The sequence below is a fragment of the Anabrus simplex genome, chromosome 5, assembly GCF_040414725.1.
Source record: "Anabrus simplex isolate iqAnaSimp1 chromosome 5, ASM4041472v1, whole genome shotgun sequence".
Taxonomy (NCBI): domain Eukaryota; kingdom Metazoa; phylum Arthropoda; class Insecta; order Orthoptera; family Tettigoniidae; genus Anabrus; species Anabrus simplex.
Window position 1 is genome coordinate 153,558,488 of NC_090269.1, and position 144,179 is coordinate 153,702,666.

The 144,179-nt window shown below is 38.1% G+C and overlaps 1 protein-coding gene across 1 annotated transcript; it reads left to right on the top strand.

Moving 5' to 3' along the window:
• Positions 1-6,332: 6,332 nt before the first annotated feature.
• LOC136874722 (uncharacterized) lies at positions 6,333-111,937 on the top strand. The gene is made up of 8 exons (XM_067148383.2): positions 6,333-6,498; positions 8,789-8,896; positions 22,737-22,866; positions 37,435-37,530; positions 41,460-41,555; positions 67,729-67,811; positions 72,621-72,761; positions 111,917-111,937. Exons 3-7 carry the CDS (start codon positions 22,801-22,803, stop codon positions 72,718-72,720), a joined length of 441 nt encoding a protein of 146 aa, XP_067004484.1. The 5' UTR covers positions 6,333-6,498; positions 8,789-8,896; positions 22,737-22,800; the 3' UTR covers positions 72,721-72,761; positions 111,917-111,937.
• Positions 111,938-144,179: the final 32,242 nt, after the last annotated feature.

Sequence of the window (144,179 nt, forward strand, 5' to 3'; positions counted from 1 at the left end):
TACCAACTAACAAAATATCTATACCCATACGCTTTACATTATTTATTTATTGGTTTGTTTGTTTGTTTATTTATTTATTAGTGTCTTCAGTACAGTGGTGAAGTTAGGGCTCCAGGCCCTCTCGCACACTTAACCGCATATTAATCAGAATCTTAAACAAAATACTGAGATACTTAAAATAGTTAAAACTACATAAATTAATAGAATTGAAAATAAATTTAAATAAATTACTCACTAAATTAATATTAGAACTAATAAATAAAAAAACTCTTAAAAATGACTAATCCTCAGGAACGCACACATTCATCAACCATTCAGTCAGCTGTCCTCAGCAGGGTCTCGGCAGGTGACCTTAAATCGTGATTAAAAACAGCTACTTTCTCTGACCTGAACTGGCAGGGAATTCCATAATCTGGTGACAGTCACCACAAATGATCTATTAATTTTATTTGTGCGGTGGAATTTGTGGAATAGAAAGAATGAGTCTAGAACGTGTATTTAAGTTGTGAAATGATGATAAGAAGTTGAATGTAGAAGAAATATACAGTACATCGGCTGACTTTCAGCTAACACTGGTCACCATCGTTAAAGTGCCGACGTTTATCAGACATCAGCCATGAGACAGGTTGATAGTGTGGGGTGACATGAACATCGTACCTGATATTGTAAATAAATCGCAGGCAGGAATTCAGTGTTCGTTGAAGTTTAAATGTTTCTTCTCTCGTCATGTCAACTAAAACAACGTCACAATAATCAATAATAGGGAGAATGAGTGTCTGTATTAGTTTGGCCTGTAGCTCAAATGGAAATACATCCCTCTGCCATTTAAGAGAGTGAAGAACTCTAGAAATCTTTTTACGTATTTCTTTCGTGTGATCAGACCAATGAACTGTTTCATTCAACATTACGCCGGGATTTACCGTTTTACTGTAGGGAATAATATTACCATTCAGTAGGATAGGCGGGATTGCGACATTGTTTGAGCAGTTCAGTAATTTTCGAGATCCAATTATAATTGAGATTTTTTGCAGTTTAGTATAAGAGAGCTTCGTTGTGCATATACACTGAGACATCGGAGGTCCCTGTTAACATCTTGTCTTGCAGTGTCGATATATTTGAAGATCGTCAACACAGAGGTAATGTGTGTTATTTCCTGTCACAGATGGTATGTCATTGATATAAATACAGAAAATTAGGGGCCGTAGAACACTGCCCTGTGGGGAAACACTAAGTTTCATTTTCCATTTAGAGGCCTTGTCGTTTACTGCTACACGCTGTTGACGGTTACTCAAATAAGAACTAAAAACCTTAAGCGCAGCCAGGTCGAAATTTAGCAGCTCCATTTTCTTTATCATAGTCGGAGTTACTATAGTGTCAAAGGCGCTACTGAAGTCAAGAAGGATAAGTATAGTGAGCAGTCGTTTGTCCATAGCGTTTCTAATGTCTTCAGTAACCTTCAAAAGTGCTGTCGCGGTACTGTGACCCTTCTCAAATCCAGATTGCAAAGGGTCCAAAAGAGCATTTTCATTTAGGTACTCCAGAACTTCCTCGTATACTAAACGTTCAAAGTCTTTAGAAAGCGCAGGGAGTAGGGCGATAGTCAGAGGGTGATTGTGGGTTTAAACTCTTAGGTACCGATATAATATTGGCTGTTTTCCAGAAAGTAGGGAAAGTTCCCTTTAGTAAACAGTAGTTCAGTATGTGCGTCAGTATAGGCAAGATAGCACCCATAATGTTATGTATAAAAGTAATAGGAATATCATGTACACCTGTAGTCTGATTTAATCGAGTACAAAGCCTGTTAACCAGATTTTGTGACACTGTGAAATGTGAATGGTGGATTGGCTGGAGGGGAGGGCGGTGAGTCGGTGCAGTTAATTTGGGTAGGTTGAATATTTATTCTGCTAAAGTAATCGTTCAGTTCGTCAAGTGGAATGTCAGGAGTTATCTGTCTCTGTTGATGTTTTCCTATTCCTAGAGCTCTAAGTTGGTCCCATGCGCGATTAGAATTTAAGTTGTTAGCTAAATTCCGGAAATATATATAAAAAAATATTTCTGATTAACTGCTTTGTGCGATTTCTTAAGATGCGGTTAGATTCGAAGTCTGTGTCATCTAGGGTTTGTTGATAATGTCGAAATAAAGAATCACGGTGGGCCATCATTCTCATGCCTTCATCATCTAGCCATGGACAACAAGAAGGATGAGAAACCTGTATTCGACGCGCGCGCGTGTGTGTGTGTGTGTGTATATATCTTGGCCGCATTATTTGTACAAAATGTCGCTTCTTTATTGCTTATCACATGACCATTATTATAATAACATTACTGTATTTATTCTAAACCAGAATATTCCATCCTTACTCAAACTGTTTATTTTTGCATTCATTTCACTTGTACTCGGAATATATGAAATGCTGCAGGAGGCCTTCGGTTCAGAGGGTCCCGGGTTCGATTCCCGGCTGGGTCGCGTCTGAATAATTCTTCTGGCTGGGGACTGGGTGTTTGTCCCGTTGCCTACGCTATAATACAAGGCCTTGAAATGCACTCGTGGAAACGGGTTGGTTCCTAGTTCACCATTCAGTCGCTAGGATCGCGGTCTTGCCCCCTTGTATTCGCATGGCCGTATATGTCAATAAGTAAAGTATATCCTAAATAAAAAGAACTGAATGTTTTTGCGAGTATTGACACTACTTTATTTATAGAGCGGTGCTGTATTGGCTTGGATATGTCATTGAAGTTTCAAAACTTTCCTTCTGAGGGGCTTCTTATCAAGTTTCAAAACTTTCTCTCCTACTTGAGTGGCTCAAAGCAATGTTGTCTAACAAAGGTCTCAGAAATTTTCATAGTAGAAAAAGAGGTGCTTTGTCGCCTTTACACTTTCCACACTTAATTTCACTGTTGAATATGTCTTTCGAAAAAAATAAACGTTCACCTTTTAGTAACTCTCTTCGGGAAAAGTACCTACTGCGTAGCGGAAGTGACAAAGTGACAAATGATTTTCGGTACCTGAGGGCTCCTCGATCTTGAAAACGAATAAGACACAATGTTGGACTTTGAGTAGCTGGAGAACAGATATGTTCTAAACAGCCTTTATAGTCTGTTTTTTCTTTTGCAACACGAACCATAATGTCATTGTATTCCGCTTGGCGTCTTATGTAGCTGAAGAAGAGCTCGATTTCATAATTCGTTAGGTTCCTCGTCAATGCGTAATGAAAATGTATACTTATGAGGTATTTTACGCAGGCCACAGTGGACTGGGTAGTCAAGATCTATGCCTGATACATTTCTCTCATGATTCTTCTTTACTTTCTCTGAATGCATTTTACGTTTCTTAATATATGACAGGAAATCATTAATTAACCAACTGAGGAGTTCATCTTCAGTACTAAAAGAAGCTATTTTTTTTTGCTAGTGACGTTACATCGCACCGACACAGATAGGTATTATGGCGACGATGGGATAGGAAAGGCCCAGAAGTTGGAAAGAAGCGGCCGTGGCCTTAATTAAGGTGTCAACATGGGAAACCACGGAAAACCATCTTCAGGGCTGCCGACAGTGGGATTCGAACCCACTATCTCCCGGATGTAAGCTCACAGCCGCTCGCCCCTAACCGCACGACCAACTCGCCCGGTTAAAAGATGCTCGTTTGTTTTCGTTCCTGAATATGTCCCATGTGAGGTGTTGCAGACGTTATGCGCATTGAACAATTTAATAAAATGCTCCATAAAACAAATGGCTTATTTTAAACTGTATTTTATGCTCTCGGGACAAAACCACCTCCATACTTTTCAAACCAGAGATTGTTTCAGGGGAAAATACAATATTTTTAGCTCTTGCTACATTCATTTTCGTGAAATTTGTTGGGCAAATTATTTTCCGTCCGCCTCTGTGGTGTAGTGGTTAGCGTGATTAGCTGCCACCCCCGGAGGCCCGGGTTCGATTCCCGGCTCTGCCACGAAATTTGAAAAGTGGTATGAGGGCTGGAACGGGGTCCACTCAGCCTCGGGAGGTCAACTGAGTAGAGGTGAGTTCGATTCCCACATCAGCCATCCTGGATGTGGTTTTCCGTGGTTTCCCACTTCTCCTCCAGGCGAATGCCGGGATGGTACCTAACATAAGGCCACGGCCGCTTCCTTCCCTCTTCCTTGCCTATCCCTTCCAATCTTCCCATCCCTCCACAAGGCCCCTGTTCAGCATAGCAGGTGAGGCCGCCTGGGCGAGGTACTGGTCATTCTCCCCAGTTGTATCCCCGACCAAGAGTCTGAAGCTCCAGGACACTGCCCTTGAGGCGGTAGATGTGGGATCCCTCGCTGTGTCCGAGGGAAAAGCCGACCCTGGCGAGTAAACAGATGATGATGATGATGATGATGATGATGAAATTATTTTCCTCGTTGGTTTCCTAATTTAAGATTTGTGAGTTTGATGATGCCTCTCAAATGATTGCCGGTCACGGTAGCATAGTTTAAAAAAAGTCCAGTGACAAATTTTGGGATCGCCCGATTCTTATGTCGTAACTCGGATCAAAACTTAGGAACAGAGGCCTACTTCGATCAGCTTGAAGCCGTATCTCATGCGTAATACTTCCTCTGTATAATGTTTCGAACATTGAACATTCGCTGGAAACTTGTGAAACGAAATTCCACTAACTTTAATTTCTCGTGAATAAACCATGTCTGGAACTGCGAATGCTTAACATCAGACAAATACATAATACATTCACAACCAACTTAGTTAATGAACACGTTTAAAGGCGCGAGCCTGGTAGACGGGGGGCAAGAAAGCGATCCTAGCGGCCCGGCATTGAACTTCAGTGTAACCACTTCCATAGCGTTTTACGGGCTCTATTTCCAGGCCTTGTATTATAACGTAGGCATCGGTTTGTCCGAACATATTCATATTCAGACAACATACTACACTACCAACCACCAGAGAAACACAGAACACTGATTACTTCTCTATAGGGTTGGCATCGGGATGGTCATCCGGCCGTAAAACAGGGTCAAATCCACATGTGCGACGCAGTTCGCACCCGCGACCCCACACATGTGGGAAAAGAAGAAGAAGAAGAATAAGAAGATTACTATTGGCCTCCGGAATCCACACGAATCCACCACTCTTACTAGGTATTCTACACCACCTAAGCGATGGAAGTTTGGACAACTATCAAAATAAATTTCTGGAAGAATGGGCCACCCCTAAACTGAAATCCTGGCTACGCTACTGCCGTAACTGCTTTGCATCCGTCGGTCGTACCGGAGATCACAGGAGGAGCGCTGTAATCGTATTATCCATTTCAATTAACAGGAGACCGCTTCCTCTTCGCAGCGCTACTGTGCAATTATGTCTATGGTAGTGTACTATGTTACTTTGTTCGTGAGTAGTCAAATAATGAATTATTGTATTGTATAATCACGGCGTACTTCTATTTAATTGCAACACAAGTACAATTATTGTCCCTTTCATGACAGTTTTATTGTATAATATTAGTGCTAATTAGTGGCACTACAGCAATGAAGGGCCTTGGCGTACGAAGCGACCGCTGCTCAGCCCGAAGGCCTGCAGATTACGAGGTATTGTTTGGTCAGCACGACGAATCCTCTCGGCCGTTATTCTTGGCTTTCTAGACCGGGACCGCTATCTCACCGTCAGGTAGCTGCTCAATTCTACTCTCGTAGGCTGAGTGGACCTCGAACCAGCCATCAGATCCAGGTAAAAATCCCTGACCTGGCCGGTAATCGAACCCGGGCCTCTGGGTAAGAGGCAGGTACGCTATCCCTACACCACGGGAGCGGCAGTTTTATTGTATAGTACTATTATTAGGTATCGCACTAAATTTGGTAGACTCAACCTTTACGTCGCTGTCGAAATTCGCTCAGACGTTAAAAACTTACCACTTGGTAATTATTTTCTCAATTTTATCTCCCCCTGCCCCCTCCTCCACTGCTATAGTCCTTAAACCCGGGTACTTTTTGTTATCTATGAATTTTTGTGCCCCCCCCCCCCCCCCCCCCAACTTCTAACTCTCAATCGCCGTTACTGCCCGTGATCATGGGTCGGACACCACCACTGATCTCCCGAGGAAACTAATAAACCAGCGAACGATGGATACGACCGCTGTAAAATTCAATATTTTATTTATTTATTATAATTATTAATAATAAAACTGAGCGATATAATTTATTTTCCCTTGTATGGATTATTAGACCGTATTGAACAAACGAGTTGGAAGTAGTCTTAATGAACAGTTAACCTCTGGTTTGCTTTCGATGTGGGAAGTTGTTGTTACCGAATGTTGATATGCAATTGTTTTGAGCTTACTACGATACTGGGTACAGTTTTATTCCAAGTGTGTTATTTCTTCAAATAAGGGTTTATGTCATTTCTCACTCTGTCTACAACCACTGCCTTATTGTCGGCGAAGTTCAAGTCTCAGTCACGTACTTTTGCCAATATTCTACACCTCAACTTAATACAGAGGGTGATAAGAAATGGAGTACGGTAAGCTTTATTTTTCAGTACACTTTTCATAAAATAGAAACGACATTCGGTATTTTCTTTTCTTCATACAGTAGTTTATTTACATTAAATATTTTCCGAGGGATCATTTTTAATGGCAATACTTAAGATTACTGTATATTTGTGACATGAACATAGCATGCAAACTTGACTGGGTGGAATAAAAGTCTTACTTTTTCAAATATTCCTCTCCCGAATAATAATCGTAATCAGGCTAAACTGTTCCAGAATTCTACATATTTTGTCCTAGCACTAATTTTTTAATAAGGCGTTTTAAACTATGCCCTTAAACAAGCTAATTTTTTTTTAAATCTTAGCTTTTGCTTTACAAGTGCTGGCAGGTCTTTACCCTTTTATGTTGTACCAATGCTTATCAACGGTGTATTCCCTGCATTGGATATCTCCAATTAATGGTATGGAGAAGTGTGCTGAAGTTCTGTAGATGCAGGAATACCTGTTCGCATGCTTAATTATACAATTGAACCTGACTTATACGTATATCAAGGGGAAGAGAAAAAGCTACTTGTAACTCAGAATTACTTAGAAATCAGACTTATGCAATACATCACATATTTACTGAAAAACCAATGGAATAGACCTACATGTGTAATACTTGCAAATAATAATTACATTAAGACAGAAAATAGTTTGAGCTTGGCCCAGCCTTAAAAAAATCAGGTAGTTTGGCTTGTTTCACTTTTCTTGCATTAAGAGTATAATCTCCTTTAGCAATGAATTCAAAGCATTTTCACTACAACTTTTCACACTGATGTAACGCCTACACACTTCAATTGCACTTAACACTTCACTCAGTTCAGGTGTCAAGATTTAAGTTGTTATCTCCATCTCCAATGTCACTATCGCTTGTAGCTGGTCCATCACCGCCACGTTGTTGGCATACATCAGCAATAATCTCTTCATCCGGTAGTTCTCCACATACAGCCAGATTGTCATCGAAATGCACAAAAGTATCGAATTCTACAGCCTCCTGTAGCGTTAGCTTATTTCCAGACAAAACTTCATATCTATAATCACCATTAGAGGTAGCCTCTTCTAGTAAGACACCAGCTTTGCGGAAACAGTTGCTGATTGTGGAGGATGACACCTGCTTCCAGGCAGCCGAAATAAAGTCCATGGCTTGTAGCAAATTAATGGAGAGAGGTTCATTTCCTGCATCACTCAGTGTTATTAAATGTTGAACCAGCATTTTTGTATAATGCATTTTAAAATTTGCAATTATGCCCAAATCAAGCGGTTGTAGAACACTGGTACAGTTAGGAGGGAAAAATTCCACTCGTACATTCTCCAGAATGATTTGAGGTGGATGTGCTGCACATCAATCCATAAGAAGAAGGATCATCTTCTCTTTCTTTTTCATTTCAATGTGCAGTTTTTTCAACGACTGTTCCATTGGATTCATATTCCTTAGGTTTTGTTTTCACACTCTTAAAGCACCTTGGATTCTTTGATTATCCTATCACAAGTGGAGGAAGTTTGTCAGATCCATCTGCATTGATGGCGAGAAGTACTGTTACACAAATTTTACTTTTCTTCCCTCCATCGCATGAGTCACTTTTTTCAGCTAATGTTTTATTAGGAAGGAGATTGTAGAATAGGCCGGTCTCATCACAGTTGTAGATGTTTGGAGGCTGATAATCGCTTACAATATCCAGCAGAACCTCTTCTTTCCAGTGTTGCACCGTGACGTCGTCTGCAGATTTTGAGTCACCGCAAATTGTTCTCCCTGTGTTTCCATGACGATCTTTAAATCCTTGCAGCCATCCTGGCGAAGCCTGGAAAGCAGCAGTGATACTCATCATTTTAGCTAAATCTATCACCTTTGCCTTCAACATGTCTCCACTAATTGGTAGAGCTGCAGCCCGCTTTTGCTGGAACCATGTGAAAAGTACTTTCTCCAAATCTACGTACCACCTTCTTGCTGACGGCTGCGCTTTGCTGATTTTGAACCCAGTTTTAAGAACTCATCCAAAATAGTTTTTTTTTTTTTTTTTACTGATGACTGATAGCGTGGTATAAGCAATCCCTAAGTCTGAAGTGATTTCAGTTTTTGTTTTGTGTGGATTAGTGTCCACTTCTCGTACAACCTTTCCTTTTTCTGTTCTCCATGGCTAATCAAAAGCAACTGAATGACAAAACTACTGTTCAACAGTAAACACCAGATACCGGCATCATGGACATATTACTTCTCCGTTGTTCCCACGAAAGAAATTCTCATATTCAAACAAATTTACTGTATTTTCTTTTGTTTCAGCACCGAAACCACCCACTTTGCTTATAATGTATCTTAATCTTTGGCGGCGTGTCAAAAGCAACGAAGGTAGAGGAGGAGCGAAGGGGACTCGCCTTTGTTAAAGCGCCAGTAAGTAAGGATCAACAATGTCACTCGGTGAAACTCTGTGTTCTGTTTCAGCACCGAAACCCGATCGCTCTACTTCCGCCTACGCCGACAAAGAGGAAACTTCGTAAATACAGAAGTTACTTTTTAAAAAGCACATTCTCATTGCAATTACATAAGCTCAGTTATATTTCACTGGCACTTAATATGTATAACAGCGAATTACGTATAAACGGATTACGTATAAATAAGGTTTAATTAACACGCTTTTAAATTGTATTTTGCCGGGACCTAAAGGAAATTACGTACAAATACGAATTACGTAGAACAGAGTTACGTATAAAGCAAGTTCAACTGTATTTCAGTTTGGTCGGATATCTGTTGAACCTTTCCTCTAAAATGAAGATTTATACAACTTCTGATTGGACATAGTCGGAAAGAAATTATACAGTAATATATCCCTTAACTTTGTACCATTTTCATAATATGCTGTGTATGAGGAAATGAAAAGAAAAATGTTAGTTCGTATAATCCTGACAGGAACACGCTAAGGGTTTTAAAACCTATTAATATAAGGAGTAATCAATGGTGGATGCTTTGTAAATGTCTCTCAGGATATTAGAAATTGAGGCTTCTTTTTCTCATATACATGCAAGAGAAGATGTGGATAAAAAATGTAATTAAATTAAACAGTTTTTGACTTGAAACAATGTCAAATGAAACCTGCACATTTTACCAGGAGCCATTATTGGAGCTCAATTGTAGAAATGTAATTGAAAGCGCTCTCCAGTGGTTGGACATGATTTATTATCTAGTATGTAATATCTAATATAAAGGAAAAACTAACAAGTTCAATTTCAGCTGATATATCCTCTTATTTATACTATAAAAATTTCTACTGGTAGTATGAAAATTCATACTTTATTTAGATATTACATTTTATCACGCTAATCACAATTATCTAGTGAAAGTGAAGAATAGATGATGATTGTTTTAGGAAGAAATTACAAGATTCAACATCTATTGAGTAATTTTAGTTCTTTATTGATGTGTTATTTGTCTCTGTGTCTAATTTAAAAGGGACATTTTTCATGTTGATCTCTTTTTTTTATTTTACAGGCTACACAAATATTGGTACCGGGTGAGTTGGCTGAGCTTGTAGGGGCACGTAGCTGTAAGCTTACTTCCGGGAGATAGTAGGTTCGAACCCTACTGCCGATAGCTCTGTAGTTGGTTTTCCATGATTTCCTATTTTCACACCATAAGACCTATCTGTGTCGATGTGACGTAAAGCAAATGGAAAGATATTGTTATAAATGTTACAGGTTTATAAGTCTTGAGAGTTGTACTATATTTGTGTAGGATTTCTTGGAGTATCAGGTTTATTTTGAAGATTCTGCTCTATGTTATCATTACCCCACAACAGCTATATCCAGTTGATAGGCAGCATTTACTCCTGACATTCTATTTATGTGTGATATAAAAGTTGGCTGCTCTCTTTCATAAAATATTGCTTGGGAATTAGTGATGCTGAAGAACTTCCTTCAGGACAAAAAATTCTAGCCCTGAAAACCTTTAGATAGTTATGAGCACATAAAACCATTAATAAATTAATAGAATAACCAGTGATGGCCAGAGCAAGTAAACTGGGTACCCTTCATATTGCCCCCCACATTGAAATATACAATTTAGGAAGTCAAATCTTATAAATATTACCTTGTATTATATGTGGGACCAACAACCCACACTAATGAGTATGATTACTCTTATAGTAACAAATCAGTCATCAATCAGCCACCACTTCTTCTTCTTGTTATGTTTGTTGGACTTAGCCTTTACCCTCTTCCAGCCACCAATCTTAAACATAGGAGATACGAAATAAGAAAACCACAGCAAGAAATTTGGAGAGAATTTCTCCTATTTGAAGGTTGGGATGAGACACCAGGCAAGCGACATTTGAAGGAAGAGGAAAATTAGGACACCGAATGGGTGAAAGGAGGTGCTTTTGTAATGATTTGTAAATAGATAATTGAAAGATTGGATGGTTAATCATACCAATTTCTTGTCCACAGGCACAGAGGTTGGAATAAACTATTTTTATACGGGGTACAAGCATGGTTTTACCTTATACGAATGATGATTGAATATTATGTCGCGTATACAAGAAATTTATCTTTCAAGGAGCATATTAATACAATGGTTAATGATTCCTATAAGAAATTGGGTTTTATGATTAGAAATTCAAGAGATTTTTCTAACACGTATGCACTCACCTTATTATTCAACAGAGATGCCAACTATTACGATTCAGTCATAATAATTACGAATTACCCATCACAATTACGCATTTACGAATCACATACCACAAATTACGATTTTTGTTGATTTTTAAATCTAGGTGTATGAAGTGTTCAAAAGGATACACAAGAAATACCATTACAGCTTGAGTTTTCAGAATATTATTTTGGGATTTCTCAGTGATAAGTTATACCCCTTTCCTGTTCCTCGTTTAAGAATATTTCGAGTTTTCACGCGTCGAACGCAGTGTGTGCTTCCAGTACCGGAAAAATAGGCACCTGTTGAAGTGGTATATCTTGCGGAGTTGTTGTCTTTGTTCGTCACATGACCAGAATTCCATGCAAGTATGCGAGTTCTTTTGTCTTTGTTTTGGCGGCAAAGTGGTGACAAACTCCGTATCATTGTGGATACTGTGTGCGTGACTGTTGAAGTATTTATTTCGATTTTGGTTGCCAAATGCACATATATTGCTATTGTAGGATATATGCTAATCGTGTGTTACAAATTGCAAAAGGTTTGAAATAATGAAGCGATTTCTTGTGCAGGAAAATACGTGCGGTGACGTTACCGTGATTAGTGACGCTAATAATAAACCAAAAATATTTTAAAAAATTAGGGATGAATACTCGAAAGAATGGCCCTGTTTACTGCGTCCCTCACAATCTCATTCACACGTGTTTTGTAGTGCATGTAGCTGCGATTTTTCAGTTGCGTATGGTGAGGAAGAACAAGAGTGAGTTCCGTGCTAATATGAACACCGAACTGTTAAGTGCTCTGTTAGTGCAGAGGATGCACATTATATCAAAAGGAAAAGCATGTCCCCAGTGTACGTTTACCAAACAGTAACTACAAGCTGCTAAGGGAGCAACTACAGTACTCAACAAAAGAAATGATCATTCAACCTCCACTCAGATATGTAGGCCTATTGCAGATCACCTGTTACTTTAGCAGGTAACAATCAAACACTTTTTATATGCCAGTCTTTGTTGAATATTTGGTTGAATTGTATGATGTTCATTGATTTTTCAATGATACGTAAGTTAGTAAAGTCTCGGAAAAAAATATTTCAACGCCCCCCCCCCCCCCCCCTTCCCGGGCCCGAACGGTTGCATTACGAATTACCTTTCTTGAAAGTTGGCATCTCTGATTCAATAGTATTGTCCGATCAAAACTTGAGTATTCATGTATAATTTGGTCTCCATGTTATAAATCTTATCAAAATCAAATTGAAAGGGTGCAGAAACGCTTTTAAAGATATATTTATTATAAAAAATATAAGATATTCCCCTTTAGAAATTGTTTCATATGGATTTTTGTTGAATGAATTTAAATATGTATCGCTAGCCAGTAGGCGTGTAATAGCTCAACAAATTTATCTCTATAAGATGGTTAATGCATTAATTGACGATAATAGTTTGCTTCACGAGTTATGCTTTAATGTTAGAAAAGGAAATTTAAGATTTCAGCAATTGTTTATTACCCCAGTCTCCAAAACTGTATTTTTTAAGAACTCTCCGTTTATCAATATGTGTGAAACATACAATAACTTAATAAGTATCATATAGATCTTGACTTTGCTTATGAATATGACACATATGTAAATATATTAAAAGAATTTTTCTCGTCGAAGTGATTTGTTTATATGTATAATATTTACATGGTTTTGTTACAAATTTGTGTTTGATTTATAAACAGGCTTCTGTATATGATATATTGTTTCGTCCATTTCATACAGAGTATTATTATCTCATTTACATAGCGTTTTCACATTTTCTTCTTTTTGGTATTTCTATGTTATTTGTTCAAATAATTTGTAAAAGCCACCTATAATTGGAGCGTGTCTCTGTTGGTGGCACATTTATTAAATAAATAAATAAATATTTGTAAAGAAGTAACCAAGGTTTATGTGGGATACTGGGGAAGAGTTGAAATAAGTTACCTTTAGAGGCAGCATATTTTCTTCAGTCCTTTTGTCACAAATTCCAAATATGAGCATGGTAATATTCCCAAAAATCAGCATGCATTATAGCGAGTGTGAAAGGGTAACCTTGCCCATTTGCTGCAAAATTTGCCAAGGCATCGGCTCGTAGGTTACCAGGAATGTTAGTGTGATCACATACCCATAGTAGAGTAACCCTAGCACCGGCTGAATGATTATTCGTAGGTGCTGTAAGCTCACCAGACAAAAAATTTGTTACCCCTGGAGAAATCATTACAAGCACCATTTAATACCATATAACTATGCTTCAGGACTTGATAACTGCCTGGATTCTGTTAGGAAGTGAGTCCATGAGGTTGTGCAGGTACTTCGTATCAAGGTTAAGCCACACGCTGAGGATTGGTCGCACAGTTCCAGTAAATTGCGGGAATGCTGATGGCGTTTTGCCCGCTGTTCCAACACGTCCCACTGATTTTCAGTGGGATTCAAGTCAGATGATTTTACAACCAATGGAGATGTAATGGTGTGGGAGGGTGTTCATAAAACTGGTCACATATGTGTCCAGCCCGATGAACTTTGCTGTTGTCATATTTAAAAATCGGGTTGACAATAGCATACCCTTTGTGCAGATGTTGACTGAAAGGCAACACCTGATCATCCAGAATGTCTAATAAACATACTGGTTCATGTTAGTGGCTACCTCAGTGAGCGAGCACAATCAATGATATGGAAAACACTCCGAAAACATCACAGACCTACATCTGGCTGGAACCTGACCTTGCCCACATCCTGGATGAAATGCTTCATTTGGCCTTCCGTGCACTTGATGACATTTGTCATTGGAATACAAGCAAACACGTGATTTTTCAGACCACATTGTGTTCCGCCAGTCAGCTACTGTCCATGTTTGATGATTTCTAGCCCATTGAAGATGCGCTTCTTTATGTGCCTTCATGAGCAATGACCTCTGGCGATGTGACCAACTCTAAATGTTCCGTTGGAAGTAGTTCCCGTTGCAATGTTCTCTCGCTAACAGGTTGGGATGGAGCTTCCTTCAGTGACTGCAGCAATTTCTGTCAGGTTTGGAAGCGATTTTGTTCCACAAGCTGTGAAATGTGTCTCCGATCTCTCTGTCAGGATCTTATTCCGACCACAGTTCTGATGTGTTCCATGGCCACGTGTAGTACACCACTACCTGTAGACACGTTTAACAGTCTACTGCAAAACATCAACAAATCCAGCAACTTAACTCTTTTAACCCTTTTTGCCACCCTGTCACATCTTTACATCTACCCATGTTGACACACACTGTCCACTTATAACATCAGTCTCACTGATTGCTACTGCCTTATGCTCACATAGAGGCAATGTGTGTGCGGTTGAGCACGGGACTTGTTCGCTGCGCCATCTGTACAGGATTAGCAATCCATGTGTGCATGTGCACTAGAGTGAATAATTATTTTTCAGTGAGCTTGTATACCAATTATGAGTGTGATTGGAATTTTTAAGTGCACTAAGTGAACCAGCAGCCACATATGCACAGGAAAGTTGGGAATGTTTGATGGATATTAAGGCTTGTTGAATTGCATAAAGTTCTGCTGTAAAGGAGGATGCGGCAGAAGGAAGGGTAAAGAATTTGAATATATTCAAATGATGAGAGTAAAAATGAGGTTACGACATTGATGGGATTAGAATGTTTTGAACCATCAGTATAGAAGATTGGAGAAACAGGTTTTAAACTTTCCAGCTGAAGCTTTATCTTTTTGAGGGGGGAGGGAACGGTAGAGTGAATGAGAGTTTGGGGAAGGGAAAATTATTAAAGGTGTAATGATTTGCTTTGTAACAGCGGATATACTTGGGATGAGTAAAGGTTTGAATGACAGAAGACCTAAAGTGACCAAAAGTAATAAAGGACCAAAGAAGTGCTGGGTATTTTTGAGAAGAGATGTGTAAATCACGACAATTTCTTTAAAGGAGTGTTAGAGTGTTAGTTTAGGGAGTAGTGGCTGAGAGGCACAAGAGATAATCGTGAGTAAATATTAAGTGAAAATGTGATTCCTTTGGAAGACTAAAGGAGACTCAGAAGATTCAGCGAGAGTAGCATTTTTGGGAGAGGAAGGGAGTGCTCCCAGTAGGAGTTTTAAAAATTGGGATTGGAGGGAGTCTGGTTTGGATTTATAGTCTTGGGAGACAATGCCAATGAACCTAGTGCCTTAATCCAATACCGATCGGACTGTGTTTGTGTGTAATGTAAGGAGGGTGGCAGGATCTGCTTCCCACTTTTTCTTAGATAAGAGATTTCAAAAAATTACGTTTTAAGGAAAGTTTGGTAGTGAGCTGATTAATCCTAGGTTTCGATAGCAGTTTGTAATCTAGATTAGTATCTAGATATTTTGTGCATCTTTTTATTGGTATGGGGTTGTATAGATAATGGATAGGTGAGTGATATTCCCGGTTAGAGCAAGAAAAACAGACCGCCTGACATTTGGAAGGGGCTACTTCTAGACTGTGATTATTTAGTCAGGAGTTGAGGGAGGAAGGGGCTTTTTCCATATATTGCTGAATGTCAAAAATGGAAGCGTGGGAGGAGAGAGATACAAGGTCATTTGCAAATTGAAGGATGCGCAAGTGTGGAGAGACCTGACTCCCTGGGGTGGAGAAATACAAAATGAAAAGGATAGGACTGAGGATATCATCTTGAGGAAGACCTATAGAGGTTTGTCATGGTTTAACCCTGGGAAAGTATTTGAGTTGTTGAGTACAGGATGTTAAATAATTTATATAGAATGGTGATAAAAGATATAGGGAGTTGAAGTTACAGGAGCTTTTGCCCCAGGATATGAATATTGACGTTATCGAGTGCACCTTTTAAGTCTACAAAAATAGCTAATACGGATTCTTTGTGGTAACAGGCGAAGAGAATATCAGTTAGGAGGATATTTATGGTGTCCTTTAGTAAAGGCATATTAGTGTTTAGGAATATTTAATATCCCAGGCACCATAAATAAACATTCCAAGAGAATTGTTTATAAGATTTTTCTCAGATATTATCCAAGGTAGATACCATGATAACTATTTGGTTGATGGGTGCTTTTCTCTTCTTTAGAATAGTGACCAGATTAAAATCATTCCAGTCAGGGGGAACATTGGTGGTTGTTAGTATCACATTTAAGGAGTATAACAGGATGGTCATGGTTATGGGGCGCAAAGTTTTTTAAGATTGATTGAGAAATATCGTCTCGACCAGGGGACGAGTCATGGGCATTGTTGATGGCATGATACAATTCAATGAAAGTTGACAGAAAATTGAGAATTTATCAGAGGTGGGAGGAAGAGTGAAATGAAAAAGAAAAAGGAGAACAATCTGGAGTAATGTTAGTAAAAAATCGATAAACGGCATGGAGATTTGGACTCTGAGCAGGGGAAGAAGTGGTAAGAAAGATGGGACATAGGACCCCAAATATCTTTAATAGGAGTTTGTCTATTGAGTGAGCTAATGTAAGTCTTCCACATCAGGCAATGTTTAGCATTAAATAGTGATTGGGTTTGAGCCACCCTGACCTTATAATGAAGGAAGGATTGGAAAGTGCCAAGCAAGCGAAATAAATTAAGCAATTTTTCAACGTTTGTGATGAGAGCTGAACACTCCATATCCCACCATTTTATTCTCTTGAATGGGCCTTCTGGTAGATGTGTAAGGAATTGATGGTATAATTTTAAATCTGAATGGATGAGGTGATACGGTCATAATACCAGAGTTGTTGAGATAGTGAAGCTAGCTTGTTGGTAAGGAAGTTGTGGAAAAGCTTAAAATAAAAATTCCTTAGGTTTCTGTGGGCATTGCAAAAGATAGGTGGGGAGAGGAGAGGGAGGTGGAGGATATTAGAATAGGGAAGTGGTCGCTTTGATGGGTATCAATGAAGCGAATGGGCAATATTGACTGAACATATAGTTAAGTCCACAGCACTTTTAAATTGGGAATGTAGTGGGTGGGGTGCATAAGTCTTGTAAGTAAACCATCATTAAGAATATGTAGGTTTAGCTCTGAAGAGATCTTGACAATTTTGTTGCCTTTTGGACAAGAAGTTTCACTGCCTGAATGGGGGTGATGGTCATTAAAAAATCCACCAAGAATGAAGGTTGAAAGGACCCTTTGATTCCCGGAGGACACCAAAGGGAAGTGAGACAATGTGTCATAATGGCAACGGCCTTAGTTCCTCGAATAAGGTAAGGATGGGAAAGGGAACGAAGGATTACTGGGTAGATATAAGAATGTATGTGACATCAAAGCCATTTGTATCATGCCTAATACTGGAGTAATGGCAGATACGAAACAGAAATTTAGGTTTAAGCGAAGTTTTATTTTAAAAAATGATGTGGGGTTGGTGTAAGTGGATAAGGGGTAAGAGTTCATGTGGCTTGCGTAAGATGGTCTTGCAGTTCCATTGCAGCGTCTTCTTGTTAGGGAAGAGGGAGGAGACAAGTTGTAAAAGCTTATCGTGAATAGATTTGATGATATGCCGTCACATCTTTGGTCAGGTTGGTTAATGAATCCTGTAACATTTTTGCTGGAGAATGCTTGCACCTGGGGATTGGTACTCAGGATAGGAGTAGAGATAGATTGGGAGACAGATGGAGTAGAAAAAGAATATATGAGAATATAAGATGCAAAAGCCGCCAAGTCCACATTGACAACATTTTCAGAAATAGAGAAAAACGTGCCTCTGCTTTCAGATTTGTTCTTATTGTGTGTGCATTGGACAAGCGATATGTAAGGGGTTTGGGAATAATATGAGCAAAGAAAAATAAACACATATCTATTACTTTTGCTGTAAATGTGGATTTTATTTTGGACTTGGAGGGTGTTGGTTGGAACATGATAGTAATCATCAATTCTATCATGTAGATGAATGAGAAGCTAAGTCTCTGCAATCAAGTATTTTGCGTTAACAATGAATTATTTCAATAATAAAAAGCTTTTTACAGGGGTAAATTCAAGAAAAATGTTTAATTAAATTAGTTATGGTTCACCAAATAGATCTTGACAATCAGAAACATTCACATTGTTGTAAACTCTCAGATCAGGCACATACTTGCTCCCATTCCCTTCACAGGCAGGTTCATCTTCCACTAATTCAGGTACATTTTCATTGGAAGCATCGATGAGGTCCTTGTAGAATTTGAGGCTCTCCATTTCTTGCTATTCCATTCCATTGCTTTTTCAGTAGGTTGTCTATGTCTGTGAGATTTTTTTTTTACTTGAACACCATTTGGAAGAATATTAAGAGTAGTGTTTTCTAATCTCTTTCCCTTCTTGAGAATACTTTTTGGAATACATAGATCAGTGCGGTAATGTGCTTCACCCTGGACTGTAACTCCACTGCTTGTGTTTTTTTTTTTCAGTATTATTCTCTTGATTTCACATGGAATTATTTTAACAGACCAATCTTCCATGTTATTAATATATTTCTTGATAATTTAAATAAATGTATGTGATCTTACGACCTGATAAACATCTGTGAAATGAAACCTATAAACTATGTCACGTAAGACGGATGAGCAGTTTCATTGGCTCCTGTGGACTTGGCGGCTCTTGCTTGCCATGGCCTTAAGGACTTGACGGTTATTGCTTGAAACTGCAAATTTGTACATGCATTTATAACATAAAATGGAGGGTTTTGCGAATGAGTAAAAAAATATAACCAAAGAATTCTCCGTTGTGCACATAATGGCGTATACAGCTTCAAAATGTCAGAAATTGGACTTGGCGGCTTTTGCATATTATGTCGTCATATCGTCAGTTGCATCAGGAGGTTAGAAAGTGGGTGTAAAATAAGAGAGATGTTGAAGCCTTTACAAGAGGGCAGAATAGCTTGATATCCCTGAATATCATATCCAGGGGAATGTATAAGCCGAGTGTGGGGAGGACTGTTTATAACTGCCAAAAATTTTTTGTTTCCTTGGGGTGGGTTCAGTGCTCACAGCAGGTGTTCTGATGGGGAGAGGGGGAAGTTGCTGGCATAGTAATCAAGGGTTGAAGTTATTTACTAGTGGAGAAGAAGAGTTCTTCAATTCTGTATAGGATTTGTTTTCAATCAACATAAGCTTTTCATCTCTTTCTGCCTAAGATGTCCTGGACAACAATCAGACCCAGCAGGGTGGTTACCTGAGCAATTGACACATTTATACAATGTCTGAGAGCATTGTTGAGATGAGTGATTTAGGGAACATTTGTAATGAGGTACACTTGACCAGTAATTTTTGGTTGTATGATCATAGTGTTGACAATGCAGGCAGATAGTCAGTGAAAATATAAAAGCTTGGACTTCAGTATTAAAGTTAAAGATTGATACAGATTGGAGTAGTTTTGGGCGTTTAAATATGATATTGATGGTGCCATTAGGTATATGACTCATTGGCTGATTGGTCAGCATTGAGGCCTTCGGTTCAGAGGGTCCCAGGTTCGATTCCTGGCTGGGTCACTGATTTTAATCGCGTGTGATTAATTCTTCTGGCTTGGGGACTGGGTGTTTGTGTTTGTCCCAACACTTTCATCTTCATATTCAGACAATGCACTACACTACCAACCACCACAGAAACACGCAATAGTGATTACATCCATCCATATAGGGTTGGCATCAGGAAGGGTATCTGGCCGTAAAACAGGGCCAAATCCACTTGTGTGACACAGTTTGCACCCACGACCCCACCTATGTGGGAAAAACGGTAGAAGAAGAAGTGCCATTGGGGATACATTCTGTATCACCATTGCGAGAAGTGCGTCTGTTCGTGTGTTTAACTGGGATGATAGATATTGGTTATTCAGTAAAATCTTGGGATGTCAGCTTCATATAGGGAACAGTCAACTCCCCTAATGATTCTTCTCCATTAACACATGAATATATAAATGCCTTGAGATGTTTTTTGAAAGTAAGGGTTTAGTAGGAAGTTGTTTGCAACTTTATTAGATGTGAAATTAATTTCAACTGTGTTCCTACCTTTTATTAATATTTGTCTAATGTCTGGAATTTTTCACATAAAATAATTGACCAAGGGCCATTAGATTTAGGCTACTAAGGCTATTGTTGTCAGAAGTAGATTCCACAGACACCACATAAGGAACATAGGATGATCATTGTATAGGTCAGATTTTATCGGAGGGTTTTAACTTTGTCCAGAGCAGGGACACGACTCCTGTGGCAAGCTGCACAACATACTAACATATTTTAATTTTTTTAGCTTGTAATAAAAATAACAACATAGCATATTTTAACATTACACTGTAATAAAGAAGTATGTCTCAATTAATTCTATGGCCTTTTTTTTCTTTTTACAATTTTTATTAGGTTAAAGCAAAACTGTATCTTATTCTTAAAATTAAGTTTAAGTTTTTAGGTATTTGGTTGTGTGTTCTCCCAGGATGGTAATATAGTAAGTGAGATTGAATCAAGATGTAGTAAAGCTAATGCAGTGAGCTCGCAGTTGTAATCAACAGTGTTCTGTAAGAAGGAAGTCAGCTCCCGGATGAAACTATCATTACATTGGTCTGTTTTCACACCAACTTTGCTTTATGGGAGCGAAAGCTGGGTGGACTCAGGAGATTTTATTTATAAGTTATAAGTAACAGACATGAAAGTAGCGAAAATGATTGCTGGTAGAAACAGGTGGAAAGAGTAGCAGGAGGGTACTCGAAATGAGGAGATAAAGGCTAAGTTAGGAATGAACTGAATGGATGAAGCTGTATGGATATACCGGCTTCGGTGGTTTTGTCATGTGAGATGAATGGAGGAGGATGGGTTACCTAGGAGAATAATGGACTCTGTTGTTGAGGGTAAGGGGAGTAGAGGGAGTCCAAGACGATGGTTAGATTCAGTTTCTAATGATTTAAAGGTAAGAGATATAGAACTAAATGAGGCCACAGCAGTAGTTGCAAATAGAGGATTATGGCAACGTTTAGTAAATGCACAGAGGCTTGCAGATTGAGCACTGAAAGGCATAAGTCTATATTGATAATGTATGTATGTTAAAATTTACCTTTTTTTAAAAAAATACCTGTTTTTGAAGTGTCCTTTACCGAGCTTGATAGCTGCAGTTGCTTAAGTGCGGCCAGTATCCAGTATGTAAAAGTTTCAAGCAAATTTATTTAAAAAACAGCATTCCAATACTTTAAGATCTCTTAAGTCTAAGATACAAATACTACATACATGTTAAAATGGGACATGTTTCGCTTAGGTTTTGTAAGCATCTTCAGCCATACTTAATCTAAAGCTAAGTCAGGGCCCTGAACTGGGTTTCTCATTAAAGTATAATAATACAAGATAAAACAGTCATAAAATCTAGTTTGTGGAAAAAGCAATACTTAAATGCAAATAAAATTCAATAATGAACTTGTCATAGTATTATATGTACATGGAATGAATACTAGTGTTCATCTAAAAAAAGTATACGTTAGTTATTTGTAGAATGAGACAGTCATAATGATCTGACATACATTTGGATTGTACAGATTGTTTGACATTAATGAAGTGTGGATTAATTAAAAATGTCGAAAAATAAATCTTCGAGCGTTGTTGATTGAGAATCAGGTACGTAGAATACAATAGAGTTGTTGACTCCAAGTGGTTGCATATGAGACTCACAACGTGTAAAATAACAGTATCCAGTATTCGGGAGATAGTAGGTTCAAACCCCACTGTCGGCAGCCCTGAAGATGGTTTTCCGTGGTTTCCCATTTTTACACGAGGCAAATGCTGGGGCTGTACCTTAATTAAGGCCACGGCCGTTTCCTTCCCACTCCTAGCCCTTTCCTGTCCTATCGTCACCATAAGACCTATCTGTGTCGGTGCGACGTAAAGCAACTAGCAAAGAAGTGTCCTTTTCAGTGATGTTTGCAAAATAGGATCATGAAACATTCAGTAGATTAAATTCATGTGTAATGCAATCTAATACCTAAATGAAGTGAAATGAGGGGTTTTCATGGTGATTTTAAAGGAAAATAACTGATGGCACACTAGACAGCAAAAAGTAATAAACAAGACCTTAACTGACACACTAGTCAGAAAGGGTTTGCCATCCCTGGTCCAGAGGCTTCATTTCTGGGGTTAGGAGGTTGCTCCATATCATTGTCTAAAGCATTTGAATCTGTAAGAGTTACTTCTTTGGAAACTGTTAGGGAATTTGCTACATGATTGAGAGGATCTGGCATTTCCTCAAGGGATTGTGGACAAATGCATACAATAATCCTACAAATAATCCACTTTGTATTCTTAGGTTCAGTTTTTCTTCAATCAAAAACTCTGGATAATATCACATTTCAAAGATTTCAATTCTGTTTTTCTCAGCACCAATTATAATTCATGTTTCACTTTTGTACAAAATAATATTTTTCAGTCTGTTGAGCTATCAGCTCAATTCGTCTTTGTATATGCATGCAGATAGCTGGTTTGTTACTCCCACATCTGCCCAGGTGTTGAGAGAGATACAGAGACTATAGATGACTTCGTTGCTTTGTGGACCATTCAGAATTTGTATGATCTGAACAGTTATTGTAATAATAATAATAATAATAATAATAATAATAATAATAATAATAATAATAATAATATATTTTTCTGGCTCATGTTTCAGTGTAAAGTCTCTGGAAGTAATTTACAATCCCAGAACCTTCAAACTACTTCATTGTTAGCTTGAAATGGACATGGATATAGAGATCAAAGATGAGCCAGTTTGGCATGAAGAAACAGGAAATGATTCACTTGTAAGTATATTTCCAGATAAGTTCATTATGATTAGAAATTTAACCCTTAGCTGTCAAGTAAGTTTGGCTGGTTACTGCCACTATAGCACACATCAAGGAAAACACCCCAATGAAGGCCAAGATTCAGTGAAAGGTTTTGTAGAAGAAGTGAGATTTTAATTCTTTATTTTGCTCCATCTGTTGCTACACTCACCACAATATGTATTAATCTTCTGAGTGTGAATCTTGCAGCTCAGTGGCTCTTGACAGCAAGAATATCAGTCTAAGTTGTTCAAATGGTAAAGCAATGGCCTTCTGAATTCCTGGCTCAGTTCAGTGGTATTTAGAGATGCTGAAATATCTCAGTACATGTCAGTGGTAATACTGGCATATATGCAAATTCCTGCACGATAAAATTCTTCCACTTCGGTGTCTTGGAAAACCTTAAATGTTGGCAGAGGGACTTTAAATGAATAACTGTGACTTGTGAGACTCACAACGTGTAAAATAACAGTATCCAGTATTCGGGAGATAGTAGGTTCAAACCCCACTGTCGGCAGCCCTGAAGATGGTTTTCCGTGGTTTCCCATTTTTACACGAGGCAAATGCTGGGGCTGTACCTTAATTAAAGCCACGGCCGTTTCCTTCCCACTCCAGCAGAGACTGTGGACTGCTACTTTATTGATATGGTATTGCCCAATAGTTCCTAAAAGTTTAGATTTTGCTATTAATGCACACTGTTTTCAGAATAAATGTGTGCTGGAGGAGTTCCAAGATACAAGCACTACAGAAGAGAGTGATATCTAAACATATCTGACATATAAGGTGGGCTCCCGTTCAACAACTCTAGGTTTGATATTTCTTATAATGTTACTGTGCAATTAGTTAGGATGATAACAGCCTCCACACCATTTCATACTGTCCTACCCTCTTCTTTTATGGGTAACCCTAATATGTGTGCCATATACAAATCTTACGCTAGACTTCATTTTAAAACCAACTACAGAAGACCTTTGGATCTTACAATTCGTCCTACCAATCTAATAAAATAACAGTAAGATTACCATATTACCATATCTTCTTTTGTTTAATATTCTAAGGTATAGCAATACAGTTGTTAAAGTATGACCAGAAGTGTTGGCACATCAGAGTGGAAACAAAGGAGGGCAATGATTTTGCTGTATGTGTGATTTCCAGAAGTATGGTGGCATTTCACTGAATTGGAGAATTAACCTTCACACTATCTATAGTAATCGCCACGTAACGAAATACCCCAGAAAGTAAATATCGCCGCCCGATGCTCTCCTTTTCTCTTTTTTGTAATGGCTGATCACTGCTGCCAACCTGCCTGGTTACATATTAAAATCACCAGACATAACCATAACAAACTAACCTCCATGTAAACACCGATAATAAATATTTCCCTACCGTAGTAAATGATAAAAGTTAAGATGAAATAAATCAAGATATTCATAATTAAGTCGGTTTCCACGCTCAATGAGAAATTAAGGAAACAAACACCCTTTCTCACTCAAATTAATGTTACATATATCTGTCTTTATTTTGATATACAGTAGGTGTACTATAACCATATTCTTGAAAAGAGGGGCGTGTTAAACGATGCAATTTGTTTAATAAGTCTTTGCAGTGTGATTTTCGAAAGTTCCAGACATCCAATGACTTCCCTTTCTTTTGCGCGAACATTTCCTTCTCTCTTCAATACCGGTAACCAGTAAGGAGAGAGATTGGGCATATTTTCAGCCTGCAGGCTGGTTATATCTTCACGGTTTTCAGGAAACATATAGGAATACTAATGTGCAAAGCTACGTGAACGGAAATTAGGTCAGCTTTCAAGCTCACTGCAGAATTGAATATTAGTTCTACTATCTACTTCTATCGTTTTCACATACACCGAGGTGCCAGTATTTCGTCCCGCAAGAGTTCTTTATGTACCAGTAGATCTAGACATGAGGCTGGCGTATTTGAGCACTTTCAAATACCGCCGAACTCGAATCCACCAACCTCAGCTAGTCATACATTCTCTCCTTCACTCGCTTAAATTAATTTTAAACATTTCCTGCCTTTATTCTGATGTATGCATTACTATAACTGCATTCTTAAAGGAAGGGGGGAGGGAATATAGATTGTATAATTCATTGCGATTTCTGCAAGTTCAAGGACTTACCACATAAGACATATATCCTTCCTTTTTATAATAATGCTAACAGCTTTACATCCCACTAAGAACTTTTACGGTTTTCGGCACTTGGCATTTTAAACATATTTTCAGCTTACAAGTTGGTGTATCTCAAGCTTTCAACATTACGGAAACCAATGTACAGGAGCACTATGAGTCAAACAACATAACCAGATTTTTACATAGATATTGGCTTAAATCACATGAAGACAGGTTGTGAGGCAAGAATTGGATAGGAAAAAGGGCTAGGATTTAAAATGTAAATAAGCGTACAGACACAGCACTAGCCTGAAATGAAAATGACGGGCAAAAAAAACAAACAAAACTTCAGACCTGCCGATTGTGTAGTTCGAATCCATCACCATCTCCTGAATCCAAGTTCACAGCAATGTGATCAAACTGCACAGCCAGTTCACTCAGTTTCCTATGACGCGTAATAGGCCTACCACATGGGCGACCCACTTACCTGTATATGGATCTTCAATTCTTCAATTATACATGTATGCAAAAACATTATGCACCTTAGTAAGAGGTACTTCCCTAGTTGGTTCTCTGATTGGTGCACGTATAACAAATATATTTGGGAAGAAATACTTTTATTTTATATTTATTTATATCATAAAGAAGTCATGTTGTCATAGCAAAACGAATATGCAACGAAGAAATGAATCCGAAGAGATAAGCATTATTTACTGCATTAAATATTAGTTTATTTACATGTTAAGCGATATGTAGTAGTAATAATAATAACAACAACAAACGTGTGTAATAAGGAAAAAGGAAATAAATACAAGTAAATATAATTTACAACATTTAGAGCCATTCCATGGTCACTGAATTACAAAGCAGGGGTATGAATAAACAAACATAATAAACATGAATACTAATATTTAAAAAGCAAAAAGCAAAGTCATCTCCATACAAACCATGAAAGCCATTGGAAGGGTGGAAGGTGAAGGCTTCCACTATCCATGACGTTGGCACTTGGTGGGGTTGGGTGGAGTGGTTAGCTCTACGCATGACCGCCTTTGCCCCCAATAGTTAACCTGGTACTCATTTATCATACGCAAAACATTCCTTCCAAATGACGTTAAACCCCTGTCACTCATTATTATTATTATTATTATTATTATTATTATTAATAAATTATTAATAAATTGCAAATGGGAAATATCCCAGTGGCAACGGTCACTTACAGTAATGTGATAATAAAGTTAACATAATTACCCAACTACAACAAACAAACAAACAAACAAACAAACAAACAAACAAACAAACACCAAGAGTACAAGAAGTAGATATATGGAAGGAAAATATAACAAGAATTACTGCTAGTTTAATATTCTAAATCGAGCAACATCATATACAAATTCACACACAACTTAAGTATTTACAGTGCTTAACAATATGGCTTACAATATTATAGGTTGACCTTACTACTAGCTTAACATTATAAGTGATAATAAAGTGAAGTTAAACCGTAATGACCCTACAACAACAACATTACAACAAGCAACAAATACTACTAATTTAACTTTCTAAATCCAGTGTCATTATATACATATTCACACACAACTTAAGTATTTCCAGTACTTAACACTACAAATTACAATACTATAGATTGAACTTACTACTACCTTAACACTACAAGTGATAATAAAGTTAAATCATACTACCCAACAACTACAACAACTCAAGTACAAAAAGGAATTCCATGGAAAAAAAAAATTACAAGAAATACTACTAGTCATTCTAAATCCAGCATCATGTACAGTTTCATACACAATTTAATTATTTCCAATACTTGCCACTATGGCTCTTACTACTAGCTTAACGTTACAAGTGATAATAAAATAAAGTTCATTGTTAATTAACCAAGAACAACAATAATTACAAAAAACATGAGTACAGCAAGCACTTCCCTGGAAAGAGAATACCACAAGAAAAAGCCTCCCAGTTTCACAATCGAAACCAAGCAGAAAATCACAAATTCAGTGCCCGTAATTTACAACTTTTACTTTTCATTTTACACAAATGGTCTTCTTAAATGACTTGATATCAGAAGGGAATCTATCAAAGACTGCTGGAGGTAATTTATTCCAATCCCTTATGGTCCTGTTGACGAAGGAAAACTTGCCCACATCCGTATGCTGGTTTCTGGCCCTAATTTTATGCTTATGATAATTTCTCGATAAGTATGAGGGAGGTTCTAACCTATTCCTAATACAACTCCAAGCAGCCCTTCCTGTATAGCTCTTATAAAGACCACACAGGCGAGCTCTAGTACTTCTAGATTGAAGACTTTCCCAATTAATGGTATTCCTTCTATTGCCAGTTACGAAACGCATCGCTCTTCTTTGAACTTTCTCTAGGGAATTTATTAAACCCATCCTGTACGCATCCCAACATGCAGATCCATATTCGAGAATGGGTCTTACAAAGTATTTATAAAGTTTATTTAAACCTACTAGGGTGGTGAACACATAAATAAGAATTCCAATGAAAGTATTTTCCTTCTGGACCTTCATGCCAGACAGACATTTTTTTTAAACAAATTTTTTTCACTATAATATGATTTATCTATAGAGCGAAACCGCTATGCAGTGTGCGTCTCATAGCAATCGAGATGGAAATGGTAATGTACTATGTATCTGTAGAGCCTATATATGACTTTTTACAATTACCTCTAAAGTGAATTTCAGCTGTGTGACAATGCTAAAAAGACTATAGACTTCGAGATTGGCATTCCTGAAGAGGGTTTTCTACACTTTCCCATTTTTAAACACTGATTCAAGAGTCTGTATTGGCTTGTGACAAAACCACTGTATTCTTCCGAAAACCACTGATAGGGACAGGTTTGGTTGTGATCCACTGAAAACAAATTATAATGACCGGTTAGGTAGTGATCCATCGAAAACCACTGATTGTCGCAGGGTTAGGTTAGGTTCGACAGGATTTGTAATTGAGCGACTGTTGTCATTGAAACCACTGTCGTGACGACTGAAGGCAATAAACATAAAACTGAATCCATTGGTCTACAAAGTTTTCATTCAGTAGATACGCTAGGAACTGGTGAAACAAAACCGTACATACGAAGTTTACAGGAATCAACAAAACAGGATATTAATTCGTGGTACTCACTGTTCTTTAAAGAGTAGAAATATCCAGTGAACATGCTTTTTCACTATTATTGTCTGGCCCCATGGCTAAATGGTTAGCGTGCTGGCCTTTGGTCACAGGGTGTGGGTTTGATTCCCGACAGGGTGCGGAATTTGAACCACCGTTGGTTAATTTCTCTGGCACGGGGGCTGGGTGCATGTCGTCTTCATCAACATTTCACTATTATTGTGTAAAATAGAAACTTAGTATGTTCAACAGCGACTCTTGAATGATGACGGGCAGGATGTCCAACCTCACTAATCTATGTTCCAGACTATTTCTACTTAAAAAGTTGTATATGTCCTCTAATGTGATTTTGCAATTGTTGCTGAATATTTATGTGGCTGAAATGAAGGTGGATAAGCTACATGGTCTCCTTTATATAGGAAGAATGTATCGTGGAAATTAAACTCAATTTCGGTTTCATGTACATTACAGTTTCTCTAAGATATATTGATAGTAATTCAGTCATGTACGACGACGATGTATTTCATGGTAAAGACAGCTGCCTCTGTGGATCAGTGGTAGAGTGACGGCCTCGGAATCCCAAGATAGCGGGTTCAAACCCGGCAGAGGTAGTCGGATTTTTGAAGGGCAGAAAAAAGTCCATTCTACACTTCATGTCGTACGATGTCGGCATGTAAGAGATCTCTGGTGACACATTTGGTGTTTACCCGACAAAATTAATTAAATCTCAGCCACAGACGCCCAAGAGAGTTTCGGTTTACTCGGTCTGCCATCTAGTAGGCCTAGAGTATAACGGAACCTCAAAATTGACGAGCAGACAGCCAGATGGCGTCAACTTCAAATGTCTGCACACGGTAGCTGAGGCCGTACGATTATTATTATTATTATTATTATTATTATTATTATTATGGTAAAGACGAATTACTTTGCAATGCTATCTATCTTAATGGTAATGTACTATGTACCTGTACTAGTGTAGGCTACTGAGTGCATGATTCGAAGCAGTGTATTGATTCATTCAAGTGTCCGAGTGAATCGATTCACAGGAACGGCAAGCTCACGGCATACAAATCATGCACAATCACGGCTCAGTGAGCCACACGACACACACGGCTCCTTATCGGCACACTGGACACTGGCGGGGAGCCGAACTTCCTCTGAAGTAACACATACAGAGTCATGGTACACTGAAAAAATCGTATGCTATAATGGACTCTCGAGCTCAGCTCATTTGAAAATAATACCTACTCGCATTCACTGTCCTCTTCTTACAGGGAGTTTTAAACAATACATGGATTTATTTGCAGTGTTAAAAAGATAGAACACAATTCCAAAGTACCTGGGTTGTAAGTAGGTAGGCAATTAGATTATTCTAATTACTGTATTCGTTTAATCAATCACTGTCTTTATAACTAGTTGACGTTCGACAATTACTTAAACTCAGCTCTCTAGCCTCCACGCCTGGCTGAGTGGCTCAGATCGTCGAGGCACTGGCCTTCTGAACCCAGCTTGGCAGGGCCGAGCTCAGTGCGGTGGTATTTGAAGGTGCTCAGCCTCGTGTCAGTACATTTACTGACACATAAAAGAGCTCCTGCAGGACTAAATTCCAGCACCTCGACGTCTCAAAAAAACCTAAAAGTTGATAGTGGGACATAAAGCCAATTACATTATTATTTAGCCTACCCTATGACTATGAGTTATGCTCATGACCACTTGAAATTGTCTGTTTTATATTTGGAAGAACCACTCGGTATTCTCTTAGTTTGTATGTCGCATCATTGCACAATACTTCAATAATCGAATCACGAGGTTAGCGGTGTACGTGGACAGTGAGTATGTAAGTAGACTGATACAATAGCTTAAATAAATGATGTTTAATCAGAAAACCAGTGGGCTACTGTACATCTCCTGTAGCCTATACAAAATATGACGATTTAAAAAAAGCCTCTGCTGATAGAAAAATACATTTTCAAAGATGACCAAGTTAGTTGGCCGTGCGTTTAGGGTCGCGTAGCTATGAGCTTGCTTTCGGGGAATGGTGGGTTCAAATCCTACCGTCGGCAGCCGTTAAAATGGTTTTCGCTGGTTTCCCATTTTCACACCAGACACATGCTTGTGCTGTACCTTAATTAAGACCACGGCCGCTTCCTTCCCACTTCTAGCCCTTTCCTATCTCTTCTATCCTCTTTGTCGCCATAAGACCTATCTGTGTTGGTGTGATGTAAAGCAAATTGATTTATATTTAATATGTGGGCTACTTATTGTGGACACAGGTATTTTTATACGTAATTCTCTCTCTATATATAGAGTATATGTGAGTTGTGACTTTCAGAGAACTGTGGAAAACCATTAGATAGTGTATAAAATTTGAGTTATGTCAGTATTTTAACAGGCGTACAATGTTTACATCGTGTATTGGTGACAGCTGCTGTCTCCCTCTCTCTCTCCCCCCCTCGCCCGCTCCTCCTCACATTGCGCCACAGCATTTCTAGATAATTTCACTCCGATTGGACACTGATCCCCACCTGCACATCTATACTGCCCTGTAACTTGTAGATACACAATTCCCACAATTTTGAAATGTAACTTCGTTATATCTGAAAGGACGGGGCAATCAGAAATGTATTATTTCCCAGCAAAGTTATAACATTCTTAAACTCATGGAATGGCTCTTACAATGGTACAGCTAACTCCTCGGCTTCTCTTCTTTCTTCTTCTTCTTCATCTTCCTCCTCTGATTCACTGCTTCCATGATGAATGACTAGTTCCTCCACTTCAGGAAGACCTCTCACCTCATTATTGTAGAACTCGACAATCTTCTTCTCAGTGTGTTTCACTTCATTTCTCCACATCTCTGCTGTCACCTATAAGATATATTGAAGTATCACAACCTGACAAGTATATTATAAACTCCACTTGCCTATATCCAATAAATAACATTTCCACTTGCCCTACCTGATCAAGAGATTTTCCACACAACTGTAGCTCTGTCCAATCCGTGACCAGGTCTTGAAGCCACTGTTTTGTTATAATAGTGTTTTGCCACAGACCATACAAATTCGATGGCAATGAAAAATGAGTGGTATGGAGGAAGTCGTAAGACAGTATGGCCTTCACTGTGCAGCATCTCGTCAACAATGTACCTGGTTTTAAAGAAACAGAGAAATATTGTTATGCATACATGAAAGTCAAATACACGAGTGTAAACAACATTATCCAAACTTATGTTTACGTGCTTCTGTACCTCTTTAGGTGACTTAGATTCATATTACACAACCTTTGCAGCTCATCTTTTGTAGCATTTTCTGGTGGAGAAACTCCATTCTGCCTTAACCATGACTGTAAATTAAAGGAAAAATAAAAATTAATTTCTGTAACATCATTAAACATCATTCAGTAGAAGGAAATATTCAATGAAGTGTAATTACCACTAATTGATCCTTCCTCCATTTCGTTGTTGGTTGATGCTCAACAAGCTTACAGTGATATGGTGCATTATCCATTAAAATAACACAGGGTCCTATATTTCTTAATCCTACGATTAATTGCGTTTTCACCCACATCTGAAATTTCTCGCTGTTCATAGCACCATGGTAATCCAGGTATCAAGCACTGATAAACATAATAAATAGGCCTACAATACAAGTAATTTACTGATACGAATATCCAGTAATATTATATGAAAATACACTGAATAAGTTTTGATTGAAGTACCTCTCTAAGGTTAATCATTGGCCTAAAGTGAATACCTGCAAGTCTTTTTAATAACCAAGAGATCCCTTAACAGTGGAGAAGTCAAAATTAAAAACCACATACAGAGCTCAATCAGCGGTAAGTTATAATGCCACTTCCGCTCTAGTGCCAGTCAATTTCAATCAATCAGTCATCACTGATCTGCACTTAGGACAGTCGCCCAGGTGGAAGATGTAGTTTCAGGGATAGGCCTAGTATTTTCTTCAATAATTGCAAAGAATTTGGAATTTTATTGAACATCTCCCTTGGTAAATTACTCCAATCCCTAACTCCCTTCCTTAAAAAAAAACCAATATTTGCCCCACTTTTCATCAACTTTATATCACTGTACTGTGATCTTACCTACTTTTAAAATACCACTGAAACGTATTCGTCTACCAATGTCATTCCACACTACCTGTCCACCGACAGCTCGGAACATACCACTTAGTCCAGCAACTCGTCTCCTTTCACCCAAGTCTTCCCAGCCCAAGCCCGACAAAATTTTTGTAACGCTACTCTTTAGTCAGAAATCACCCACAACAAATCGTGCTTCTGTCTTTTGAACTTTTCCAGTTCTCAAATCAAGTAATCCTATTGCGGGTCTCATACACAGGAACTGCACTTAAGTTGGGGTCTTATCAGAGACTTATATGCCCCACCCCCACCCCCTTACATCCGTACTACAACCCCTAAATACCCTCATAACTATGTAAAGAGAGATCACCTCACTATAATAAAAGTAAAGAAGTAAAATAAAGTAAGAACATACCAGGTACAAAGCCATCTTTCGTTCCAGCATGAACAATAACCAGTCTTCCTCCCTCAGACACAGGTCGACGAATTACTCCTTGAACATCATGTCCAGATTTGTGTGGTTTATTCCAGGAGTATGTGGGTGATCCTCAAAGAGAAATGCGCAATTGAAACCAAAGACACCTAATGAAGATAAATTATTCCAAGATTTTTTTATATAAAATGTAATATTCACCATTCATAAAAATCCAAGTCTCATCCAAGAAAACAACAGGTTTTGGTTTCTCACTGTCCTTATTACGCATGCATTCCCTCAGAAAACAGGATCTCTTAAAACAAATGTCTTCATTTTCTCTAATATACGCATAGGGATCACCTTTACTCCACACAAACCCCATGGCCTTCAAAATTCTTCTTAATGATGTTTCGGAGCCCTTGTACAAATAAGTGTCATAATTTGCTTTCATGTGGTCGAAATCTGGATTACCATGGTGCTATGAACAGCGAGAAATTTCAGATGTGGGTGAAAACGCAATTAATCGTAGGATTAAGAAATATAGGACCCTGTGTTATTTTAATGGATAATGCACCATATCACTGTAAGCTTGTTGAGCATCAACCAACAACGAAATGGAGGAAGGATCAATTAGTGGTAATTACACTTCATTGAATATTTCCTTCTACTGAATGATGTTTAATGATGTTACAGAAATTAATTTTTATTTTTCCTTTAATTTACAGTCATGGTTAAGGCAGAATGGAGTTTCTCCACCAGAAAATGCTACATAAGATGAGCTGCAAAGGTTGTGTAATATGAATCGAAGTCACCTAAAGAGGTACAGAAGCATGTAAACATAAGTTTGGATAATGTTGTTTACACTCGTGTATTTGACTTTCATGTATGCATAACAATATTTCTCTGTTTCTTTAAAACCAGGTACATTGTTGACGAGATGCTGCACAGTGAAGGCCATACTGTCTTACGACTTCCTCCATACCACTCATTTTTCAATGCCATCGAATTTGTATGGTCTGTGGCAAAACACTATTATAACAAAACAGTGGCTTCAAGACCTGGTCACGGATTGGACAGAGCTACAGTTGTGTGGAAAATCTCTTGATCAGGTAGGGCAAGTGGAAATGTTATTTATTGGATATAGGCAAGTGGAGTTTATAATATACTTGTCAGGTTGTGATACTTCAATATATCTTATAGGTGACAGCAGAGATGTGGAGAAATGAAGTGAAACACACTGAGAAGAAGATTGTCGAGTTCTACAATAATGAGGTGAGAGGTCTTCCTGAAGTGGAGGAACTAGTCATTCATCATGGAAGCAGTGAATCAGAGGAGGAAGATGAAGAAGAAGAAGAAGAAGAAAGAAGAGAAGCCGAGGAGTTAGCTGTACCATTGTAAGAGCCATTCCATGAGTTTAAGAATGTTATAACTTTGCTGGGAAATAATACATTTCTGATTGCCCCGTCCTTTCAGATATAACGAAGTTACATTTCAAAATTGTGGGAATTGTGTATCTACAAGTTACAGGGCAGTATAGATGTGCAGGTGGGGATCAGTGTCCAATCGGAGTGAAATTATCTAGAAATGCTGTGGCGCAATGTGAGGAGGAGCGGGCGAGGGGGGGAGAGAGAGAGGGAGACAGCAGCTGTCACCAATACACGATGTAAACATTGTACGCCTGTTAAAATACTGACATAACCGTTAAACACCTTCCAAGCTTCTTATTTCTTACTGCCTGATATAGGTTCAGTGTTCGCAGCAATTACATTTGTTCTAAGGTATTGAAATGGGTGTTTATACTTATATCTTTAATGCAAGTGATCGTGGACTTCTAATCCAGAAATATGGGCCTACTAATGGAGATATTCATGAGAGATGTTACGATAAAGTAGTGTAAGTAGTAATTCATTGACTTCATCATCAGGTGACTTTGCTACATAGTAGTTGGTTTCACTTAAAATCAGACAGCTTTTTGTATCATTCAACAGAAATCACATTTTTTATCAATTAATAGGCCTATCCTTGAAGAGGGGTGATCTCATATTTTTAGGGAGTGCCTTTTTTTAGAAGAAATAACTTCATACTAAAACTTAAAATTCTTACAGGTGCTGATTTGATATTTGCTACAAACAAAAAAATACTTGGTTCTATAACCATGGTGGACCTTGACTTTCCAAGCAACCATTCCCAAGATCTGCAGATTATGATATGATGCATGTTCAGCTCCTGGTTGATATACTTTGCTTTCTTGACCAAGGGTCATATCTTCCCATCAGCTCTGGAATCGTTCTGAAATAGGCCGAGTGGATCTCAAACTAACTCTTTGATTCAGGTAAAAATAATACCTGAACTGGCTGCAAAACAAACAAGGAGCATCTAGCTAAGAAGAAGGTTCTTTTCTCCAGGACCAAAGAACTGATTGAGATTTTTTGATTCTGACAGTAAAAACTTACAAATTGCTAGTCTGAACTCTCCCTAACAGTAACCATCAGGGGGCTTTGAGGTGGCTCATAAACGCATTTTCTGGAGGTATCATGAGGATTAGTAATGTATGACTGCACCACAGTTAGAGCACTATGCATTTGCTAAATTGCAATATATGTAAAGCCATCGACCATCACCTTGCTGGGCAGAGAGCAGTCACATCAGCAGAGAGCGAAAGAGAAAATGGTGTGATGTCAATGTTCCAATGTCAGCAATTACAGTACCCACAACTTCCAGTAACAATGAATGACCTCCAGGATTGCATCACTGCTGTTTTGAAGGTCATCAACACGAACATGCTAATTTGTGTATTAGCCTAAGTGCCTAAATTTGTGCTGTGTGATGAAAGGAAGAAGCACTGTGCGTCTGTTGTAGTGCCTTTACATTTCTTATTATGCACCAAACATTATTTTATGTGAAAGACTTTATAAACTATAGATTTTTAAATTGCAATCATACATCTGGAATATCATGGTAAGTTCTTGAAGAATAAGTGGTTTGTTACAAGATTTCAACCACAGTATTGGCTCTAATTTCTTTAACATAACTTTGATATTTGTACAAGAAAAGTGCTGTAAGTTATATTATCAGCCTGTTGGTAATATTGGAATTGAACACAGATTTTCAAAATCTGATGATAAATAGTTTAGTTGACTCAGTCAATGTGTACTGGATTTAAAAGATTGAAAAATATCAGTTGGCTGAATGATCCACATCGAGACCTTGTTTTCAGAGGGTTCTGGGTTTGAGTCCTGGTCAGATATGGGATTTTAATAGAGAATTGTTATTTCCTTTGATTTGGGGACTGGTTATTTGTGTTTGTCTTATATTCTCAATTTCATATACACTGCAAACAAATTTCACTATGAACCAGCACAGAACCACATCCCTTCTAAAGGAAGGGCATTGGGCCGTAAGACAGGGTGAAATCCGTGTGTGCAACAAAGTTCACGCCATTGGGATGGGAGAAAAGTTGTATAAGAAAGATAATATATGGCAGAAATTTGTTTGTTTTTTGTATATATAGCTGTATACCTTTCCATTTATCACAGTAAATTTTTTGCAGTTTTGCACATAACACTGACCTGCCTCCCTAACTTTTAAACATACCAGAGAGAAGACTTTGGTATTTTAGTAATATGAGCCTCCTAAGACAAAGTTGTCATAGAGGAATACTGCTGTACATATCTACAGAATGTGAACTTTTGAGATAAGTGTACATCCTGAGTTGTGGAGATGGTTTCATTCTGAGCCAGTTTAATATATCTACATCCCAACTCAAGATGTTAGCTTTATTTTTTTGGTGTATGTTGCAGAATCAATGTTAATGAAATGAAAAAATTAAACTAGGTGAAATGGACTATTTCATTTCCTTGGGCTAACCAATGTATCTGCTAGAATATATGGTAAGTTTACTGGGAAAATGAGAGATTCACCTAAAGCACGTGATAGGAAACACAGCTCAAAATTTAAAATGCCAGTTATCTCGTATGTTGAATTTGCTTATGACAGTGGAATAGTGAAGAATTATCTTGTTTAGAATGAGTAGAATAACTGTGAGTATTGCTGTACATTTTTCCTGATGATATTTGGAGTGTTTTATACGTGATACAATAATATATCCCTAAACATTCAGACTAAAAGCTTTCTTCTCCTGAACTGCGCCCTTTGGTACTAAGGATCCTCTACATACACAAATTTTCCCTAAACGTTAGTGAAATATTTAAATTAACTCGTTCAATCATCAGTCATCAATGATCTGCATTTAAAGCTGTCCCCTCCTGGGCGAGTTGGCCATGCGGCAGTGAGCTTGCATCCGGGAGATAGTGGGTTTGAATCCCACTGTCGGCAGCCCTGAAGATGGTTTTCCGTGGTTTCCCATTTTCACACCAGGCAAATGGTGGTGCTGTACCTTAATTAAGGCCACGGCTGCTTCCTTCCAACTCCTAGTCCTTTCCTATCCCATCATTGCCAAGACCTATCTGTTGGTGCAACGTAAAGCAGATAAACAAAGCTGTCCCCCAGGGGAACAGATTTCCTATAAATTGTTTATGTAGCTTTCTCTTAAATGTTTTCAAAGGTTTAGGATATTTAGCAAACATTTACCTTGAGAATGTATTCCCATCCTTTACTCCTCGTCCTGAAAATAAATATTTGCCCCAATTTTTCTCCTTGAATTCCAGGTAGTGTCAGGTAATGAATTTTCATGCTTATTTGCTGGTGACTAGATTGGCAGATGTGTGTGAAGAGCTTGCCTAATATATATTCTTTCCTACAGGAAAAGTTTAAACTTGTATCCAAAATGGCACCTCTGAAAGAAGAAACCAAATCAGAGTTAATAAAGCCAAGTCCAACACAGGATAATGCATTTGAGGTAATGTACATTATTTGATACGTCGCTGTTGGTTAATGGAAATGGTGAGATAACAGCTGAACCCTTAATTTCAATGCACACGATTTGGAGATCTGAGGGAAAGTATCATTTTTAAGGACTGATGGTTTTTCGTACCTTATTTTCATATTTCCAAGGTTCCAAGATCTCGCACTAGGTGTCATGTGGCAGGTGGTAGAGTTTGTTATTGAGGGAGCCATTTCTTGTCACTTTCGACTCAGTTTATTTATAACTGTTAGTTCTTCAATCTGTCAAAACTAATTTATGGATAAATACAATTTATGAAATGTCTTACAAAGAAAACAGATTATACCTGAAGAAAACAGCGTCTTAATTATTAATAGTAATAATTAATGTGGCACTAAAATGTGCTTGCCGTGAGACAGAATATTACACAAATTATTATTATTATTGCAGTTATTCATAACAAAATTTTGGGTTATAGCTTCTTAGCAAAATCAGAGTTCTATGACATCCATACAGATAGTTTCTGATGATTGCTACTGAAAATAAAAAATTTTTTTTTTTTACTATCTGGTCTTGAAGTTGTTTTCCAGCTTATGTATTTCCCTCCACTTTACAAATACTGTGGGAATTGTTCCTTTGGCTCCAAAGAATAGGCCTTTTATAGTGTTTCTGTCCACATGAACCTGAGAAAGAATTGAATTACTGGCTCATATATATTTCATTCTTGAAGGAACATAATCAGATTCCATCAAATCATACACATGATTATTATTATTATTATTATTATTATTATTATTATTATTATAACATGAATAGATTAATCGAAACCAACTTTCAACCTATTAGGTCATGTTACGTCCATTTAGTATGTGTTGAAGAGATGTTAAGTACAGAACAAAAATGGCCATCCGGACATCAGTGGGATCCGAACCCACAATCTCCCGATTTTGTGTTGGTTGCTCTACCAATTGAGCACCATAGGCCACCATACTGTCTCTTCAACACATACTAATTTACATAACACAACCTAATAGGTTGAAACTCTGTTTTGATTACAATGCGGTCGTGAAAATTCAATATTCATGAATAGGTTAATATTATAGGGAACCATAGAACCATTTATGTTAAAGCCTGTGCCCTCTCTGTCAGTTATTGTTAGGCCCAGATTTTGGTGACATGTCATCTTTTAACTGGTGTATTGCTGATTTATATACAAATCCTGACCATGGCCCCTGATTACAGAAATCGTCTTTATCACTATTTACCACTTATTACATTTAATTTGTTTCAATTTCACTTTTTGTAATTTTCAGTGATTCATTATATTCATTTTTGTTTTTAAGTAATATTTTTTGTTCTGCATTATCACTAGTCATTTTTATGCATTTGTTATTTCAAAATTTGCTGAGGACTTTTTTCTGCAGATACTCAGATACCTTTCTGAGAAATATTTGAAGTGAAAGGGGCAGCGGCTAAAATATTTAATATTCAACAATATTCAGGTGATGACAAATGAGTGGTATCCAGATTATCAATGGATTGCAAAGTATCCTAATAGTTATTATATAGATGCTCAGTTGTTTTGCTTGTAATAACTGCATTTAAAAAACTGACTGATATACACTGGCAGAAAATGAAATCCTAACACCAAGAAGGAGTTGTGCTAGATAAAAGAAATTCGGTAGGCCTATTCAGACTTGTGTGGTAGTCAATGAAGAGTGATGCTAGTAGCATCACTATGAGCTTGCAGAGTAAGTTTTTTTTGAAATACCTGCTGTACACTTTGTGAGTTATAGTCCTTATCTGGTGTTGATGTTTGTGATGTAGGTGTGAGTCAAACGTGCCATTTAGGAAACGGAGAAGGCAGTATCGGCAGCTTGCTAAGTTTGAACAAGGCTGTATAATACGTCGATGAAAAGGTGGATGATCTTTCTGCAATACTGCAGGAAGACTTGCCACAGATGTTTCCACAAAGCATTTCAAAATTGGTCATGGGAAGGCACTAACTCAAGAAGATGGGGTCCGGCTGCACATGGGCCACTACAGAGATGGAATACCGCCATATTTGCCACACCGCTTTGGTGATCATACTGCATTTGCAGCTTCAGTTGGCACCAGAGTGACACAGCGAACTGTAACAAATTGATTACTTGAGGGACAGCTCTGAGCCAGACGTCGTGTAATGATCATACCACTAACTCCAAATCACTGTCATTTGTGACTTTAGTAGTGTCAAGCTTGAGCTCATTGGAGGGCGGAGTGAAGATCTGTTGTGTTCTCAGATGAGAGCCATTTCTGTGTTGGTGCCGATGAAGGCCGAAGATTGATGAGGAGGAGGCCAGGTGTGGAAGCCAGGCTGTAGCTGGAGCACTCTCATCGCTATCTCAACAACCTTGACAGTGTATTTGTATGTCAGACTGGCGATTGAACTAGTTGTGCACCCACTTATTTGCAAAAATCAAGGGCTTTTTTTTCCAATAGAATAACGCTCATCCTCCTACCGCTGCTTTTAACCAACTTTCTCTACAGGGTGTTGACCAGTTGCCTCGGACTATGAGATCACCCGATCCTTTTCCCATTCAGCATGAATGGGACATTATAAGACGACAAATTCAGTATCACCCAATACTAGCTTTAACTGTTGCTGATTTGGCTGATGAAGTGCAACAGGTGAGGGACTCCACTCCACATAAAGCATATGACACCTGCATGACACATTGCATGCTTGCACTCAAATTGTGGTGACTACAGTGGTTATTAAAGTACCACCATGTCATATGTCTTCTCATATGGTGACTGCAGAGTTTAGTAAAGTACTACCATGTCACATGTCTTTTCGCACATACTTAAGCCTTGGACCTGGAAAATTTAAAGAAATAAATATTTTGCTTTGAAAAATATACTTTCCTCTAAATTAATGTCTTCTTGGTGGTGTAATTTTATTTTTCACTAGTGTATTAATTTCTCAGGTGTTTCTGTAAATATTATTATTTGATGACACTTATTAATGGTATTCACTCTTTTGAGAGTTAAAGGTAATGTGAACAATGCATACAGAAAAATACTTTTTTTCCTCAATACTTTTTTGTCATTTTATCAATAATTTTAAGTCATTTTTAGGAATTTTAGGTTTTTGTCAGCAAAATCCTGGTCCTCGTAATAACTTACGTGTACTCCTGTTTTGGTTCTTCTCTCCTTACTGGTCTACCTAGGAACACTACCACATGCAATATATTGTTTTCTTGCAATTTTCTGAGTATTAGCTTCAAAATATTCATTATACCATAAAATGGGTTTGACTTGGATGACCAGGTGAGTTGGCTGTACAGTTAGGGCCGTGCAGCTGTGAGTTTGTATCCAGGAAATAGTATGTTCAGACCCCACTCTCAGCAGCCCTGAATATGGTTTTCCTTGGTTTCCCATTTTCACACCAGGCAACTGCTGGGGCTGTACCATAATTAAGGCCATAGCCGCTTCCTTCCCATTCCTATACCTTTTTTATCCCATCTTTGCCATAAGACCTATCTGTGTCGGTGTGATGTAAAGCAGAATTGTTTTAACTTGGACGAGGGTTCATCTTTGGACAAATTTATTTTGATTTTCCTACCATGGGTAGATCTGTATTGATCTAGTGCGCGTCTTTTGTTAACCCAATATTTAACTACAAGGTTTGTAGTATTATTGCTTGAAGCCTATTTTCTTGATGGTCAGCAATTTCACGTGGTACTGAATGTATTGTGATCTTTCACATTGACAGCAGATATGAAATGAAATCAATTGTGTTTGAGTGGTTTATAGAAACTGACGTTCTGTTACGACCAACTTCCATTAAAATTGAAATTAACTCATTTTCTGGCACGTAATGAGTTATGATGCTTATTTGTTTGTGACTAGATAGGCAGATGTATGTGAAAAGTTTGCCTAATATATATTCTTTTCCACAGGAAAAGTTTGGACTCGTGTCGGAAATGGTACTTCTGAAACAAGAAACGAAATCAGAGTTAACAGAGCCAGGGCCAGCAGAGAAAAACACATTTGAGGTAATGTACATAATTTGCTATGCCACTGTCTGATAATAGAAATAGTGAGAAGATGGCTGAACCCTTGATTTCAATGTGTAAGGTACATACAAATTAGGATGTTTGTTTAGAAGGTTTATAGGGAGGTAGATTCAGGGAAACAGGGTGGACTAGGGAGCAGAGATAAGAGTACAGGGATCTGGAAATCATGTAGGGATGACATTAAAATGTTAGTGTTGAACTGTAGAAGTATTGTAAAGAAAGGAATGTAATAAATTTTATAGATATACACTGACCATATATTGTAATAGGAGTTGAATCATTGCTGAGAAATGATATAATGGATGCAGAAATTTTCTCACGAAACTGAAGTGTTTATCAAAGAGACAGGATAGGATTGGTAGGAGGGGGAGTATTCATTTCAGTGAAAGAAGAATTTGTAAGCTATGAAAAATTTAAAGATGACAAACATGAAATTCTATGTGTAAGCTCACCTCTAAAGATAATAGGCAACTTGATGTTTCAGAAATGTATAGACCTAGAAAGGATGACAAAGATGCTGATTCTGAATTATTTCATTAGCTATGTAGTAAACAATACAGAAAATAATGTGATTGTAGCAGGTGATCTCAATTTAGTAAATGTCAATTTGGAAGGTAGTGTGAACGAGGGGAAACATCACCCACAAATGGCAAGCAGGTTAATCTGGGAAGGACAGCTGAATCAGAAAGTGATGAAACCAACTGTAGGAAAGAATAGAGCTCTATAGATAAACCGAAGTAATGGATGATATTAGTTATCATGAAGCTGCTTTTGTCCTTAAAAATAAATGTAATATAAAGGAAGGTCATAAAAGTAGGGCTATTAGGCCGTACCATTTGGCTGTTAAGATGGGCATGAAGGAGTTTTTAAAAAGTAATAAAATTGTAAACAGACCGTAAACAGATTGTTGAGGAATGTGAAAACAGGTATGTACCTTTGAAGGTGTTAGGGAATCGTAAAGACCTGCTATATTATAACAGAGGAAGAGACTAAGAAAGAGGTGCAGGTTAGAAAGAAATAGGATTAGAAATGCTTGTGGAGGTAAGGGGAAATTGAATCTAGCAAAGAAGTCCGCTAAGGATAACACGATGGCAAGCATAATTGGCAGTGATACAAATTTTAGTGAAAAATGGAAGGGCGTGTATAGATACTTTAAGGCAGAAACAGGTTCCAAGGAGGACATTCCAGGAATTATTAATGGACAAAGGGAGTGTGTGTGCGATGATCTACAGAAGGCAGAAGTATTCAGTCAGCAGTATGTAAAGATTGTTGGTTACAAGGAAAATGTCCAGATAGACTAGGTGACTAATACTAATGAAGTATTGAAATTTACCTATGATAACAAAGACATTTACAATAAGATACAAAAGTTGCAAACTAGAAAAGCAGCTGGAATTTATAAGATTTCTGGGGATATGCTAAAGATAATGGGTTGGGATGTAGTACCATATCTGAAGTACTTATTATACTTATTACTGATTATATTAGATATGTTTGCAAAATTAATAAGTGATTTGATAGAAGGCAGTTCAGGTTTAGGATATAGCAGATATCATAGATTCAGGAGGTCAAATTGCTGTGCCACGATTGACCTATCTAAGGCATTTGATAGGGTAGGTCATGGGAGGCTGCTGGCAAAAATGATTGCAATTGCACTGGACAAAAGAGTGACTGAACTGGTGGCTATATTTCTAGATATCGGTAATAGAACTCAAAGAATTAGAGTAGGTGAAGCATTATCTGATCCTGTAACCATTAAGGCAGTATTATTGGACTTTTATGTTTTCTTATACTGTATATATAAATGATATGAGTAATGAATTGGAATTCGAGTGAAGACTTTGCAGATGGTGTTTTACTGTGTAGAGTAGTAAATAAGTTACAAGATTGTGAGCAACCTCAAGAAGACCTTGACAATGTTGTGAGATTGACAGCAGACAATGGTACAATTATAAATGGGGTTAAAAGTCAGGGTGTGAGTTTCACCAATAGGAAAAGTCCTCTCAGGTTTAATTACTGTGCTGGTGGGGTGAAATTTCCTTGTAGTTCCTTGTTGTTTAACCCTCTTAGTGCCAGGCCCGATTGCTCACAGTATGCCAAGAGTGCCAGACAGATTTAGAGAATTTTGCAGGTTCTCACTCTCTGGACTATATAGTTCACAAATATTATAACTATGACTTGAAATTTTTATTAAATGTTAACAAGAAGACATTCTTACTGCTGAACTAAATTACAGCACTAAAATGCTCTTGGGTATTTTGAAAACAAAAATTTTTCCAAACAATTTTAAAACACCGTAAATTAAAAATCAGAAAAAAAGAAAAGAAAAAAAAAAAAACCCAGAAAATTCAACTCAACCTTAAATATTGATGACTTCTTTGAAATGTCCTATTTTAGATGAATAAACATGTAAAGTTTTACATTTTTATCTTCAGTTGTTTAAGAGTTATGTACATAGGTATCGTAATATACAATTGGCATGTTCAACAATGGAATCGAACCTGGCACATGGGTTGTAGTCAGGGTGACCGGATGGTGGTAGATTATCATTGTTCACAAGATGAAAAATCTCAAGATCAATTGGAATCTGTTTCTTGAGAACATATTTCCAAACCATGGAATATAACGGGAGTTTTTGACCCAATAAGAAAATATGCTCGACCTTGTGGTTATACCCATTTCCAACAAAACAGCAACGAAAGCCTTCGTTTTAGTCAATGAAACCGGGCACCACTGCTGTACTCTGGTGTATGGTGACAAGACATGATTTCTCATATCTGCTTGTCTCTGTAGTAATGAGATTCAATAATTGAGCTGTAAAAAATAAAATGAAACTACGCTGTAGATTTGCGTCTGACGAAGGGGCGTGTCTCGGGCCAAGAGTATCATAATAATCAGGTTAGAGTTGGTATTTTGCATCTTGACCTAATTGAATTTCATGAAAAACAGGAAATTGTTGCTGTTGGATATTGTTACAGCCGTCATCATCATCAGTACTGTCACTCAGATGGTCATTACCACTTTCAATGTTTACACTCGATCAATGAGCACGTGGTTGAGTGTTTACAGAAAACTCGCCATTATTACTCCCAATAACACTTTAACTTTCCCCTTCCTCATTTGTTGGAGGAATGAATTCCTCATCAGAGTCTTCATCATCCTCTTCTTCACTAAAATTGATTAAGATATACAGCCAGTTCGTCATCGTTAACAAAATAACTTCTCCCGCTAGTCGCCATTTTACTCACGCGTCATGGAGATCGTACGTCGTAGATGAACACAGACTTTAGAAATTCAATGCATGATAGCGAATGAATTTACGCACTATCTAGCGGCGTAGTTAAAATCTAATGACAATTCTCTATGGACTCGACACTCGACGGCCCAAGTTGTACTAACTCGTATAGAATTGCGCGCTATCCAAACAACGATATATCGTGGTTGGCACTTTACGCGTATATACGGAACAACGATGTATCGTTGTCTGGCTCTCTATGGGTTAAAGGGGCCTACCATATAGGTCATCAGCCAGAAATTTCCTTATGGGGATTATCGTAAGTACCTGGATATTAATAGAAGGATAGCTCTTAATTGGGGTAATCATATAAATGGGATCATAAACAAATAAATAATGGTTATGAGGGTATTTAGGGGTTGTAGTAAGGATGTAAAGGAGAGGGCAAGATCATAAGACCCCCCCCCCCAGTTTATGGGACACTCACAAAGGTTATTTGATTTGAGAACTGGAAAAGATCTAAAGAAGAGCAGTTCGATTTGGTCTGGTGATTTATGACAAAAGAATAGCAGTGCGAAATGTTGCAACGTTTGGGCTGGGGAGACCTAGGAAAACGGAGACGTGTTGCTTAACTAAGTGGTATGTATAAAAAATTTCTTGTACGTTTTGGGAAGTTAGGTCTTTCCAACACTCCGACACTAGCGGTAGTGGTATTGGTGGAAAGGTGTAACTTCCCGAAACATACAAGTTGGAATTTGTTATATATAATAACTCCACCACAGGTCCAGACAAAATTTATTACTTGTAGTAAATGGTATGTTTTGAGCTGTCAGTAGAGAGACAAATAATTTTGAGTGGTGTTTTTAAAAGTAGGAAAGATCATAATGTGAAGATAAAGTTGGAATTCAGAAGAACAAATTGGGGCAAATATTTATTTATAGGATGAGGAGTATGGGATTGGAATAATTTACCAAGGGAGATGTTCAATAAATTTCCAGGTTCTTTGCAATTATATAGAAAAAGTCTTTAAACAGGTAGGGAATCTGCCACCTTGGAGACTGCCATAAATGCAAGTCAGTGATGATCGATTGAATGCACATGATTTGAAGATCCTAGGGAAAATATAATAATGTTGACTTATCTCATTTTTATATATTTCCTTCAAGAGGTTCTGGATCTTGCACTAGGTGTCATGTGGCAGATATTCTCTATATCTCGAAATTTCGATGACTTGAAATAAAATTTACAGGGTGTCCACCCGTATGGAAAACCTGGGAAACAGGGAAATGTCAGGGAATTCGATAATTAACGGGAAAACCTGGAAATGTCAGGGAATTCAGGAAAAGATCTGGAAATTCATTCTTCTGTCAGATAAAATTGACATACTGTATTTATCCGTGTAATACAAACACATTTTTCAGTTTTTATAACATTAATCTAGGGCATGTCTTTTATGCCAGGAATAAATTTTAATGAAAAGTTAAAGTGTGATCTCGAATGTGAAGTAATTAATAATATTAATAGCTATATGATTGCTCGATCAAATTTTCAATGTTTTATCTGCTTACTATTGAATATTCTGTGTTGTTGGGGAATGGTGAACTCGATGAATTAGACCTATATTGCGTTCTCAGCTTTTTCCAGTAATGTTTCCAGACTCTGAAACAGCTTTGAAAGTTCAACTGCACAGAACAGAAGTTGAATATACAATCACTCATGCTTTGGCTCTCTATTTCCATAAACAAGTTCTTGAGATGGGTAGTAAGTGCACACATTTCACCGTTCGGTTTGACGAGTCACTGAATAAAGTTTCTCAGATAGGCCAAATAGATCTTGTAGTTCATTGTTTCAATCCTGATACTACTGAAGTATGCACTTCTTATTTTGATTCCATGTTTCTTGGTCACTCTACCTCCTCAGATTTGTTAAATGGTTTTTTGCAAGTACAGCAAGGACTCTATCTAAAAAAATTACAAATTTCAGTGGATGGTCCAAATGTTAATAAAAAGTTCCTTCAGGATTTGGGTAATTTATTAGATGATCTAGATGCTCCTATTTTGTTGAACATTGGATCTTGTGGCTTGCATACTGTGCACGATTCATATAAAATGGCAGTAAAAGAAACCCAGTGGAATATTGCAGAGTTTCTTCGTGCTCTTCACTTCTTGTTTTGCTACGCTCCTGCAAGTCATGCTGATTATATACATTATTCAGGTTCAAACGTATTTCCTTCGAAATATTATGCTATAAGATGGCTTGAAAATTTTCAAGTTATTGAACATGCTATAGATATCCTACCTAATGTCGAAAAATATGTGGAAGGAACAAACAGAAACAAGAAAATCCCAAGCTGTAACAGCTTCAAAATAGTATCAACTTCACTTAAAGATAAGGTTCTTAAGGCCAAGTTGTCATTTTTATTATCACTTGTTGGAGATTTGGAACCATTCCTAAAAGTTTGACAGGTCTCCCATTTGCATCACTCCTTTATGAATCTTTCATTGATGATAAATATCATGACAAGGTTTATTGAGTCTGAGTCACTGCAGTCTTCAGAAAATCTCCTAAAACATATTTAGACAGTAAAGAAAATCTTCTGCCTGCATCTAAAATTGACATAGGTTATGCTGCTAAAGCAGCACTTCGTGGCAATCCTGGATTCAATGATAGAGATATATTAGTATTTTGCACAGATTGTCTGAGAGGAATGGTAGCTTTGTGCAAATAGTTACTGGAAAGGTCACCGCTGGCATATCGTCGTCATCATCTGCAGTTTCCAGCTGTTGGCCACATCTGCTCACCGCTAGCATATAAACTGACTAAATTAATTTCTTGTTTCGATCCAAGTGTAGCCAAGTAGCCTCTAAGCAGCAGACTGCTAAGGATAGCTTTAAATGCCTTTGTTGAAAACAAATGGATCTCGGGTAATGAAGCCATTCATGTACAAAGGGAGTTCACTTCTGTTTGTGAGAATGATACTTTGAAAGAAGTGAATTCTTTGTATTCTAAAGACGAGAGGTTAGATCACTTTTGGCTTCGCACTGTTCTTCCAATAGTAAATTTGCAAACAGAAAAGTTGGCTTCCTTTCTCAAAATGATACTAATATTGTTTCATGGAAATGCTTCACTTGAATGTGGTTTTCCTGTTAATAAAGAAATTATAGTAGAGAACATGCTACAAGTATCCCTTGTAGCACAAAGAATAATATATGATTCTATCCCAAACCCTGGTGGAATTGAAAAGGTCTCCATTAATAAGAACATCCTCCATGCTGCAAGGAGTGCTCATGCTTTGTACGTTCAAAATCTAAAGGAGAAACGTGAAATATAGGAAGTAGAAAATTCTTTGCAAAAAGTAAGAGAAAGGCCGCTTTGTTGCTGAAAGAATTAGAAAAGAAATGGAGGGTGATGGCAGAAGCTCGAGTCGTTGGTGGCTACAAAGAAGTTTCTTCGCTGAAGCAGTAATGGTAATACATGTAAAAAAACTTAAAGTGAATTTAATCAGACTAAATTAAACTTCCAAGTTTTAATATGCACATTAATTGCTCATTTATTTTTTTGGATGTTAAGTTTTAAAAATGTTTTTAATATTACTGACACTTCCTTTATAATTATGTTTTTTGGCATCATGTGTCAGGGAAAAAACTGGTTTTTATGTCTGGAAAACAGGGAAATGTCAGGGAATTTTAAAATCTGGATTTGGTGGACACCCTGATTTAGCTCCCGAGGTGATTTCAGATATCGAGCTTCCACTGTAGTTTCTTTAATAGATATAGACAAGTCAGTACAGGATCAAGTAAAATACCTATTATGCTTAAGTTTATCAACAATGATCCTGGATGTTCATCAGTGTAACCACATTTGAAGGAACCAAATCAGATCAATTGTTTGAATCTATTTGCTGATAATTGGAAGTGTACGAACGATTGAATGTGAAGAAATACTTCTCTTTGCTACACTTTAACTGTGGCTAATAACACTATCATGTCTACCATACTTTTTAATGGTCAGAGAAAGAAAACATCTGCTGGTTGTATCAATCCAGTACATTTAGCAGGGATCAGCTTCTTGTGAAATTCAACATCTATCGGCTTTATTTGTTGTCCAAGAATCAAGCAAAATAACAATTCTATCTTTGCCATGCAAATCTGGTCATAACCCCTGTTCCAAGAACACTTTTAAATACCGTTTTGTCATGTTGGGTGATTTGCTAGCATATGCTTTGACAGTGGGTAATTCAAGTGTCATGCTTACTGGAAATTTCCCACTGGGTTCTGAGACAAGAGGATATATTTGTGGAAGAAGGGTGCCAACTGCAACTGCTGCAACTGAACCCATGGTACCATGAATCGTCTTTGCTTCCTTAACGGCTAGAGTTCTCCCAGAACGTAACTCTCTATAAAATCTTGACTGACCCATATTAATAATACCAATATAAATGGTCCGTTATTGGACATTTTAAATTTTCCAGCTAACTCATTCTTGGTTGCCAGCGTTTCGCCCTCGTGTGCTAGGGTGGGCTCATCAGTTGGTACCTAGCACACCTACCAATACGCTGGCTAGTGCATACCGTGGAGGCCACTGCGTAGGCTAACTAGAGCCACCGGCAGTGCCAATGCACTAAGAGACTTTGTCTCATTATCAAAAATTGATGCCTGCTTGGCCATCAGATGATATAGATGTTGATTCCCATAGGGAATCTGAAATATTTGTCCTGAATGAGTAAATTTATAATACCAATATAAATGGTCCGTTATTGGACATTATAAATTTTCCAGCTAACTCATTCTTGGTTGCCAGCGTTTCGCCCTCGTGTGCTAGGGTGGGCTCATCAGTTGGTACCTAGCACACCTACCAATACGCTGGCTAGTGCATACCGTGGAGGCCACTGCGTAGGCTAACTAGAGCCACCGGCAGTGCCAATGCACTAAGAGACTTTGTCTCATTATCAAAAATTGATGCCTGCTTGGCCATCAGATGATATAGATGTTGATTCCCATAGGGAATCTGAAATATTTGTCCTGAATGAGTAAATTTATAATACCAATATAAATGGTCCGTTATTGGACATTATAAATTTTCCAGCTAACTCATTCTTGGTTGCCAGCGTTTCGCCCTCGTGTGCTAGGGTGGGCTCATCAGTTGGTACCTAGCACACCTACCAATACGCTGGCTAGTGCATACCGTGGAGGCCACTGCGTAGGCTAACTAGAGCCACCGGCAGTGCCAATGCACTAAGAGACTTTGTCTCATTATCAAAAATTGATGCCTGCTTGGCCATCAGATGATATAGATGTTGATTCCCATAGGGAATCTGAAATATTTGTCCTGAATGAGTAAATTTATAATACCAATATAAATGGTCCGTTATTGGACATTATAAATTTTCCAGCTAACTCATTCTTGGTTGCCAGCGTTTCGCCCTCGTGTGCTAGGGTGGGCTCATCAGTTGGTACCTAGCACACCTACCAATACGCTGGCTAGTGCATACCGTGGAGGCCACTGCGTAGGCTAACTAGAGCCACCGGCAGTGCCAATGCACTAAGAGACTTTGTCTCATTATCAAAAATTGATGCCTGCTTGGCCATCAGATGATATAGATGTTGATTCCCATAGGGAATCTGAAATATTTGTCCTGAATGAGTAAATTTATAATACCAATATAAATGGTCCGTTATTGGACATTATAAATTTTCCAGCTAACTCATTCTTGGTTGCCAGCGTTTCGCCCTCGTGTGCTAGGGTGGGCTCATCAGTTGGTACCTAGCACACCTACCAATACGCTGGCTAGTGCATACCGTGGAGGCCACTGCGTAGGCTAACTAGAGCCACCGGCAGTGCCAATGCACTAAGAGACTTTGTCTCATTATCAAAAATTGATGCCTGCTTGGCCATCAGATGATATAGATGTTGATTCCCATAGGGAATCTGAAATATTTGTCCTGAATGAGTAAATTTATAATACCAATATAAATGGTCCGTTATTGGACATTATAAATTTTCCAGCTAACTCATTCTTGGTTGCCAGCGTTTCGCCCTCGTGTGCTAGGGTGGGCTCATCAGTTGGTACCTAGCACACCTACCAATACGCTGGCTAGTGCATACCGTGGAGGCCACTGCGTAGGCTAACTAGAGCCACCGGCAGTGCCAATGCACTAAGAGACTTTGTCTCATTATCAAAAATTGATGCCTGCTTGGCCATCAGATGATATAGATGTTGATTCCCATAGGGAATCTGAAATATTTGTCCTGAATGAGTAAATTTATAATACCAATATAAATGGTCCGTTATTGGACATTATAAATTTTCCAGCTAACTCATTCTTGGTTGCCAGCGTTTCGCCCTCGTGTGCTAGGGTGGGCTCATCAGTTGGTACCTAGCACACCTACCAATACGCTGGCTAGTGCATACCGTGGAGGCCACTGCGTAGGCTAACTAGAGCCACCGGCAGTGCCAATGCACTAAGAGACTTTGTCTCATTATCAAAAATTGATGCCTGCTTGGCCATCAGATGATATAGATGTTGATTCCCATAGGGAATCTGAAATATTTGTCCTGAATGAGTAAATTTATAATACCAATATAAATGGTCCGTTATTGGACATTATAAATTTTCCAGCTAACTCATTCTTGGTTGCCAGCGTTTCGCCCTCGTGTGCTAGGGTGGGCTCATCAGTTGGTACCTAGCACACCTACCAATACGCTGGCTAGTGCATACCGTGGAGGCCACTGCGTAGGCTAACTAGAGCCACCGGCAGTGCCAATGCACTAAGAGACTTTGTCTCATTATCAAAAATTGATGCCTGCTTGGCCATCAGATGATATAGATGTTGATTCCCGTAGGGAATCTGAAATATTTGTCCTGAATGAGTAAATTTATAATACCAATATAAATGGTCCGTTATTGGACATTATAAATTTTCCAGCTAACTCATTCTTGGTTGCCAGCGTTTCGCCCTCGTGTGCTAGGGTGGGCTCATCAGTTGGTACCTAGCACACCTACCAATACGCTGGCTAGTGCATACCGTGGAGGCCACTGCGTAGGCTAACTAGAGCCACCGGCAGTGCCAATGCACTAAGAGACTTTGTCTCATTATCAAAAATTGATGCCTGCTTGGCCATCAGATGATATAGATGTTGATTCCCATAGGGAATCTGAAATATTTGTCCTGAATGAGTAAATTTATAATACCAATATAAATGGTCCGTTATTGGACATTATAAATTTTCCAGCTAACTCATTCTTGGTTGCCAGCGTTTCGCCCTCGTGTGCTAGGGTGGGCTCATCAGTTGGTACCTAGCACACCTACCAATACGCTGGCTAGTGCATACCGTGGAGGCCACTGCGTAGGCTAACTAGAGCCACCGGCAGTGCCAATGCACTAAGAGACTTTGTCTCATTATCAAAAATTGATGCCTGCTTGGCCATCAGATGATATAGATGTTGATTCCCATAGGGAATCTGAAATATTTGTCCTGAATGAGTAAATTTATAATACCAATATAAATGGTCCGTTATTGGACATTATAAATTTTCCAGCTAACTCATTCTTGGTTGCCAGCGTTTCGCCCTCGTGTGCTAGGGTGGGCTCATCAGTTGGTACCTAGCACACCTACCAATACGCTGGCTAGTGCATACCGTGGAGGCCACTGCGTAGGCTAACTAGAGCCACCGGCAGTGCCAATGCACTAAGAGACTTTGTCTCATTATCAAAAATTGATGCCTGCTTGGCCATCAGATGATATAGATGTTGATTCCCATAGGGAATTCAGCAGTTGTTCCTCACTCTCTCTGCACGCTGTTACATTCAACCTGAGGTCCGTACTGGTTCGAGATTAACACTATTTACGGCCCATTTCCATCTGGCACATTAAATAATATTCAAGATCTTAACCATAGTTTCGGCCTCAGCCACACAGTTATTTACATTGGAAAATACTAGAAGCAATACTCAAACAAGAAAAAACATATCAGGACTTACATAGTCAAACAGACTGTTGTTTCAATAAGTTTTAAGGAAGAAGAACCTGTATTTATGATCTAAAACAGTATAAGTCGCATATTATGAGGAACTAAGAAACTGTGTTAAATGTGACAGAGGTTTTTATAGAATCATCAAATTTCCTGTGTATCAACTATATCAAACCATAGTCTTTTTAAGCACCTAAAAAACAATTCTAGACTCACAAAAAAAAAAATATACTTTATTTTTTAACAAAACATGTTACTTGTATAACATAAAAAAAGGGTTAATACTAACTAGCCAAGTTTTAATATTTTCCATGTAAAATAGGACTTGTTGTTTTAAAAACTGGTTAAATGGCAAAAAAGTAGATTCTTTTATCAATTTTACATGATTCTATTGTACATAAGGTATACCAAATCATAGACTTTGCTAATTATATATAAAATAATTTTAGATGCACTACATAATATTGTATTTTTCAAAAAAGACATGTTAATTTGTATAGTACAATGGGCCTATGCTATTTAGCTATATTTTTAATGTTTTTCATGTAAGAATAGGACTTGCTATTGCATATTTTTAAATTTTTGAATGTTCCTTGCTATAAAAAACTCAATGGCTGATGATGGCATAGTGGATTGCCAAAACCGGTACCAAAGATGTATTTTATGATAAGTTAAATAAATATGTGATGTTCTAAATAGACCATTACGATAACGTATTGAATAGGTGGAACCTTTAGCTTTACTAAGCATTGTAAAATCTTGAGTCAATACGGACAAAAAATGAAGTTTTTAATACTAAATAAGTCTGCCTACCAAGCAAAACGAAAAGCCTATCTTTATAAGAGCTTACGTATTAAAATAGGGAAATAGAGCAAGGATATTGACTTTATTAAAAAGTGTATTGCAAACAAATTAACTCCAAAATTTCTAAAGAACAGGAAGTATGTTTCAACACATCAAAGAAAGGTACAGGAAAAAACCAACAAACTTTGGCTTCAAAATGAATTGAAATTTCTACACAAGAAAAAATCCTTTTTAAATAACCGATTATATGAAACTCATCTCGAAGTAACTAGATTATTACCAGCTGTACAGTGGAATATTTTCCAAAATACAGTACAAAATGCATTAAATAAAATACTTTCCCAAAAAGAAAACACGCTAGATAGAAAGTTCCAGACTCTTCTCAATGAAACCAACTCGAACAAAGCGCCATCTAGAAACACATCCTTACATAATATACAAACTCAAAGTCTACCTCAAAATCTAGCCCAATTTCATCAGCCATTTGTGAACCTATCAAAAGTTAACTTCGACCAAGAAGAAATAATAATGCTCTCCAAAGGACCTAAACATAATTGGCCTAATTACAACATCGCCAATAAGGCTAAACAACTAATTATTGAAACAGAAGCAGCCATCAGTAAAATGCCTACAGACATTCAAAACGAAGTCAGGTATGAAGCTAAAAAACAAATTAAAAACATCTTTAGCACACCAGCTATAGATTTTAACACAACCCAGCTTGAAAATAGAAAAAAGATCTGTCAACTTAAAAACAAAATAAAAAATTCAAATGTTGTCATCACAAAAGCAGATAAAGGTAACGCCACTGTTGTTTTAGACCAAACAGATTACATTACAAAAACACAGAATTTCTTTACAGACAAAACCTTCACAATCATAGATAAAGATCCAACGCAATCTATTCAAAGACAACTTAAACAAATTCTTAAAAATACAACATGCCTCTTTACTGACAGCGAAAAGAACAAATTAATTAATATGAACCCCAGTCTACCAACAGTAAAAGCACAACCTAAAATACACAAAAATGGTGTTCCTATACGCCCCATAATAAACTTCAGACCTAGCCCTCTGTACAAAACAGCTCAGTTTATACAACAATTTTTAAGCAAGCATTATACATTTCAAGCTAAGAAATCAATAAGAAATACTTCAGAACTAATTAAGCAACTAGAAAATTTCAAATTACAGGCACATCATACCATGCATTCATTCGATATAACCAATATGTACGCCAACATCAAACCTGAAAAAGTTATACCAATCGTTCTAAAAAATTTGCGCACTCACAGCAAACTTAGTCAACTTGAAATAGATGATTTCATACTAATCTTGAAGTTCCTAACTAATAATAATTATTTCATTTTCAACAAAGTAATTTATAAACAGGACGGACTAGCAATGGGTTCGCCGGCATCAGGTATCTTAGCTAACATTTATATAGATTTTCTGGAACACACTAAAATCATAAATAATAAGACATTCAATAATATAGCCTTCTGGGCCAGATTTATAGATGATACATTTATAATAATGGATCAACGCACTACCGACGCCCCTTCCACCTTAATACATCTCAACAACATTGATAATGATATACAATTCACAATAGAATCTGAGAGCAATAAAACCCTAAATTTTTTAGATCTAACTATTACCAGGCGCCCATCCTCTTTTGAATACAAAATATACAGAAAACCGACACATACAGCCACGACCATCAAACACGATTCTGAACATCCTCCTAGTCATAAAAGAGCTACATACAATAATTTAATACAGAGAGCATTTAATGTACCCATGTCCAATATAGAACGTAAAAAAGAACTCAACACTATACGCAAAATCGCATCTTATAATGGCTTCAACAAATGTTTTATAGAACGCATAATAAATAAATTTAAACATCAACCCAATACTAAATTACAAAAAGAAACACCCAAAACAAAAACATATGCTACTTTTACTTTTAACTCTGACATTTTCCGTTTAACCAATATTTTTAAAAAAAGAAATGTCAATATTGCCTTCAAAACCAATAATAGAAATTTAGATATTTTTTACAACTCAAAATCGGTTAATATACAAAACCCATTCGATAGATCAGGTGTATATAGGTTTCATTGCAACGACTGTACCAGTGTTTACCTTGGACAGACTGGGAGATCATTTAATATCAGATACAATGAACATGTCAATGCCATAAAATATAGAAAATTTTCGGCAATAGGTCAGCACATACAGGAATACAAACACAATTTTTACGGTATCAACAAGGACTTGGACATCATCGAAACAATAAATAAAGGCCCACTCCTAGACCTAACAGAGCAATGTTACATTACTTTAGATCAATATTATAATAATTATAATAATATAATATAATAATATAAGCCGGTGGCTCTAGTTAGCCTACGCAGTGGCCTCCACGGTATGCACTAGCCAGCGTATTGGTAGGTGTGCTAGGTACCAACTGATGAGCCCACCCTAGCACACGAGGGCGAAACGCTGGCAACCAAGAATGAGTTAGCTGGAAAATTTATAATGTCCAATAACGGACCATTTATATTGGTATTATAAATTTACTCATTCAGGACAAATATTTCAGATTCCCTATGGGAATCAACATCTATATCATCTGATGGCCAAGCAGGCATCAATTTTTGATAATGAGACAAAGTCTCTTAGTGCATTGGCACTGCCGGTGGCTCTAGTTAGCCTACGCAGTGGCCTCCACGGTATGCACTAGCCAGCGTATTGGTAGGTGTGCTAGGTACCAACTGATGAGCCCACCCTAGCACACGAGGGCGAAACGCTGGCAACCAAGAATGAGTTAGCTGGAAAATTTATAATGTCCAATAACGGACCATTTATATTGGTATTATAAATTTACTCATTCAGGACAAATATTTCAGATTCCCTATGGGAATCAACATCTATATCATCTGATGGCCAAGCAGGCATCAATTTTTGATAATGAGACAAAGTCTCTTAGTGCATTGGCACTGCCGGTGGCTCTAGTTAGCCTACGCAGTGGCCTCCACGGTATGCACTAGCCAGCGTATTGGTAGGTGTGCTAGGTACCAACTGATGAGCCCACCCTAGCACACGAGGGCGAAACGCTGGCAACCAAGAATGAGTTAGCTGGAAAATTTATAATGTCCAATAACGGACCATTTATATTGGTATTATAAATTTACTCATTCAGGACAAATATTTCAGATTCCCTATGGGAATCAACATCTATATCATCTGATGGCCAAGCAGGCATCAATTTTTGATAATGAGACAAAGTCTCTTAGTGCATTGGCACTGCCGGTGGCTCTAGTTAGCCTACGCAGTGGCCTCCACGGTATGCACTAGCCAGCGTATTGGTAGGTGTGCTAGGTACCAACTGATGAGCCCACCCTAGCACACGAGGGCGAAACGCTGGCAACCAAGAATGAGTTAGCTGGAAAATTTATAATGTCCAATAACGGACCATTTATATTGGTATTATAAATTTACTCATTCAGGACAAATATTTCAGATTCCCTATGGGAATCAACATCTATATCATCTGATGGCCAAGCAGGCATCAATTTTTGATAATGAGACAAAGTCTCTTAGTGCATTGGCACTGCCGGTGGCTCTAGTTAGCCTACGCAGTGGCCTCCACGGTATGCACTAGCCAGCGTATTGGTAGGTGTGCTAGGTACCAACTGATGAGCCCACCCTAGCACACGAGGGCGAAACGCTGGCAACCAAGAATGAGTTAGCTGGAAAATTTATAATGTCCAATAACGGACCATTTATATTGGTATTATAAATTTACTCATTCAGGACAAATATTTCAGATTCCCTATGGGAATCAACATCTATATCATATGACCCATATTAATTATCTGCTCTGAAAAAGAAATACTCTTCAATGAAGCACCTTATAACCATAACAAACTCATCAGGTTTCTGTTCTATACCAGCAGCGTCACCAACAAACCTGCTGCCAACTTAATGCGTAATCTTGCAAGGAACAATCTTGTTTTTTCTCTTGAACTGCTGCAGCTATAATTTGGAAGCTTTGAATGTTAGGGTGTCGTTTGGATCAATTTGTACATTAAAAGACATTACCCAGATTTGTAGCATTCAGTCATGTATAATTGCATGTTGTTTTTGCATTGCAATGAATTGTATAGACAAGAAATGTGTTTTTCCACCAATCAATACACAATTTATTGTAAATAGATTACACTAGTACCGGTTTCGGCCCTTAACGGCCATCATCAGCTAGTACATGATTAGTTTCCAGCCATTGGACAAAATCACAAGATGTTATTATATTAAACATCTGGATGTCTAATGGGGGATGGAAATGCAATATACAGTAGCATGAAGTTAAAATGTCTGTGGTCAAAGGTAAAAAGTTACAATAAGTTAGAACATGAGTATACAGAACACATTAAAACATATGGGCCACAATATAAAACACTTACAAAGTTTTTACATATTAAAATTTGGTATGTATAGGTTAGACACTTATTAAAATTTAAGTTCATGTTGCTTAGATTCCATTCTTCTATCTTCTGTGTGGTTCCTTTGCTTCTATGTCATGTTGGTTTAGCTGTGTGAGGTAATCTTCGAGAATGTTCTGAGGCTGATATGTGTCGTATTGGTATGGACGTTCGTCATGAAAAAATTTTGTGTTATATAATCCAGTAAATTTTAATATAATAAAGTGCAGGTCTTGAGTTTGAATTTAGAAGCTGTTGGTGGCAACACCTCTCTCGTCTATGTTCGTCTATGAAGGAATGCCTGGTGTGTATATGAAAAGAGTACTTACTATTGCTGTTATGGAGGTCTTGTACCATTATGTCTGAAAGCTTACTGTGTTCTACTACGAGTGCGTCTGGGGCTCATATTAGCTGTGGAGAGGGATGTAGGTGGAGGGAAAGAAGGAATGACTTAGGGAAGTAGGGGCGGGGTCGGGCATGTGATTAGTTGGTTTGTTAGAGCATATGTTTACTATTTTGATGTAATCATTCTTTAATGCCGGAATGGCTTTATCAAAAATGATGCTGGTTTTCTCTGTAATATCGTTAATGTGAAGTGCAATGAAGCACAGCAAGCAGCGATCTTTTGAGGTCCGCATTGAACTGGGAACGTTGTCCTTGATGACATCTCAAAGGACTTATTGCTCGTTTAAACCTCACTAGGTTTGCTCCATTAAAGCGACACTGAAGTTTTTATTGAATTATTTTTATTACGATTCTTTGTCAAGTTTTAAGAAGTGCGATAAATTAAGCACATAATACTTCAAGACTATTTTATTTTTAAGTTGTTATTCTTTTAAATCCACGTTATTTCATAAGTGAGCAAACCGGTGTGCATATGTTTTTATCAGTTTAAGGTATAAGGCTCGCAAGTCGTGGACTTGTAGAAAATATGGACTTGGAGACAGTTAATTTTAATGTTATTAATATGGTTTTAAGTTTTGATCAATTTGACATAGATAAACTTATATGATTGTTGATTTTTCTACGAACTTATATCAGCTGATGATGACGCAGAGGGGCGTCGAAACTAGTTCTGATTGAAATTATATGTTGTAATTACATCTAAGCAACAATTTTTATGTGTCGAATAAGGTAGACCCAAAGATGGGATCTAGACAAGTTGAAAGAAAAGAGTGAAAGATTGTTTCAAAGAACATGTTGCACAAGGACTAAATGGAAAGGCTGAAGGAAACACAGTAGAAGAAGAATGGACAGTCATGAAGAATGAGGTCATCAGAGCTGCTGAAGAGATGATAGGAAGAAGGGAAAGATCAACTAAGAATTAGTGGATAGCTCAAGAGATACTAGACTTGATCGATGAACGACGATACAAGAATGCAAGAAATGAAGAGGGCAGAAAAGAATACAGGCAATTAAGAATGAAATATATAGGAAATGCAAGGCAGCTAAGGAAGAATGGCTGAAGGAGAAGTGCAAGGATGTTGAAAGTTTTATGGTCCTCTGAAAGGTAGATGCTACATACAGTAAAATCAAAGAAACCTTTGGAGGAAGGAAAACTAGGTGTATGAATATTAAGAGCTCAGTTGGAAAACCACTTCTAGGGAAAGCAGACAAGGCAGAAAGATGGCAGAAACATATCCAACAGTTGTATCAAGGTAAGGGTGTAGATGATATGATTCTGGAACAAGAAGAGGCTGTTGATGCTGATAAAATGGGTGACCTGAATTTGAGGTCAGAATTCGACAGAGCTTTGAGACCTAAATAGGAGCAAAGCACTTGGAATCAATGGCTTTCCCTCTGAATTACTGACTGCTTTAGGAGAAACCAGCATGGCGAGGTTATTCCATTTAGTGTGCAAGATGTATGAGACGGGAGAAGTGCCATTTGATTTTCAGCAGAATGTTGTTATTCCTATTTCCAAGAAAGCCGGTGTTGGTGAGTGTGAAAACTACTGCACCTTTAGTTTAGTATCTCACACCTGCAAGATTCTAACATGTATTATTTACAGAAGAATGGAGAAACAATTTGAAAATGAGTTGGGAGAAGATCAATTTGACTTCAGAAGAAATGTAGGAACACGTGAAGCAATCCTGGCTTTACGTCTAATCTTGGAGGATTGATTTAAGAATGGCAAGCCCACATACATGGCATTCATAGACCTAGAAAACGCATTTGATAATGTTGATTGGACCAAGCTATTTGAGAGTCTGAAGGTGATCGGGATCAGGTACTGAGAAAGAAGAATTATGTACATTCTATATAAAAATCAGCCTGCAGTGATGAGAATTGAGGGCTATGAAAAAAAAAAAAAAAAAAAAAAAAAAAAAAAAAAAAAAAAAAAAAAAAAAGCAGCAATCCAGAAAGGAGTGAGGCAAGGCTGCAGTTTGTTCCTCCTCATTTTCAGTGTTTATATAGAACAGGCAGTAAAGGAAAAATCAAAGAAGAATTTGGAAAGGGAATCACAATCCAAGGAGAGGAAATCAAAACCCTGAGATTTGCCAATGATATTGTTATTTTATCTGAGACTGCAGAAGATCTGGAGAAGTTGCTGAATGATGTGGACAGAGTCTTGGGTGAGGAGTTGAGCCACACCTTGTAACCTGCTTGTCTTGTTTTCATATTCTTCAGGATACTACATTTTATGCAATGTCTTATGTCTGTCTGTCATGGCTGGTTGGCATCATGACGTGCCCGATGTGTAATTTTTCCCTTTTTAGACAGATGGCAGCTCATACTATGAGGATTGCCAAAGCATTTCTTTCTATCTTAACTGCATGTTGTGTGTTCTTTCACAGTCTGAAGTTGAGAAAGAACTATAAGATTGAGACGGTGTTTTGTGATGTGGCTTTCGTCTCTTACTAAAGGTATAATAAGCGTTATAAAACACTACCCTGTATGACTCTCATAGTTTGGAGTCGGAACTATGACCACTTCGTCTCGAGGTAATGTTAATTCCTATAATTCACGGTTTGAAATATTTATACCTATCATTCCCGGTTTGCCATAGGTAGTAAGCATGTTTTTGTGTTTGGTTAGAGACCTTTAATTTTTCTTTATCTTTGATGTCTAGGCTCGAGTTTGTGCTATACATTGTGCTTTGTCACTGATAATGTATGATTCATGTCCGTCTTTCTGCACAATATCTGTACATGTTATGCAGCGAGTAAGTTGTTTACATTGAGTGCTTGTCTGGTCTGCCATGCCCCTTTTGCAGCAATCCAGGTTTCTGATCTGTGCTTTCAGATTGAACTCATGAGCCGTTGACAGAAGCATTTTATGCTGCACAATTCTTGTCGTACATCGTGCCACTGTACTATTGAACTTTATATTTCGTATGCTGGTCTCTATGTGTGAGCGTGAGTGTGATGTAATTACAGGGTCTATGCTACTTTTCAGTATCTAGCTATTATTTATTATTATCATTGTTCCTATTTTGTCTTACTTTAATTTCTGGCCATTCTAGCCAATTTATCTGTTTGTTTTGGTTTTTGACCTTATTTTTATGTCTTTCTGCTGTGTTTTTATTTCTTGTTACTCTGGCAACCCTTTTCTTTACTCTTTTGTGTTCCATGATTTTTCTTTTCAGCTGGTCTTGATTTTGCTGGCATCTTTGATTTTACTGGGGATTTTAATCTCCTTGAGGATTGTTATATAAAAAGGTGAGAGAATAGATTCTGATGATGTACCTCAGGAGAATTAATTTTCCTAATTCGAGAGGGAAATGCTTTGGAATCTGATCTTTAGCACTGTGCTCACTGTGTGGTGAGAGAAATATTATGTTACCAAACAGATTCCACTACCATACTTTCTAGAAGTATACTAAAGAAATATGAGATTGTGTAACACTTCCTTTCAGTGGTCCGTTGTTGTACATCATGTATGTGAGTAACTGACTTCCCATATCCCTATTTATTTGTTCCTTTATGCCAGTCTTGGACTGATTTCTTTCCTGCTTATATTAATGAATGTGTTTCATTGAATTAACCCTAGATCTGCATTATTTTGTTATTATTTTTGGGATGTGCCTCGTTCACTCTGTTAAGAGGCCTAGATTCAGCTCCTGGCGATTTTCTTAGTAAGTTTCGACTGACCCAGTGATAATAGGTAGTAGTAAGTTTGTTGAGCGTACAAGATGAAAATAAATAAGTCCAAAACAAAAGTAATGGATTGCAGTCGTATGAAGTCAGGTGATGAAGGAAATATTAGATTAAAATATGAAGTCCTAAAGGAAGTGGATAAATATTGTTACTTGGGTAGTAAAATAACTAATGATGGCAGAAGTAACGAGGACATAAAATGCAGGCTAGCACAAGCAAGGAAAGCCTTTCTTAAAAAATTTCTTAAGAAGTTTGCTTACTTTGAATGTTGATATAGGAATTAGGAAAATGTTTTTGAAGACTTTTGTTTGGAGCGTGACATTGTATGGAAGAGAAACACGGATGATAACTCACTCAGACAGAATGAGAATAGAAGCTTTTGAAATGTGGTGTTACAGAAGAATGCTGAAGGTGAAATGGATAGGTCGAATCATGAATGAAGAAATACTGAATTGGTGAGAGGAGATCATTGTGGCTAAATTTGATAAGAAGAGATAGAATGATAGGATACATTTTAAGACACCCAGGACTTGTGCAGTTGGTTTTTGAGGGAAGTGTAGTGGGTAAGAACGGTAGGGATAGACCAAGGTGTGAATATGACACGCAGATTAGAGTAGATGCAGGATGCAGCATTTACATAGAAATGAAAAGGTTGGCACAGGATAGGGTGGTATGGATTGTTGCATCAAATCAGTTTATGGACTGATGACTCAAACACATCATCATTGGTACTTCCATTTGAGAGCTTTTTGTATAGTGTAGTTTTTGAATTAGAAGAAGTGGAATACAAAAAGTGCATGCCAGTAGGTCAGCAGAAAGACAGTTTGGACCATCATCCAGGGAAAAATTAATTTGCCAGTGATGGAGAGAAGACTATTAGTTCTAGGGTAGTGGAGATGTTTTACATCAGCTTTATGCATGGCAGTGAAAATGAATATATTTAGGAATAAAAATGAGTTGCTGGGTTTCATTTAATTTTACAGTGCAATATGTTGTGTCCATGCCTGAAGTTTAACATTCCTCGATAAACATTTTGGTGATCTATGCATTTAAATATTCTTTCCTTAAATTTCCGTTCTAAATCAAGGCATATCGTATGGTCTGAATTGACTTCTGGTCTGAAAAATTTGGTGTATTTCTTCCAATACAACTGCTTTTATCCTGTCCTGATGTCAAATCCACTTCATTTGAGGTTGCAATTCTGTTGGTTGTACAATGGATACTTGCATAAGATTGTTATTTTTAAAATATTTTTTAGTGTACCGGGCGAGTTGGCCATGCGGTTAGGGGCGCGCTGCTTTGAGCTTGCATCCAGGAGATAGTGGGTTCGAATCCCACTGTTGGCAGCCCTGAGGATGGTTTTCCGTGGTTTCCCATTTTCACACCAGGCAAATGCTGGGGCTGTACCTTAATTAAGACCATGGCTGCTTCCTTCCCACTCCTAACCCTTTTCTATCCCATCACTGCCCTAAGACCCATTTGTGTCAGTGCGATGTAAAGCCACTAGCAAAAAAAAAGCTTTTAGTGTAATGTACAGAGAGAGATGTAGCTAGTAGTTTATGATCAGTAATACTTGTGTGGTTATGTTTTAAGCACTGTCCACTTGTGAAAGAGATCATCATCATCATCATCATCATCATCCTTTTCCTGAGTCAACCCCCTGCTAGGTTGGGGTGTTTGGGGCACCTTTCAGTCTTCCTCTATCCGATCATCATTGTTCCTCTTTAACTGTCTTCTAATGCAGTTTTTTCCTAATTATGCTATTCTTGATCCTTTTCAGCCATGTTAGTATGCATCTCCCTGTTGGCTTCCCTCATTCTGTCTGCTCATCCATCATCCACTTCACCATCTTTCCCTTTTCCATCTCCTTAACATGTCCAAACCATCCAAGTTATCCCTCTCCATTCTCTCTCAAAGCTTTTCCATTGTAATTTTGTTCCCGACATCTTTATTTTTCATTCTGTTCTTCTTATCTTTCCTATCATCTTAAATATTTCATTTCACTGTCTGGGATTATGTTCCACTACCATTTGGGGCCAATGACCTTCGATGTTAGGCCCCTTTAAACAACAAGTATCATCATCAATCACTACCATTTAACTTTGTCTAGGTCTCTGCTACACTTGGGTCTTGGGTAGAAGTACATCTTATGCATCCTCGGTACTTCCTTTCCCCACACCAGGCATCTCACATTTTGGTAGAATGCATTTACCTTGTGGCATAACAACCGATCACTGTGACAATAAGCAAATGGCGGTAACGGTATGCAGGCGGAAGTCGCAACACATAAAACAATGAGACTAAGAAGCATGGGAATCCAGGCAGAACCTAGGTATAAAGGACCTAACAGAGGGTGGATCAGGTAACAACAAAGGACAAGGATAGTTCACCTGAAAGAACACATGTGATAGTGGAAGGAAATAAATATAATAATATTGAATATTAAATATCTGCTGAAAATAAATTTAATCTTGTTAAATTAAAACTCTTGGAAATAAATAAAGCAAAGCAAAACAAAGCAAGGTCACCTCCGCACAGGCCATGAAGGCCCTTGGAAGAGTGGAAAGTAAAGGCTTCCACCATTGTTAACCTCGGCACGTGATGGGGTAGAGTGGTTAACTCTACGCCCGGCTGCCTTTGCCCCCGGGAATTAACCTGGTACTCATTTTTGGTGTAGGCTGAGTGAACCTCACGGCCATATGCACCTCCGGAAGTGGAAATATTGTTTCTTAAATTTTATGATTTCCTGACAGGGAATTCAAACCCACATCCTTCCGGGCGAACTGAGCATGCCTTTACAGCCTCGGCCAGGCAGCCCCTGGAAATAAATAAACTTGCTTAAAATAATATCATTGTGGATGTTCACTAATAATGGGGTATATTGTAGTGTACCAATTTAACTTCAGAAATGGTGCACCATATTATTTCTAACCATTTTTAAGAACCTTGTAAAAGGGGAAGGTACCTTGAATAAATTAAACAATCACTAGGCAAAAGAATAAATTAATGATAAATAAAAACTTAAATGTGAGAAAATCCTTTATGCATAGAGGAAAATTTTTAAAACAAATAAATGTTCTTAAATAAGTAACTCTGTAAAATAAGTTTGACCAGTTTGCGTATAACAAACATCTCGTCTACCCTTTTCTTGTGTAATTATTTATGGTACTGCAGTCCGGTTATATGTAACTCACTTTGCACATGAATGACAATCTTGAAACTTATCCTTGAGATTTCATTTTGTTCCATGGATATCCATTTCCAACCTGACGTTTAGAGTTTCCAAGTAGAACACTGAAGTGCATTAATTCAAATACAGTAATTATATTTCTACAACAGTAGGAGCTTCGGATGCCTTAGGCATATTACAGCACAAGTTTAGAATTCCCTTTAACATTAATAATTTCTAACAGAAAGTCTTGTAGCATGAGCACATTATTATTTTTGTTATTGTTACTTAAAAATGTAAGTATCCAAATATTCACGAAGGTATCATTATAAACAGTTCTAAAATAATATTTTGTGGGTAAAATCTTCACTGGTGATGGAATTTAGTTTAAATTAATGTGGAGACATGTATCGAAATTTAACTATTAGTCAACAAATGGTGACATCTTTAATTTTAAGTCGATCTTTAAGAGTGCATAGTTGCTTATAATAGAAGTTTTCTTACAAAGCAGTAGATCACTTACCTAGCTGCGTAGTATAATCCAAAATCAGTAATTGACATACATCTCAAACTTTACATAAATGGTCTTGTAGCATAATTTCAATATGAAATTAATTGACTGCTTTAGTCACACCAGATATCACATTTTGAAACAAAGTCATTAACACAACCCACCATATAAGAAATGAAAAAATGAAATTAATACAATGTAGAGCACATAGCAGTTGTCTATTATGGTGGTCGTTAGATCATTCATTCTAGCCGTAAGGGCTAGAAGGCAGAAACGTAGAACTGCATCCATCTTGACAGACAGACGTCAGCTAAGTCCCAAGATTCACATAGTAGTCCACCAGAGCAAGTGGCAGAAATGGTAGAATGTCAATGAGTGGTGGCCAATAGTAATGTAATGGGAATGTGTACACCCTTAATGGTCGAATAGCAGGATAATGGTCCACTGTAATTATTAATGACAGCCAGTTGCTGTACAACAGTCAATGGCATGTTTTTGTGGCATATTTAATGTAGGCAAGGAGTATCACTCATGGTTAGAATGTCAGTAATAATAAATGCACTAGAATAATTGAACTGCTACACCCTGTTGAATCCTTTCACTGATCAAGATATCCAGCCTTGAATCCCTCATCAGTTCACTTCCCAATTACTTGAAGCTTTTTATAATTTCAAGGTTTTGCCAATTCCTTTCCCTTCCCTTCTCTTCTTGCCAACACCATTATCTTACTCTTTTCTTTGCCAATTTTCATTCCATAAATTTCAACAATCTCATTCATTATGTTGAGTTGCCATGTTACTTCCTCTCGGTATGCTCCCCACATTGCAGTGTTATGTGCAGCTCCCTGTCCCCATATTGTACCTTTGTCTCCTTCACAATGATGTTAGCATTATAGGTTTGATAATATGTAAATACTTTGGGATTAACTGGTAGTAAAACAATTTGTTTTTGGAAAGGAAATAATCTGCAGACAGTAAGGAGGAAATATTGGTAGAACAAGTTAAAGTTGATAGTAGAAAAAATTCTTTAGAAAAAATGATTGGGAAAATTTCTCTGGGAGTGATGGCAAGCAAGTCATCAGCCTGGAGAGATTGGTTGGGATGACAATCATTATATGCTTCTTGATTCTTAGAATCCACTTTTAAGTGGAAAGGATTGAAAAGTGACAAATCATGTCATGAATAGAGAGACATGAATAGGAGGAGCACATTATAAAAAAGCAAAGCAAAGTCATCTCCATACAAGCCATGAAGGCCCCTGGAGGGGTGGAAGGTAAAGGCTTCCACCATTCGTAACCTCGGCTCGTGATGGGGTGGAGTGGTTAGCTCAACGCCCGGCCACCTTCGTCTCCAGGAATTGACCTGGTACTCATTTTTGCTGTAGGCCGAGTGAACCTCAGGGCCATATGCACCTCCGGAAGTGGAAATCTCATTTCTTAAATTTTACGACTTCCTGATGGGCGAACCAAGCATGCCTTGACCACCTCGGCCAGGCAGCCCCTGGAGTACATAATAGGATGGGTTGAATAGAATAACTAGTCAGTATTGAATGAGCAAGCAGTGGAATGAGAAGGATGGTATTTGATAAGGATTTGGAGATTTTTCTTATCCTTTCAAGTTTCCTCTTTCCTGTTGCTATATCATCTAATTTTACCCTATTCTTTTTTCCTCCTTTTGATGTTTCTTTCTTTCTATATTATTATGACTTAATATAACACTTGATTTTTTCTTTCCATTTCTTATAATTTCTACTTTGGAGGATATATTATTGATAATTTCATTGTACCAATATGTATTTTTTTTCATCTGTTTCTTATTTATACATTTTTATACTTCACCTCTTTACTCTCCTTATTTCTCACTTACAGCCTTCTGCAGACAGTAAGAGGGAAATATTGGTAGAGCAAGGTAAAGTTGATCTGCTGGTCCCAAACATTAAAGAAGAAAACAAGTAAGTACACCATTAACCCTACGCAATATGGAACATAAACTCTAATATTTAAAAACCTAGGCAAGTGAAGTAAGTGAAATGTTCAGAAACTTTGGAACATGTTTAATCTGTTTCTAGATATAGTTTTATTAAATACATGTCTGCATAAAATATCTGAGGTGAATCAAAATATTTCTGAAGTGGATTCATTATAATACCTCTGATTAACTGTAAAAAAAGTCTTCATTCCTTCTGTGTTACTTCAACATTTGTGATCATGTTTTATTATCTGAAATGTCATGAGCATCCATTTTCTCCAAAGCAGTTTCAATTTTCTGAGATTTTTTAAATCCTTTTGTACACAAGTAAAACACAGAGGAAGCCATGTTCAAACATTGTCAACCAAACCTAGAAGTTAATTATTGTTTGATTTCACAATATATTGTAGGTATTCAAACTAATATAATTAACCACAAAAATGTAAAATCAAAGCTTCATTATATTATATTTGATCATGTCTTCCTTCATGGCATAGGTGCCTCATATTTCTTGAACTGTGGCAATTATTGAGTGGCGTAGTAAGTGGTCCTGAATGTCAGAATACTGTTTGCAATGGAATGGGAGAAAGGAACAGCATCTTGGACATTTTGTGAGTCATGGCTCTGACCTATTCCATTCCTTTTATAAGCGAGGGACTCTTTGGAAGCAACTTTGTGACCAAAATGGAGCTTGAAGGAAGCTATCAATATTATTAGAACTTATGGAAGAAGGAAAGTAGAACTGGCTGAGTCAGCAAAGAGAATGTATCTGTATGTCATAGGAATTAATGATATTCAGCAAAGGGAAAGGAACAAGGAAGAGTTAGGAGGAATACGGTTGGAGGCAACATAGTTTCTGTTAGGCACATGTATGAGCAAAAGATGTGGGTAGTTTTCGTTGTTGGATGAATTAGAATTCTCTGTTTGAGGGTGCAGATGAGGATGGAGTTTGCATGTTTTATGAAGCATGGATGACATTGTAGTCATAGACTACAGAGAAGATATATTTGTGCTAATGGGCGATTTCAATGCAAGACTTGGGAATGTGTTGGATAAATATGGGAAAGATATGGAAGCTAATAGGAATGGAAAGCATTTATTGGTCTTCTGTGCTAGTATGGTATTAGCAGTTATGAATACATTCATCAAGTACAAGGCTGTTGACTGCTACATATGTGAGGGTACGGGTATCAGCTCCATAATAGACGATATCATAAACAGCTTTTAATTACTGAAATATGTTTCGATTGTGCCAGTTTTCCAGAGATTTTATGATGATACCAACCAATATTTGATATACGATGAAGTTTCTCTAGGCCTAGGATAGAGAAGGTGAAATTTCTCTGGAGAGGAATAAGGGTAGAATATCTGTGGGATGAGGAATATTGCGCCTGATGAATCAACATACCGAATGCACATAACAAAGTTCATTTCCATAGGCGCACATATACAAGTCGATATATGCCAGATGGAGGTCCAGACTGCCTTACACGAGCAGACACAACACATATTTACTCCACATGAATAAATGAATAAACATCACATATTTACATGTAACAAGTTTAGAGATACATCAGTATGCAGCTTCTGCTGCTGGTCGCTATGTTCAGTGTCAAAGATGCAGCAGCACGTAGCCAACCGTGTCATGACAAAGATAGAAAATGCGGTAGGCAGAGTTGTCAACACAAAAGCCACAACATATTCCCCCCTTTGAGGGATCTCAACACTCAAAACCAATGTCAGATGTCTTGCACAAAATCATTATCATACCAATGAATGCAAAACAATACATATACAACATACAAATTATGCAAAATCTTTTGGCAATGGACACAGTTTTACTATGGCACAGCGAAAAAGACAGTTTTTGTTTTTGTTCCGGGCTTTATGTGGAACGCAGAGATGGAGAAAGAAGGTGCGGGCTTGAATGGGTCTAACTGCAACATCAAAAATTAAATTAAAACTTTAAAAGGTTATATTTCTTTTCCGAAAACAAACTTGACAATCTTTTTCACTGAGTGAACATAACAACATGACAGGTACAAATAGCAATCTTTAAACAAGACTAGGAAAATCCAAGATTAGTGATTTTTACAGATTCTGGGCTTCAAGCCCCTAGTTTTACAATTTTAAAAATGGAAGTGACATTATTTAGTTAAGGGCAGAAATTCCCTAATTCAAGAGCACTTGCTCTCTAAATTACAACATATATAGCCTCCCAAAAGCACACTTTACTGTTCTAAAACTTTGAAAAGAGCTTACAGGCTCTCAGTTTCTTCCAGCCTACTCAAGGCAAAATCAAAACTTGCAATCTCTGGCCTCTCAAGGTACCACTTAGAAATAGAGAATAATTTTATACAGGGGTATCTAGTACCCAACCTACAGGGCCTTTGCAACAAGGAACAGGTTAAATAAATGGCCTGAACACAAACTGAATGGAGGCATACACTGCACTCCCAGACAATGAAAAATTAAAACCTACAGGACTCTTGGCCGATGAAACAGGGGCTAATCCCAAGCTACTTGAGGTGGCACGCATGGAAAAAACTGTAATGCATTACAAAAAAAAGGTTGCTAAATCGCAGACACCTCAAATCAAGGTGAAGGGGAGCTCGAGAGGGTAACTCACTCTTTATCCCCGATTTACAATTAAAGATTTTATGTTTCACATTAGCCTAAAAAGATTACATTTTAGAAAAGTATGGTTACATAGTCAAAGATTCGGACCTTACCCTCGGAATAATTTACGGAGATAGCAAGAAAGAATGAAATTATGTGGCCATTACCTTGTAGATGTTCTAGCTGCCAACAAAAGGGGCGGCCCTGCCTCCTGCCTAACACACACACCCAGAAAGACGACGATCAATTGGCAAGGAAATGTGAAAAGCCGCAGTTTATAAACCCTCAGGGAAGGTTCGAGATCATTCAAGACTAATCAGGACACACCCTCTTAATTTTTATTGGTGAACACAAAGTGAACAAGAAATGCGGGATTGGTTGAAAATTAATTACAAGATTGGCTAGATTCAAAACTGGTGGAAAGAAAAGGAAATATTGCCAACCCAAAAATAAATGAACATAGATCAGTTATGGAAAACCTAAGAATATGAAACTTCTTTAAGTTCTTTCACCTTGCAGCAGGGTGCATGATCATAGTTTTTTGGCAGTGTCATCTGTAGAAAAATGTCCAAACTTCTTGATGTATAGCAAAACAAAACAAGGAGAATTTCAGTCAGTTTAGGAATTTTCACAACAAAACAATTACTTAATATTTCAGTGGTGACATCTTCTGATTAAAGTTCCAACTTGTTGTGTTATTAGTTTCACTTTTTGATCGATAGGGGAGTTCTTAAGGCGCTGATTTTAAATGCGCGGCGTTGAGGTGTACCTCCTGGTACAGTTTTCACAGTGACCATACAAATAATATTATCACAACTAGCTTGGAGCTCCTGGTTATACCGGTATTCTAAACCAGAGGAGAAAGGTTGTCATCCCTTAGAAGCACCAAGTCTTCTGCAGTTGGAGTCTATTTTCCTATGGAATACCATTTACATTTTTGTTGGAGTATTGCATATATTCCTTTGACCACCTCTGCCAGGAAACTTCATACAGCTGTTGCACCAAATTCCATTTAGTTAGACAGGAGTAGGAGCTGTTGGATATATCTGGAGAGGGGACAGTAGTCATTCGTCTCCCTACTAGAGAATGTCCAGGTGTCAAATAGCATTGATCATTGGGATTGTCAGTCATTGAACACAGAGGTCTCGAGTTCAACACAGACTCAGTTTGATACAAAAGAGTACTCAACCCTTCAAAATTAGGAATAAAATTTCCTACAGTCTGCTTTAAAAGTTATTTTGCAGACTTTATTCCAGCCTCCCAAAGCCCACCAAAATTCACATTCAAATTGAATGAATATTCATCTTATTTCAGTGCAGGTATCCTTTATAAATCTTAATAATTCATTGTTGGCTTTAACAAAAGTTGTTCCATTGCCACTCAAGATGAGATTTGGATATCCTCTATGAGCTGTAAATCTTTTAAAGGCAGCAAGGAAGTCCTGAGTCATTAGACTCTACACAGGTTCAAAATGTATTGCCTTAATGACAAAACAAACAAAAAGAGCAACGTAGGCCTTAAACATTATCTTACTCCTTGCGTTATCACCCTTTATGATGACTGGGCCACCATAATAAAGACCAACTTTAACAAAAGTTAAAGACGGTTCAACACTATACGAGGTTAACTGACCCATTATGTGAGTGATAAGAGGAGGTTTGCTTCTGAAGCACTCGTAACATGAAGGGATCACACCACGAATAACTGTTTTCCTGTGTGGAATCCAAAATCTGTAACACAAAAAACAATACACCCTGAGGACCAGAATGCAATAGCATCTCATGCTCATGTTTAACAATCAGTTACAAAATGTTTTGGGGGATGAATGATAGGGTGTTTTTCATTATATTCCAACTGAGAATTCATTTTCTGACCACTGACTCTGAACAGTCATCAAAAAACGGATTCAAAGTTTTAAATGCACTAGAAGAGGCAACTACATTATTGGACCTCAAATTATGAAGTTCCTTCCCATATTTGCTTGCTTGCATCAGACTTATTGTTTTCATTTCATTGACCTTCACTTGTTCAGGGCTAAGTGGACCAATGAGATGAGTATCCTTAGTGGAGCAGACATTGGTAATAAATATCAGATCATAACTATAAACTTGCTTGAGTTGTGTACCTTAACTAGCAGGACTTTTCAAAGAGCATTTCAATTCTGCATTCATAGCAGATGGTGTACTACTGGCAACAAAATCAGGATATACTGGGGACAGTTCGTGCAACCAGGTGGGATGCTGCCTCCATACAGCAAGAGGAAACATTTATGAGGGTAAAACACCTTGATAAGTTGTCAGCTGGATTACTGTGGGTAGGTACATGCCTCCAATCTAAGACGGAAGTAAGAGACTGAATTTCTGCAATTCGATTAGTAACAAAGGATTTCCAATGTAACCAACACAAGACTATCGTGCTGTCAGTTCAGCAGTGTGTGGAGAAAGTAACATGCAATTTCAGAGATTCAGTGACTTTACTCATAAGACGAGAAAGCAGTAGAGCAGCGCAAAGCTCTTAGTGGGCAATAGTTCGCTGTTTCAGTCGAGCAGCTCTCTGTTTGGAAGTCAACATGATCACTATTACATCATCATCAGATACAGCTGCCTCTGTGGATCAGCGGTAGAGTGTCGGCCTCCGGATCCCAAGATAGCGGGTTCAAACCCGGCAGAGGTAGTCGGATTTTTGAAGGGTGGAAAAAAGTCCATTCGACACTCCATGTCGTACGATGTCGGCATGTAAAAGATCTCTGGTGACACATTTGGTGTTTACCAGACAAAATTAATTAAATCTCAGCCATAGATGCCCAAGAGAGTTTCAGTTTACTCGGCTTGCCATCTAGTGGCGGCCTAGAGTAAAACGGAACGTTGAAATTGACGAGCAGACAGCCAGATGGCGTCAAATTGAAATGTCTGCACACGGTAGCTGAGGCCATACGATTATTATTATTATTATTATTATTATTATTATTATTATTATTATTATTATTATTATTATTATTATTATCAGATACTGTCCTAACATATATACAAGCACCATAGGCAGCTCCCGAAGCATCAGAAAAGCCATGGATTTCAACAGCCTTAATTGTTGTTAATTTCTTTGCACTCTGAGTTCAGTAAGCAGGTGGGGGGTGGGGGGTCTCGTTGTAAATAGCATTCCAAATTTCAATGATTTCAGATTAAGGTTCTAACGGATCATCTCAATTGATTTTCAGTTGCCAAAGAGACTGTAGGTTAAGTTTGCACTTGACCACGGCACATCCCAACAATTGCAGGTTATAAATTTCATTTTTGTCCGTATTGAAAATCTACTTGTGATACAAATTCTTATAATTTTGTTAATTAATTTGTTAAGTTGTTGATCAACAACTTAATAAATATGTAAGTTTTTATTACATTTTTATTGTATTGAATAGGTGGTCATTAACAAAATTATAAGAATTTGTATCACATCCCAACAATCCAAGGGGATCAAATATTAAAGGAATGATAGTGATAATGCTTCTCTTAGTGATTTCCTTAGGTGCTTTCTTCAAATTTATTTGGAACTGAAACTCGTTACATTCAGGATGCTGCACAATACCTAATGTTTTAATAGTTTCATCTTTAGTAAGACTACAAGGTAACAACATTTTTCTATCCTCTTCAGGTACATTGGTAAGAGCTTCTGGACAATTTGACATTCATTTTCTAAGATGAAAATGTGCACTATCAAGCATGGAAGAAATCTCTGATTGAAGCTCCTTAGCTTCTTCAGTTGGGCTAGTATCTGTCAGTAGGTTGTCATCATAAAAACAAGAGCAAATGATCTCTGATGCAATGGGGTGGGATTCTTTGTTTTCATAAGCAAGTTGAACTAGACATCTCATAGCAAGGAAAGGGGCACAACTTGTACTGTATGTAACAGTAGTAAGACGGTAGTCCTTAATCTCTTCATCAGTAGATTCATCATCATCATCATCATCATCATCATCATCATCCTAAACCATCTCCAGTGTCCCGGGTGTGGTATATGAGCCTCCTCCATCTCATCCTGTCCTTGTACCATTCTTCCTCCACCAACTTGTCCCAATCATGACCTCTCAGCAGTACATCGCTCTTAACTAAATCTCTCCATTTCCTTCGTGGCCTTCCCACGGGTTGTCTTCCTTCTACCTTTCTGTCAAATTCCTTCCTTGCAGTTCTGTTTACTGGCATCCTCTTCATGTGACCAAACCACTTCAGTCTTGATATCTGAATCTTATTGAGGAGAGAATCATCTATTCCTACTTCTTCTCTAATTTTCTCATTCCTAATCTTGTCTTTCCTGGTTTTCTGGATCATAGTGCGTAGGAATTTCATTTCAGCATCAGTAGATTCATGCCAAACAATTTTCTGAAGATTTCTGTGGTCAGGATGAATCAGCACACATCTGTACATCTTAGCATTATCACCTGAAAGAGCAACAAGATCGGTTCTGAACCTTTAAACAATAGATAGTAAGTCAGGCTGAATAGTAATAAATAATAATGTTATTGGCTAGTAAATCTACCAACATGAGGCTGCCCAGCGGCTGAATAGTAGGGCCAACCATTAACATAGAATTCAAAGCTATCCCATTTGAGGATTCACAACTTCCATCAAATACAACTCAGCTTGGATGTAGTGCTAGAATCCTTGAGCACACAAAGATTGGGCATGTAAAAGCTTAATGAGTTAGCCTTCTAACAGCATTATGCTAAGACTCAGCTACAGGTGACACTTCAGGACAAATTGGAATATTTTTTACAACAAATCCACTAGAATCATCTCTCTGAACATTGTTAACAAAATGTTCTTCACAGGCCCTTTCTTCAGGAATAAGAACTGGTTGATGAAGTTCTTCAAGCTTCCAGAATCTTTAGAATTAAGTGTCAAGAGAGTCGAGTTTTACAAGATTGGCATGATGCACCTTGGAATTGTTCTTAATCCACAACTCAGGGAAGGTCCTGCAATACCCAACCAATTTCGGTATCTAACAAGACAGGATAACCTTTCTTATGCAAGATATTAGAAGACACAATTTCATAGTAGACAGAACAAATAAAACATTTTGGGTCTGAAACATTGAAGTGGATCCTCAACTTCATGTGTAACTGCATCTGCACTTGCCAGATTCCAACGATGTGGAAGATTGTAGTTACTTTAAAGCCTGGCAGAGAGTCAAATGAACCTAAGAACTTCAGACCTGTTTCTCTATTCTGCCATCTTTTCAAAATCCTTGAGCGAATGGTACTGGGCCGTATTTCACTTCTTGTAAATGAAGCTCTCATACCTGAACAAGCAGGATTTAGGCCTGGAGGATCATGCAGTCGACAAGTACTCAATCTGACACAGCATATAGATGATGGCTATGAGGAGGGACAAGTGACTGGTGTTGCCTTCATAGAACTTGCGCAGCTTATGAAACCATTAATAATAAGAAACTGGTGTATAAATTGTATCACACAAAAATGGACTATGGTTTTACAAAATTTGTAGAATGCATTCCTCAAAATTGTCCTTTCTACATCTCTCTTCAAAATAGGAACAGCAGTTGGAGAACTCAGAAGTATGAATTATCCCATGGAAGTGTTCCTGCACCATTGCTCTATAACATCTATACTAATGACCAGCCAATTCCTGCTGAAGTCAAGCAGTTTATCTATGCTGACGACACAGCAGTAACAGCACAGGCAAACACATTTGAAGAGGTTGAAGGAAAGCTTGCAGAATATCTAGAAGAATTTGCTGCTTACAAGAACAATCATTAGAGACCCAACCCCAGTAAACTCAAGTTTGTGCCTTTCATCTATGTAACAAGGAAATGAGTAGAAAATTGCACATGGAATGGAGAGGAGTCATCCTTAAACATGGTTAACACCAAAGTAGCTTGGTGTGGAACTGGGCAGAACATTATCTTTCAAACAACACTGTCAGAATAGCAAACAAAAGGTGTGCACTAGGAATAATATTATTAGAAAACTATCAGACCCATCTTGGGTTGCATACCCTCATGTCCTTTGCACATCTGCCTTGGCCATCTGCCTATCAACTGCAGAATGTGCATCACCTTTATGGATAAACTCTGCCCTTGCTAAGCAAGTAGGTATTACTGTGAACGAGACTGGCCGGATAATTACAGGGTGTCTGAGACCAACTCCAACAGAAAGTATCTATCCTATCGCAGGAATCGCCTCTCCTCACATAAGAAGGGAAGTAGCAGCGAAAGTCGAAAGCAATCAACCGATCCACATCACCCCCTTTATGGCCATCAAATGCAACCCGTTAGACTCAGGTCAAGGAAGAGTTTTTTTTTTTTTAAGAACAACTGTACCACTTGTTGATAAGCCAGAAAAATGAAGGCATGAACTGTGGCAACAGCAAGTACGTAATCTATCCCCGAGATTAAAGGAAGAACTTTCTGCAGTTTTTCACCTTCTGTATCCTGCCTGGAAGACCCTTAATCGACTGCGGACAGATATTTCAAATTGCAAGTCTAACCTATTTAAGTGGGGCTATGTACAGGGAGACATGACCTGTGATTGTGGACTACTACAGGATGAAGAACACCTTCTGGTTTGTCAGCATTTACCATCATTGTGCACAATAGATGTTTTGCAGGCCAATGATAAAGCTGTCCTTGTAGCTGAATATTGGAAAAACATTATTTAGCAGTGTATCTGGACATGGAAAAATAAATAAATAGTACACATTAGCTCCTAGCAAGATATCAATAGTACAAGGCTGGTTAATGTCCTATCACTCAAAATAATATCATGCGGAATAATGTAAATGAAATGTTCAGTTTCCTGCGCAGGAAGAGGACTTGCGATTATGTTCCCAACTGCACAGTTCAACATCAGTGTATAATCTGAGACATTAGAGAACAAAACAAGCTTATAAATGGAGTTTTCAGGCGACACATTGACATTGCCTTTACCGACAATATGTAGACGATAAGCCCTTGTACGGATGCCAAGCTCCTTGACAAGATCAGAAGTTATTACATGTTATAAAATTCATTTTTAGGTCCTATTGAATGTATTTGTATTAAATAACACTAGTATGTGATCAGAGAGGTGAGGAAACTAACCAACGAGCTAATTGTGAAGGCACTGACATTCTTAAATCAGAAGTGCTATATGCTGTGAAAGTTTCAAAAAGCAAGAAATCACCAGGTCCAGATAACATCCCTGTAGAACTTCTTAAAATGATTGACGAAGACAATATCCAATTCTTGGTAAAATTGTTCAATACTATACATAATACTGGAGACATCCCATCTGACTGGCTGTTATCTACATTCATCATGTTGCCAAAGAAGCAAAAGGCATGTAAGTGTAATGATTATTGGCTAATAGGCCTCATGAGCCACACACTTAAAGTATTCCTTCGTGTAATACATAACAGAATCAAGACTAAGTGTGAAGACCTCAACGAAACACAGTTTGGGTTCAGAAATTCGTTTGGTACAAGGGAAGCATTGTTTGCGCTAAATATCCTAATTCAGTACAGTCTAGATCAACAACAAGAAGTGTTTGCTTGTTTCATTGATTTTGAAAAGGCATTTGACAGAGTACAACATCCAAAACTTGTAGAACTCCTAAAGGATATAGGAGTTGACAGCAAAGATATGCGCATTATTGAAAACCTTTACTGGAGACAAAAGGCCGTTGTCTGAATCGGAAATCAAACTACAAACAAGATAGCCATCCAAAGAGGAGTTAGACAAGGTTGTGTTTTGTCTCCGTTGTTATTCAACCTTTACTCGGATAAAATTTTCAAAACAGCTTTAGAAAATCAACAATATGGAATAAAAGCAAATGGTGGCATAATTAACAACATAAGATATGCGGATGATCCAGTCATCCTGTGTGACAATTTTGAAGGTCTCCAACTCCTGCTCAATAATATCAGTGCAGTAAGTGAGGACATGGGACTAAAAATGAATGTAAACAAGACCAAGTTCATGATCTTCAGCAGACGTGCCAATGCTTAGGCAATCTTACAACTAAACAACCAACAGATTGAGAGAGTAACCACTTTTAAATATCTGGGTGCCATTGTCACTGAGCAACTTGATCCCGAGAAAGAAGTGAAACAGAGGATAGCAATAGCACGAAAAATATTTACAAAAATGAAATCTTTCTTTTGCAATGACTACTTAAATTTAAAACTTAGACAGAGGATGGTCAAGTGCTATATATGGTCAGCCTTGCTATATGGTGTGGAAACATGGACTCTCAAGAACATAACAGTGAAACGCTTGGAGGCCTTTGAAATGCGGATCTGCCGTAGGATGCTCAGGATTTCGTGGGTTGCACGACTAACGAACCAAGAAGTACTCAGAAGGGCAAGAGCAAGTCGGGAACTCGTTCAAACAATAAAACTCCGGAAGATCTCTTACCTTGGCCACATCCTTAGAAATGACCGTTACCTCATCTTACAGTGGATTGTACAAGGCAAAATACAGGGTCGAAGAGGTGTTGGGAGGAGGCGAACATCATGGCTTGGAAACATCAAAGAATGGACTGGAATTCACAGTGTTGAAAGACTTTTCCACCTAGCAAGAGATCGTTCTGCATTCGCCACAGTGATCGCCAATGTCAGGGGGACCTGATACGATACTATGAAGAAGAAAAATGTTTATATTGTTCTCCCACCTATTCAATACAATACAATCTTAAAAGTTACGACTTTGTCCCTATCAAAATATTAACATAAAATTAAAACATTGGATGGTACATGTTTCGTCTATCAATAGTAGGCATCATCAGCCATTTTTTACCTTAGGTAGAGTCTTTCCTGAACTATCTTTCACCTCTACACAGGCTGTGCTCAGCAAAACATTGGAGCCTACTCCTGAAACAGCCTTCATGGCATGAGTGAAACAATTGCAGAACTTGTAGTATTTATATGATTATTATTATTATTATTATTATTATTATTATTATTATTATTATTATTATTATTATTATTATTATTATAAGGAGTTGTTTGTTTCTTGTGAACCAATAAGTTGTGGGGTTCAATACACTGGGGGTGCTTGTGTTATTTTCCCTCATAAACTTGCGACAATGATCAACGTTTGCTTGTTGGAACTTTCTACAATCAGAAATGCCATGATTATCAAATTTACAAAATCTGTAACCCAAGGAGGTGCTGTTTTTGGTAATGTGAAGCGCCTTTTGGTTGGATCTTGGCTCTCGATTTTGTTCAAGAACAAGTGTCTTGGATTCTGTCAGCTCTAATGTTTGAATTTTCTTTCCAAAAAATCAATCAAATTATTTAGAGTAAGGATATCAGTGGAGGCAAATTTGGTTTTCCCATTCACTACTATGTTTGGGCTTGATTTTATTTGGAATCAGTCCCTGTAGCAAAATTTTATGAAGTGCAACTTCTAAATTGTCAATAGCACAAAGGTTAGATTTTACTTGATTTATCAATTTGTGGTATTCAAAAGAAGATCCACTAGTACAATTATCAAGATTGAGGAAATGTTTTACAAGTTGTGAAACAATCAAGTGTTTATTACTGTACTTTTCACCAATTAACTCCCAAGCAACAGTGAAGTTCTCAGCACATACGGGTAGGTTTTCTAAAAAGTTCCTAGGTTAACCTTGACGAGACGACAATATGTAGTGTAAACTTTCAAAGATGTTCCTGAAACCTTAGTATTTTATCAAATCTCCCTTAAAAATAGGCAGTTCAATGGGAGGGAGTTTCAGGCTAGAGCTGGATCGAGTAGAGTTATCAGAGACAATGGATGCATTACTTGGGCTTGTGGGTCTCTGAAATGAGCAAAGCAATTCTTGAATCGTACCAAGTATTGCATGATATTTCTCTTCAAATTTGTCACGTTCTCCAAAGTGAGTTTTGCTAGATTTTGAGTCTAATTCACATTCTAGATACTCCCTTAAAATACTGAATTCCTTCAACATTTCTGGTAGCCTAATGTGCATGGAAATCATTTCATGATGGTTGATGACATCTTGCTTCAAGTAATTTTCAAAATGAGTTAATGACCTTTTAAGTAGGCCATGTATTTGAACAGCCTTTGCTTTGGATTCAAACACCATGATGAATAGTTCTGGAATTCAGTTACTGACAAGATAATGATGGAAGTCAATCCTTCAACAATGGGGACTATGCAAACAGGAAGCTCTATACTCAGTACACTGCATTCATTTCATATTGTCAGAATGAGTGACAGTATTTGAATGGACCCAGCTATGTAAGAGGATCCATACAAGCACAAAATAACGTGTAATAGGTCATGTACATCCCAAAATATTCAAAATATACTAAGCGGTACAACAAATTATTACTACGGAGCTTTATATTGCACATGAAAAATCAAGACCAATCTCTTAATTCTATGCACAGAAAGTGCTTGCAGTAGGGTTACGATAGTAGGCATAATGTCCATCCTGGTCAAGATAAGAACAATATAGACATATTGAACATACTTTCTGTACATAGTGGTGCTGTATTTTCACCACCACTGGAACAACTCCTTAACTGGAACTGATCCTTGACTGGAACCACAAGGACAAGGTGTCTAGAAAGTCCAAAGGTTGACATTTGTGATGTTATAGACACTGGAGTCCAAATTTCAAACAGCATTTAACATCGTGAACATCAGGGTATCAGGTTCAAACTGGCATAAACAGCTCACAAGAACTGATGTGTTAGCATGTGGTAAGTGCTAACATTCCATAGAAACATGAAACCTCAAAAGAGTTCCAAAACAATGTAGACTTTGTTGGAATCACGATTTAACATAGTGAAATATTTGTAGTAATTAGTTTTAAGCAGAACATTTTGGTGCTACAATAACTTATCACAATGCTGTTCGTGTGGAGCTTGTTGTTATGTTCAAATGGCGCTTGCAGGCAGCAAAAGACAATGGTAACAATTTTATGGTGTCTAGCACAATGTTCAAAGCTGTATGTTAAACTTCATAGTTCACAATGATTCTCACCACGGCTCGGGAGGACCAAAATTGTATGTTGCGACCGATGAATCAACGTACCGAATGCACATAACAAAGTTCATTTCCATAGGCACTCAAATACAAGTCGATACAGGTCAGATGGAGTATTAGACTGCTCTACACGAGCAAGCATAACACATCACTCAGAAGGCGATTTAAAATATTTATTACACATGAATAAATGAATAAACACCACATATTTACACAAGTTTAGAGATACACCAGTATGCATCTACTGCTGGTGGTCGCCATGTTCTGTGTCAAAGATGCAGCAGCTTGTTGCCAACTAATGTCATGTCAAAGATATAAAATGCAGCAGGCAGAGTTGCCAACAAAAAATTTCAAGAAGGAAATTAGATATGGACAGTAAGCAAGTTCAAGATATAGGCAGGGGATAGGTGGCTTAATGGGATGCTGCCTTAGAAACAGCAAGGGAATGTCCAGGGGCAACTGTGTGTAAAGGTGGGGGAAAAGTGAACTTCTTAATGGAATGATGAGGTGAGGCCAGCATGTAAATGTAAAAAGAAAGCATATCAGAAACGGCTCTAAACAAGGACTGATGCAGACATGGAACTGTATGTTGATGAGTTGATTGGAGTGAAGCAAATAATTGTTGAAGCAGGATCAACTCATGGGAAGTTTTCGATAATAACCTGGAAGGGCTAGGTCAGATGGGCAGGGAATATTTCTGGACAGTAATAAAGAATCTTAGAAAGGGAGGGGAACAAGGAAATGGACATGTGCAAATGAGGCGAACTCATAGCAAATCCCAGGGAATCACTGGAGAGGTGGAAGAAATATTTTGAAAATATTTTCACCATGAAATGAAATCTTTCTGCTGATGTTGTGAACAACTGAACTCAATGGAAGGAGGATAATTATTTTGGTGAAATTATGCTTCAAGTAGTGGAAATGATGGTAAATATACTCCATTATCATAGAAAGCAGCAGGAATAGGTGAAATTAGGCCTGACATGGTAACATATGGGGGGAAAGCAGGGATGAAATGGCTTCATCGAGAGATAGGATCATCATGGAGTGTTAGTAAGGTACCTCCTGAATAGACAAAAGCAGTAATTGTACCTGACTGTTAGCAAGGGAACAGTTAGGATTTCAATAACATCTATCAGAGTATTACATTGATCAGAATATCAGGCAAGGTGTTCACTAACATTTTGGAAGAGAGCGTGCAATCAGTGGTCAAGAGTAAGTTGAATGAAAACCAGTGCTGCTTTAGACAACAGAGGGATTGTCAGGATTTTCAGTATGCGCCAGGTAATTGAAAAATGATACAAGAGGGATAGACAGCTATGTTTGTGTTTTGTAGATCTTGAGGAGGCACATTACAGAGTGCAGTGAAAAAAGATGTTCCAGTAACCAGAACTTTCTTAGGACTTCCCACCTAATCAAGACTACAAATATGATTTAAGTTTTATTCTACCTCATTAAAAATAGGACTGGTTTCGGTCCACTATGGGACCATGCACAGCTACAATATAATAAACTTAAAAACTATGCACAAAACATAAACTCTCATATAAAATTCTTGTTGAAATTTTATTCCTTCTTTCGTATTGTCCTCATGAATTATGTTCAGTTAAAATCATCAGCAAAATTCCTCAGTTTTTATGAAATTGTTACCTCTGTACAACACAATAATACTTCATCTTTTTTGGCCTGGGCATCATGGATCAAAATGTAACATCTCCAAACCTGGATAGGATGCATTATTTTGCTGTGAATTTCATTTGATGAATACAGTAGCTTGTCAGTCTTCAGAGGCCACTTTCAAAAATTAGTTCTCCTAGCTGCATCTTTACAGACACCTCAAATCCGTCATGGACTTTCCCCCCAACATCTGGCTGTCGTACACTGCTTCACCTGTCAGTTGTGATGTATCTTCCGTTATACTCATTCAGGCTGTTTGGTATTTGAAGGAACAAGCTCTCCTGAATAAAGAATCATTTACTTGGGATGGTCTTCATTATATGAATGAATTTAATGGAATTGCTAATGGGCCGAAGAGCTAGATGTTAAGCTCCTTTAAACAACAAGCATGATCAGGAATTGCTAATAATTATTAGACAGCGTAACTTTATTCTATAGGTGCATACAATAGGTTATTATACAGCTCTCTAATGTGTAAAATATGGAATAATAATATTCTAAAAACAATACTAATATTAGAAGGTACCACATTTATGTAGTGACGTTGAAAATAAACTAACTCATATTTTGCACTTTGAAAGTGTTTTTGTTTCCCAACCATTCCCATACTTCGCTTCACAGTACAAGTCAAACACTATTTCTAGGTTTTGCATGGAGTAGCTGTTGAAGTTATCACTCAGAATTAATTTGTAAGCTGAAAGACAGACTTGAATGAGATTAACCGGTAATTTAGTTCGACCTTTGTTGTCTTATGTCATTAAAATTCTAGCAGTGGTAATATATATTTTCAGACCAGTTTTTCATGCAACGTGTTGTCCTATGTATATTTCACTTTTTCCTTGCAGTTCTGGGTGCCTCAGAAAGCTTTTGCTTTGCTATGTTCACTAGCAAAAGTTGTTCATTGAGAGGCATCTGATTACTTCCAGTGCCAGTCATGAAGTTTGAATTATTGTTGAGTGAGATTTTATATACATCAAGTCATTCTGTTCTGTAGAATAATTTAAAATTTGCTTGGCTTCAGATACACAAAATACACTATCCTCTTTGGTTCCAGCAATCTCCTTAATTTCTTCAAAATATTGACTTGTTGTCTGCCGCTTCTGGCAGAATTTTCCAATGAGTGTGGGCGGGTTCCGGAAAAAGTGAATGTCTGGAATTTTTGCCGGAATGCCTGCACTCAAAATGGAGCTTTCATGAACACTTCTCTGCACAGATGAGATAAGTTTATTCACTTTTGGAAATTCCATTCTGATTTACTCTGCCTCTCGATGTAGTCCATATGCCAAGCATGTAATATAGATAGGGGAAGGAAAGCCAACGACTGGACTGACTGCAGCCAAGCAGTGTAATGTAATGCTCAGAGGGAGCAAATGTTGTGATATCAGTGTGGTGAATGCTCGATGTAGAAGTGCTCCGTATTACGTCTTGTTTCAGTTGTAGTTGCTGCTTTAATACCGTATTTACTTGCGTATTAGACCCCTTTTCCCCCCACTTTTACAGCCAGAAATAGTGAAGGGGGGTCCAATATGCGATAACCTCAAAATTTTGTGCAGCAAACACAATTTCTAGATTATAAAGAGCTATAAATTGTACGTGTAAACATTCTATACATACTATTATTTAAAAAACTTAGAATGTATTTAAGTTATACTGGCTATTTTCATCTGAAGGCAGTATTTCTAAACGTAAAAAAGACAAATGGTGAACACGACTTTTAGGCCTACGGTACATATAAAAGTCCGTTTTAGATACTCATATCACGTCATTTGTTACATCTCATTAATTCCTCCGGTGAGGCTGACGTCAGGAAGGGCCTATGGCTGTAAAAACTTGCTACGAAGATTCACCTCACTTTATACTTGATCCCGTAGAAGAAAGGGATAAGGGTATCGTGTTATCATATAATTAAGTATTGATACAAAAGAAAATGGACAGTCATTTTTCTCTGTCAGTTCAGCAGTAGGCCTAGCACACAGTAAACCTAATCACTGCTTTCATTTGAATTATCGCCTTGCGCTGCCATCTTGCCTGCCTTGCTACTGGCGTGTCGGCATTCTAAGTGATGTCATCTTTACTGCTATCTCTCACCAGTCACGTCAGCCATGCTTCATTCTCTTTGAGCCATGCACTGCAATCAAGAGCATACGAGGTCCCATCTTTTTGAACCTTTTAAAAATAATTTTGTTCCCGACTATAGAGTCTAAACAGTGTAAATCTATTCCCAGATTGTCTCTGAAATTCCCAGTTGGTGTATATGAAACAGAAGCCACTCAGTCCAAATAAAGCCGAGCTGGAGAAGGCATGGCAAACCATCAACTGATAACTAGCGTATGTTATGAGTTGTACTTCCGAATGTAATACATAGTAACTGGAAACATCCTTTTGATGACTGCGGCTATTGAAACACAGACCCTTATTTTAAAGTACATTTCATGCTTGTTCTCTACATTTATCACATCAGGATTTGCGTAAACAGCTGTCCATGAGATAAGACAGACCACATTGTTTAGGTTAGGTATATTATCGCCCTGATAGTGCCAAAAGTTTGACGGAAAAATAAATAACAGGAAAATATACTGCATTTATGGATATCTACGGGTGTTGCGGTAATGCGTTTTATTATCATAATGTTTAATTTTGTACGTTTATTGTATCTTTTTTTATTAGCGCATACCCTAGTATGTTTTGTGTGGTGTCTCCGAAAATCGTTTGAAGTATGTGGGGACATAAAATTATTATTATTTGTTAGGTACGTTGGCGAGTAAAACAATCATTTTATTTGGATAGCTTTTATCACGTTTTAAACTTACTTCTCTCCAAATATATACTTATATCGGCCCGAGTTACGAGATATTAAACGACCATTTTGTTAATGATTTCGCCTGCTGTATAAATAGCAATAACTGCGAATATTTCTTAACTAAAGTAAACTTGTTTCTTCATCCCGAGGTGGTACAGCTCTTTTTACACCCCCTCCCATTGGAGGGGAGTTGCATGTACTGCTTTTGCCGCATGTCAACCTTCCTGCCATTCGTAAATCTCTGGCAGCACGGTACCGGGAATCGAAGTCAGACCCCCAAAAACAGCAGCTAATTGTGCTAACCATAACGCTGGCGGACATTATTAACTACAAAACACAGACATATAGCATGACTGATGCATGTTTGCAATGCGTGGGTTGGACACGAAGCTAGGCCTATTCATCTATTTGTGCGACGTCTCCAGAGCTGCAGTAGACCTACGCTACAGAGGCGGACATTTCTTAACTACGAAACACAGATGTACTGCATGGATTCGACGCGTTTTCATTGCGTAGGTCGTATGGACGAAACTATTCACAAATTTGTGCGATGTCATCAGAGCTGCAATAAGACTTGTACCCGCTTCGAAGCGGAATCATCGTTGCTCTCTGACTAATTACATTGGGAGGTCTTATAGGCAAGATTTATTTTTTTCATTTTCTTCGTCTCGAAAAGCTAGGGGGGTCTAATACGCGAGGGGGTCTAATACATGAGTAAATACGGTAGTGATGGGATGGTGGTGTATGCAGAATTTGAAATGATATCAGGAACAGTGGTGGCAAATGGATCAGCTTAGGGACAGAATTGTAAATGTTGTATGGAATCTTCTGAATATTTTGAAAAATCAGGAAGTCGGGTCATCAGTATACAACTTTCATTAGAATGTCTTCTACAGATTTCAGTATCTCCTTAATGTAATTTGGCCAATAGTTGCAATATAAGACATTACATTCAGAAGAGCAATCAATATCTGACGACAGAACAATTAGAATTTATGTTGCACTTTTTTGCTTAAGCGAGTCTTTGAACAGTTTTCAGTATTTGTTTAAGAAAAGTAGACATATAATAGGATTCATTGTCGGACCATTCAGGCAAGCTATTACTTTGTAATTGAAACAAAATATACAAGTATTAGTAATCTAATGAAAAATTTGTTTCAAAAGCATATGTTTACACATTCTCAAAATGTTACAACTACAAATTATGCCACCATATTATTCTGAAAATTATTTACTTTCCTAACTCTGGAGTGAAGGGGCTAAAAAGGTGTTGTCAGAGGTTTTACAGCAGATGTTAAGGTTGTGTAAATGTAGGAATTTAAAGGTAAAAATTTCATTGTTCCGTATTGAAAGTATTAACGTTAAAAATTAAATAATTGAAAGAGGTTCAACCTATTCAATACATAGGAAAGAAATGTAGTGATTACATTTTATTTAATAGTAAAAATAAATGGGACCGGTTTCGACCCTAGTCAGCCGTAAAACATGTAAAACAATGCATATGAAAAAGAAAAAGATTAATTAAACTCTGGATCGGTATGAGATGAAACAGTACGTAATATTAAGAATGGTAGTATGGCACACGCAATGTTAGGCGAAGATTCACAATGTTTATGAATATTGGAGAACAGTCAAAAGGGTCAGTTTCCACACTCTGTCAGGCACAAAGACACAACACTATCAAATAATATATGAAGATTGTAAATAATTTGAAGTCGCAGACGAATAGATTTGTAGAAGCAAACCGCCAGCTCCCAATTTTTTTGTTTAGAGCATCTCAAGAAAAACAAAATGAAATTAGATATGTTATTAAAAAAAACACTACCACAATATATCAATAAAATCACCCAAAAACCTCAAAATCAAGAAATCACAAACCAAATACAAATTAAGGTACTCAAAAATAAAATCCAGCAAAATAACTTACTAGTAACAAAGGCAGACAAAGGAAACACTACAGTCATTATGGATAAAGAGGAATATATAACAAAAACAAAAACCTGCTTTCAAGATGAAACTTTTCAAATTAAGACTAAAGATCCTACTAACAGTATCCAAAAGAACTTAAAAACTCTCCTAAAAAACATCAATTTTCTCTTGGACGAACAGGAAACTACAAAATTAATCACCATGAATCCAGGGATACCTACAGCTAAAGCTTACCCTAAAATCCATAAAGACAACATTCCTATGAGGCCCATAATAAACTACAGGCCAAGCCCTATCTATAAATTATCCAAATACATACAAAAATTCCTCAAAAAACATTATGTCTTTCAAGCAAATAAAACCATAATAAACTCAATAGAATTTTGCAGTATTACTAAGAATATAAGAATAGAACATTTCTACAAGCTAGCAACATATGATATAACAAACATGTATCCTAATATACCCACACAAAAAGCTATTACTATCATAGAATCCAATCTTTATAACCATAGTAAGCTAAGCAAATTGGAAATAGATGAATTTATAAAACTATTACAATTTGCTATCAATAACAATTATTTCAAGTTCCATGACACTATCTATCAACAGAAAGGATTACCCATGGGATCACCAATATCAGGCATAATAGCTGATATATATATGGACTATTTAGAACACCAAGAAATCAAAAAAATAGAAAATATCATCTATTGGTGCAGGTTTGTCAATGATGCATTCATAATCATGGACAATAGACATAACTTACTAATGAAAACATAATCTTAGAACAACTAAATAAAATAGATCCCCATATTAAATTTACCATGGACACTGAATATAACAACACCATAAACTACTTGGATATATCCATAACCAGACATAACAACCACCTAACATACAACATATATAGAAAACCTACCCATACATCAAATACAATAAAGATAGACTCCACCCACCCACATACTCACAAGAGAGCTGCATACTATAGTATGATTCACAGAGCATATAACATTCCACTTTCAAAGGAAAATCTAAATAAAGAATTAAATACAATCCACGAAATAGCAAAACAAAACGGATATAAAAGAGAAATGATAAACCGGATCATCAACAAAGTCAAAAACCAACCGAAAACCAAGCTAACCAGAATCACCAAAGATAAAAAAAGAATATGCACTGTTTACTTACAACAATAACCATATACATCCCATCACAAATATCTTCAAAAAACAAGGTCTAAAAATAGCATACAAAACTACACGCAATAACACCAACATACTATACAATTCCAAATCAGTTAATAACATAAATAAATACAATCACTCAGGAGTCTATCGCCTCAAATGCAACGACTGCCGAGCCAGCTATGTAGGGCTTACTGGTAGGAGTTTTTTAATACGATATAATGAACATGTAAATGCCGTCAAACACAGACACTTCTCAGCTATGGGTCAGCACATTGACGATCAAAAACACAATTTCACGGACATTAATAGTGACATGCAAATCCTCAATATGAATCCAAAAAGTCCCTTGCTCAGTATAATAGAAGAATTTTACATAAATTTAGGTCAATCCGAACTCCAACGTAAATGAAAGCATAGACAGAAACAATATTCTTTTTCATGCAGTAATTCCCTTACTAAAAGATTTCTACCTTAAAAGAATTAATAAACAAAAATCCATACGTTCAAATCAACTGCCCCAAGACCTCCTCCCCTCCAACCCCACTCCCGTTATTAACACTCCACCCATCCCCCCAAACCTCCCCTTTACCGTCGCCAACTATAATCTCAGAGCAACACGCATCAGATCTCAACAGGCAGCTACACAGAGTGCACGGTTCCAACACCTAACGTAAGTGAAACGACATACGATTTACTATTACACTTTCATACCACACCATTTTCACACTCATTATTTCTACTTCCAGATACTTTGTTTTCACAACATATATGCTTCTACGATAAAATCAACGTGCACCCTACCAGGACGCATAACATTCAACGCGTTCTTACAAATGTCACCAACTCAACATATTATGGCACACGAAAAGAAGAACATGCTCCATCAATATATTCAAGACTCTTAATAGCTCTAACAACAGTAGCTGCCTAAAATATCGCCAGACATTACAACCAAATATTACCTGAATTGCAAGCAGATTATACAAATACTTATCTAACCGAATTTTGTATATAGTTTTATATTTTTATGGACCCATTATATCGGAACATTATAACTAATCAAATACTGTTGTGAAAACCTCGTTAACCCCATTTTACCCCAAACAATGTATATATAGCACCACATATTAATAACGTTAATGCAATGTATTTTTAACAAGGTATATATATACCACTGTTTTAGTTATGTGTCCAATTTAACAAGATTATCCAATACTTATGCTCAACAAAACAAATAGTTTTTTAAAAGTTTAACCCTATTCCAAGACATAAAATAAGAATAATAGGCTTTATAAACTGATACTTTAGTATTTAAGATATATGCCAACAAGGTATTGCATACTAATATTTTAATCACAAGTGTCCAAACCAATAATTCTACATTTTCATATGACTGATCAATAATCAATTAATGTAATTTAAGAACCAATTTTTAATGTATATTACTGAACTTACTACTATTAATTTACACAAATGTATGTATATCTCATTCCACATTGTACAACCCAAATTAGATAGTGATAACATGAAAAATAGCATGTAATTTCATGGATGATGTATATTAGCTAACTACTTACCTTGACACTGTATGCTGGGAAACTTAGGATTGACACATACAATAGCTCAAATGTACCAAGACATACATACCAACATTTATGATCAGTTCGATTTAATTTAAGTTTTAATCATTATATGTGATGTTTTTGTAAAATATATCTTTTATGCATGTCAACTGAAGATGACCCCCTAGGGGTCGAAACCGGTCTTGACCATATTTACTAGCTGAATGTGAATAAATTTTGTATTGATAAGGTGGTGACTTATATTTATATTGTTGTTTGTAAAGTTGAGTAACGTCTGCGGGAAACGGGTAATCTTCGTCCACAAGTAGTGGGCAGAGGTCGTCCAAGGACTAGACGTACTCCACAATAATAGGACGACATTCTTGAAGCAGTTCACCAATCACCTTGGCGAAGTACCCGTGATATTGCAAGGCAGTTCCAGGTATCTCTCTAACACTGGTTGGTGATGTGTTGCACGACAAAAAACTGCATCCAGATCATTACACGTTAACTCAACACCAGCGGCCAGAAGACCGTATTCAACGAGTACAGTTCTGTGAATGGCTTTAGCAAGTTGAAGATAACAAGCATTTTATAAAGAATGTGATATGGAGTGACAAATGTAGCTTCACTCGGGAAGGTATTTTCAACCATCAAAACGGTCATTATTGGTGTGACCACAACCCACATGTAACCTGTGAACGTGGCTTTCAGGCATGGTTTGGCATAAACCTGTAGGCTGGAATCATGGGAGGAGTGCATTTAGGCCCTTACCTATTGCCGGACAAGTTGAATGCGCCCCGTGATTATACATTTCTAGGCAATACTTTGCCTGACGCTTTAGTAAACGTTCCACGTGGTGTTCGGTGACAGTTATTGCTCAGCATGATGGTGCACCGCCACACTTTGGAATGACTGTGCGTAACTGGTTAAATGAAGCGTTTCCAGGGAAATTGATTGGTTGTGGAGGTCCAGTGTTCTGACTCCACGTTCCCCACTAGATTTTAATATTTGGGGACACTTAAAGGAACATGTTTATAGTACTCCACCCATGGATGTACAAGACCTCATAGCTTGCGTGCATGCTGCTTCGGCAATGGTGGATGCAGGTGTGTTGCGTAGGGTCCGGCAAAGTATGCTCCAGTGAGTGGCGAAGTGTTTGCAAATGCAAGGTGGTCGGTTTGAACATCTGCTGTGAAGTGAATGTTGCTCGTAAGTGTATGTACCCGCTCTGTGAAGACTCTATGGAATTATTGTGTGTAGCATAATGGGCAATCCAGTGCAGCCTACCTACTGTACTGTATTGTGTTTCCATGTAACACATTGGATAGAGACGGTGGTACTGTATCCACTATTATGTTGTACGTATTGGCTTTATTTGTGCCATGGACAAAACAAAGTGGTCGTTTACGTCTGTAAGAATTTCATGTTATGTGTGAATGTTTAAATAAAGGTAACTGTAACAGTAAGACACAACATAGTGTATTGAATAGTGCAGGTGTACATTGGATACAATTTGATACATTAACTGAAAAAAATTGGCGCGAACGCAACTCGAACATCAGCGCACCCGCACAACCGGCATTTATGGCATTACCTCATCTCACTGAGCTAATGAGACAGCTCTGGCAGAGTGCTGAGTTCATGCGACCTGTGCTTGGCCACGCTGCATGCCGTAACAGCGTTGTCAGAGCCTCGTTTCTTAACTCGCATTTCTGTTAAACCTATTGAAGGGACTAGGTTTTGCAAGAAAAACTTTTGTCGTGAATTTTGATGAGGAACTGCATTATTAAATGTTAAACACTTAATTTATTGAAACCACCTATTCAATACTTGTTAAGTCTTTAGGACTATAACACTGTCATTATATTAAGTTTGAGTGTGGTACATGTTTCGCCTGTCATTGCAGGCATCATCAGCCATGAATTCTATCACCAAGTCAGAGCTCTGAGTGGATGCTATACTAGGATTATCCATAAATCAATATTTTTTATATAACAATTGGCACTGAAGTACAAGACATTAGGTCATATTGGAATGAACAAGCCGTTCATGTCTTAAGAGTTCTAATTTGACGTCCAACTCATGTTCACATCCAATGGAAATAATATTAACTGTCAACTCTCATGATGCCGATAATGAGAACGGCATGATACAAGTGGGTTTAAAACATGTGTACATTTTTACAACTTATTAGGAGATTAACTTGTACTAGAAATATTCTTAAAAACTATTTTTTACACAATTTACATGAATATATATAACATATGGTACAATTTGGAAATGAACTGGTCGATCTTGTCTTAAAGTTCCAATGGGACATCCTACTCATGTCCACGTCGAAGGGAGATGATGCTGATACTGAGATGGCAATTGTAGTCTATTGGTATCATAACATTTAAACATTTCTTTTTACATTTGTAAGAGATCAAACACATTCCGCTTATATGGTTTTTGGGATGCTCTAAATATTCTATAGGTCAACATCACTTCCTTGAAGAATGAGAAACAATATTAAAGTGGAGTGCCAGTTGGATGGCAAGAATGCTGGTAGAGAGCTTGATCGAGTTTCAATAAATAACAGATTATTACATCTCCATTTAAACATTCTATATGTTGCTTATGTTGTGAAGCTTTTTGAAGTTATTCTGTGTAAGCCTGTGGAGTTCAACTGGATTCTGGATGTAAGTGTGCAGCTAGTGGGTGTGTTGATATCTGTGGAATAAAACAAAAAAGTGTGTGAGTGCTATATTAGGATGGTTTATTAGTGGATTTAATATTCTTGACACTTACCCTTTAGACGTTAGAAGGAAGTCTGGTTGTGTTGCTTGTCTGAGGGGTCTGAACAGTCGCTTTATCTCCGCTTCTCATATTGTAGGGGTGTGTCATTGTTGGCCGAGAAGCAGAGATAAAGTGACTGTTCAGACCACCTCACACAAGCAACACAACCGGACTTCCTCCTAACGTCTAAAGGGTAAGTGTCAAGAATATTAAATCCACTAATAAACCATCCTAATATAACACACACTTTTTCGTTTTATTCCACAGATTTCTACACACCCACTAGCTGCACACTTACACCCTGAATCCAGTTGAACTCCCCAGGCTTACACGGAATAACTTCAAAAAGCTTCAGAACATAACATACAGAATGTTTATATGGAGATGTAATAATCCATTATTTAATGAAACTCGATCAAACTCTCTACCAGCATTCTTGCAATCCAACTGGCACTTCACTTTAATATTGTTTCTCATTCTTCAAGAAAGTGATGTTGACCTACAGAATATTTAGGCCATTCCAAAAACCATGTAAGCTGAACGTGCTTGATCTCCTACAAATGTAAAAATAAATGTTTAAATGTTATGATACCAATAGACTACAATTGCCGTCTTAGTATTGGCATTATTTCCATTTGACGTGGACATGAGTAGGACGTCCCACTGGAACTTTAAGACGAGATCGACCAGTTCATTTCCAAATTGTACCATATGTTATATATATTAGTGTAAATTGTGTAAAAATAGTTTTTAAGAATATTTCTAGTACAAGTTAATCTCCTAATAAGTTGTAAAAATGTACAGATGTTTTAAACCCACTTGTATCATGCCATTCTCATTACCGGCATTATGAGAGTTGACAGTTAATATTATTTCCATTGGATGTGAACATGAGTTGGACGTCACATTAGAACTCTTAAGACATGAATGTCTTGTTCACTCCAATATGACCTAATGTCTTGTACTTCAGTGCCAATTGTTATATAAAAAATATTGATTTATGGGTAATCCTAGTATAGCATCCACACAGAGCTCTGACTTCGAGATAGAATTCATGGCTGATGATGCCTGCAATGACAGGCAACACATGTATCATACTCAAACTTCAGATGACAGTGTCATAGTCCTAAAGACTTAACTAGTATTGAATAAGTGGTTTCAATAAATTAAATGTTTAACATTTAATAATTGAATTTCAATATGATCAAAATGAAAACAATCAGTTGTAAGAGGAACCACATGCCGACCTCCACGTGCAGCATTTTTTGTTCACCCTGTAGATGTTGATTCCCATAGGGAACCTCAAATATTTGTCCCGAATGAGCACATTTATAATACCAATATAAATGCTCCATTATTGGACATAATAAATTTTCCAGCTAACTCATTCCTGGTTGCCAGCGTTTCACCCCTGTGTGCTATGTTGGGCTCATCCATTGGTAAATAGCACACCCACCAAGATGCATGGCTAGTGCATACCGTGGAGGCCACTGCATAGGCTAATTGGTGCCACTGGCAGTGCCAATGCACTATGAAAGAGTCTCATTTTCATCATGGCCATCAGATAATATTGATTCTCATAGGGAACCTGAAATATTTGTCCCAAATGAGTAAATTTATAATACCAATATAAATGGTCCATTATTGGACATAATAAACTTCCCAGCGAACTCATTCCTGGTTGCACTAGCAATGCGTCCTGGTGGGTATGCTATTTACCAGCTGATGAGCCCAACTTAGCGCACTGAGGTGAAATGCTGGCAACCAGGAATGAGTTAGATGGAAAATTTATAATGTCCAATAATGGACCATTTATATTGGTATTATAAATTTCCTCATTTGGGACAAATATTTCAGGTTCCCTATGGGAATCAACATCTATATCATTGCTTGATACTGGCCGCACTTAAGTGACTGCATCTTTTGAGCTGGGTACTTGAATGAGTATGCTCGCCCTGTGCATCCCGCAGGAGATCGCCCCTCTGTGTGGAAGCATTATGATCAGATTCTGTTCATCCTGACTACTTATCAACTTAGACTTGGTATTTTATTTTACTAGATAGATAGGAAATTTATTTGATCGTCATAGATGATTTTTAATTAATTACAGAGCAAGTGGCGGCTTAGTGTGGTTCGCATATCTATCAGCGTGTATTCAGTGATAGTGGGTTCGATTTTCACTGCTGGCAGTCCTGAAGATGTTTTTCTGTACTTCCCCACTTCGACATCAGGCAGATGCATTAGCTGTACCTTAATTAGCGCCACAGTCGTATCCTTCCTACTCCTAGCCCTGTCCTATGTCATCGTTGTCATAAGATCAATCTGTGTCCATGTGATGTAGAGCAAATAAAAAAAGCAACTCGGCAGGTGCACACTCTAACATCATAAGAGATCTTTTACATGTCAGCATCATAGAACATTCAGGCCCAAGTGGAGTTTTTCTTACCTGATCGATTCACATAGTATCTGCTACTATTTCATCCAGATCACTTTGGAGTCCTGTGGTAGAACATTTGACTCATGTCCTTAAGTTTGTGGGCTTGATCCTCGCTGGGGGCAGTCTAGTTTGGAAAGGCAGTCCGAAATCTTGATGCAGCAGTCGGTATGTAAAAGATATCTGGGGGATCACCCATTTTCACCTTTTAAAATGCAGGTAGAATTTCACTTTCATATCTGGAGAGCACAATTCACATGTCAATATTGATTAACAGGCATCCTAGATGCCGCCACTGCAGAAAGACTGTAACCCAGTAACTGAGGCATTGCAATGATTATCAATACTGCACCCTTCGGGTCGGGGTGACCACAATTATTTTCCCAACTAGTCAGATAAACGTCTCAGGTATCCATGTTTCCAGAAAAATGGTTAATTTTTCTATAATTCCATTTAACGTGCGTCCAAAGAGAAATAGTGACACCCTACGCAGTTCAAAAATTCAATGCTCAATTGTGAACTCCACATACGTATACTTCAATCAACATTTCCTAAGACATATCCGCTTATCGGGTACCTTATTCACTAAATACAACTACAGTCTATCACTACAAATGAGAACTCATTCAATTATATAAAACATAATCAAGAACATATTTATTAAATTACTGAGAATCGCGAAAGAAATGGTTAAATGTCAAAAATAGTTCGTGAGCTTTCAGTCATTAACCTAATAAAACAAGTATTTTAACTCCTGAATCAATTATTTTAAGTCAGCGCTGGCTTATTTCTAATCTAAATTTGCATATCACAACACTCTGGGTTGAGTATTCCTGAAATGAATTCAAATTCTGTTTCATCTTCCTATCAGAACTTAAGCCTGGTCATTTATGTACACAAATATATCATAATCTTCTGACCACAGTCAAAGTTCAGTATTTCAATAAATAATTCTATCACTTGAGGTGTTAACTATTCACCATCATCAAAAATGTTACCATTACGGTATTCATATTATTGTAGGAATGATCTGAATTTCAATAAAAGTGTCCTGAGTTCTAATATCAGTGATTTGAATTATATTAAAAATTATCTGAGTTCGTTGGTGTTGAATAAAGTGAAGAAAATGAGAAATGGAAAGACGTACTAAGTTTGTTGCTCCCATTGCCATTTAAAATACGGCTCCTAGCTTAATATTCGCTCTTATAGTATTTCAAATTTTAAAAAAACATTGATGATATCCTATGTAAATCTCATATTATTTCCCTACTCTAGCTAGATAATTTCTAATGTAACGTATTCCAGCTCAATATGCACACAGCCAATAAGCATTTATTATATATATATGCAAGTGCCTTCATTACGATATCTCAATATTATATTATCATACTGGTTACACACTAGTTTCATCTTCCATGCAATCAACATTCACTCAGAATTCGACATAATCATGCATAAATCTACCCATCACCAGTTGTTACTACTGTCAAACCACTCTCAAACTTCATCTAAATATATATAATTGTACTATCCATACCTTGCTATAGTTCTTCCCTGGGGCATATTTCCTTTCCGTAGTTGCTTTACTTGTGCCCTTATATCGCACATTATTTATATCATATACATCTCATTTCTTATTAATCTGCGCAATATTTCACTTAAAACATCACATACTCTTCCATTATTTCATCTATAACCTTCATTTCAACCTATATTTAACTTATTCAACATCTACAATTAACGCGTTTAACCTCCAATATTCATTAAATATAACGAGACGTGACATTCTTTTAGCGCAGAATTCATTTCTTACAACACGACTTATCGTACAATTCAACACATAACCCCAAATATGGTATCTATTCTTCCAATATAATCATTCAGCAAAGAGTATGGTAAATTAAACAATTCAAAACATGCGTCCCTCTATGACGTAATCTGGGTTCGGATGGTACTATATCATTCATGGATCTTTTTAGCTAACCGGGATTCTTTGCAAATATCTGTTACACTATGTCACTTTTAAAATCGTATTCTCACTCCTCTGGTTAAGATAATATAGTAAATACGTAACCATTATATCACGAGATATCGTCTTAAGTTCACACTGACTTAATATATGTTAATACCATCTTAAATATTTCACACTGCACTTCCTTATATTAATTGCACACTCAATTATTTCACGCTTGGGCTATTCAGTTCTATTGCATATACTAGTAATACTTTACATAAGAAATTATACTACTTATTATTATTACTTAGCTCGCCATTCAATATCTCAGGCAGTTGCTCTTCTTCAACTGCTCCACGGTCTGGTCACAGGCCTTGGATCGAGAATTGGACGGGTCCTTCATCTCTGGTAGCTCGGGTTGAGTGACCTCCTCCTCTCGGGTCGGGTGGTTTCAACTGCCAGGACGACATCTCTCTCCAGGTTGGTGTATGCCGATTTAGCAAGCCATCATTTCCTCAGGAATACTGTAGATAATATACATCAATTCTGAAACATACAGTATGTATTCATCATGGTTCTGTGAAGTCTTAGTATTTATCGTTGATAACTGTATATATATTTGCTAGCCTTCCTCTGCAGAAATATTTTCTTATTCCTTGAGGCCAGTAGAAGATTATTTGCTTCGTCCAATCGTATATTCAAAGTTAGCTTATTTCCCTTTGTGAAGTATAATTTTTCAATGATCGCCTCTTTATTTACGATATCGTTGCTATTATTTTCTCCTGTTGTAGTTCAATCTCCAGCTCTCGCGTCTCGGTCTACCTTTTGCTTCAAGACGATTAGCGTATAAGTTTCCGGACGAACTTTTCTGAATTTCTGGGGTTTATATCCTCCTTACTGTATTTCAGGGTTTAGCACTTCGTTTCCTTCAATATTACCGTCGTCTCAACTTAATATTCTCGTTAGAAACTATCAATCTTGCTTAATTCTTGAGAGCTATGTTCAGCACGTCTTGTTGTTACGAAGTCAATTTTTTAAGTAAGTTTTTATAATAATCCGTTCGATCCTTCTTATTTTTCTAAAACAATCCAATCGATTCTACTCTGTTGTACATTGCCTTCATCGTTGCCTACGTTATAATACAAGGCCTGGAAATTGAGCCCGTAAAACGCTATCGAATTGGTCACACTGAATTTCAATGCCGGGCCGCTAGGTTCGCTTTCTTGCCCCCTGTCTACCAGGTTCGCGCCTTAAGAGAATTTATTAACTGAGTTGGTTGTGAATGTATTATGTATTCGTCTGATGTTAAACATTCGCAGTTCCAGTCATGGCTTATTCACGAGAAATTAAAGGTAGTGGAATTTCGTTTCGCAAGTTTCCAGTGAATGTTCAATGTTCGAAACATTATGCAGAGGAAGTATTACTCATGAGATACGACTTCAAGTTGATGAAATTAGGCCCCTGTTCCTAAGTTTTGATCCGAGTTATGTCATAAGAATCTGGCGATCCCAAAATTTGTCAACTGGACGTTTTTGGAAGCAATGCTACCGTGACCGGCGATCATTTGAGAGGCTTCTTCAAACTCAGAAATCTTAAATCAGGATACCAACCAGAAAAATAATTTGCCCAACAAATTTGGAGTAAATGAATGTAGCAAGAACTAAAAATATTGTATTTTCCCCTGAAACAATCTCTGGTTTGAAAAGTGTGGAGGTGGTTTGTCCCAAGAACATTAAATACAGTTTAAAATAAACCATTTGTTTTATGAAGCATTTTATGAAATTGTTCGATGCGCATGACGTCTGCAACACCTCACACGGGACATATTCCAGGAACGAGAACAAGCGAGCATCTTTTAGTATTGAAGATGAACGCCTCGGTTAGTTAATTAATGATTTCCTGTCATATATAAAGAAAATTCAAATGCATTCAGAGAAAGTAAAATAGATTCATTAGGGAAATGTATCAGGCATAGATCTTGACTACCCAATCCACTGTGGCCTGCGTAAAATACCTCATAAGTATATATTTGCATTATGCATTGAGCAGGAACCTGACAAGCGATGACATCGAGCTCTTCTTCAGCCAGGTACCTAAGATTCCAAGCGGAATACGATGACATTATGGTTCGTGTGGCAAAAGAACAAACAGACTGTAAAGACTGTTTAGAACATACCGCTCTTCTCCAGCTACTCAAAGTTCAACGTTGTGTCTTACTCATTTTCAAGATAGAGGAGCCGTCAGATACCAAAAATCATCGTCTGTGGCACTTGTGCAGTGAACTTGTCACCTTCGCTACGCAGTATTTGTCCCGAAGAGAGGTACTAAAAGGTGTACGGTTTTTCTTTTCGAAAGACATGTTCAACAGTGAAATTAAGTGTAGAAAGTGTAAAGAGGACAAACCACCTCTTTTTATACTCTGAAAATTCCTGAGACCTCTATGTGACAACATTGCTTTGAGCCACTCAAGTAGAAGAGAGAAAGTTTTGAAACTTGATAAGAATCCCCTCAAAAGGAAAGTTTTTAAACTTCAATGACATATCCAAGCCAATGCAGCACCGCTCTATAAATAAAGTACTGTTAATACTTGCAAAAACATTCAGTTCTTTTTATTTAGGACATAATTGACTTATTGACATATACGGACATGCGAATGCAAGGGAGCAATGACGCGATCGTAGCGGCTGAATGGTGAACTAGGATGTCACCCATTTCCATGAGTGCATTTCAAGGCCTTGTATTATAGCGTAGGCAACGGCCTTCATAGTGGTAGGTTTAAATCAGTCATGGCCTTCTAACATGCATAAATATCGATACTCTGCTACACATTCCTTTGCCTTGGCTGGTCTCTACCTTCCGTAGGCGCCATTTTGGAATACGTCCAGTAAATGCATCGGGTACATTTCATTCCCCCAGTACAGATTAAATATATTGCTTGCGATATATTTATTCTTTTGAACTATGAACGACAAATGTGACGATGCATTTCTGCTATTTCTCCATGGTTCTTTAATCGATTGATGGATTTTATTTCTCTATGGAATCATATCGACTATTCTGTTATTATAATTGATGTTGTACAGCTTCTCCAAGCCTATCTCTTTGCATATCAGCTGCTTCACCAATATATTTATTCTGAACTTGATTCGTAACTCCGTGGGACTTATATTATCGTTTCGCCAGCTTTGTTTTCTGGGAAATATAGTTTCATATTACTTGAATTGTGAACGTTTTAGTATTTTCCGTCCATGCTTACAATAAGATATGCGTTATTTCCATAAGCTTGTTCAATTCTGTACGGTCCTTCATATAAATGATTGAACATAGCACATATTTTAGCTGGTGCGTTCGTTACTGGTGCCTTTTTAATCAAAACGACATCGTTTTTCTGAAATGGTGCGCGAAATCTTTTATTTCGTAATCTTCTTAGTCTTTTCTCAGACTGTTGTTTTAGTCTCTCTTGGACCATTTTATTGACCTGCTGGATGTCTGGTTTCTCTTCAAGTGACATGTTTATTATACTGTCCCATGTTCTCCGTGATTGTTTATTGTGATGTACAAGGTTTGGGACCTGAGCAATTGATACATTTACGATGTTATTTAGGCATTCCTCTATTTCTATTACATCAATCCATTTCCAGTGACAATGATTGCAGTATATCCTACAGAATTTTGCTATCTCCTTCATATATCTCTCCACTGGATTTGCCGATGGATGCCGAACTGAACATAATATGTGTTTTATGCCCATACTTTTCATCTTTTCTCGGAACAACATAGATGTGAATTGTGTTCCCCTGTCCGATAATATTCTTTCAGGCTTGTCCATTTTAGGAAATACCTTTTCCACTAAGCTGTGTAGAACTTGCTTTGTATTTGCCCGTTGAATTGGCTGTAGCGATATATACTTTGAAAAGACGTCAATTACTACCAATATATACTTGTTTCCCTTTTTGGCTGTCGGTAACTTTCCAAAAATACCAATTGCATATATTTCTCTTACTTTAGATGGCAATATGGCGATAGGTTGGTTACTAGTGATAAAATTGTTATGTTTAACCCGCTGGCAAATATCACAGATTTTAATTGTGTTTCTGAGTGATCTCCTCAGCCATGTCCATGTGAATTTTTCTGATAGTGTTCCAATGACTTTATCGATTCCTGCATGTCCTGTTACTTTATGTACGTGCCAAATTAATTCACATTGCAGCGCTCGTGGTACTACTATTCTTCTTTTACGCGTGGTCTCATCCACGACCTTTGTTAATATGCCTCTCAACATCTCATATTTATTTTCTATCAATGGTTCCCTCTCATCAGCCATTAACTTGTCAATGATGACATTTAACTTTTCATCCATTTTCTGATATTCAGCAAGGTCTTCCAGTTTTCTTAACAACTCCTCGTCTTGAATATCTAACGTTAACTGTAAAATATTCTCTTCATGGTCTGCTGGATTTCTGCTTAATGCATCGGCTAATACATTTTCTTTCCCGCTGCAGTGTTCAATTCTGATGTTAAATTGCTGTGTGAAAAGCATCCACCTAGTTACTCTTTCGCTAGTCATCATTGCTTTTAACCCAAAAGTTAGTGCTTTATGATCCGTTCCGATGATCACGGGGTATCCATAAATAATCCGTCTCCATTGCTGCAGTGCGTGTATTATGGCAAGGAGTTCGAGCTCTGTCGTTGTATAATGTAGCTCGTGTTTTCGCAGTTTTCTGCTCGTAAAGGCTAAGTACGTTCGTTTCTTATTCTGCCCTGCCTCTTGATATAAACATGCTCCAACACCAATATTTGACGCGTCTGCCTGGATGATAATTTTTTTTTTTTCGAAATCAGGGTACCCTAGTTTGATGCTTTGCCTAAGCAATTCTTTCATTCTTATGAATGCGTTTTCAGTTTCCTCGTTCCATTTCCAGCGGTTATTTGCCTTCAACAGTTCCTGAAGCGGTGTAGCTATTTCTGTATAACCTCTACAGTGGTCGGAAAAGAATCCAGTCATACCTAGGAATTGTCTTATGTGCTTCACCTTAGAAGGACGTGGGAAATCACAAATTGCTTTGATCTTTGCCGGGTTTGGCTTAACTCCCTCGCCGTCTATTATATGTCCAAGGAAAAGCACTTTATTTTGGCAGAATTTTGATTTCGCTAGGTTAATTTTAAATCCGGTTTTCTGCAGGTTATTCAACAATTTTTCTAATTTTTCACAGTGTTCTTCGAAAGTTGTACTGCCAAATACTAGATCATCGACATAACAGTTGACAAATCCTTTTACTTCATCTGTTAAGTTCTTATCTAAGGCCCTTATCAAAACAGCGGAACTATTCTTCAAACCAAAGGGTAATCTGCACTAGGCGTACGTTTGGTTATCAAACATACACCCTGTTAGTAACCTTGACTTTTCTTCCAGTACGATGTGATGGAAGGACGACGTACAATCTAAGCTTGAGAAGTACTGCAGACCTCTAAATTTCTTTATTATATCCTTAATCCTCGGGACCTTATTGTACTCTGGGATAAGCTTTTCATTGAGGATTCTGACGTCGAAACACGGCCTGAGTTTTCCGTTGTTTTTCTTTACTATTACGAGCGGATTTAAGTAAGGTGTGGTTGTCTTTACTATTATTCCGTCAGCCATCATTTCCTGAATAATTTTTCTTCTGCTAAATACCTTTCTGGTACATCGTATAACTTCCCCTTATATGGCGTCCAGTCGTTGACTAATAGTTTGTACTTAAAGTTGGGTGTTTGACCCGGTTTATTGTCGAAAACCTCGATATAGCTTTTCAAAATCTCATATACTCTACGCTTTTCTGCAGATGATATTGTAGCTTCGGCCATAGTTTTCCAAATTTCAGTTTTCTCTTCTTCCTCCTCTTCGATAGCCATTATTTCTTTTAATCAGTTCTAAATCTATCTCTTGTTCATATACGTCTCTATTTTGACCTCGGCTTTCCATGGTTTCAGGATCAATTTTCTCCACCATAATCTTCAAGTGTTCCTTTTCGTCCATAGTGTTACTAAGTTGTATGGTTTCTATAGACTGCATTCCACCACTTTCTGTTACTGGAAACCGGACTTCTCGTCTTTCCATATCATTGGTCATTCGATTCGTTAACATGAAATCTATACCAAAGATGATATTATATTTTATCCTCTTCATAATCATGAATGGATGTTCAAACTTGTGTCTTCCTATCATGATTATAACATATGCTTGCACCTTGCAGTCAACAGATTTTTCCGGGATTATTCCTCTTATTTTAATTCCTGATACAGGTATTGTTGGTATATAGATTCTTTTAGTAAGCTCTTGGAAAAACGCTGATGCCATTACACTGATACTTGCTCCTGAGTCCACCAAGCAGTGCAACTTTATGTCGGCCACTGTTACTACAATTACGGGTAAGCTAAATTTCGTTCTTTCCTTGCCATGATAATTTTCTTCAAGCAGGTCATCAGGTCGAATATCCCAGTGATCTACTTGCGCAATTATCCAACTACGAATTTTGTTGAATTTACCATTCCTTTCGCTATTTGATATCTCCTCATTTCTCAGTTCGAAATTGGCGTTTTTTCTTTCAGGTGGCTCCGAACTTCCTACGAATTCCGGAGTATTTGGAGTCTCCCCTCTTCTGCTTTTCTTCGTTTATACGACTGCAGTTCGAGGCTTTCCGCTCCCTCGATGTCTCCATTTATATCTTTATCTCTTATTGCTTCTTCCCATCTGCTTTTATTTCGTCTTTCCTCTCGCAGTTGTATATACCTTCGGTTTTCTTCGTTCCTACGATAATTATTTTATCTTTTTCGATTGTTAAACCATGTTCTGTTTCTAAAATGCTGTTGGTTCCTACTGCCTCTAAATCTTGGATTATTCGTATAATGTGGATTATGTCTACTATTATTCTGTTCATATTCCCCATTAGAATTTCCATTGCACTGGCAACAACATCTCTTTTTGCCCTTCTCTCTTTGTTCGTCATGATTCTCTGGCCTATTCTTTGACTTGGGATTTTCCCTATGGTTTGTTTCCTCGGGAATAATGGTATTTATTGCTTCCTCTTGGGCCGTATTCCGTATATTTCTATTCAATGGATATGAGGATGTCATATCGATCTGCCTTAGCTTCTTCTCCATATCGATTGCGGTTTCAACATCTGAGGCTGCTAATAACCTCTGCACCTCCGGTGGGAATTGCCTTTGAATAGTTTTTATGGCCTCTAGCTCGCTTGGTGCTGAGTCTAAGTCCTGGATTCTGTGAAATTGATAAGAAAAGTAGTCGCTGTATCGGGTTTGACCCGTTGACGAAAACTTTCTTGCGTAAAGCTCGATTGTGTAGTTGTTGCTGAGTTTCTGGACTCCAAAATTTTCTTAGGAACGCTGCCTTTAATTCCTCATAGCTGTGGAAACTATATTTAAAAGCTTGGAACCAGATATTCGGGTTTCCGTCTAGATGTTTTTCTATCACGCGCAGCTTCTTATCCTCTTGAATTCTACCTTCGCGAAAAAGTTCCTCAATATCTCTGAGAAATTGCTTAGGTGATATTTTTGACGTGTTGTCGAAATGCTTTGGGCGATCGTCATAAGTTTTTATGACGTTTATTATGGTTGGACTTTCACTTTGACTGCTTCCGTTTACTAAGTCTATGCTCTGCCTACTTGGATCCATTGTTCTCGATGGTGTGGTCTCCCTCGCATTAATCTGAATCTCTATCGCTTTTTGCCTTTCGCTATAGTTTGAAATGACGGATTTTGTTGTCTGGTTTTCCATCTTAATTTCTTGAATCTCCTTCCTAATCTGTCTTAATTCCTCTTCCGTCTTCTCCATCTTCTGGTCCGCCTCATTCTTATCGCTCTCGATCTTTTCTTTTAATTCATTAATTTTACCGGCCACCATGCCAGGAACCTGATCGAATTTCTCCTCCAACTCTTGATGTCTGACCTTCAATCCTTCCATGCCGCTTGTTATTTCACTCAATTCGTCCCATTTCTTCTCATTACTGACTTTTAGTTCTTGGAGATTGCTGGTCAGTTTGCTAATCTCCTCATCCTTCAACTTCTTGATGATTTCCTGGCTTTCTGTAACCTGTCCTTTAATTTTGTCCATTTCTTCATGTATCTCCTTGTTTTTATTTTCCATACTCTGAGTCATTTCGGCTAGCCTACTCTGTATTTCCAATCGAGTTTCCGCGTTGTCTTCCTTTATTTCCTCCTGTTTCTTTCTGAGCTCTTCAGTCAACTCTCTCTGTTTATCGTCTTGCTTCCTATTCAGCTCTTGCAATAATTCTTGCTGTTCCTTTTTCCTCTCTTCACGTTGCTTTTGTTGCCACTCCTCCAGTTTCTCTTCTTGTTCTCTACGGAACTCCTTTAAGAGTTCTTGTTGTTCCTTTCTCCTTTCTTCCCGTTGCTTCTGTTCTTTCTCTGCCCGTCTCCTATCCTTCTCTTCTTCCTGTTTCTTTTCTTTCTCTTCATGTTCTCTTTTCTCCTTCTGTTTCTCTTCTTCCAGTTTCTTTTCTTTCTCTTCACGTTCTCTTTTTTCCTTTCTCTTTTCGTCCTCTCGTTCTTGTTTTTCTTTCTGTCTGTCTTCTTCCTGTTTTTTCATATAGTCTTGGAACCATAACGGTATTCCTTCCTGCTTTTCCTGTGCTCTTTTCATTTCTTCTTCTTGTTCCCTTCTGGTTTGCACTCTTCCCTGAGTTGCCATTATCTCGTCAATTTCAGTAATATTTCGAATAATTTTTTTAATTTCCTAACCAACTCTAATTTTCAAAGTTCTCTAATATCACACAATATCAATAAATATGTGAAATATCTCTCAATTTCTTAATCTAAGACACTCTTAAAGCTAGCAATCAAGTCTTGTATACTAAATATTCACTTAGTTTCTCAAATTAGTTAAAATATAGACCTTCCTGAAGATCGATATCATCCTACCAGTCAAAATATGAGCAACTTTCCAACGAAATCTGATCACATTCCTTTGAATTCATTTCAGAAATAGTTCCCCAAAAAGAAAAATAATTATCCATCATGAGGTATTCATCATTTACTTACAGACTAATTGTTAATCCAAATATCAAGAATAAATTCAATCATATTTTAAAATAAAGAATGAAAATGTGAACACCTACATTTATTTCACGAAAAAGGATAAAATGTCCTCCTATCACTCCATCTGACAATCTACTTCTGAAAAATATTCATTCTCAAACGTCATTTTCTTAATATTTAATCATCAGCTTCTCATTCGAGTCTGTTCTGCTTCCTTGATAAATCTCCAAGTATCTGATTCTTCCAACTCCATGTTGGGCTCTTTGCTTCACTCAACGTTCCGCAATATCTTTCTCTTTTGACCTCAGATCAGAGTGTCAAAAATAACTGGCTTATTTTTGGATGCCCTTTTCATTGCAGTCTTCGGTGCCTTTCTCCATCTAGATCTTCATCAACTACCACCTATCTCTTCGGACCCCCATGTTGGATCAGCAGTAAGTTACTGGCCTATTTTATCGGGCCTATCTCTCAATTAAATAATTGTTCCCGCGGTGTCTTTCTCTTCTGTTGCCTCGCGTATGGGAACCACTTAAATAACTGCCTTTGGCGGTTCTTTATTTGACGTTCCCGCGGTGTCTTTCTCTTCTTGCGCCACGTTGGAGCGCCAATTAAATAACTGCACCCTTCGGGTCAGGGTGACCACAGTTATTTTCCCAACTAGTCAGATAAACGTCTCAGGGTATCCATGTTTCCAGAAAAATGGTTAATTTTTCTATAATTCCATTTAACGTGCGTCCAAAGAGAAATAGTGACACCCTACGCAGTTCAAAATTCCGTAATTCAATGCTCAATTGTGAACTCCGCATACGTATACTTCAATCAACATTTCCTAAGACATATCCGCTTATCGGGTACCTTATTCACTAAATACAACTACAGTCTATCACTACAAATGAGAACTCATTCAATTATATAAAACATAATCAAGAACATATTTATTAAATTACTGAGAATCGCGAAAGAAATGGTTAAATGTCAAGAATAGTTCGTGAACTTTCAGTCATTAACCTAATAAAACAAGTATCTTAACTCCTGAATCAATTATTTTAAGTGGGCGCTGGCTTATTTCTAATCTAAATTTGCATATCACAACACTCTGGGTTGAGTATTCCTGAAATGAATTCAAATTCTGTTTCATCTTCCTATCAAAACTTAAGTCTGGTCATTTATGTACACAAATATATCATAATCTTCTGACCACAGTCAAAGTTCAGTATTTCAATAAATAATTCTATCACTTGAGGTGTTAACTATTCACCATCATCAAAAATGTTACCATTACGGTAGTTCAATCTCCAGCTCTCGCATCTCGGTCAACCTGTTGCTGCAAGACGATTAGCCTATAAGTTTCCGGACGAACTTTTCCGAATTTCCGGGGTTTATATCCTCACTGTATTTCAGGGTTTAGCACTTCGTTTCCTTCACTATTACCGTCGTCTCAACTTAATGTTCTCGTTAGAAACTATCAATCTTGCTTAATTCTTGAGAGGTATGTTCAGCACGTCTTGTCGTTACGAAGTCAATTTTTAAGTAAGCTTTTATAATAATCCGTTCGATCCTTCTTATTTTTTCTAAAACAATCCAATCGATTCTACTCTGTTGTACATTGACTTCATAGTGGTAGGTTTAAATCAGTCATGGCCTTCTAATATACATAAATATCGATACTCTGCTACACATTCCTTTGCCTTGGCTGGTCTCTACCTTCCGTAGGCGCCATTTTGGAATACGTCCAGTAAATGCATCGGGTACATACCTTTGTTCTAGGTAGTCTAAAGGTCTCATTCACAATGCCCTTACTGTTGACCTTTCTTGCACATGACCAGCGCATTGAATAAATCTGCGTCCAGTTAGACTGGTGATTCGCTCTCCATGTCTCGATACAACACGTCCATTGGTCTTTTCCATCGAAGCCAATTATCTTTTGTTCTAATTTTCTTTCCTATAATATCTGTGTTTCTATATTTACTTTTTATAGCTGGTTATCCTTCAGAGTGATAGAATATGATTACTTTGGGGATATTTTTCCTTGCTTTCTTAGTTAGAGAGTTTACTTTTAATATTTGTCAGCTGGAAGAATAAAATCATAAGCCCGCCTGAATTCTGCCCTTTATTTCAAGATGTGATTCACTGTGATTAATTAACCAAGTTCTGATGTTCTCAAATTGCTTTCTGGGCTGGAAATTTACTGTATTCTCCGTTCAGGAAATCTGACAATCTGTGTTGTGCTTGAACCAATGATTTTTTGATCCTGAAGCTCAATCAACAGCACTCACTGGAAATTTACTGTATTCTCCGTTCAGTAAATCTGACAATCTGTGTTGTGCTTGAACCAATGATTTTTTGATCCTGAAGCTCAATCAACAGCACTCACTGATCCTCAGAATCACCCATGAATCCATAGCATTATGTTCCCTCAGTTATACTGTGTTAATTCTTCCTCACATCATTGAAACGCAGGTCCCTGCATTTTGGTGGTGTTAGTGTTGTCTGCATATCCTGTCTTCACTGCTTTCTGATGGTCAACTTTGCTACAGCTCTCTCACAGTCTTTATCTTCATGGCTTGTCTTGTAAACACTAGCTGATATCCTGCACCATCTAGTGATCTCAGACAATCTTTGATATAAAAACAAAAATACTTCTCACTCATTCATCAGTATCTCTTGAAGGCAATCTGACAGCAATGTGACAGAAACCGCACAGTATCCGTGGAGTTTGCGCTTCACTTAGCGTTTGTCTCTAAATTTAAGTACTTTCCTACTACTGTTCCTGTCTGTTTGTCACACCGATTATATTTATTTATTTCATATATGTTACTTCTAACGTCAATATGGTTGCGAGTATACCTAGCTTTCATTCATTTGCATCCGAGTGGGTCTGAAAACATACGTATGAAAAGGCAGTCATTGGCAATGTCTTGAAGGAGATTGGATTCATAGCCTACAGAGATGTCTCAAGGGGCTTTCGTGTTTTAACAACAGTCGTAAGGCTGGTATTGCAAATAAGCCTGCCACTCCTCGTGGATGTATCGCTGATTCTACTATCAAGTTGTAGACAATTGGAGGCTAGCCTGAGAATGTTGACGCAGCTCAAAGTAACATCTACGAGCAACTGCCGATTTGTTTGAGTAACGCACGATCTTGAAACAAGAACATTATTTGGCTCAATGACAGCTACCTTAGGGGTCATCACTGAACTTTTTATGCCTTTTGTAATCGAATTGGACTTACGCTTTTCATGAAGACTCTGACGATGTTGGTACTGATATATTCTATGAATTTATTTAGGGCCATCCTTAAAATATTTAATTCATTTCATCCATACTGTGGAAAAATACATTTCAAAATATATGATAGTGTACTTGAAACTAACTGCATCTCCTTATGTACTATTTGTGTCTATGGAAATATGCAAATGTTGCTGGAACATTTAAAACCTGTAAATAGCCGATTTATTATTTCGTACATTCTTATCGTTTCTCATTCACATTGATATGTGATGCTTAGGAAAGTAATTTATTCTTTAATTAAAGCTCATTATTTGAGTCTTCCTTAGTTTTGATATTGTGTACAAAAGTTGTGGAATTACATACCTAGATTCTTTATGTACTTTAACCCTAAAGTGAATATCATAATAATGAATGAGATACACATGTAATACTAAATTTTCTTTCACTGTTTAATGTGTTCAGCTGGCTCCAGCTGATTAGCGTGAATAGATTGCAACGTGATATTTATATCCCATTATATAAAGGTGGTATCACCTAGCGCAGGGATGGCGAACCTATGCCACGCGTGTCACTAGGTGACACGCGAACACAATTTCAGTGACACACCACATGTACATATTAACGTTCTTATGCACGTCTTGTTCTATAGACTATACTTATCTCATGCATCGTATAGTCAGAATGTTTCAAGTTTAAGATATAAGTACCGAAAATCTAAATTCAGGTTCCATTCGGACGTGCATTATGGCAACACTGATAGATATAAATGTCAGATGCAGCCGTCAATTAGTGAAGTTAAGTGAGTGTGTGGTTGTGTAAATGTTCATTACTTTGAAATTTGTAAGAGAAATATTTGTCAAAAGATTATCCAATTTTGAGATTTGGAAAAACTATGGCATTTTATTTCAAAGCCTCATATTGGACACACAAGTGATATGAAGGTCAATTTTTGAGTGGTTAGGTATTGACAGTTTAGAAATGGAGTTGACTGAATTTCAAGAAAGCATTACATGGGGAAAAATTCGTACAACTTGGTAAAGCATTGGTGAAAATCGAGTGTGATGGTGAATACTCTCTCCACAAACCGGGGAACTTAATGCTTGAACAGCGGAACAGCCTCGGCCATGAAGAAACTTGCTTCACCGCTACTTACACTATTTTCTACAATGAACGCCAACAGTTAGAAACCGTCTTGGTTCAGATCTAAGTGCTTCTTGCTTGTTATTGAAGACAAGAAGTTATGAACCTAACATAAATGACATGGCTACTAAGATTCAGCAACAAGTTCCACACTGAAGTTGAGAACGATATTTCACTTAATGTCCTTTAGCAATATTAGTAATTGTGATTTCTATATCAAATAATTTTTAATAAAGAAGTGTGTTACATTGGGCACTTAATATACCTTTTTAAATAAATAATGTTAGGTATTTTATATCTTACATATTTAAAAATGTATTTCTGCGGTATTGACAAAATACGACCACGGAACGTGCAATCAAAAGTAATATTTTACAATATATATGTAATAACATATTATGAAACATAATTTGGAATTATGGATGGAAGTCGAGGGGGGGGGGTGTAGCCATTCCAAAGGAAAATAACAAGTGGCACAGTAGACAGTTGAGAATAATAAACCAGACTTAAAATGGCACACTAGTTGGAAAAGGTTCGCCATCCCTGACCTAGCGATTTCATCTGCAAAGTGGGAGTAAATGCCTACATTTGTAACTTCTGAACCACAAATAACAATCATGAATGGGAGTGCCTAAGCATGAAATAGAGTTGTATTGGAATATATGATTAATGTATTCCGTCCGGAATTGTGTTCTTTTGTTTTCAAATTGGATTTATTGTTGCGAATTTCAGTGTGAAGAACGTTGTATCAACCAGCCACAATGGTGAAAAGCCGTACCATTGTGATGAATGCAATAGTACCTTTACTCGTCGAGACACACTGCTACGTCACATACTTATTCACACTGGGGAAAGGTCCTTCGTTTGTAATGAATGCAGTAAGACATTCGTTACGAAAAGTACACTCCGACGTCACATGCTTATTCATACTGGAGCAAGACCCTATATTTGTACGGAATGCAACAGGACATTTAATGCTGGAAGTAGTCTGCGAGACCACAAGATTTTTCTTCATACGGGAGAAAAACCGTTCCAATGTGCGGAATGTTATAAAACCTTTGCTCGCCGGTCAGATCTTCGTAAACACATGCTTGTTCATTCTCGATTAAGACCATATCAGTGTAAAGAATGTACGAAAACGTTTAGTGAGGGGCATAGACTAAAAAATCACATGTATATTCATACTGGCGAAAGGCCTTACCGATGTAACATGTGCAGCAAGACGCTTCACAGTAGGAATTATCTGAGGCAACACATGTTGTGTCATACTGGAATAAGACCATACAAATGTCGTGAGTGCAAGAAAATGTTTTCTGAACGTTATAGATTTGAAGACCATATGAATGTTCATACTGGAGAAAGGCCTTACCGGTGTAGTGAATGCAATAAGACATTTTATGAAAGAATTTATCTTCGAAACCATATGTATAGTCACTCCGGAGCAAGGCCGTACCGGTGTAACGAATGCAGTAGTACATTTCGTGTTCGAAGCAGACTGCAGGAGCACATTATACGTCATACTGGTGTAAGGCCGTACCAATGTGAGGAATGTAATAAGGCGTTTTTTCGGCGATCTGAACTGCAAAGACACATGATTTCTCACAGCGATATGAAACCTTAACCCGCGAGTGGTTGGTAGCCGAAATGTAACGTGAGTTGTCGCGCGTGAGACTTTCTGTCGCATGAAAATAAATATGACATTTTTAGTTTTGTGGGGCGTAAGGCTGAACTTTACTACTGAAATTAAATGCAAGTTCTACCTTATAGATTTTAGATTAAAATGAAATGATTAGCTGTGTGTGTATGAGAGAGAGAGAGAGAGAGATGGCATATGGCTTTTAGCGCTGGAAGTGTCCGAGGACAAGTTCCACTCTCCAGATGATTTGAAACCCGTAGGCGACCTGCGCGTCATGATTTGGTTGAAATGATGAAAACGCCACATACACCCAGCCCCATGTCAGCGAAATTAAACAATTAAGGTTAAAATTCCCGACCCTGCTGGGAATCGAACCCAGGACTTCTGTGACCAAAGGCCAGCACGTAACCATTTAGCCATGGAGCTGGACATGATTAGTTGTTAATTAAAGACACAAATTACTACGTAAAATAACGTATGCAATGCACATATAAATAACCTCCGTCCTGAAGTTGTAAAAAATAGAATCTCACACATGGATCATATATAATAATATTTACGTAGAACGCAAGGTTTCTGAACACAATAACATTTTCAAAATCGAAAAGTGGTCATAAAACGAATAGTAGCGCGTACAACAAGTGTAAGTCTCCCGCTCTACTTCAAAATAACACCAACACTATTAATCGCGCGATGAGAAAAACTCTCACGCAGTGCGCACGGACACATAGGAACCTTTTTTCTGACTTGGGGAGGGTGTGTTTACCGTTCAATTGTGAATCGCTCTACTCACGACAGTTATAAACTCAGCTGGAAGAGGGAACAGTCACCTCCCTTTCATCACTGTGAAGTAATATCACAATAAAAAGTAATGTGAGAAAAAATCTCATATAGCAACCATTCGCGGGTTAAAGGTGTAATCAGTGCAACGTTACTTTCACTTTTCGAAGTAGTTTCCAAGCGCATTTCGTCCTCCGTACTGGAGTAACGCCACAGTAGTGAGAAAAGTACGGTAGGCGTTTGTCCGATCCTGTGATCTCGATAGCACATGGTAATTCATACTGGAGATAGACGTACTATTTCAAGGTAACACAGTAATGTGTTTGTCAGCTAATTTATCTCCAAAGACACATCCTAGTTGACATTACAGAAAGACCATTCTGCAAATTGGAATATGTATCATTTACGCATTGAAGTGATCTCCAAACTCTCATGCTATTTCATACATTAGGAATGCCATATAAGTTTGAAAATTGCAATGAACGAATATTCCGCAAATTCATCATAGGCGTGCGCCATGCTCACAGGGGTGCTGGTGTCAACTGGAACGACCTGCACCAGGTTAGCTCTGAGGAAAACTTCATCACCATAAATTGGGAGTATAGATAAAACAATACATAATGAACCACAGAATTGTAACTTAAGAGCTTATCTAACCACATTCGGCTACCACTCGCTGGGACGATATTTGTAATAATTCATAAATCAAGTTAAATATAATTTTAAGTCAAAGTCGAAAAAACTAATTGAACTGATCAAAAACACAATCACCTTGTACCAATTCCAACTAATAATTCTGTATTATTTAAAGGATGCTTGTAGGGAAACGTGATAAAGTGGCCATTTGCACTCAAAATCTACCTTACTTATTAAACAAACATACACACATCTGCCTGAATAAGAGGATTTGTTTCAGGAAAAACCTATTTGAATAAGTAACTAAATGTGGATTATTGCATTGCAAACCATGATGATATTATCTTATTAAGATATATGTAGTAGTTTAATTGAAGTAAGGATTTTTTGTGGCAATGCATAGAAACCTACGTCAGTATTTCAAGGTAAAATATGTGGATAAAATAAATGAATATTTCCAGAGAATCTAATTATCAGTTATTAGGATAATTAGTTTAGAACCAATGTAAATTTTTGATTTATAACAGAGATTACTTCTACTCCATAAAGTTCCAAATTCCTTGATATTACGTAAGGAAATACTAGCAAAACTGCTGATAAGGAATATGTCACTTGCGGGATAGCCCTAAGGGATAATCAGTGGTGATTGATAGCCTGCCTCGTGGCCATGATCTATAAGGCATGAAGGGTATATGTTCTTATGGGGACACTATTGTGAAATTTCATGAATTTCGAGGAAAATATCAAAATTGGGTTTAGAACTCTAAAAAATACCCCACCGGGCGAGTTGGCCGTGCGCGTAGAGGCGCGCGGCTGTGAGCTTGCATCCGGGAGATAGTAGGTTCAAATCCCACTATCGGCAGCCCTGAAAATGGTTTTCCGTGGTTTCCCATTTTCACACCAGGCAAATGCTGGGGCTGTACCTTAATTAAGGCCACGGCCGCTTCCTTCCAACTCCTAGGCCTTTCCTATCCCATCGTCGCCATAAGACCTATCTGTGTCGGCGCGACGTAAAGCCCCTAGCAAAAAAAAAATACCCTGATGTGTGTTTTTTGAAAAATGCTTTTATTTTTTAAATGTCGCCATTTTTAAAGCCCACAGCGCCTACTTTAAATGGTGCTGCGCTAGCATTTAACTGTCCCATGCTCTACTGGACACGCCCCTCCAGTTCCTGCTAAGAAATCATCCCTTTCTTACATCTTTCTCATTTGGATTTCAAATGTAATCTAAGAATTGAGTAGCAGATGTGGTATTCTGTATGATGTAGTTTTAAAAATAATGTATCAGATGCATTGCTACAAAGGTGCACAAAGGGGATGACACAAAATCCAAACAAGAGCCTTCACAGTGTTTTTTGGAATAATTGTCCAAAAGAATTATTTGTTACTATGAATAAACTTAAGTTTGGTATTGTGAGTGCTGTAAGTGAGTTCAATATGGGGTGTGTTAGAACTCTTGAAGTCCTTCACTCTGTCAGAGGGAAACCAGCACCAACTTCTGCTGTTGACATCAGTTACCAGCGAGACCAAAGGCGCATACTGCAAAGCAAGGAAAGGAGTTCAGGTGAAAGCAAAGAGCTAAGAAAAAAGAATAAAGTGATGAAGATATCACTGGAGGAGAGAAGAAAGAAGTCTGAAGGGCATACTTATTGTCCAGGACAGTTCTAAAGTGAGTGAAGTTGCATAGATTTTTATTTTGCATTTTATGGTTTAGCAAAATCTTCATGATTTCTTTCAGAAAAATAATCCCTTATCGTGCAATTTTTGTCTGATGTAGATGAAAGATGATATGTTTTTGACATTTTTGACATGCTCTGTTGGTGAAAAATATCTAATTCCCTCCATGGGAATTTAGAATTTTCCATTCGGCATTGCTAGGCGGGCAATAATTCCATTGTGGAGATTTATCTCCCATATGCAGTTACCAGACTGTACTTCTTATAAGTGCTTCCCATAAGTTCACCTGCATACACCCCACCATCTGATGAGTCTAGTGTCAGACCTAAGACGAAACGCTGGTTAATAGAGCAAACATCTGAAAAGCCTTACATCTGATGTTTTTGACATTTTTGACATGCTCTATTGGTGAAAAAAAGATTTAATTCCTTCCATGGGAATTAAGAATTTTCCATATATATATTTACTATCTAAATGTTTGCCGGTGGGATAAGAGAGCTGGTGGTATTCCATTTCTAGTGATAAGATTGCGTGCCAGTGGCTTGGATTCAGCTCCAAATCTCCCAGCAGTGTTTATATGGAGAGAGGTCATATGATGCTGTGGATGGTTATTCGTCCATCAGATTGGTACTAAAAGCCGTGAGCAGACTTCTTGATGCTGTTCAACAGGAAGAGGCCATGTGCTAGTACTGGGTTTCACGCTCTCCCTACTACCATATATCACAATTCTTTTCATCTTATTAACATCTGTGATGAGCTTGACATCTGGAAGGACATCCTAGCGTCAGTACTCGCTACTTCAAACCCAACACAGTAGAGGAATGAGATAAGGGTTGGACTTATATACATAACAGAGATTATTGTAGGGGAGAATAACAATCAAACCACTTAAAATCTACCAAATTTCCTGCGTAATGAATCAGAAATAAATCAAACCACTCTGAAGTTTATTGTACCGAATAAACTTGATCAAGCGATTTGGGCATACAGTTATAGTTGTAGCGTTGTGAGCTTGCGTTCGGGAAAGGTGGGTTCGAATCTTACCTTTGGTAGCTCTGAAAATAGTTTACAGTGGTTTACGATTAGCATACCAGACAAAAACTGTACTTGTCCCTTAATTAAAACCATGCCTGCTACCCTCCTAATCCTTGCCTTGTCTCATCCCACCTTCACTGAAGATCTTCGATGTGTTAATACGATGTTAACAGGTGGCAAGACCTTGAAATAATTAGAAAAGTTCAGTAATTAATTGTATTAATTAGAGAGCAAAGTTTGGACATCAAGATCAATTTATCTCTCATCCACCACATGAGACTAGTCAGCATATCCCCACTAAACAAATTCATTGCAAAATAATAAATATCATTAAAGACAGTGGGATGTGGCCGCATTTGCAGTTGCTTGAAGCAAGAAGTAATAATCAATACAAACAAAACAGATTTAAATGTAAACCTTGAAGTCAACACCAAGGATACTAAGGTTACATTATTTATAGCGCATATTATTAAAATATTAAATGGCAATAATCATACATCAAATTCAGAGAACAAGTCAGTGGAGGATACACTTCAAATTACGTAGCAGAATGTCCCATACTTACAGATATTGAGTTAAATTAATCGAATAAATTAGGTGTCCATCTCCATGAAGGAATGGTTAGCGTGCCTGCCTTTGGTTCAGGGCATCCCAGTATGTGTGGGATTTCAACCTTAATTGGTTATTTCCCATATCTTTGGACTAGATGTGTGTGTGCCATCTTCAGCATTAGAATTCATTGCAGATAGGGCTCCATCCCCACAGACGTGCCCCGCAGGTCACCCATACCTTGTAAACTTGAAAGACCTGCATCAGGCCTTTTCTGAGGCCACGCACTATTATTATTATTATTATTATTATTATTATTATTATTATTATTATTATAATTATAAATTTGGTAAACCAAATTAATGGGGTCTTGAACCATAATATTGGTAGGGAAGAACAGCATTTCTGTAGATAAATGGAAGAGTGTGCCTCTTACTGTTATTCAGGTGGAATTGTTGACTTCAGTTGGTGTCATTTGCCCCAGTAAAAGTGCGAATAAGAGGTAAAATAGAAAGTTAAATTAAAATGGCAGCAAGAAAGAAATAAAACCGGATGAGTGGGCATTATGATATCGCCAGAACTTGGAAGGCTATAGAAGTGAATTTTTCACCAGCCAAATTAATTTAACAGTACGTATGATATATTTACGTGAATTATATGGGGTATTGTTGAAGCTAACGTAAATAATTTGTTGCTGTAAAACATAACAGTTGGCCTGAAATACTGGGTTAACATATCATATAAAATCTTCTTATAGGTGATTAGTTAATTTAATGATGAGTTGTGTGTCAGAAGACGTTGTTTCTCTTATTTTGAGAAAACTCGTAAAGAAAGCCTCAGTTAATATAAACACAGGCAGGCTTGACATGTTTAATGTATCATGTGGTAACACATTTCTGAGTGGTCTCCAAGAACCACCTGAGATGATGGATTACCTTACTCCCCCGCACTCACACATAAGTGTAAAGAATACAACCCGCAATACTCCCAGCAAAACTTCCATTGTACTAGGAAACTCATTGCGTTTTACAAATCCTACACGTGCTGCAAGCTAATGGTGACTGAAGATCAACTAACTGTTGAAATTGTTATAACAAATAGATCCTTGTTTACGCGTAGCAGTATTCACGTGGTAAGTAAGAGTGAGGAAATAACACGTAAGTTCAGATCTGCACACACATTCATATAGCTTAAAATTATTTCCACTATCAATCATGAGGTAGCACACAAGTTAAATGACATTTTAAATAGAAAGATATAGCGCCCTCTGACAAAGGCTGATATTTATTCCGTGAAGGGTCGGTCCAACTCGCACCCGAATAGCCACTCCAACTTTATAATCTCTTGTTATCAAGTGATATTCTGGCCAACCAGTGAGAGTGTACACGTGTCGCATCTTCTCAAGTCACGTTTTGGTGCAATAAGTGATCAATTGAATTTCTATATAAGCTAGTGGTGTCAAAAATCATGTAAAATTGTGGTGTATTTTATAGATATCTATAAAATTTATCCCTTTATTAAATTAGCGATTTTGCCATAAGTCCCACCTTCGAGCAGATATTAGCAGATGTGTGGTGGTGACCAAAGCTAGTTTTAAGTGGGATGTGCCAAAAACTGTCTGTATGAAAATTAATTACAGTAATTTAGCCGCTGAGAGACCTTTAAACCAGTGTAACGTCAATATGTAATTTTCTCAACTATGTTTTAGATTGTTTGGTAATGTAAGGGGCATATTTTTACATTTCATTTTGAAGGACTTTATCTATAAATTATCCTCAAATACCTGAGTAGTAGGAGATGGACCGCCTACTAAGTATCGCCCAATACAAGTAGAAATTATAAGGTAATGGAAATTTGCCTCGAGGAGCTCAATTACAAAGTTTCAATAGTGGAACCCATGTCAGTTTGCATGATGAAGATAACAGATACTAATGAACTTTTTATAAAAGTGTTGGATAATTACTACTGAACATTTGTCTCATCAGGGTGAGGCATTGAATTTATTAACACATCATATTTTAGGCTACTGGTGTGTTGATAAACTATGAATTTGTCAACAAAGTGGTATCAAAATAAGTGACTATGCACCAAGCACAGATAGACTGAGATGATAGATATTTTCTAAATTGGCCAGATCTTGGGAGCAAAACTATCTAATTATATATTCCAGTAAGTATTTGGTAAATATTGTTGGTAGAAGTGTATTGTAGCACAGACATTCGTCAGAGTGCAGTTCAAAAACAAAGTTTGTATTACGTTGTGTAAGCATTGTATCAGGAAATATGAACCCAAAAAAGGCTGTGCTGAGAGGTCAAGGGACAAATATGGGTCATGAACAGTGTATTATAATGTCCATGGGTAATAAGTAGTATCCACATTAGGAGTTTTCTATGAGGGTAATTGGATGTCTGCAGTTACTTAACACATTCACTGCGTATTAGCAGAGTGTGACATACCCGCCAACCTGAGCAAAATATTTGTGTGGGACTCTTTAAAAGTTGTAATTATCGAAGTTTTGTATGATGGTAGGACAAATTCTATTGAACTCGTGGACTTATCCCACTCACGCGCCTGGTGCGTGACCTGCACGGTGGTTGAAATCGAGAAGTAATACTGGTCACCAGACAGATCACGCGCCACGCATGTCGGTAGATTACTGTGCATTATTTACCTTGGATAGCAAACAAATGCATAAAGTATGTTACAGACATAATTATATTCATATTTACACTTCTCTATTACAAAATTTGACAAACAAAAATGAAATACTTTGGCTAATTGGGTAGGTCTCATGATGTTGAAGGAACCACATTGTCGGTCATCAGAAAAAAAGTATTTCAAAAATGATTACTGCACGTTCTTTCAAGTTACTTATAAATCTGATGAGGAATATATGGATGGCAATTAGAAGTTCTTTCATGTTATACACATATATGATGCAAGAATAAATGACAATTACAAGTTCAGTTATTTTACTGAACATATTGCAGTAGTGGAATTTATTTATTTCAAAAGTGGAACCACTCGTAATTCTCCTGAAGAATTAATAAACAGAAAATGCAGTGTCTTAGCTCGCATTGAAGTGGTCTTGCAGCTCAAAGATTCCATAAATGAATGATTACGTATGACGACAACTCTGGAGAGGAAATACGCGGGAAACGGAATACGCATGCGCAAATATGGCTATGGATGAATCTGCTAGTAGACTGGACTTACACGATGTGCGGGATGACAATTAGAGCCTTTCTTACCTTGCGGGAAACCTGTGATTTACATTTCCTAGCAACCGTCCCATGACGCGCTAGGCGCGTGCTCCACACCGGCTTATAAGGTAGCAGGGCGCGTGGTCCGCATTGAACGTGTTGAGGGCAATGACCTTAGATGTTATGCCCCTTTAAACAACAATCATCATCATCATCATCATCATCATCATCATCATCATCATCATCATCATCATCATCATCATCATCATCTACAGTTACTTAACTTGTCATGAGTAACCCAGTCTGAAGCAGGTTAGTAGAACTGGACAGTATATCATTTATAGCATAGTGTGAATAATAAAGTGTTATACATTTTTGTGTGTAAATTGTACGGTATAAAAATAAGTTGTAAATGATAAAGGATGGATCTAGTATGTAAGAAAAATAAGACATATTGTGTCTACATCAATTGGTGAGATGTTTCCATCATGGGGTGGCTCATTCCACATGTAAATAACCTGGTCTTTTAATGTAACTTTGTGAAAGATATTTTTTTAAAGCTTGTGTATTTGTAGTAGAAAATCCTCATATTGGGATGTAGGATGTAATTTTGTTATTGTGGACATAAATCAGACCTAATTATGTAAATAATGTATTTAAAGTGTAAAATCAATTTTAAATAAACTACAGTACTCAGGAGAAAGATAAGTCATACTTTAGAAAAATATAAATGATAAACATTAAACTAAGATTTCAGTTAGGAGCAATTAATAATTTCACTTCTAAATTTGTAAACAAAATCCAGCAATGTATTGCCATTCACTGAGAGAAGGTCAGGCATGTTGAAGTGTTCAATGTAGAGTTGTAATTTTCAGTTAAAATTCAGAAGCTAGCTAACAGCCAGTTAGGCTGATATCTGGGAAGTTATGCAAGTCTTTAAGATGTTAATTAAACCAAGAAGTGGAATGCTAAGTTTTGAAGCTGTTGTTATCGAAAGTAGTATTCATATTACCTGGTAAAGTCGCCTTATGAAGATCTTCAAATAAATAATTGCCCTACAATAGTTGTAATACAGTATAGGGGTCCTCAGTACTTATGACTATAGCTCAGTAGCACATATGTGACATTGTATTTTATATGAGGTTATGCACGTTATGATGTAGATAAGTATTTCTTATTTATGCTAGGTTTTTGGTATGCTTTATTGATATAATTTTCTCTAGCTTGCTTGGAGTATTGACAGTGATGTTGTCTTTGAAGAGATGCGGCTTATTTAAGGTAATGCCAATGATGTAATGGTCATGTGAATTTTAGAATTGTGCTATAGTCCAAGTGATAGGCTGACCACAGAAGGTCAGAGTAATTAAGATTTCCATGAGGCAATACCAGAGGTTATTTCAAGTGAGTGTTCTGATGAATATTGTGTCCCTGTGAACCAGGTTGGTAGTCACCATTGAAGGTTAAGAGTGATATTTTACCTCAGAAATTATGTGTGCATTCTTACAGGTTAGTTACTCATGTGTGATTATCAAAACTAGGTTACAATTATTTTTGATGACTTTTGAAGGTTGTAAAGGTTGCAGCTTGTAAACGTAAAAAGAAGGCTTATCAGAAATGGCTCCAAACAAGGGCCAAGGCAGACAGGTCTTTGTACGTAAATGAAAGAAACAGAGCGAAACAAATAGTTGTTGAATCCAAAAAGAAGTCGTGGGAAGATTTTGTTAATAACCTGGAAAGCAGCAGGGAAACCTTTCTGGACAATAAAAAAGAATCTTAGGAAGGGAAGGAAAAAGGTAATGAACAGTGTTTTGAGTAATTCAGGTGAACTCATAATAGAGCCCAGGGAATCACTGGAGAGGTGGAGGGAATATTTTCAACATCTTCTCAATGTAAAAGGAAATCATCCTGGTGGTGCTGCAAACAGCCAAGCTCATGAGGAGGAGGAAAATGATGATGGTGAAATTACGCTTGAGGAAATGGAAAGGATGGTAAATAAACTCCATTGTCATAAGGCACGAAGAATAGATGAAATTAGACCTGAAATGGTGAAGTATAGTGGGAAGGCAGGGATGAAATGGCTTCGTAGAGTAATAAGATTAGCATGGAGTGTTGGTAAGGTACCTTCAGATTGGACAAAAGCAGTAATTGCACCTATCTATAAGCAAGGAAACAGGAAGGATCGCAACAACTATCGAGGTATCTCATTGATTAGTATACCAGGCAAAGTATTCACTGGCATCTTGGAAGGGACGGTGCGATCAGTTGTTGAGAGGAAGTTGGATGAAAACCAGTGTGGTTTCAGACTACAGATTGGCTGTCAGGATCAGATTTTCAGTATGCGCCAGATAATTGAAAAATGTTGCGAGAGGAATAGGCAGTTGTGTTTATGTTTCGTAGATCGAGAGAAAGCATATGGCAGGGTACCGAGGGAAAAGATGTTCGCTATACTGGGGCACTATGGAATTAAAGGTAGATTATTAAAATCAATCAAAGGCATTTATGTTGACAATTGGGCCTCTGTGAGAATTAATGGTAGAATGAGTTCCTGGTTCAGGGTACTTACAGGGGTTAGACAAGGCTGTAATCTTTCACCTTTGCTGTTCGTAGTTTACATGGATCATCTGCTGAAAAGTATAAAATGGCAGGGAGGGATTCAGTTAGGTGGAAATGTAGTAAGCAGTCTTGCCTATGCTGACGACTTGGTCTTAATGGCAGATTGTGCCGAAAGCCTGCAGTCTAATATCTTGGAACTTGAAAATAGGTGCAATGCAATGGAAATTAGCCTTTCGAAGACTAAATTGATGTCAGTAGGTAAGAAATTCAACAGAATTGAATGTCAGATTGGGGATACAAAGCTAGAACAGGTCGATAATTTCAAGTATTTAGGTTGTGTGTCCTCCCAAGATGGTAATATAGTAAGTGAGATTGAATCAAGGTGTCGTAAAGCCAATGAAGTGAGCTCGAAGTTGCGATCAACAGTATTCTGTAAGAAGGAAGTCAGCTCCAGACGAAACTATCTTTACATCGGTCTGTTTTCAGACCAACTTTGCTTTACAGGAGCGAAAGCTCGGTGGACTCAGGATATCTTATTCATAATTTAGAAGTAACAGAATTGAAAGCAGCGAGAATGATTGCTGGTACAAACAGGTGGGAACAATTGCAGGAGGGTACACGGAATGAGAAGATAAAGGCTAAGTTAGGAATGAACTCGATGGATGAAGCTGTACGCATAAACCGGCATCCGTGGTTGGGTTATGTGAGGGGAATGGAGGAGGATAGGTTACCTAGGAGAATATTGGTCTCAGTCATCAGGGTTAAGAGAAGTAGAGGGAGACCAAGACGACGATGGTTAGACTCAGTTTCTAACAATTTAAAGATAAGAGGTGTAGAACTAAATGAGGACAGAGCACTAGTTGGAAATAGAGGATTGTGGCGAAATTTAGTAAATTCGCTGAGGCTTGCAGGCTGAACGCTAAAAGGCATATAATGATCTATAATAATGGGTGGGTGGATGGATGGATGGATGGATTTTTTTTTTCATGTCACAAGTTAGATATTTTATTAGTTTAATCGAGTGTATTATAGTGGTTACGCTTACCACTTGTAAATACGGTAACCTTGCATGTGCTCAATGTGTTGCCGGAAGCTTCTAGTTGTGTGTTTTATTTCGAGAACTGCTGATTGAATTTACGTCATGCTTTTCAGTTTTAAGTAATATTTTACATGATCCAAGTGCTCAAGAAATGTCCTGTTGTATGTGTCATCTCTGGAATCGAGTTGCACCAAGGACCTCTTTATAGTATTCTAGGTGATTCTAGCTATCCGTAGGTAATACACCGTAATGATAATTCTACAACACGTAATTACCAAGGAATTTCGGATACTAATTTTATTATCTTTCAGGTATTTTGTACTAGCACTATGTTGTAAATAACCAGAGTTATGTAGAATATATATAAAATGGTTTCAATCCATTGGAGCGAGAGGGAGTTGTGATGTAGCTCAACTGAGTCGAGTGAGTGGTGAGAGTTGTTCAGGAGGCTGTATTGTTGTTACCGTAAAGACTAATCAACCATGAACTACCATGTATTTTATATGTGTTCAGTTTCGTTTGCTTAGGCTGTTGTTGTAAGATAACAGTTCCAGATGAGAGAGCGTGTTGTTGATATTGTGAAGTCTGTTACGAGTGACTTGGAATTGTTGTGATGTTGATATAATTGTCGTAGATCATTCGTATTGATACCGCTTCGCGGATTGATCGTAAATTACTGTGTATACATTTCTGCATGTCACCTGCAGTAAAATATATATGCGTAGTCAGTGATAGTAATAATTTTATTACCGGGCGGGTTGGCCGTGCGGTTAGAGGCGCGCGGCTGTGAGCTTGCATCCGGGTCAAATCCCACTGTCGGCAGCTCTGAAGGTTTTCTGTGGTTTCCCATTTTCACACCAGGCAACTGCTGGGGCTATACCTTAATTAAGGCCACGGCCGCTTCCTTCCAATTCCTAGACCTTTCCTATCCCATCGTCGCCATAAGACCTATCTGTGTCGGTACGACGTAAAACCACTAGCAACTACATCGCTGCATCTACGTCATACTCATAAGGTTTGATTTTGCTACTAAATTGTCAGTGATTCGCGTCAGATACTAGGTTAATATTCCATAAATTTTCCCCAATGCGCTGTTATTGACCGACTTGCATGTTATAAACCTCGTTCCGTATTGACGATTGTCACTTCACAAATGAAATTCTTATATTATCCTCCTTTTCAATACAAAAACCTGTGTATTAGATGGGATAATATCTATACATGTTTCAGCCTATCTAAAGGCCATTCTCAGTAGAAGCTCAAATATTACATTTATGCAAACAAATAAAAAGTGTGGAGTTAAAAGATAATGATCATAATTAACATATTAAAAACTTGTTGAGACAGAAAAACCTTCTCGTCTAAAAACTCGTTTGTTTGACAGAACTTGCTAATCCCTTTAAAAATGGAAATCTTTGTTGCGCAGCATAGTTAGACCGTCAATAAGGGGACAGTGAGAGCGCATCATCTGCAATGGGAAAAATGGAATGAGTGGATGAAACAAAAAAACAAAAAATATCGCCTGCAAAGAAAAGGCTCAATCAACTTACTCGTTAGAAGGCTGTTTGACACTCGGGGTGTGTGTAACTGGCAGTGGGTCAGAGCTGATGTGGTTGGGCGGGGAGGTGGAAGGTGGGTCTAGTTCTGGAATGTCGACGCCTTGAAGTATGACCGCTACTCAGCCATGTGGGAAGTAAATCATAAATACACAACAAATGACCAGGATTTAAAGATTTTACATAATGAACATACAGGTCTCTTACTCAATATACTTGAGCATATATGTATATGTATACAACAATCCTTCACACAACTTAAATGAAATCAACGAGAAGAAGAAACATTTTTTGCAGGAAACCTTTCTCCCACTCATCTGTCAACAGTTTGTTAATGAAAACGAGTTTCACAGTCGACATTCCAGAATTAGACCCGCCCTTCTTTCAATATCCCCCTCCCGTACGTTAAACGAGTCAGTAGTAGGCGCTGGGTATTTTCTAGGACAATGGGTGCTGAATCCGCATTTTTCCTTGCTTCTGGCGGAAGATTTGATTTTTTGCTGGGTCAGAATTTCTTGGTGCAGGCAATGTCAATGACCTGGAAGTTTTGATCCCTAGGTGAGGTTGTGACGTACGGTAATAATAACGTCATGACCTTACTTATGCGGGCAAACCTGACATCGATAGTTGTGACTTTTATTTTTGGTCTAATTACGTACAGTGGCGTCAGTAACAAAATAATCGATCTATATCTTGCGCAATTATATTCTTGTTTCTGTGAGAAGAGGAGTCCTGATTATGCTTTGGTAGGTTCATACGCCACACTTCTTACGATAAGAGTGTTGTTATGAATCATAATACTATAGTTTGTGTCGGTTGGTGCTGTAAAGTGCTTCCCTACAGGGAGCGAAAGTGTACTGTAGGAATATAAAATAGATCTCGTTTAACGTAGTAGGTATTTCTGCAGTGACTTCTGTAGATAAAAACTCAACCTGCTTTGATGGTAAATTGACATTAAGGTCGTCTTACGCTTATTCCTCTACTGCTTCTCCTCATCTCGAGATGTCAGAACGGTTACAGAAATTGTAGTAGGCTTAAGCGATGAAGTACATTTAAAAATATCTCGTAGGCGTGTACCGAGAGTTTTCGAAAATAAATCACTCTCTGCTCGAACACGTTTGAGCTCCTTAAATTTGCATCGAATATTGCTTCGTTCACTGCACGTACATTGCCTAATCTATTTTTTGATGTAGGTTTCAGATCAGATGCAGTCTGTAACCTCTGTATTGATTCCTATAAAATGATCAATGCCCGTATGATACCCACCGATATGAACATCGTTTTGTTTATCGATACCTAACAAACTAACGTGTATTCAATAAATGTCATTGCTAGACCCGTATTGATTAAAATTTGTGAAAGAATAACATCAGTCAAGCCTTAGCAAGCGACAGGTTTAGACGTGTGGAGTGGTCATATTGAAGATGGACGCAGTAGCTATCAACCAGGATAGGATGAAGAAATGTTTTATATATATGGGATTCAGGAAGAAGGTCCAGAGACAAAGATATATAAGGTCGTAGACGTTATACGAAACAAAATTAAAATTAATTTTAGTGAGGTGGAAATTGGCGACGTGGTGAGATAAGGTAAAGCGAAGGGTCACAGACCAATAAAAGTCCAATTGAGATCTACCCTTATGACGGATATAATAATAAGAAATTCGAGGAACCTACAAGGAAAACAAATCTGGTTTAAGAGAGATATGGGTAAAGAAGGTAGCGAGAATCTGGAGATACTGAAGAGACATCAAGGGAGAGCAAGATCTCAGGGGATGAAGGCACATTTAAGTGGACAACAGCTGTTTGTTTCCAACGGAAAATGGAGGCATTTTTGGACAGTAGCAGATCTGAAAGTTATGGAAGAAAAGTTCAAGAATGAAGAGGACCTGTGTTCAAGGCAAGATGGAAGGCAGACCAAGAGGAACAAGAGGCCGAGGTAATAACTGAAACCAACGAAGAGACAAGTGAGCAAGGTAGTGTGGGGCTAAGCTCAAGGGTTCAGGATGTGGAGGTGGTGTGTGATGCCCAAGGAAAGCCTAATACAGAGCCCAGAGGATATGGGTATAATAAAGGAGGAAGTGGATCGAGGGATGATAAGAATGGGAAAGGCACTATGTTGAAGGGGAGAAGCAGGAGTCTAAAAGCTTTGTGGGGCAAGAAAAATAAGGGTACAGAGGAGAAAGACAGGAAAGGACGTCAGAAACTGTCAAAATATGAAGGGATGGAGATAGAAGGGGAGAGTGCGATGGTGACGAGAAGTAAAAATAAAGAAAGTAATGGAGAAGGAAGAGAAGGCAAGTTATAACTAGATCTGAAAATAGTATTTGTGAATATTGAAGGATTACTTAATGAAATATGTAATAAGGAAGTGATAAAGATGGTCGAAAGTTTTGATAATGTTGCACTAGTGGAGACTTGGATACCACCAGAGAAGGAGGTAACTTGGGGCGGGTTTACTGTTAAATGCAAGTCAAAAATAAGCAGAGTAATAAGGGGCGAACGCCAGGAGGAATAGTAGTGTTAATAAAAGAAGAGATCGCTGAATTAGTAGAAGAAATTGAGAACGAGTTGGATGAAGTAGTTTGGTTAAGACTGGACATATGGAGGGAGATGAGAAGACAAAGAAAGGTATGTATGGCGTGTGTTTACTGTGACTGCAAGGGATTTCCTTGTGTTAGTGGTAAGTTTTTGAGGAGTTACTTTTAGAAACCAGCGTTATTAGGGGAAGTACGAAGAGTACTACTTCGTGACTGGGATGCTAGAATAGGGGAACAAAGCCCAATGTTCAGTAAAGAAGATGAGACAGACCTCAGGGTAGAAAGAAGTAAAGACAAGGAGAAACATCTACGGTGAAAGGCTACTGGAATTTTGTGAGGCATGTAAATTCTATATTCTAAATGGCTTCTGGGAGGGGGATCGAGAAGGTAAATTGACATATATTACAGCACAAGGGGAAGTGTGATTGACTTGGTGATGTGTTCGGAAGATATGTTAGGGAAAATCTCAAGGATAGAGATTGAAGATTGGGTCGAATCAAACGATGCGCCTATAGGGGTGTGGTTAGAAAGAAGTGAAGGGGAAGGAAGGGAGGGGTCAAAAAGAGGGTGGTAGAGAGGGGTAAGAGCTACACTAAATATAAATGGGCTGAGAATTCACGAAGAAAATTAGATGGCCTCATGAAGAATGAGATACAGTTAATCAGATGCGGATGAGAAGTAGCCTTTAAATAAAATAATATCGATAGAGCCTTAGACATAATTGAATATCCTATAAGGCGAGTTGCACGGACAGAGAAAGGGCAGAAAAGAAGGAAGAGGATAGGGGCGGATGGTACAATAAGGAATGCGAAGTATTAAGATGCTCAGCTACGAAAGCTCTGAAAAGATATAGATTAAGTGGAGATAATTAAGAAAGATAAGCTTTTTGTACATTAAGGACGGGGTACAATTACAAAAAGAAAATTGTCGTGAGAAAGAAGCTGTGGACTATGGAACAAACGGAGTTAATTAATAGAGAATAGAAGTTAAATCAAGCGGAGAGAATATGGGAAAGAACAAACAAATGTAATAAAGGTGGGAAAAAGGTCCAGTGGGTGATATACTTCAGCGGTTTCTTAGGGGGCAAGGACAGTTGGCAGTTGGGGATGGGATAAGGGCTTCGTGGGGAAATATGGACGTTAGTATACATGAACTTGACAAAGATATCTCTATAGAGGAAGTACAGGATGTGTTAGGCAAACTGAAGAGTAGATCGGCGGGAGGAAGGAATGGCATAAATATGTTTTGGAAAGAAATATATAAATGCAGACACATGAGAGATGATGATGATCTTCAGTATTGGTAAAATACCTAAACAGTGGGAATGTGGGACCATTTGTCCGATGTACAAAAAGAAAGGGAATAAAAATATGCCGGGTAACTATGGAGGAATAACGCTACTAGACTCTTTGAGTAAGATTTATACAGGAGTTTTGGCAAATAGGTTAACGATTTGGGAAGAAGAGTATTCAATAATATCAATGCTCCAGGGAGGATTTCGAAAAGGAAGGAGAACAATAGATAACATTCAGTTAAGATGATAATAGATAAATACATAAGTAGGGAACGCTGTGTGTACCTAGCAGCCATAGACTTTGAAAAACGTTTGAAATGTTGAGTAGAATAGCACTGATAGAAACATTAGACAGGTTGAGAGTCTCAAGGAAGATGGTAAGGGCGATCGAGGCCATATACCATGAGGTATATTGCTGCTTTAAGATAGATGAGTAATTAGTGAGCCTATTGCTTGTAAACTCGGGTAAAACAAGGATGTAAACTCTCGCCGTTGCTATTTCTGCTATTCTGGAACGACAGGGGCTGAAAAGTGGGCGGTGCCGGTAGTACAAGAACTAGAGATCCCAGGACTGATTTTTTCAGATGATGTCTTCCTAATGGCCTTAACGTGAGGGGATTACAAAATAGTTTAAAGGAGTTGTCGGGTGTTTGCAGGGAAGTGGGCATTAAAAATTAACAGTAATAAATCGAAGGTGCTAGTTGTACGAAAGAATAGGAAGAGGAAAAGAATTGGACATTATAGGAAGAGAGCGTAGAAGAAGTAGATAAGATAGAGTATTTAGGAACGCTGTTAAATAAAAGAAGAAGACGGGAAGATCACATTAGAGGGCAAAGTGGAGAGGAGTCGCAGTACTGTCGCTGGTTAAGATTTTAGTGACAAAATTCGCTGGGATAAATTATCAGATTTTGAGATTAGTATTAAGAACGTTAGTGCTAAGCAGAGCCTTATATGGGGCAGAACTGTGGGGACTTGGAAAGGAAAGGGATACATTAAACCAAATTATATATAAATTTAGTAAGGTAATTACGAGTTTGCCTCAGTGTACAGCGAATGTGGGGGTGTTATTATTATGCGGAGAATATATAGAAGTAGATCGTTTCAGAAGGGCTCTGAACTACTCGATGCGGCTGAAACGAGGGGCGGGTGGCCCACTGTTGCAGGAAGCATACAAACAGCAAGTAAAGGATATGTGCATAGAGAATTGGTTGTATAAATTTAAAAACTATTTTGAGAGTGCAGGAATGGGTTATATTTGGTCTGAGACATGGAAGGGAAAGGGAAGTATTAGGCAGAGAGCTCTGACAGCTAGAATTAAGGACATACAAAGGCAAATAATGGTAGAAGAATGTAGGAAAAGAGCTTCTCTTAGTTTATTTTATGAGGTTGTCCAGGACTCCGATATTAACATAAGGTTTGGGAATAGGAAGTGGAGAGGGGGGATTAATATGGTGGCTTCTGGGGATATACAAAAATAAGGCTTGGATCAGGAGGAAAGATAACTCATTAAGTATTTTATACGGGTATAAGACGGATGACTTACATTTGGTAAGTGCTTGTGTGGAAACAGAAAAGTTAAGGAAAAATTTCCTAAATGACAAACAGCAAGAAATGTGTAGAATCAGTAATTATCATAAAATTATTGTGTGGATCTCGAAAGAATGGAACAACGATGGTAATTTGAATATATTTTTGAGTGCTGTGAAACAACTATGTGAAAGGAAAGTGAGATTAGCAGATTGTGTAGAGGTAAGAAGTGGTTGTGTAAGTGCACAAGTGAACAGATGTTTAAATGGTAATGAGGACATGATAGAGCCAGTAGTAGGAAGGACAGTGCACTCAGCGGAATGCATTGTATTGTCAGAGTCGGTTGGGAGTGGTATATCGTAATACCAGACAAGACGACTTATGCCATGGGGATGTGGGTCAAAGCCAGGTGTGTGCTTGCAAATGTAGATCGCCTTATTTTGCCGACTTTGCCAATTATTGCCTTATTCTGTTATTTTCTTACATGATTTAAATGGCAGGTTTCGTTTCATTTGTCAACTTTGCCAGTTATTTACTTTTACCTGATTTTGTCGTTCATTACTTATAATTTAGAGTCAAAATGCAGGAAATGAAAGAATAACATACTAACGTTGTGATAACCAACATGCAGAGCACAGATATTTATCAGTTAACATGGTCGTCATACACGTGTGTTGAGCTCATTTGTCTGAAAAGCACGATGCCAGGTATCAACTGCTTTTTTAAATGCTATTTGTTCGGAGCGCTCGACCTATAGAGATCTTTTGTCCCTACTTGCACCATGTGATATGAACCTGCGTGTAATTGGAATGAAAGGAGTGTAGAGTGTTGAATGTGAGAAAAGAAACGTTAAGGACGACACAAACACCCAATCCCCAGGCCTTGGATATTAATCATTTACAATTAAACACCCCTACCCTAGCCGGGAATCTAACCCGGGGCCGCTGGGTGATAGGCGGACGCGTTGCCCCCTACACCGCGGGGCCGGACTATCAACTGCTTAGGCACACGAGAATATGTTCCAAATAAGTAAAGCAATCTACATATTTATGGCGTCCCTTACAATGGGCAACATCTTGCTGGTCTGTAGTGATATCGTCAAAGTTCATGCGAGAATTGGAAAGCACATCATCTGGAGATAGTATTTGCTCACATTCATTAAACTGAAAAGAGCTCAAACCCACAATAACCAGATATTGCAAAATAAGTTGTAGAACCATGTGGAGCAGTCGATAGAGTGCCTTTGAAAAATTTAAATATTCTAGGAGCGCATGCCTTCAGTGTAAATAAACGATTTATCTTACTCTATCCCGATGGATCAGCGACGTTACATAGGGCCGATTGCAGAAACGGCATTTAGACGATGTCTACGGTTAAACAATGCCTAAGTATGGCTGCCGCATTGCAGAGACGTCATTTATCACTTAGACACTGTCTAAAACCGATGTTCAACCGGTCATGTTTAAACACTGCCGATAGCTTTGTTTAACCTCAATTGACAGGAGTGAATCACAATCAGAGGTTATGTAACATGAAATACGTAATTTGTATTATCATGTTAAGACGATTCCGGGAAGAAAGGTTAGTCCGACGGCCTCTCTGTGGGTCGCCCGCTGCTAAATCGTAGCAATTCGTTTGACATGAGTAGTATAATACAGGAATTCGGCGGCCACCACCACCGCAGGCTCCCAGAGGCCACCTCCACCACCACCACAGCGAGAGGCCTCCTAGAGGCCTCCACCACCACCACAGCCAGAGGCCTCCCAGAGGTCTCCTCCACCACCCGCGGGAAATTTGAATTTGTAAACAAAGCCACGTGCTTTTTGACACCTATCATCGACAACAACGCATCGCTAACCTCAGTACTGCCATCTTGACGGGCCTAAACCTCAGTAGTGCCAACTTAACCTACCTAGCGCGAGGTAAACAAAGCCACGTGTTTTTTGACAGCCACGTGCTTTTTTGACAGCTGTCATCCGCCATCTTTAATCAGAGAGCACCGTGCTGCCCTCTTTATCGCAGTAGCTGCAAATTCGTCTCCTGTCAACCGCAGTGCTGCCATCTTAACGGGCCTAAACCTTAGTGCTACCAACTTAACCTCACTAGCGTGAGATAAACAAATCCACGTGCTTTTTTTGACAGCTGTCATCCGCCATCTTTAATCCAGAGAGCACAGTGGTGCCCTCTTTAGCTACTTACCTTTGAAATGTGGTGGCGGATAAATTGAAAAATGCTTTATGACAGCAGCCATCTTTAATCTAGAGAGCACCGTGCTGCCCTCTTTAGCTAGATACCTTTAAAATGTGGTGGCAGGCAATTCCACATGACAGCAGCCATCTTTAATCAAGAGAGCACCGTGCTGCCCTCTATGTGGTGGCGGCAATTTGAAAAATTCTACATGCTCTTGTTTGGAAACAAATTCACGCGCTTTTTTGACAGCCGTCATCCGCCATCTTTAATCAACAGAGCACAGTGCTGCCCTCTTTAGCTAGATACCTTTGAAATGTGGTGGCGGCAAATTCCACGTGCTCTAGTTTGGAAACAAAGCCATGTGCTTTTTTTTGACAGGTGTCATCCGCCATCTTTAATCAACAGAGCATCGTGCTGCTATCATGCGGGCAATTTCGTCAGCTGTCATCCGCCATCTTTAATCCACAGAACACCGTGCTGCCCTCTTTATGGCTACTACCTTAAGCACGTAGTAGCGGGCAATTTGAAAAGTTCTGTTAGCTATCATCCGCCATCTTTAATCAAGAGAGCACCGTGCTGCCATCTTTAGTTAGATACCTTTGAAATGTGGTGGCGGCAAATTGAAAAATTCCACGTGCTCTTGTTTGGAAACAAACTCACGTGCTTTTTTGACAGCTACCACCCGCCATCTTTAATCAACAGAGCATAGTGCTGCCCTCTTTAGTTAGATACCTTTGAAATGTGGTGGCGGCAAATTCCACGTGCTCTTGTTTGGAAACAAAGCCATGTGCTTTTTTTTGACAGGTGTCATCTGCCATCTTTAATCAACAGAGCACCGTGCTGCTATCATGCGGGTAATTTCGTCAGCTGTCATCCGCCATCTTTAATCTACAGAGCACCGTGCTACCCTCTGTAGTAGCGGGTAATTTGAAAAGTTCTGTTAGCTGTCATCCGCCATCTTTAATCAAGAGAGCACCGTGCTGTCATCTTTAGCTAGATACCTTTGAAATGTGGTGGTGGATAATTTAAAAAGAAAAATTCTACAGCAGCCATCTCTCGACGCTAATTGCATAAGATGGTGGCTATTCATGACTCCTTAAGGGTTCTTACGCAAGATGGCTGCTATACATAGGTTCTTCTGAGACGCCCTTGGGATGCTTGCACAAGATGGCAGTTATACATGACTCCTTATGAGATGCCCTAGGGATGCTTGATCAAGATAGCGGCTGCTCTTATTGGACGGCTTAAGGGTCCTTGCACAAGATGGCTTGAGACGCCCTAAGGATGCTTGCGCAAGATGGCGGACACAAGATGGCGGCTATACACAACTCCTTATGAGACGCTTTAAGGGTGCTTGCGCAAGATGGCTGCCACTCTTATGAAGAGAGCTAGCTTAGAGGCTAACGTGTCGTGCTACTTCGATTCATTAAATTTAGGGCTTAAATGCAAAATGTTAAATATCTCGAAAACGGTGCACCGCAGAGGAAAACGGACAAACTTTTTCCGCCTAATACCGAGGTTCGCAGTATGAGGAACAAGAAAACCATAGTTTAATGATGGGATCAACGGTTCGGTTCCTACTTAGGCCCTATGGCATTTGCTCTGTTTTAGCTTGTATTGAAGCGAGTCTTCGTAACATGATCAGGTCTAGCTATGGTAGAGAGTATAACGTACCGTGCTGGTTCGATTCATTAAATTTGGAGGCTTAAATGCAAAATGTTAAATATCTCGAAAACGGTGCATCGTAGAGCAAAACGGACAAAATTTTTCCGCCTAATACGTAGGTTCGTAGTATCAGGAACAAGAAAAAGCCCTTTGACATTGGCAGCTATCTATTTCTACAAGATGGTGGCTGCTCTTACGAGACACAAGATGGCTTGAGACGTCCTAGGGATGCTTACGCAAGATGGCGGACACAAAATGGTGACTATACATAGCTCCTTATGAGACAGCCTAGGGGTGCTCGCACAAGATGGCGGCTACTCTTATGAAGAAAGCTAGCTTAGAGGCTACTGCGCAAGATAACAGCTGCTGTTATGCATGCGGTGGAGGGCAATTTGAAATTCTATGTGCTTAATCAACAGAGCACCCTGCTGCCCTCTTTAGCTGAAATGTGGTGGCGGATAATTTGAAAAATTCTTTTGACAGCTGTCATCTTTAAACAATGGCGACTATACATAGGCTGTTAAGGTCTTATCATTCTCCTCCTCCTCCTCCTTCTCTACCTCCTCCTCCTCCTCCGCCTCTTATGCCAAGGCATAGCTTTATATCGAACAAGTTTAAACCTGCATCGCGAAGGTAAGCGTGTGCAGCGATAACATTATTGTGCATGTTTAGACTTTCGAAACATAAGAAGAGTAGAATCAAACGCTGTACTCGATACAACATGTGATCAGAACATTGATTGATGTGTTCAGAAAACGAAATAAGTGATCAAGACTAGAATCGAACACTGTACTGAATACATCATGTGTTTAGAATATGTCAGGGGATACTCTTGTTCTAAGAAGATCAGATTGAAACATAACAAGACTAGAATAGAACACTGTAATCGATGTTGTTAACTTCAACATGTGATCAGAACATTGATTGATGTGTTCAGAACACAAAATAAGTGATCATGACTAGAATCGAACACTGTACTCGATACAACAAGTGATCAGAACATTGATCGATGTGTTCAGAACACAAAATAAGTGATCAAGACTAGAATCGAACACTGTACTCAATACAACATGTGTTTAGAACATGTTAGGGGGTACCCTTGTTCTAAGAAGATCAGAATGAAACATAACAAGACTAGAATCGAACACTGTAATCGATGTTGTTAACTTCAACATATGATCAGAACATTGTTTGATGTGTTCAGAGCAAAAAGTACAATTTTGATGATTTGCTTAGTGTAAAATCAAAAACTATGGAAACACACTGTGCACATATCGCGTAGCTAACTCGCTCAGTAAGCAATATTGCAAAACTACAACTTCAATGATATGACTAGTGTAAAAATAAAAAAACACTGTACGCATACTGCGCAGCTAACTCGCTCGGTAAACGATATAGCAAAAATAACTTCAAATTATTTACCTTCCATCATTCGTCTTGTGTGAAAATCAGTCGAACAAGTTATCGCATAAGTATGTAACATGAAATATCAGTCAATCTGTTGGCATGGGTTACAAGCATGTAGCTTATGCGGGAAGTAAAATTAAACAGAACGCTAGTGCTATAAGAAATACTCTGCTTACATTTAAGGCCCTAGCTGTTGAACAAGTTATTACATAAATATGTAACATGAAATATCGGTTCGGAAACATATTGTTTCAATCTGTTGACATAGATTACAAGCATGTAGCTTGTGCAGGCGAGGGCTACTATGCAAAATGCTAAGCCGAAATAAATCGTGATAGGGTATGGAACCCAGGGTTTACATCTTATCAGAAGGGCAAAAAGGATGAAAGGACTCTTCCTCCTCCTTACCGCACATTCCTTGTAGGGCTAATTGGCTAAAGGGCTAATGGGCAAAAGGGCTAATGGGCTAAAGGGCTAAAGGAGCAACAACCTCATCGATCGCTATCAGCAAGAACGCTTGTACTTTGTTAAGTGTAGAAAATTAATCTTTATTGGTAAATGGTTTTATGTTCAGAACAAGGAATGGAACCTAGGGGTTACGTCTTACCTAATAAAATCCCCGAGGTGCAATAAGTTACGTTTTTCTAACTAGTGTTTGGAACACTGAACTTTTCAAGATGGCAAGAGTGAGGTTAGCAATGTTCTGTTGTTGGATTTTAAATTCTACGCTATAACATGCATAAGGTGGCAGCCTTGAGGTTTACAGCCGTAAGGATGGCAAGAGTGAGGTTAGCAACGTTCTGTTGTTGGATTTTAAATTCCGCGCTATAACATGCATAAGGTGGCAGCCTTCAGGTTTACCGCCGTAAAGATGGCAGCAGTGAGGTTAGCGACGCTCTGTTGTCCTCCAAAGTGAGGTTAGGGTTCGCCAAGGAGACAGCTGTGAAAAAAGCACGTGGCTATGTTTACCAAACAAGAGCACGTGGCTGTGACGTCACGGTCACGAAGTATGCTGCTTCAGCATGCAAAGTTCAATGTCTACACCTACGTAGTTAACACTCTGCTATGTTCACAAGATTTTGACACATAACTATTCTTTATGTTTTAAGTTCGTGCACATAGTTTATGTTAAGATAGCAGCTCACGTACAAGCGATGGTCGCACGCTCGCGTAGAAGTTGTTTAGTGCGATAGTTGATGGATGTATTATCAACAGGTGATATGTACACGCTTTTAAACCTTGCTATTCTTACTGCTACTATGTTCGCAAGATTTTCAAACATCGCTATTCTTTGTGCTTTAAGTTCGTGCACATGGGTTAGGGATACACAAAAGCAATTGCTACATGCCCTAGCGGAAGAAGCCTAGTACGATAGTCGGCGCATGCATCATCGGTACGTGATGTGTACACGCTATTCTGTATGCTTTAAATTCATGCACATAGGTAGCAGCACACAATTGTGATCGTTGTATACTCTAGCGGGAGAAGTTTAACTTTATACACATACGTTAGCAATACACATATGCGATCGTTGTACGAAAGTCGATGCATGCAAAATCGATAGGTCATGTGCACACGCTTTGAACGTAGCTATTCTTTGTAGTTTAAGTTTATGCGTATAGGTTATGCTAAGACAGCAGTACAATCTAGCGGAAGAAGTTTAGTATGAGAGTCGATGCTTGCAAAATCGATAGGTAATGTGTGCACGCTGTGAAACATAGCTATTCCTTGTACTTTAAGTTCATACCTATAGGTTATGCTAAGATAGCCGCACAATCTAGTGGAAGAAGTTTAGTATGATATTCGATGCATGCAAAATCGATATGTAATGTGTACACGCTGTGAAACATGACTATTCTTTGTACTTTAAGTTCATGCCTATAGGTTATGCTAAGATAGCAGTAAAATCTAGTGACAAAAGTTTACTATGATAGTCGATGCATGTAAAATCAATAGGTAATGTGTGCACGCTTGATAGTCGATTCATGTAAAATCAATAGGTAATGTGTGCACGCTTTGAAACATGGCTATTCTCTGTACCTTAAGTTCATACGTATAGGTTATCCTAAGATAGCAGTACAATCTAGTGAAAAAAGTTTAGTATGATATTCGATTCTTGCAAAATCAATAGATAATGCGTACACGCTTTGAGACATGGCTATTCTTTGTACTTTAAGTTCATGCGTATAAGTTATGCTAAGATAGCCGCACAATCTAGCGGAAGAAGTTTGGTACGAGAGTCGGTGTATGCAAAATCGATAGGTAATGTGTACACGCTTTGAAACGTGGCTATTCTTTGTACTTTAAGTTTATGGGTATATGTTATGCTAAGATAGCAGCACAATCTAGCGGAAGAAGTTTAGTACGATAGTCGATGCATGTAAAATCGGTAGGTGATGTGTACACGCTTTAAAACATGGCTATTCATACTGCTGCTCTGTTCCCAAGTTTTATAAACATAGCTAATCCTAATGCTGCTCTTAACGACGTAGAGCTAAGGATTGATTACGTAACCGTGATGTCACAGCCACGTGCTCTTGTTTGGTGAACATAGCCACGTGCTTTTTTGACAGCTGTCTCCTTGACGAACCCTAACCTCACTTTGGAGGACAATAGAGCGTCGCTAACCTCAATGCTGCCATCTTTGCGGCGGTAAACCTCAAGGCTGCCACCTTATGCATGTTATAGCGCGGAATTTAAAATCCAACAACAGAACGTTGCTAACCTCACTCTTGCCATCTTTACGGCGGTAAACCTCAAGGCTGCCACCTTATGCATGTTATAGCGTAGAATTTAAAATCCAACAACAGAACATTGCTAACCTCACTCTTGCCATCTTGAAAAGTTCAGTGTTCCAAACACTAGTTAGAAAAACGTAACTTATTGCACCTCGGGGATTTTATTAGGTAAGACGTAACCCCTAGGTTCCATTCCTTGTTCTGAACATAAAACCATTTACCAATAAAGATTAATTTTCTACACTTAACAAAGTACAAGCGTTCTTGCTGATAGCGATCGATGAGGTTGTTGCTCCTTTAGCCCTTTAGCCCATTAGCCCTTTTGCCCATTAGCCCTTTAGCCAATTAGCCCTACAAGGAATGTGCGGTAAGGAGGAGGAAGAGTCCTTTCATCCTTTTTGCCCTTCTGATAAGATGTAAACCCTGGGTTCCATACCCTATCACGATTTTTTTTTCGGCTTAGCATTTTGCATAGTAGCCCTCGCCTGCACAAGCTACATGCTTGTAATCTATGTCAACAGATTGAAACAATATGTTTCCGAACCGATATTTCATGTTACATATTTATGTAATAACTTGTTCAACAGCTAGGGCCTTAAATGTAAGCAGAGTATTTCTTATAGCACTAGCGTTCTGTTTAATTTTACTTCCCGCATAAGCTACATGCTTGTAACCCATGCCAACAGATTGACTGATATTTCATGTTACATACTTATGCGATAACTTGTTCGACTGATTTTCACACAAGACGAATGATGGAAGGTAAATAATTTGAAGTTATTTTTTGCTATATCGTTTACCGAGCGAGTTAGCTGCGCAGTATGCGTACAGTGTGTTTTTTGATTTTTACACTAGTCAAATCATTGAAGTTGTAGTTTTGCAATATTGCTTACTGAGCGAGTTAGCTACGCGATATGTGCACAGTGTGTTTCCATAGTTTTTGATTTTACACTAAGCAAATCATCAAAATTGTACTTTTGCTCTGAACACATCAAACAATGTTCTGATCATATGTTGAAGTTAACAACATCGATTACAGTGTTCGATTCTAGTCTTGTTATGTTTCATTCTGATCTTCTTAGAACAAGGGTACCCCCTAACATGTTCTAAACACATGTTGTATTGAGTACAGTGTTCGATTCTAGTCTTGATCACTTATTTTGTGTTCTGAACACATCGATCAATGTTCTGATCACTTGTTGTATCGAGTACAGTGTTCGATTCTAGTCATGATCACTTATTTTGTGTTCTGAACACATCAATCAATGTTCTGATCACATGTTGAAGTTAACAACATCGATTACAGTGTTCTATTCTAGTCTTGTTATGTTTCAATCTGATCTTCTTAGAACAAGAGTATCCCCTGACATATTCTAAACACATGATGTATTCAGTACAGTGTTCGATTCTAGTCTTGATCACTTATTTCGTTTTCTGAACACATCAATCAATGTTCTGATCACATGTTGTATCGAGTACAGCGTTTGATTCTACTCTTCTTATGTTTCGAAAGTCTAAACATGCACAATAATGTTATCGCTGCACACGCTTACCTTCGCGATGCAGGTTTAAACTTGTTCGATATAAAGCTATGCCTTGACATAAGAGACGGAGGAGGAGGAGGTAGAGAAGGAGGAGGAGGAGAATGATAAGACCTTAACAGCCTATGTATAGTCGCCATTGTTTAAAGATGACAGCTGTCAAAAGAATTTTTCAAATTATCCGCCACCACATTTCAGCTAAAGAGGGCAGCAGGGTGCTCTGTTGATTAAGCACATAGAATTTCAAATTGCCCTCCACCGCATACATAACAGCAGCTGTTATCTTGCGCAGTAGGCTCTAAGCTAGCTTTCTTCATAAGAGTAGCCGCCATCTTGTGCGAGCACCCCTAGGCTGTCTCATAAGGAGCTATGTATAGTCACCATTTTGTGTCCGCCATCTTGCGTAAGCATCCCTAGGACGTCTCAAGCAATCTTGTGTCTCGTAAGAGCAGCCACCATCTTGTAGAAATAGATAGCTGCCAATGTCAAAGGGCTTTTTCTTGTTCCTGATACTACGATCCTACGTGTTAGGCGGAAAAATTTTGTCCGTTTTGCTCTACGATGCACCGTTTTCGAGATATTTAACATTTTGCATTTAAGCCTCCAAATTTAATGAATCGAACCAGCACGGTATGTTATACTCTCTACCATAGCTAGACCTGATCATGTTACGAAGACTCGCTTCAATACAAGCTAAAACAGAGCAAATGCCATAGGGCCTAAGTAGGAACCGAACCGTTGATTCCATCATTAAACTATGGTTTTCTTGTTCCTCATACTGCGAACCTCGGTATTAGGCGGAAAAAGTTTGTCCGTTTTCCCCTGCGGTGCACCGTTCTCGAGATATTTAACATTTTGCATTTAAGCCCTAAATTTAATGAATCGAAGTAGCACGACACGTTAGCCTCTAAGCTAGCTCTCTTCATAAGAGTGGCAGCCATCTTGCGCAAGCACCCTTAAAGCGTCTCATAAGGAGTTGTGTATAGCCGCCATCTTGTGTCCGCCATCTTGCGCAAGCATCCTTAGTGCGTCTCAAGCCATCTTGTGCAAGGACCCTTAAGCCGTCCTATAAGAGCAGCCGCTATCTTGATCAAGCATCCCTAGGGCATCTCATAAGGAGTCATGTATAACTGCCATCTTGTGCAAGCATCCCAAGGGCGTCTCAGAAGAACCTATGTATAGCAGCCATCTTGCGTAAGAACCCTTAAGGAGTCATGAATAGCCACCATCTTATGCAATTAGCGTCGAGAAATGGCTGCTGTAGAATTTTTCTATTTAAATTATCCACCACCACATTTCAAAGGTATCTAGCTAAAGATGACAGCACGGTGCTCTCTTGATTAAAGATAGCGGATGACAGCTAACAGAACTTTTCAAATTACCCGCTACTACAGAGGGTAGCACGGTGCTCTGTAGATTAAAGATGGCGGATGACAGCTGACGAATTTACCCGCATGATAGCAGCACGGTGCTCTGTTGATTAAAGATGGCAGATGACACCTGTTAAAAAAGCACATGGCTTTATTTCCAAACAAGAGCACGTGGAATTTGCCGCCACCACATTTCAAAGGTATCTAACTAAAGAGGGCAGCACTATGCTCTGTTGATTAAAGATGGCGGATGGTAGCAGTCAAAAAAGCACGTGAGTTTGTTTCCAAACAAGAGCACGTGGAATTTTTCAATTTGCCGCCACCACATTTCAAAGGTATCTAGCTAAAGATGGCAGCACGGTGCTCTCTTGATTAAAGATGGCGGATGATAGCTAACAACTTTTCAAATTGCCCGCTACTACGTGCTTAAGGTAGTAGCCATAAAGAGGGCAGCACGGTGTTCTGTGGATTAAAGATGGCGGATGACAGCTGATGAAATTGCCCGCATGATAGCAGCACGATGCTCTGTTGATTAAAGATGGCGGATGGCACCTGTCAAAAAAAAGCACATGGCTTTGTTTCCAAACAAGAGCACGTGGAATTTTTCAATTTGCCGCCACCACATTTCAAAGGTATCTAGCTAAAGATGGCAGCACGGTGCTCTCTTGATTAAAGATGGCGGATGATAGCTAACAGAACTTTTCAAATTGCCCGCTACTACGTGCTTAAGGTAGTAGCCATAAAGAGGGCAGCACGGTGTTCTGTGGATTAAAGATGGCGGATGACAGCTGATGAAATTGCCCGCATGATAGCAGCACGATGCTCTGTTGATTAAAGATGGCGGATGACACCTGTCAAAAAAAAGCACATGGCTTTGTTTCCAAACTAGAGCACGTGGAATTTGCCGCCACCACATTTCAAAGGTATCTAGCTAAAGAGGGCAGCACTGTGCTCTGTTGATTAAAGATGGCGGATGACGGCTGTCAAAAAAGCGCGTGAGTTTGTTTCCAAACAAGAGCATGTAGAATTTTTCAAATTGCTGCCACCACATAGGGGGCAGCACGGTGCTCTCTTGATTAAAGATGGCTGCTGTCATGTGGAATTGCCTGCCACCACATTTCAAAGGTATCTAGCTAAAGAGGGCAGCACGGTGCTCTCTAGATTAAAGATGGCTGCTGTCAAAAAGCATTTTTCAAATTATCCGCCACCACATTTCAAAGGTAAGTAGCTAAAGAGGGCACCACTGTGCTCTCTGGATTAAAGATGGCGGATGACAGCTGTCAAAAAAGCACGTGGATTTGTTTATCTCACGCTAGTGAGGTTAAGTTGGTAGCACTAAGGTTTAGGCCCGTTAAGATGGCAGCACTGCGGTTGACAGGAGACGAATTTGCAGCTACTGCGATAAAGAGGGCAGCACGGTGCTCTCTGGATTAAAGATGGCGGATGACAGCTGTCAAAAAAGCACGTGGCTGTCAAAAAACACGTGGCTTTGTTTACCTCGCGCTAGTTAGGTTAAGTTGGCACTACTGAGGTTTAGGCCCGTCAAGATGGCAGTACTGAGGTTAGCGATGCGTTGTTGTCGATGATAGGTGTCAAAAAGCACGTGGCTTTGTTTACAAATTCAAATTTCCCGCGGGTGGTGGAGGAGACCTCTGGGAGGCCTCTGGCTGTGATGGTGGTGGAGGTGGCCTCTGGGAGCCTGCGGTAGTGGTGGCCGCCGAATCCCTGTATTATACTAGTGACATGCACGGGGGGATAATCATAAAATAGGGTTTCGCTTTACGAGGGACTTGTTTCTTGAGACTGACAAAGTGACACTCCAGTAACTGTCAACTTGAATAAATTCTTGGCAATCGATATATTTTATTATATACATGGGGTAATTTCCATGGAATTATAGGTCACTTCGACTACATACATATCACAATTACGTGTCCCGATCGTCTGAGGGCTGTCACATACATCGACCGGGAGAGATTCACTTACATTTACTGCCAAGTAAACACACATAATAGTGAAAACTAAAAAGTAGGTTGTATGGGATTTATATATATAATCGCA

Coding starts and splice junctions, on each gene's coding strand:
- LOC136874722 (XM_067148383.2), top strand. CDS start 22,801: ATGGACATGGATATAGAGATCAAAGATGAGCCAGTTTGGCATGAAGAA. Junction 37,531..41,459: donor CACAGGATAATGCATTTGAG/GTAATGTACATT, acceptor TCTTTTCCACAG/GAAAAGTTTGGACTCGTGTC. Junction 67,812..72,620: donor AACATTAAAGAAGAAAACAA/GTAAGTACACCA, acceptor CTGCATTCATAG/CAGATGGTGTACTACTGGCA.